The sequence below is a fragment of the Aulonocara stuartgranti genome, assembly GCF_965226115.1.
Source record: "Aulonocara stuartgranti genome assembly, chromosome: 13".
Taxonomy (NCBI): Eukaryota; Metazoa; Chordata; class Actinopteri; order Cichliformes; family Cichlidae; genus Aulonocara; species Aulonocara stuartgranti.
Window position 1 is genome coordinate 23,160,532 of NC_138949.1, and position 113,788 is coordinate 23,274,319.

The 113,788-nt window shown below is 39.7% G+C and overlaps 8 protein-coding genes, 1 long non-coding RNA gene and 1 pseudogene across 16 annotated transcripts; 2 read left to right on the forward strand and 8 right to left on the reverse strand.

Annotated features, from left to right (window-relative positions):
* Positions 1–6,097: 6,097 nt before the first annotated feature.
* LOC309720482 lies at positions 6,098–6,677 on the reverse strand. Its single transcript, XR_014280494.1, has 3 exons — positions 6,627–6,677; positions 6,490–6,545; positions 6,098–6,376 (listed from the first exon to the last, which is right to left on the reverse strand). It is a non-coding gene; the product is annotated as an uncharacterized lncRNA (long non-coding RNA).
* Positions 6,678–7,140: 463 nt separating this feature from the next.
* Positions 7,141–25,491, reverse strand: actn2b (actinin, alpha 2b). 2 transcript variants are annotated; one of them, XM_082557449.1, is made up of 21 exons: positions 25,157–25,491; positions 20,977–21,091; positions 20,745–20,864; positions 20,544–20,630; positions 19,981–20,068; positions 19,610–19,688; positions 17,078–17,159; positions 16,704–16,789; positions 16,379–16,471; positions 15,867–16,097; positions 15,626–15,773; positions 15,246–15,396; positions 13,002–13,110; positions 12,129–12,269; positions 11,665–11,847; positions 11,296–11,430; positions 10,750–10,929; positions 10,481–10,627; positions 9,298–9,363; positions 9,014–9,172; positions 7,141–8,832 (listed from the first exon to the last, which is right to left on the reverse strand). In XM_082557449.1, exons 1-21 carry the CDS (start codon positions 25,280–25,282, stop codon positions 8,674–8,676), a joined length of 2,685 nt encoding a protein of 894 aa, XP_082413575.1. In that variant the 5' UTR covers positions 25,283–25,491; the 3' UTR covers positions 7,141–8,673. The 2 variants fall into 2 exon arrangements, with proteins under 2 accessions (XP_082413575.1, XP_082413576.1); XM_082557450.1 differs by lacking the exons at positions 19,610–19,688; positions 20,544–20,630; positions 20,745–20,864; positions 20,977–21,091; positions 25,157–25,491.
* A 59-nt stretch (positions 25,492–25,550) lies between these two features.
* On the reverse strand, positions 25,551–37,948 carry p4ha1b (prolyl 4-hydroxylase, alpha polypeptide I b). Its single transcript, XM_082557193.1, has 15 exons — positions 37,694–37,948; positions 34,977–35,059; positions 34,751–34,847; positions 33,788–33,939; positions 33,395–33,532; positions 32,939–33,178; positions 31,289–31,509; positions 31,025–31,201; positions 30,831–30,901; positions 28,973–29,072; positions 28,803–28,856; positions 28,649–28,714; positions 27,550–27,618; positions 26,983–27,079; positions 25,551–26,590 (listed from the first exon to the last, which is right to left on the reverse strand). Exons 1-15 carry the CDS (start codon positions 37,705–37,707, stop codon positions 26,520–26,522), a joined length of 1,650 nt encoding a protein of 549 aa, XP_082413319.1. The 5' UTR covers positions 37,708–37,948; the 3' UTR covers positions 25,551–26,519.
* Positions 37,949–38,629: 681 nt separating this feature from the next.
* On the reverse strand, positions 38,630–41,671 carry LOC309720756 (annotated as a pseudogene). The gene is made up of 6 exons: positions 41,570–41,671; positions 39,804–39,914; positions 39,558–39,690; positions 39,246–39,285; positions 39,049–39,136; positions 38,630–39,017 (listed from the first exon to the last, which is right to left on the reverse strand). The product of its transcript is annotated as an uncharacterized misc_RNA (transcript).
* Positions 41,672–42,535: 864 nt separating this feature from the next.
* Positions 42,536–50,108, forward strand: LOC309720488 (uncharacterized protein). Its single transcript, XM_082557475.1, has 4 exons — positions 42,536–42,810; positions 43,689–43,887; positions 48,533–48,833; positions 48,918–50,108. The coding sequence occupies exons 1-4, from the start codon at positions 42,731–42,733 to the stop codon at positions 49,322–49,324; spliced, it is 987 nt and encodes a 328-aa protein (XP_082413601.1). The 5' UTR covers positions 42,536–42,730; the 3' UTR covers positions 49,325–50,108.
* Positions 50,109–50,263: 155 nt separating this feature from the next.
* On the reverse strand, positions 50,264–56,139 carry ecd (ecdysoneless homolog). Of its 3 annotated transcripts, none has more exons than XM_082557473.1 (14): positions 55,735–56,137; positions 55,322–55,564; positions 55,096–55,213; positions 54,845–54,932; positions 53,588–53,766; positions 53,103–53,295; positions 52,801–52,929; positions 52,573–52,698; positions 52,397–52,482; positions 52,198–52,301; positions 51,529–51,787; positions 51,250–51,317; positions 50,945–51,150; positions 50,264–50,841 (listed from the first exon to the last, which is right to left on the reverse strand). In XM_082557473.1, exons 2-14 carry the CDS (start codon positions 55,524–55,526, stop codon positions 50,605–50,607), a joined length of 1,998 nt encoding a protein of 665 aa, XP_082413599.1. In that variant the 5' UTR covers positions 55,527–55,564; positions 55,735–56,137; the 3' UTR covers positions 50,264–50,604. The 3 variants fall into 3 exon arrangements, with proteins under 3 accessions (XP_082413599.1, XP_082413598.1, XP_082413600.1); XM_082557472.1 differs by having other exon boundaries at positions 50,266–50,841; positions 55,322–55,545; positions 55,735–56,135; XM_082557474.1 differs by lacking the exon at positions 50,264–50,841 and having other exon boundaries at positions 50,966–51,150; positions 51,545–51,787; positions 55,322–55,545; positions 55,735–56,139.
* A 340-nt stretch (positions 56,140–56,479) lies between these two features.
* fam149b1 (family with sequence similarity 149 member B1) lies at positions 56,480–67,366 on the forward strand. Of its 3 annotated transcripts, none has more exons than XM_082557471.1 (16): positions 56,480–56,697; positions 58,736–58,852; positions 59,553–59,697; positions 60,301–60,449; positions 60,627–60,770; positions 62,137–62,298; positions 62,369–62,553; positions 62,650–62,792; positions 63,433–63,501; positions 64,019–64,131; positions 64,460–64,684; positions 65,317–65,440; positions 65,577–65,702; positions 65,903–65,984; positions 66,518–66,655; positions 66,806–67,366. In XM_082557471.1, exons 1-16 carry the CDS (start codon positions 56,651–56,653, stop codon positions 66,886–66,888), a joined length of 2,052 nt encoding a protein of 683 aa, XP_082413597.1. In that variant the 5' UTR covers positions 56,480–56,650; the 3' UTR covers positions 66,889–67,366. The 3 variants fall into 3 exon arrangements, with proteins under 3 accessions (XP_082413597.1, XP_082413595.1, XP_082413596.1); XM_082557469.1 differs by having other exon boundaries at positions 56,561–56,697; positions 65,365–65,440; XM_082557470.1 differs by lacking the exon at positions 63,433–63,501 and having other exon boundaries at positions 56,561–56,697.
* A 123-nt stretch (positions 67,367–67,489) lies between these two features.
* dnajc9 (DnaJ (Hsp40) homolog, subfamily C, member 9) lies at positions 67,490–72,326 on the reverse strand. Its single transcript, XM_082557476.1, has 5 exons — positions 71,959–72,326; positions 69,012–69,152; positions 68,482–68,736; positions 68,210–68,296; positions 67,490–68,114 (listed from the first exon to the last, which is right to left on the reverse strand). Exons 1-5 carry the CDS (start codon positions 72,130–72,132, stop codon positions 68,001–68,003), a joined length of 771 nt encoding a protein of 256 aa, XP_082413602.1. The 5' UTR covers positions 72,133–72,326; the 3' UTR covers positions 67,490–68,000.
* A 3,920-nt stretch (positions 72,327–76,246) lies between these two features.
* Positions 76,247–88,113, reverse strand: ndnfl (neuron-derived neurotrophic factor, like). 2 transcript variants are annotated; one of them, XM_082556792.1, is made up of 4 exons: positions 87,579–88,113; positions 84,709–84,942; positions 82,932–83,056; positions 76,247–78,367 (listed from the first exon to the last, which is right to left on the reverse strand). In XM_082556792.1, exons 2-4 carry the CDS (start codon positions 84,876–84,878, stop codon positions 76,914–76,916), a joined length of 1,749 nt encoding a protein of 582 aa, XP_082412918.1. In that variant the 5' UTR covers positions 84,879–84,942; positions 87,579–88,113; the 3' UTR covers positions 76,247–76,913. The 2 variants fall into 2 exon arrangements, with proteins under 2 accessions (XP_082412918.1, XP_082412919.1); XM_082556793.1 differs by lacking the exon at positions 87,579–88,113 and adding an exon at positions 87,481–87,549.
* Positions 88,114–93,121: 5,008 nt separating this feature from the next.
* sparcl2 (SPARC-like 2) lies at positions 93,122–101,513 on the reverse strand. The gene is made up of 10 exons (XM_082556921.1): positions 101,260–101,513; positions 101,071–101,149; positions 100,599–100,675; positions 99,956–100,028; positions 99,496–99,607; positions 99,181–99,299; positions 98,945–99,099; positions 95,149–95,261; positions 94,004–94,098; positions 93,122–93,268 (listed from the first exon to the last, which is right to left on the reverse strand). The coding sequence occupies exons 1-10, from the start codon at positions 101,278–101,280 to the stop codon at positions 93,213–93,215; spliced, it is 900 nt and encodes a 299-aa protein (XP_082413047.1). The 5' UTR covers positions 101,281–101,513; the 3' UTR covers positions 93,122–93,212.
* Positions 101,514–113,788: the final 12,275 nt, after the last annotated feature.

Sequence of the window (113,788 nt, forward strand, 5' to 3'; positions counted from 1 at the left end):
CAGAATGTTGGTCATCTGAACCACTCAGGTGTGGCAGACCTGGAACACAAGGAGAGAGAGAAAGACAGTACTCTTGCACCACAAGGCCAAAGAGTCACTGGAAGTAGAAAGTAGCACAGCATAGAAACACCTAAATAAAGCACCAGCATGTATACATGTTTGCCATCATATTCCATCACAGGTGAAACTCACACTTTCATCTAATGGCAATAAACATTGCAGTATTAGCAGTACTCCAGTCCAGTGGTATTGGAGAAGAATATTGGAGTCGTACTCTTCTACTTATCCAATTCAGGATCGTGAGTGGGCGGCTGGAGGCTAGTCCAGCTACCATAGGGCAAGAGGCAGGGTACACCCTGGACAGGCTGCCTGCCTGTTGCAGGGCTAACATAGAGAAACAGACAACCATTCACAGGTACATTTACTCCTATGGGCAATTTAGAATCACAAGTTAACCTAACCCAAATAACTGCATGTCTTTGGACTGTTGGAGGCCAAATACCTGGAAGGAACCCACTCAGACACGGACAGGAACACATGCAGATCTTATTCCTGTGAAGCAGCAGTGCTAACCACTCTCCACAGTGCTGCCCTATTAATATTACTATTATTATTACATCTTTGGTGGAAACTTTACTGTAAGTATAGTATAGTACAGTGCAAAAGTCTTGATCTCTTCTTATTTTACTACTACTTTGGTCTTGTGTGGTTTTGCTAATAGTCTTCCATGTTTTCTGGAGGGGTTTTTTTTGGAAATTGGGTGCTTTGTCAACACATAATTTATTCTGATTTCTTTCATTGATAAATGCTAAAAAGTAAACACAGTGTATATGGACATAAAATTGTATTTGTGCCCCAATAAGTTGATTGCCAATGACAAGTTTAGGTTTTAAGAATTGCACTAAGGCTTTTTCCTTCTTTCTTTTGATTTTTTGCCTGATGCACAGTGTTTTTGGGCATGTCCTAACTAATATATTATTGCACGTATTTCCCGTTTTCCTATCAAAATATCAATAAATGATGGGTGGCTCTAGACCTGTCCACGGTACTGTATGCAAGTATAAATATTTCTGGATATTTTCAGTAGGGGCACATTTCCTGAGAGGACCCACTAGGTTACATTAAAAAGTCAAAAGTTTTTGTTAAGACTATCATGCACAAACACATTAATTCATCCCAGCTGACCTTTCTTCTATAGCACTTTTGCACCAAAATTCAACTTGCACAGAAGACACTGAATAAAGAATGTAGCAGGTTGGTCACCCTGACATTTGCTGACTATATTCATGCTTGTCAAAGAGAGAAACCTTTTGAATTTTCACATTCACTGCCTAGCTCTGCACTGATATCATGAAATAAAGTCTATATTTTTAGCACTGTGAGGAGGAAGTGCTAAAAAGAATAAGATAAAAACAACAACAACACAAAAACAAAAGACGAGTAACTAATATATTTCTTTCCAGTCAGCAATTTCATTTTACACTTTTGAAGTGATGACATTGCCGAATCACTTTTCTAAAACAATTTTGCTATTATATTTGTTTTGTTATTACTCTCCGGTCTTGCTGAAGTACTTCTCAGCTTGCAAGGCTGTATTTGAAATATCTGCACAGCTAAAACAACCCATTCAACTAAACTCACCAGTATCAATCTCTGTGTTTGCATATAATCAAGCACCATTCTGTAAATATGAACCACTAATATTAGTTGTAATCTCATACAGATATTTACTTTTGGACCTTGCATTAAAAATAACCTTAATCAGTACAGTCTTAATGGTGCAGTGTCAGGGAGTCCTGTGTAAGCTTTCATATATATGTGGATTATGGAATCATGGATCATGAAAGACATTGTTTAAATAACAATTTCTCCACTGGATAATAAATGCTTGACTTAGCCATAAATAGTTTAATGAATCCACCAACTCAAAGAACAAACCGCACCTATTGAATTAATCAACAACAAAGACTGCAAATTTCTTCTATCTACACTGCCTGAAAATTTGTATTTTATCATTTATGTTTTTTAAATGTTTACCAAGTACAAAATGTCAGTACAGTTAGTTTCTGTACATTTTGTCAAATTATTGCTAATACTGTATTTTCGCACACAAGTAGTTATCAATGAACTCATTTACCAAAAGTAAACACATGTAGTAAACAAACAATAGATATGATGTTGATATTTCAAAAGTTTATGTGATATTGTGTAACTGTTGTCTTCAGGAAAAGTCAACATCATTGTCTCTCTATGTGAATTGCATTTGAAAATCATTATCTTCCATTTTAGTCTTGATTTGATTAGATATCAAATTGGTTTTGAAGTCTGTACACCATATGGAACCACCATATTGGCCTGTATCCAGGGCCCAATCAAATTAACCAGAGCAACATGCTGCCACTCAGTTTTTCATTGACATGCTGCCGTGTCATCGCCTCCTGGAGGGCACCATCTCTAAGGAAACAGCTTTTTCATCTAGAAAACACACACACACACACACACACACACACACACACACACACTTAGTCATTATTTCTAATGAGATTGTAAAAGTTGAAGGAGAGAAGTTATATTAACTCTTCTGGTAGAGAAAGACCTCTGTAGCTCACGTCATCTCCAGCTAGAAGCCAAGTCATTACCTTCTTCAAATAGAAGCTTCTCTATTAAATTTACTCTGTTGTGCATGCCCTCTGTAAACACATCTGTGGAATAATATTTCACATTTGTCCCCTTTAATGTGGAAGTCTAAATGGACTGACGTAGCTCTAGAGTAGGTTTCAAGTGGCCCTTAGAGGTACTGCAGGTTTTGGTCTTTCTGCTTTGGATTCATATTGAGCCCCAAAGGTTGCCCCTTGGGACACAACTGTAAAATATATGATGGGGTACCACCTATATGCTTTATAATTAATTATGTAAACTAGAACTTTTATCACCCAGAACATCATTCTTTGGTTCAGAACTGCAGGCCTTAGTTTCACTTAAGGTCAGTGTTCATGATTCGAAAAAAAGAAAGACACTGGGGAGAAATGACATGCATGGGAGAATTACAAGGAGAAAACCACTGCTGACCAATCTGAACACAAAGACATTACTGAAATTTCAACAAACAAACAAACAAAAAAAAAAACATGATCCCCCAGACTTGGGAAAAATATTCTGTGGACTGACGAGGCAAAAGTTTAAATTTTTGGAAGGTTTGAATCCTGCTACATCTGGCATAAAACCGACAACATTTTATTAAAAAAAACAATTATAGTTCATGTCCTGAAGGTCAAGCTCACTTAGGTTATTCAACAGGAAAATGGTATGAAACACCTCTGAATGAAAAAAAAAAAATCAATAAAAAGATTAAAGTTTTGGAGTGACCTCATCAGAGTTCAGACTTAAATCAGATTGAGATACTTGGCATAACCTTGAAAAAGGCCATTCATGTTCACAAACCTATAATGTGGCTGTCCATCCATTCCATTCTCATCCGCTTATCCTTATTAGGTTCACGGGAGGGTTGGAGCCTATCCCAGCTGTCTTAGGGCAAGAGGCAGCGTACACCCTGGACAGGTCACCGACAACCATTCACACTCACATTTAGGCAATTTAGAGTTACCAATTAACCTATCCCCATTTACTGAATTTCTTTGGAATGTGGAAGGAAACCAGAATACCCGCAGAGAACCCACACAAACACAGGGAGAACATGCAACTACACACAGAACACCAGGAACACTGTACTACACACCAGGCCTGGTAGTGGAACTGAACTCAGGACCTTCTTGCTTCAGGACCTGGCCATTGACCAAAGAAGGTCAATAGCCAGGTAGGTTTAAATAGCTTTCTTTCCACCCATAATAAATGCCTTAGGGTTTAGGAGGTACATACACAAATAAAATTGAATTTTCTCCCTAACTCCAAGTTTGAGTGGGATGTGGTCAGAGGCAGCCTCCTGTCCCTGTCCTTTGGACTTAATCCTTGGCCCTTTTCCCAGGTCCTCTCACATTTGCAGGTCTATAATGGCTAGCTTGGATCAAAGGAACAGACTTTTGGGCTTTGAGCCAGTCCCTTCATGGACAGGACACCTACATTTCTCATTTATCTTGTCCACCCTTCTAGGTGGGGCGTGGATCCAGTTTTTTCTTCTCCTCAGTGAGCTGTTTCACTGATAGATGTTTAACATCACCACACAAACATTTCTCTTTTTTTTAAAATTGCTTTTGGATGCAATTATAATTCTGCAAGGAGCATTATCACCCTCTTGTGGGGATTTAACTTAACCCAGCATAGTCACAGATGTTCTGGCAGCAGCAACACTGAGCTTGTCCAACTGAAAAGGAAAAAAAAGTAATGCACAATTTTTTCAGTTGTGCCAAAGAGCAGTCTCATCGTTTCAGTGCCACTGTCAAAACCTCTTCATATGGCAGAATGGTGGTTAAAAGTATGATTCAAGCATATCCTACAAAGCAGGTTTTAGCAGACTGAGCTGCTTTTATACCCAGTTTCTCTGTTCTTATGCTGATCACGGATCATAAAAGTAGTTGTGATAAAGAGTGTCCTAAACAAATATCTAACCTTAATTTCTAAAATGAGTTCTGAAATTGAAAGCAACTAACCAATAATTTAAGTTACCCCTATTTCTTCAGTGAATTAAACAAGAACCAAACTTCAACTCCAAAAAAGCCATTTTTCAAAACTGAAAAGTGGAGCTACTTTTACTTTTCTGACATTTACTGTAACATAACTATATAAGTTCACCTTGGAAGTAGTTAAAGTCATTCACAATTAACTTGTACCTTTCAAAAACTTTACTCATATCCACCATTATTTTTTTTATGTTTTCAGAGATGTTACTTGAAAGCTGCTTCTGTTAGTATTAAAATATCAGATCAGAAAATGTTTTTTTCAATTAAAAAGGAAAGTTTTGCCTCTTCAGAAAAAGGCTCAAGACAACAGTGGCTACTTATTCTTTTTCAGGCCAATAAAATCTGTCACTTCATACTATCCTCTGAGTCCATGCAGCTAGTTTATCAGCTAGGCTAGTGCTATAGGTAATCTATAAAAGGGCAGCTGAGAGATGAGAACCGTAAGCTGTACTAGTTTCAACAAAGACTGAGACAACGCTTGCCAACTTTCATGTTTCTGGCACGTGACACTACTCTACTCCTCCTGCTACCCAAATCTGTCCAAACAAGGTGAAGCTTTGTGGCCCCCTAAAGGCAATTTATCTGCTCAAGTACTGCAGATACAAGTTAGGCTTCATCGAATAGCCTAATCCTGATCTGATAAATAGAGGAGCTGAAGTTGTGTTGCTTCCAGCTGTTTGAGTTTAATACCTGTAGCTATGTAGATGACATGCACTGAAGAGCATATCTAATAGCTGAGCTAGCTACTTCATTTACTAGGGGAGCTTTCCAGCATGAGTTTGTGTATTGACTGGTCAGTGCAAACTAAGATATGCATTTTGGGTTTTATGACTCATTATTCAGAACCTCAAAAATAGCAAGAATCCCAGAAAGGAAAAAAAAAGGGTAAGTAATACATATTAGTACATATTCTTAGAAAGACGCATAAATAGTATATCTATACAGTGTTTTGATCTCAAACCGTCACAGTCAAGTGTTCATGCAGTATTTTATTTCTTCTGTTTCATGCCAGGCAAACATGACTATGCCAAAATTTACAGAAACTGGGAATTGAATTACAGAGATCCTAGAACGCTTCAATTATTTGAAGAACCAAAAGTACTTTTACAGTCTTGTGACCACTGGGAACCTGGGTTTGAGCAATGCAGATGTATCTTAGTGGACACCGTACCATAAAGGTGCTAACCAGTCAACAGGTAGTGCAGGTCTGAGGTAGTATTGCGAAACAGTTCCAGGTAAAGCAAAAGGATAGGCATGTAACACTGGTGGAAAATAATCTTCCGTTTCCCTCTCTGAATTTCCATGCTCATAGGTGGCTACATACTTACTCAACGCACCAGACTGGAAGGAAGTTGTAGAGCCCAGCCCATGGGTTCCCCTTTCTGAGTTACTATAATCAAGATTCCCTTCATCATGACCAAGTTGACCCGTTTCAAGCTGAGCTGGAGAAAAGCCAAAATCAGGCCTCAGGTGAGATGTTCCAGACAACAAGGTAGGTGTAGAGTCTTCCACAGGACCAAAACCAGAAGGTTCACCAAGCCCACCTGGAGTTGCCCTGAAGTTGGGTGGCAAGGTTTGAACTCTAGAGGTTCCCAACCTTACTGGGTCATGCATGAATGACACAGCAGGGTCATTTGGATCAGCAGGAACAGGTGGGGCACCTGGGAGGGAATCATAATGGAGGAGAGGCTGTGCCTCTATGTTATAGAACCCACCATCATTGGGATTAGGCAGGCCCCAATCTAGAGAAAAATATCTACAGTAAGTTTAAACCAAGGAACCATGTGATATATATATATATATTTTTAAAATAAGCATCTATAAGATTTATAATCTCATTAAGGTGTATTCCTACCTTTAGCAGGAAAGCCATGCACGTTCCAGCTCAAGAGTGCAATGAATGGTAACTGACTGTAGGGGGGAAAAGGGTCATAAGCACTAAAACATGAACATTTGTGAATAAGTGCATATAATTATTTACCCACACGCTACCTTACAAGAACCCAAGAACCCATTTTGCTTGTCAGCTGCATAAATGAGCAAGACGCTTAAATATGAAATGGCAAACCCTCCTTGGCCAATTCCAGAATGAGGAGGTAACAACACACAGCTGCCCATCATTGACTGCTGACTGAAAATCATAGCAGGCCAATTAACCATACCATTAACCTTTCAGATGGCATATATACTCGAGTGGTAGGGATGAACTGCTAACCATGTAGCAGAAGAAAAATGGAATTGAGGAGGAAGAGTAAATGTCATGAAAGACCAAGTCCCTCCATTGGATGTATTTGCATATTGACTTCATATTGACTTCAAATTGACGTACTACTTCTTCGCTTGCAGCACAACCCATACAAATTTAGGAATATCTATATCTAATTAATCCGCATCCACTAAAATTTACAGTTTGAGATTCTTGTGCAGGGACTTGTTTACATGTGGATTATGGTCTTTCCCCCCATCTGGTGACAAACATAAAAAGAAACACATTCACCATTTGAAATAAATGGCTGCATTATAAAGTTTATTTAATGAATCCATTATCTTGGAGCACAAAGTGTAACTTACTGAACAGAGTCATACTGGAGCCAGCTGTTTTCTCTTTAAGGTGTTTTTACTACCTGAAGTTTTAGATCAATACAACAAATCCATGTCTCTGCCAAAAATAAGAACATCACCTATAGAGATCAGAGGTGTCAGAGTCAGAGCTCACAAGTTACACCAGAAATATTTCTCTTTTGAAAGGAAAAGCTTGCACCTGAAATCATATTGACTGGACTGGATGTATGTTCTGGCATGTTTTAGCTCAGTCTGTGTAGAGTATTCAATGATGATGCTTTTTTAATTATTTAGAGCATCAAATAAAGACAACTTTACCAGCCTATTTTTTTATTATATTAGTCTCAAATCACTGTCATCACCATATTTTTAAATACCACTCAATTTTAAAATTTCATGTTCAAACAGTATGGAACATGAGTATAATATTCTTGTCCCACATTTTACAGTAATTTCCTCAAATGCAATTTAAAGATAAATATGACATTGAGATCCTTTGGGGTTTTTTCAGCTTACCATGGAAAACTACTACTAATTGAAATTAATGGGAAGCTTCTGGACAAATAAAGGATTTCGATAAACACCACAGCCACAAAGTCTAGTATTGTTAGGCCATTTTTTCCCATGATGGCACCACCTGTTGTATTATAGTTGATATTTATTATATGTGCAGTTCTTGAAATTTACTGTCCATTTTTCCAGACACATGTAAGCATTAGAGTTTGTCACTACCCAACAAATGTTTGATCTTACCATTAGTGAATACTGCACATTTAGTCTACAGTGTTTTCAGCTTTCAAAGCACTGAGCAAACATTTACTTTTGCCTTCGTGTGGTTTTCGATTTGTCTTCTGTTGGTACTGCATATTTTTGGCCTTTTGGGGAACACACTGTTTATTGATGGATGGCAGTAGGTCTGAAATTGCTTTTGCAAACTGTAATTCACTTGAAGCATGTCAAAATGCCTTATCAGAAGATTTTATTCCCAAAACAAGTGTACTGTGGGGAAAAATAAAACAATACACAACATTGCTTGCCAAAAATGACTATTTTCTTTACAGAAAAATTACTGAAACACCACGATCCTTTTGGTGTATGACTAACTAATCTCCTTTATTTCCTGTATCTTCCAGTTTTACCTAAATTCCACGATCCTGAACCAAATCATCATACCACACAAGCAAAAAAAAAATCAAATTGAATTGCTTCTAATTTCAATTTTTTCATCATTATTTCTATGTTTTGGGAAGCATCTTCTGCCAGACAGCACAAGATGAGTACTAAAGAAACAGAACAATGCTCAGCATGAGTAATGTGTCAGAAAACTAATCAATAAAGACTTTCATTCCATTTGGTATATTTGATCCAACTTGCATTATAGATTCCTTAACTTCACCATGAGATGGAGGGGAGGGAGGGAGGGTGGGAAAGCAGAGGAGAGGTTAATGGATGGTGGATGAAAGGTTTTCTGGTCAGGTTAAAGATCGCTCTCTCCATAGAGGGCAGTGGAGAAGGCAGTGTAGTCCAGTGCCCCGGGTGGTGCTCCATGACCAGCGTAGGGTGGCATCCTCATGATGCAATACTCTGCTTGTTCAGGGGGAAGTTCTCTCCTGAGCTCCTCTACAAGTATATAAGGCTGTGGACGTGGAAAGGTAATTGCATTTCAGATTCTTACTCCCATTTTCTGTTTTAATTTGTTTCTCATCTACAAAAAAGTACATCGTAAATCAGTATGACGCGGCAAATCCCTGGAAATAATGACAGGAATAGCTTATGCTAAAAATATCTGCCCATATGCCAGTAAGCCCCATACACACCTTATCAGCAGCGAGGATCCGGAAGGATGCCACAACCTGCTCGGCAGTGTCTGTATCAGCAGTCTCTCTGGTCATAAAGTCGATGAAAGACTGGAAGGAAACGATTCCCGTAGCATTGGAGTCTACCAGCATCATTATGCGAGCAAACTCCACCTCTCCCTGAAATAGGCGTGAATGAAGACCCATAATGACTGCATGTATGTGTGACTGTATGTGTGAAAATCAAACAATTGCAGAATTTACTAATAACACAGCTGCATCCAAATAACAGTGAAGCGCCTTACCAAGTCATATCCCATGGAGATGAGGCAGGCTCTGAAGTCATCTGTTTCCATTGCTCCATTCTTCTTCTACAAACCAGACGCCAAATTTCAGAAAGTGTTGTCAGAGAAATACAGAAAAGATAAAAGTTTTGATAAAAGTTGAAGATTTCATGATAAAAAAGCTTAAAGGCTAATATGGCACATGCACGTGCATTCACACTGAAACTGGGCGCATGGAAGTTGGAAACACAGATCCAAAGCATTCTTATCAATCACAAAAAGCTGCAGCATTGTCAGTTTTGTAATGAGATTGGAATTTGTTGGGTGTATTATCCAAGCTGTTACTCCATCATGGTGAGGGGAACCAGTATGTGGCTGTACAGATGTGACTTGAATACGTTTGAGACATGCTTGAGTAAGTCATCTATCATTGAAGTTTTACTATATAAAAATAATCTTAACCAAATATATATAGAGAGAGAAATACTTAGATATTTTAATACTTTCACAGCAAGATACCAGTAAAAATGTTTAATCTTCACCTTTAGTCCTGACCAACCTTCATATTAAATATAGGGGTGAGTGCAGAAGATTGCACTTTGAACTGGATGGGATTTAGCAAGTATCAGAGACAGTATTTAAAACATGGATGTAGCTTCTAGATCTGAAAAGTAAAGCCAATGAAGTTTAAACCTGCTTTCTTTTTCATGCAGGTTTACAGCCAGACTTTATGGGCACAACTGCTAGCTTCAAGTAAATAACTAAAACATAATTTGTAAATTATGGTCCCCATTAGAGTGAGGAAGGAAGATAAAACGGTATGCTCATTGGTTCATCAATCACAAGTCATTAGCTAATGAGCATGCAGTGTTGCTCAGCTTCATAGAGAGATCCAATCCTCGCTCACCACATAACGTTACAAAATACTGAGACGGCAGTGCCAAAAACACCCAGCTTTACAGAGAGACTGCACTGACCAACATGTAAAGCTGCTGTCGCTACATCCGTGTTTTATACAGTTTATGGATGTCACAAATACCACATAAGAGTTAACACCTGGGTTTTGATGCTCATAAGCTCAAGACACATCTCTCAAAACTGGGCTACCCCCTGCTCTTCTTCTGAGCTACTGAGATTGCTTTACATCGGCCACTGGAATAGGCAGAAAATGGCTCTAGTGAAGTGAAATGGCAAAACGCTGTACCCTGTCAAAGTGGTTGAAAGACGATCTGAACTCATTCATCTGCTGCTGACTGATGCCCTTAGCATCCCGGGTCAGGATCTGGGTCTCAATCTCATTGATAGTTCGGGCGATGGTTGTGAGGAGCAGCTCCCACCCAACACGGATGTGCTGTGTTGACAGACCAGAAATGTTAAAAGACTCTGGAAATCCAAGTTTATGTTGACAAACCTACTTTAAGAATCAATGTATTTTTCTATGTATATGTAGCTATAAAACTCAATTTCCAGTACCTCCATGGTGTAGTTGGTGTGTTTGTTATCAAACACAAGTGACTCCTGGATTAGCTGGTGGTCTCCCTCTAACTTGTCAATATTGGGTTTATAAGCAACTATGACATGCTCGATTTGCTTCAGCTGGGTCATCTGGTCCTCCAAGGTGCCTCCTATCTCCAGGGAGCAGCGCCCTATTTCCTGTTAGGACGGTACATGCCACGAGGTTAGCTCGTAAGCTCGTTTGATCATAAGATGGGGCTCTAAGAGCCCCATCTTATGATCAAAACTGGTCATGAAGAGGGTTTGCTTACTGAATCTGCAAAGAGCCAATTACATGTGACTGACAGTAATTTTACTCTGTATAAGAACTATGAGGTGAGTATATACATGTGTGTATAAATATATCCTGAGTAAATTTACTTTGTATTATTCAGATATCATCATCATCAGGAATGAAACTGCTATTCTACTTGTCTAAGTACAATGAATTAGAAAATAATCCTCTTCCATTTCAGACTTTATTTGATTAATGTAGAATTTGCTTATTAAGCCTGTATACTGAACCTCCATCCTGGTCTGTATCCAGGGCCCAATCAAATTAGCCTGGGCAGCAAACTGCCGTCTCAGCCTTTCGTTGGCATGCTGGCGTGCCATCTCCTCCTGGAGGGCACTATCTCTCTGAGGAACCAGCTTTTTCACCTAGAAAACATGCACAGATACACAGAACAGATACATTATTGCTGGTTGTATAAATTACATTTTTATTAAGAGATAGTGATTTGGATTGCAAACTTACTAAGCGATTGCTGACTCCTCTGTCATAAAATATCAGTATTAGTAAACAATGATAGTGTTCTCTTACGTCCACTATCTCTATGACTACCCTTTAATATACTCTCTGAGTCTATAAATCAGTTTGAAAACTGTAGCTACCTTTTCCCACTTGTTGAGAAGCTCTTCAGTTGTGATAGTGCTGTAAGAGTTGATAAAGCTGGCCTTGATCCCATAGCTCTGTGAAATTTTCTGCACCTCATTGTGGATTCCCAAGATGGCCTGTCTCTCTGAATCTGCCTCGGGAAGAGTAGCTTTGAACTGCTCATGAGCTGCGATTAGACTCTGGAAGGGGAAGCAGGAGAGGAAAGTGTTGAAATTTTATGGAAATGTCAATTTTGTCCCAAGAGATAACATTATGTGCTGTTTTTTTTAGGGTGTGACAAATAGAAACATTGCGCACTATATAGCATTTTTGTTTTTTCAACACAACATTATATATTATGAAACCCAATCACGAGGAATCCATTAAATGGGCTTATATGAAAAACTGTAAAATTACACTGTGATCACATTATAAGCACTTAATGCCAAAGGCTGCTCTCCTCAGAATATAGTAAACTTACCTGAACCTCTTCAATAGTATGCACTATAAACATGTCCTGCAGATCCTCCATCGCTCCTTCCATCCAATTGTTGAAAGGAGCAGACCTCTTAGCAAATTCTAGGAACAACTGATCAATGGTTTCCAGCAGTTTCTCTGTGCGCTGAGAGGATTACAAAACATAACAGACATGTTTTATAAATGTTGAAATCCTAAAATTGTCACAATATCTAATCACAGCTCAGCGTTACACTTTAGCATGACTTAAACACCCTCTCACCTGTTTTGAGAATGATGGCAGTGTGCATAACTTTCTTTGACTTGTTAACCCCAGCTCCCAAGTCTGGCTTGGTTGTTCCTGACAGAGTCCCTCCCCTCAATGGGAGATAGTTGGAAGTAGAAGATGGAGATAAACAGCCCCCTGTTCCTGTCATTCAGACTTAATCCTTGGCCCTTTTCCCAGGCCCTCACACATTTGTGGGTCTGGAATGGCCAGTATGGCTCAGAGGAAGTGGCTAGTGGGCTTTTAGCCAGTTGCTTTCTGGATATGACATCTACATCCATATCTCTTTTATCCCCTCTACCCTTCTATTTTACCTTTCTATGCGGGGCAGGGATTTTAGAGGGGATCCAGTTATCTGTCCCCTTCAATCACTTGTCTCTTCAACACTCACATCAGTGACAGACATCTAAAATGCTTTGACTAAAATTTTAATTGAGCTGGCGTTTGATGGTAGTTCAATGCGTAGAACATTAGCACACTCTTGTGGGGACTTAATATATACAAAGAACTTGAGAACTTTTAAGATCTCTACAGCTATAATGGATTAATACCTAAAGCCTTTGCCATAAATCCCCTTCAGTCATACACTCACAAGTGAAATTTTGTTCTTACCTCCAGTGCCTCTCTCCTCTTCTGAGTCAGCGTTCCCAGCTTGTCCCATAAGTCACAGATGCTTTGGCAGCGCTGGTTAACAGCAGCAACATCATGGTAGTCCAACTCACTAGGAAAAGAAAAATAAACCTGTTGTGCCATTTTTACTTCTGGAAAACAGAGCCCCATCCACCCACCAGCACTGGTTAGAGTTGTGGTATACAGAATATATAGTATGATATAGAGATATGTAAATCCTACTGCATGAGAAAACTGTATTAAGTTGAGGTAAAACAACAAAGAAAAGAAAATTTGAGAGCAAATAGCTATAATAAATAATAATGAGGACTGCAAGGTGACTTTAAATTAAAGTTTAACACATGAAAAAACAGAACATATTCAGCTCAGTCTTGGAAGAAAAAAGGGCTCTTGGCTTTGAACTTCAGAGCGTTTAAAACTGCTTGAATTAGTATTCAGGTTTAGGCACTCATTTACAGAAAATGCACCACCAAAATCATCACAGTGTTGAGACTCTGTCACTGCTTTCCCTGGATGAGCATCTGAAGCTGCACTTTTAGGTGAAAGTATAAGTGACCTCAAAGGAAAACAGTGAACAGGGTTCATGTAGCATTTTATTGAGATGTCATTCAATGGAAAAGGTCAAAATACATCATACGGTAAACTACAGGAATAAGAGTTGCCTTAACCCCAGACCGCTTCAAGCTATTTGAAAAAAACAAAAATTAAAAATGCTTTTTGTCTTTGGTAGAGTCTTGTGTGCAGTGGAGGTCCACTGGTAACCTGTGTCCCAGTGGGGGTGGCTGAAGATGGCTGGGAGATGGTATCTCTCACGGCAGACATTATTCTGATGAACTCTGCTAGCCTCGTGTTCAGCATGTAAATGTGGCACTGTGTAATGAAGAAGCTGACGAATCACAAAGAGGTAGTGCGGCTTTGCGCCAAATGGTGTCTCATGGTATTGTGAAGCTTCCCCAGCTGAGGCATAATGGTTGGCATGTGGATATACATATGGAGGCACTGGCAGAAAGCCTTGGTCTTTGTTTCTCTGTCTTCACCTAGATGGTCATAGATAGCTGCATAGCAACTCAACTCACCAGGTTGGTAAAAGGTTCAAAAGAGAGATGTAGTGCAAAATCAAGCTCACAGGTTTCCCACCCTTACTGTGTTCAAAATTTCCTTCATCACCTGCATGAAATAGAGGTGAAGGAAAGCATATAACTGGGCTAGGTTGAGTTGCTCCAGAGACTGAGTAGGTTCCAGTAAATCATTACACAGAATTAGCTTCAGGTATAGAATTTACTTCTGAACTCGCTGGATTATGCAAAAATGAGACAGCCGTATCATTTGTGTCAGTAGGTGGAGGAGAGAGTGAGCCAAAGAGAAGGACAGCATGCACCTCTGTGTTAGAGACCACATCCTTAACAGGATCAGTCTCTTTCCAGCCTAGGAGGAAATAATATTTAAGGTATGTGTTCACATAATAACTTTGAAAATATGACTGCATCCCAGCGCATTATGATCTCAGTGAAGTTTTAGTCTTACTTTTAACAGAAAACCAGCATTTTGGTCAATAATAATAATGTATACTTTATTAATCCCATAGGAAATTGCTTAGTCCTCTGCATTTAACCCATTCACTCAGTGAAGCACCGGGCACCTACCAAAGGGTATCTCAGTGTAGCCGTTCGGTGGATTTGAATCCCTGATTGGGGGGGATCATGGTGCAAACACTCTACCTACTGAGCTATCCCTCAATAACTGATTCCTTCTCTTTTTTCCTCAGTGTTTTCAAATATAAAACAACAAACGCTCTGTATTCACATCTATCATTGTGCACTGATTGAAAAAAATCTCAGAAGTCCCATGAGCCACACCTTTCTCATTTCTGAGTACTTAAAATCTTAACTAAGAATACCTCTAATGGCTACCTAACCTCTGCCTTGGCATCTAGTGGTTCTTAAGTGGTTAACAGTTAATTCACATGCATTTGAGATGCATGAACCATAGCTTATTTTCTGTGTGAGAGGACAGCAGTGACCTCTATTGCTTGTCACCCATAATTTAACCCAGTAATCACCGGTGGGTTGTACTGGGTCTAAAGCCAAAAAACAATGCATGTGCATTTGTGCATGAAGTGTGCATGAAAGAAAAAACAAGATTAATTTCATTGACTTTACTATTATTTCTCCTGTCCTGGATTTCGGTGATACGTGACTGCATACATCTGCTGTTGGGAGTGCATACTTTAGTTCCTGTGCAATGGCAGCAATCTGCTCCACTCTGTCCTGGTGGGCTGCCAAGTCACTCTCAAAGGCCTCGTGTTTTCGAAGCAGTGCTCTGATTTCTGTCAGTGTGGCTGTTTCGTAGTCCTTCTGGGAAAGGAACAGCTCTTTACCTGAATGTCACATATGAAAAAGGAATATTGAGATAATAATAAGGTTCTACTAAAAACAGTCCTTATCTGGTCATTACAGATGCAGAAATTAACCTTCAATAACATTTCATTATGAGGAAATCTAAACAGTAAAATGCACTCTATATAAAGTGCTTGGCCAAGATAAACACGTGGACCTATAGACACATCAACAGCAATCAAAAAGGTAAATACACAAACTACAACTGACCGCTGGCCCAGTTCTCATGATTAGTTGCTTTTTGGCGAAACTTTTCTGCAAGGTGGTCCACCCTCTCAAGCCTACGGATCTCTGTAAGAAGCCATTCCTCGTACCCTTTCTCTGCCTGCTCCAGACCCTGCCATGCACTGGCTATATCCTGTCAACACAATGCAATCTTTAGTGTCTGAACCACAACAGAACTGATCGCAAGACTCAATCATGAATGAATGAATATGAAGTTGTGACTTACAGATACCATCTTCCCCTCAGAGGGCATAAAGGCAGGCCGGTTGCTGATGCGCAACTTGGTCTGAAGGGTGTTGAAGTTAATTTCCAGCTGGCACTTCTCCTGCACTTTCGGGGGCTTGTGCTGGCGTCTGTAGTCCCTGAAGTCCTCCAGCTTCCGTTGCATCTCTGCCATGGTCTTCTCTGGGGTCCGATTCTCCAGCCAGGGAGTGGTGCGGCGGATCCACTCCAGCAGCTGGAAAACACAAGGACAACATGGGAATAAGTGGAGTGGCAAGAGAGTGGTGATAAATAATTGATTTTTCCAGCAGATGGATCTCAGTTTGTAACATCAGTGAGATATTTGAGTAGAGAGAGAAAATTTTGTTTTTGAACTTTTAATTTGAACAGCCCATAATAAACAGAGGACAAACAAAAATGTACTAATACTGTACCTTAATCACTGTTATCCAAAAAGCACATCACTTTGAAAAATCTTTCATGACACAAAGTGCCATCATTATATTTAAACTTTACCTCACTGGCCAGTCTCTCATATTCTTCCATCAGTTTCTCATTCTCTTGGTTTACTCCAAGCACCTTACAGATCCTGTTGGCAGCAGTCTCCGCCTGAGAGCACGGGGACAATAATAATGTAATTAGATCAGAGAACTAAGATGGCAAGGATTTTTAATCAGTGTGCTGTGTCTAAATCACACTGAGTATATATATATATATATATATATATATATATATATATATATATAATATATAAATATATATATATATATATATTTTTTTTTTTTTTTTTGATATTCTCAGAATAACATGGTGCTATTGAAAAAAAGACAGACAAAACTACCTGCTCAGCTCCAGCAAAAGCATGGTAAAAGCAGGACACATAGGTCATGATGGCTCTCTCATCGGGCTTGGGGGTGTTGATGATATCTGTGGCATGAAGAGGGATGAAAAGTCAAGGTGGCAGAAAGAATTTAAAGGAAACTACAGCTACATTGGATAATAGAAGGAGATATTTTTTATGGTTTTCACTTCCGTTCAGACATAACAAAAATGCAGTTAGATATGAAGATAATTATATGTGACAGAAATCTATGTGGTTGATATTTGGACCCCTGTGAAGGAGATTCATCCAAAACAATAGATATACATTGTTAGCACCCATTACCATAAACAGGACACAAAAAACTCATATTTTTCCACTACATAAAATATTACCCTCTGCATCCAGCATTTTTGGAATGTCCAGGTGTTTTTCTGCTATGTCAAAAGCCAGGTTCAAGTTCCCCAGAGGATCATCCTAAATAAGAACACAGAACATCACTGTACACCAGTGCCACACTTACAACACCACTGAAATCCATGCAATCAAGGCACAAAACATGTGATGGTCATATAATCTACATGCACATTTACTAGCCCTCAACTAGATCCTTGCAAAACCTTAGAAATTACATCTCTTAGTTTCCAAAGAACTTTAATACCAGTTTAATTCTTTATTTGTTGATTAGATCACATTCACAGGAAAGGTCAGTTATGTCTCAAATAAATACCATTTATTTATCTCCATCTGCCCTTTATTATGAATATGATTGATTTTTTTTCTTTGTTTGATTAAGGAATTGCTGTTTTAGTCTGTTGCATAAGAGATGATGAAAGGGGAAGCATTTAATAATCTATAACCAGCAGATGTTTATTACTCTCTATACCTCTTCTTATTTTTTAATGGAATTGTTTTAAAGAAATGCATTCCTCCTTTTTCATACTAGTTACTGTGACAGGAAAATACAAGTGTTTGACAGGACAGGAGTTGTGCCTTGAGCCAAAAGCTGACAGTGAATCCCTCTGCTGCTGATGGGGCTGTCACTAAGAGTGCAAAGGGGTAAAGGAATCATACTATCATGCTGCTGTCCCTATCACTGTACCGCTGTTCCTCAAAGGTAGAGGGTAGGGGTGGTGCACAACATGACAGGGGCAGCTGCTCACATATCCGGTACAAGAAAGATAGATAGATGGACTGGGTGGTAAACTGATGGCATAGAGGAATGGAAATAAGAATACCTCGAGCCTTCTGTGTGTGTGTCTGTGTATGTGTCCCTGACAAGAGCTGTCTCAACAGGCTTAACAAACTCGCTCACCTGGAGCCAGATTCAAAGGTTGCCTGATGCACAATGCAACTGTCTCCAAGCAGCATGAGCAGAACTGAAGTTCAGGTGTGACTGAGTGTGTGAACATGGATCTCAAAGACACAAAAAGTGTGAATAAAAGGCTGTAGCAAGAAATAGTGTACTGAAGTATATTACTAGCCAGCATGGTTTGTTTACATTGTCCATTTGAATCATTGTATATACTTTCATTATTTTCTAATAAAAGTATCACCGTCCTTGCGGCGATTAATAAGTATCACTGTGATGTTATGAGTGTAATGCGTATAGATGTCTTCCTGACTTTTATGTGCACCGGTGGCCTCTAAATGGGGAATACGACGTGACAGCATGGACAATGGCAGAGGTAAAGCTAAGCCTGCGCTCTGCAGGGACTAAGCTCATGTTTCTGTGACTATTCAGGGTTGACTCCAAGTCAGGCCAGTCAGCTGTGTGTAGAAAAGTGAGTGCCTCTGATCACAAAATGAATGAAAAGTCACTCTTCATATCCTTCCAAGGTGGTTCCCCTGCTATATATTTACAGTAACAGGGAACATATGGCCCGAGCAAACTAAATGTTCTGATGTGAGGTCAGCTATGCTGGCTGTGATTTTTTTAAGGCTTAAAAAGGGAAGAAAAACATCTTTTTATGAACTCACACCTGGCAGTTAAAGCATGACACCTCAAATAGTCCTATAGCAGCCTTGCCCTTTCCATCTGGCTAACACAGCACCTTCTTCCAGGAGAGAAAAGTTTACTTGTGTATTATCGCTACTTGGCGAACAAGGGAGGGCTGTGAGCTGTGCTCTCTAGCCCTCTGCAAACACGCAGCAAATAAGCAGCTCACCGAGGCCCTCACCTGAATCCTGGACATCTGCTAAACCAGAACATTTAACTGAGACATACATTTTTGACCTAAAATGCTTCACACTGATACTCTAGTCATTAAGTAGGTTTCAAATGCAGAGAAAAGTCAAGACTCTTCAGAGTGTAGAGGCCATATATTTCCACCATGTGGTAACCCCTTGTTAACAAGGGAGCCTTTTAAATCTAATCTGGTAATGGGCGCAGCGGGTTGCACAAAAACACAGCAATAAAATTGAAATAAAAGTTGCAGTTTTCATGCTAATTATGATGAAATTGTGTGCTAGGTAAACTGATTTGCTTAAGCATAATGAAGCATGAGGCGATACTAAATGAGTGCACTCACAATAGAGAGAAACACATTCATAAATTAAAGCCGGATTATAACCATTAGCCAAATAACACATTAATAACACAACACAGCAGACTTCCTACAAACACCTTACATCACATTAAATCACTAACATGTAGATCTTGTCCTTTGAAATGCCACATATTTCTAAGAATATCCAAAAGAGACACAACACAACACCCCAGGATCGTTAAAACACAAATTAGTTTGTCAAACAGATGACCACTGCAAGCGAGTTATTAGCAGAGTAAAGAGATCAATTGTGTAATCTTCTAGTAGTAAATAAAGACTTCTTTTCCACAAAGCGGACAAAACTGTGCTTCTTATGTTTGTGGAAATCAAAGTGTTATTGTGCAAGCTTGAAACACAGCAAGCGAAACCACACAACACCTTGTTGAGCTTAGAGTAGTCGAGGAGGTCGGGTCTGTGTCTGTGAATCAGGGCGCAGAAGGCCAGGCCATCCTTCCAGCTTCACCAGTCAATACAGAGAATAAACATGTCAGGTCATAAAGATGAAATTTCTCGAGTCCAGCTCCGATATTCACCATTAAAGCGGTGGTAACATTTCCCTGATGCTACCCTCTATCCTCCTTTTTATATTTTGTATTACTAAAGTCATCTACAGAAGAACTTAGTATTGATATCATGCTATTAGATGAACCTATTGACCTAACAACCACTACATTATGTTATAATAGATTATAGACACCTGGTTTACAAGATCTAAATTCAGTGGTCACAATACAGTGTGTCATACTCACCTGACATGGAAGTTTTGGACATTAACATTCCTGTAGGGGGCAGTCTTTCTTTGACACCACAGTAGAAGCCCTTCCTTGGCAGATGTTTCTGAGGAGAACATGTATTTGCCATTTAAACGTGTGGTCAGCTTTCTCATTTGGCACATACTACACAAGCATTCTGTGCACTGATATATCATACAACTTGTTTTTGTGACAAGTGAACTCCATAACAATGTTTTCATTTCGTTTGCAGGGTTTTTTGTGCAAATACATATATTATTACCCACCAAAGTAAAGTCAACAGAATGATGATGGAATTTTTAGCATTTTTTAAGTGATGTTTAATTTACTCGAACATAAAATGCACTTTTATTTATAAACTGGCCAAAAACAAGCAGGAAGGATGCTGGTTTTTATTTAATAAAGTAATCCAGTCTGTTGTGTCTATCTATATGTGTGGATTAATTGTGCTTATTTGCACAGTCAGATGCGAAAATGCCCATTTTACAGGAAAGGTCTTGGTATGTTGTCACGTAGCTTGAAGCACCTATATGTTCCTGGACTGTGTGTGCTAACCTCACCTTCCACAGATATGTCCTGAATGGCAAAGCGGAGGATTATAGTCCAAATCATTCCAAGAGTCATCTTTACATTCCCATCCACAATCTCTGAAACAAAAAAGTGTCTCCAGCAGATTATTTCACAAGGTAAAAATTCCTGGTTCCAACTCTTGCATCCCTAAATGGTTACATTATATTCATACACAGGACGTGCACAGGTACCTTCGGCTCCTATTGAAACCAGTTTGACTCCTTTACTTGTGATGAAGTCCAAAGCTTTGTTAACATTTGCGATCTTATGAAACCGCATCTTCCCTCTATCTGGCTTGGGTAGCCTCTCTCCTGCAAACACAATATGGTGTGCATATAACCTCAGCTAATAAGACACAGAAAGAAAGCTGACTGAAACACTAAAAAAAGGCAAGAAAATGAAAACTCTCTTTAGTGCTCCAACCTGAGATAACTTCCAGCAGCAGCATGAGTTTGAGTCCATTCCTGAAGTCCTCCTCAATGTTTTCAATTTGAACACCAGCTTTCCTCAGGTGGGAGTTACACCAAGCTGTGAAGGTCTAACAGAAAAAGGATTCCCAGCTCAATAAAAATCGGATTTGACTCAAAAACGAAAAGAAATTTACAGCAGTCAGTTAAGTTTTCTTCACTTTTGGGGGCATTTTTGTTTAACTGGCAGTTATACTCACTTCTAAAAATTTATATCACTTTTTTAGTGGATTAAACTACAAGCTATTCCTCTTTACAGTAAACCTAAACAAACTGGGATCTTCACTTAGGACTATAACCAAGTCGATTGTCCATTAGTTAAACATTAGTGTTAAGTTTCAACATTTCCTACAATGGTTCCATAGCTAACACCTATCAGAACAAATGTACTCCATGTTTGGAACTCAAATACTGTAAATCAAGTTAAGACAGGCTCATTGTCTTTCGCCTATTTTTATAAAGCCTCTATCAATAGCTAGCAGCAGAGTTCATGGACGCTGAGCACTGTAAGGATGAAAGCTGGGAGCCGACCACAGAGCACATTCCAGCTGATATAAGGTGATAAATTTAGACTGCTCTGCCGTGCCTCATGATAAAAGACGGGGAAGAAGAACGTCAACATGAGTGAAAATGTCACGTGGACGAGGGACAAGTTTTCCCCTCACGTCACTTTCTGTCACTATTTTGCCACTTCGAATATGACACGTTGATATGTTACAGCTGCATGGAGATAGCTCTATCACAGTACACGTGTGCCGTTCTTCCAGACCACAGGCATTGCCGATGAAGTGTGGAGACAAGCCAGGAGTGAATGAATGATGGGCACATTAAAAATTCTCATTTAGAATAATTTGAAAGATATGCCACAAGGATGAGTAATGGATCTGGATGTTGTAAATATTACCCTCTGCCACACAGAAAATATAAACATTTCAACAGCTCACTATCATTAGATAGAAATCAAGTTTCAATTTGGGCTGCCCAACTATGGCAAAAGAAAAAAAATCATTATTTATGTTGGTCAGTACTGATATCATGATCATTTAAACTCGGTTATTCGTAGACCTTGGAAAATTAAACTTTAAAAAAGTGAAGACAATTGTCTTTTAAGTGACTGAATTTCCTTGAACTTTAATTACAATTCAGCACTCTAAATAAAGAAATAAATGCAAATTGAAATATATCTGCCACAGTCTGGCAGAGAATGAGTTCAGGCTTTTATGGAGGGGCAGAAATGAAGGACAAGCATGTTTTGAAAGGCAATGTGGGAGCAGTATTGCAAAATGATGCGCCACAATAACAGTTTCATCTTGTTTTTTCTTCCCCAATAATTATTGGTAGACAAAATTGTACTAAATATTTACACTTTTGCCCATCCCTAGTTTCTATGTTTAGATGTATGAATCATTGAACTAATCAACTACATGATAAAAATTGTACATAAACAACGAGCTGTAGTGTGATATTTGCGTATGCTACACTTCCTGATAACATGTTTCAATTTTACCTTTCATCTCCATTAACAGGAGTAGAGAATGAAAGCATTTACTGATTTTATTAAAAATAAATAGTTTTCAGTGAAAAGATAAACTGGGTTGACTTTTGCACTTTTTCCTTTGAGTTTCATTTCCTTTTAAGAAAAATTGTGATTTTAGCCCATGAGAGGAAAAGATCACAGCTGATGTCTATCTAAAAAGAAGCACAGAAGAACATTTTAAATGAGCTAATTTTACATTTTTGTGACTTTACTTGCATACTTTCTAGATTTATATGTGAATAAATAAATACTCTAGAGTGACATGGGGAAAATATTTTAGGATTTTCCAGCACTGATCCACGGACAACCTTGTACCCAGGAGGACTGCATATGCATGCCCAGCCAGCCACTCAGCTTCTCGCCCCGCAGGTGCCGGAGCAAAATCAGAATATTACAGGCATTAGAGTAAAGGCCATCCCCATTCCACACTGAGTGAGTCCCTCGGGTGTGTGTGTGTGACAATGAGCCGCTGCCTTCCTTGTAAAAAAAAACTTTGTCTGCTGGTCCTCCAAATCTGGCTCTGCCACTATCCGCAGAACCCTACTTTCCAAGCATCCCCGCCCTCTACTGCCCGGTGACGATTAAAGCTAAAAATATTTATGAATCACATCCAGTGAGGACCGACCCTGTCACTGAACTGACGGATGCCTTTGGGGGCTCACTAGGTCAGAGGCTGGCAGGCTGAGACCTGGAGGATGGAAAATAAAAGCGAACTGGATGCTTAACATTTTGGAAAGACCTAGCCACATCAGCGGATCATGGATGACTATTTTCACTTGGTTTAACTTAGATGAAGGATACCCATATGGAAAAGATATATATAAATCTTATAAAGTTTGTATCTGTCTTGTGTGAAACTTGTATGAAAAGCATATAAGTGTGAAAACAGATATAAGATCCCTTGAAAAATTATATAATGAAACTTGTATGTTTTGGATACTTACTAAAACAATGTATGAAAGTAATGCGAAAGTGGCCACTTTCATGAGTAAATCATGTAAGCCTTATATGATTTACTCATGAAAGTGGCCACTTTCATGAGTAATCACATATAAGTTTTTACTATTTCTTTTCTGTATGGGTATTCACTATGTATCAGTCACATTTCATCACTTTCGCTCAATGAAACCGAGCACCCTGGCTGTGCCTACTCTGCTCTGTCATCAATCTCCTTGATGAACTCATATGAATTAGGCAATAGATTTAAAAAGGGCTCCATATAAGCAATAATATATAGCAACCACAACTAGAATTAAAATAAGCTAATTGCACCATGGTATAGGAGATAATATTTTGGAAAAAATGACAATAGATATCAGTAATAGAGCAATTTTGTTCCATTTTCAACAAATAGAAGCTGCAGCACAGTGTGGGTGCTAATATTGAGCGTCAAACTGGGGCACAAAGGAACAGAAAAAACTCAAACCACCCTCCAATGACCACTTATCAACTCAAAATTAGATAAAGAGTGGAAAAAATAGCTGTGTATATGGACTGTGGTGTTGCTGCCTGGTGTTGCCAAAAATACAGTTTTATCATCCCTGCGCAGGCCACAGGAGGTTACGAAGGGCATGGAGGAGCTGATGGACTCCAGTTGTGCAAAGAGCTGCAGTATAAGGTCCCAGCCAATTTTTAAAGCCCTAAAACCAACTGACGGTGTTGGGGGCCGAGGCTATATCGAGTCGAGTTGGTGCTGGTACAATTTTTCTACGTGGTTTCTATAAACAAAAGAATTCCGCACCAAGGACACTGGATTAACCCTACTAATGCCTTTTGGTCCCGAGGTTAAAATTAGATGGAGCGTCCATTCTAATCCCAAGAGCGTCATCATGTGTTAGAAGCATCTGTTGACAGCTCGCATTCCTCGCGTATCAGTGGAGAGGCAGCAGTCTGGAGAGCCGCTGGAAGGTACAGCTATTGTTAGCTGGTACCCACCACCGCATCCGTCCCTCACGCCTCACGCACTGGACCCTATCTGCGTCAGGTCTGCGGCACTTAGCGAGGACCACACCGGAGGTTAACCAATGCCACCTTTAAAAATAAAACTAAACGTTACGTTTACCAGAGGTGGGTGAAGTAACCCCAACGGCCACTGACTTCTTAAGGCAAAATTCAAGCTGTGTAGTTGTGGTTGTATAACTTGTGTACCTCTATAACTTGCTCCCGACCTCACTGAACTATATTTTGGGTAATGTCTATCAGTGATACGAATAACAGCTACCCTATCCCAACATCCAAGAACAAAATGTCCAGTAAAGAGATCAAAATACTTCAGCAGCGTGACTTGTCGCGATGAACCCGCTGAACTGATTTTATTTTGACAAGGTTAACCGGAAGTTTATCTCCCCGACTCGGCGTGCTTAACGTCTCTCAAGACTTTTTTTTTTTTTACTGTTAGCCCAAAGTTATGAACTGTACTACTGTGTACATATGTAAAATATATATTTTTACATAGAAATATTAAAAAATTACCATAACATCTAAAGTTACACAATTCTGAGTAAGAAAAGACCAAGCTGTTTAATTTCTCTCTAAAATAATATTAGCTAACGCTCGATAGTTTTAGACTTTTTTCAGAAACAGACGATTTTTTACGTACTTTCCTCTGTTGTTGTTCCCAGGCAGGGTCTAGTAACATGTCCCTGTCCCACTCTTCCTCCTGGATCATATACTCATCCTCGTAGCCGTTATCATAGTGCACCGTGGTCTCCACCTGGGTCATCATTTTGCCGATATTTTCTTTCTTTTTCTTTACGTCGAAACTCAAATGTTTTCCTTCAGACTATAGATTTAGGTCTAACTGCCGAGCACAGAAAAAAAAAGTTCCTCTTTTCACAGAGCTGCTCCTTCGTTTGTCTCACTCTCTCACGCTTGCCCTTGTCCTCCCGACCTGACAGACGTCTGGCCCTGGTTGCCACAGATGAACAACAGACGGTATCATTAGATCGGTCACGTGATGCCTTCACCCCCCCCCACATCACACACTGCAGAAGGACAGTTGATCATCTTATTTATTGTAACGTAGTTTATTGTAGAAAAGAAAAATGCATTGTTTTTTTCCATTTAAAGCATAAACAACATAAACTTGTTTTTAGGACATATAAATAAAATGCCTCTTTCTTAAAAAAACCCCAACACATTATATACACTGAAAGTATTGGTCACACTCTTCCAAACCTACTCTAAAGAATCACTATTTGACTCCGTTATGGGAAAATGTAGTGCTTGTTTTCCCCCCTCACATAACACTAACACAATGAGGATTAAATCCAGGAAAAACACATAAATATAAAATTAATGTTATGCAGTATCGGGGTGTATGCACCTCTCTGTAAGTGTACCCATGCATGTGTGCACACTACATTTTGCAACAATGAGTGATAAACAGTGGCATTTAGGCAGATCAGCAACATGTGATAATGTACTGCATAGACTGCAAGAAACTAAAACCACTTCTGGATCTTTACACAGCTTACAGGAAATAAAGTGTTTATTTTTCCACCAAAAAACCCCCCACAATCCTAGATTATGGTCATAATTTTCAATTCTTTGGAGTGTTTCCCAGGGAAAGCTCAGCCTGAACATAAACTGACTTGTCAGAAAAGACAAACATCTCTGATGCAGTTTAGTATTTTCTAAGGTTCATTCAGAGTGCAAACAAAGGGGCTCAAGTGTTTCTCAAAACCATCCAACAAAACCTTATGAACATGTCACCTTGGCACCTTAATGCCAATACAGTCCAGGAGTTTGACATTAACCAAAACAGTCTTTGAAACTGACTAACAAGTGGAGAGCGAGAGGAAAGAAAAAACACAAGTCAGTGTTTATAGAAAGGAGGTGAGCCATTTAGACTCTTTGTATCCATGTGTATCCATCATCACGCTGTGATCTGCAGCACAGTTCTTTAGTCCTGGGTGTTTCACAAGGAGGGGAAGAGAGGGCCACGAAGGTGATGAGGACAATCATTCAGATTCACTTAGGCCACAAGGTCGCCTCCACTCCTGGCCTCTTTCATGAATCCACTTGTTTGATACTGATGAGGGAAAGAAAAATACACAGATAGATTAATCATAAGCCCAGTCTTACACACACACACACTCACACATTTAAATATGTAAAACATCTGTAAAATCACAATTATTTTGGCCAGTGTAGTAACATTATTAATCAAGCAGTGATTGACACTAAAATGTCTTTTTCAGACTTTTTAAATGGCATTGTCTTAATTGTTAAATATAATTTTAATGTTTAAAAGTGTAAATAGAGTTGAGGGAGGTGGAGGACACAGGCTCAACAGAAGTTGGGCCTTGTGTTGGTGTCTCAAAATCATCCAAAATCCCCAAGTCCTCAAATCAAGCACTATTCTTTTATACAATGCTTACTCAGGTAGACGGCTTTATAGCCAACAAGAACAATCAAACTCACCCCACTTGTTGCCCACCAACACTGGACAAGCTGCATGTCGAGTGCTGTAGTCTCCCTCCCCGCTGGCAAACAAATTGTACCAGAACACTGCAGTACCCTGGAAAACAAACAGGCACCAATGGTTAAGTAGTTCTGCACATCATCTCAGAGAGCCAAGACTTGGTTTCCTAAAGTACTTGCAACAGATTTCTCAGAAGTGAAATGATAAATAAAGCAAAATTTAAATACATGTGTTCTCTTGCTATACTGGGATTGTTAAAATGGCAGTTAAAAACATTATAAGAGCATGGGGGCACATGAAAGAATCCTTTTATGAACAAATTGGCAGTTATTTCCGCTAAATGAGCTTATATTGGATGAAAACGCTCCTTTACCATTAATAAAATGTGTTTTGGAGAGAAAAAGTGCTTGAATAAGTATATTTTTCTCTTTTATTATGTACGGTGTGTACTTTATTATGGACATCTGTGACCTTTTTTACAAAATCCTTCAGTTTGTTACATAATAGGATTAGCTGGAAAACCAATATTAATGGACATTTATAAGAGGAGTAATATCAACATTTACCTTTTGAGGCCAAACTGCTGCACCAACATCTGGGAATACTGTGGCTCCACCTGCTGCTACGTCACTCATCTACAACAGAGACAGAAGAAAAATCCAGCAGTGTAATTTAAACAACTTATATGAGATCCTTAGTTTCATATAAAATGAAGTTGAAGATAGAATAGTTCTTGTGTGTAGTATGCAGATTTAATTAACTTTTGTAAAGTAAACACTGTTAATGTGTTTAATCTTATGTTCAATGTATTATTTATGCTGAAGTAGCTGTTAAATTAGCTGCTACAGTATGTGGTTTCTCTGGATAACAGATCAATAACAGATCATTATTTATTTTGCTTCCCAGTGTGTCTAAGTTGGTGTGATCAGCCAAGACTTAAGTTTCCATTTGTTTCCTGCATGCTGAGTCAATTTCTGCTCAGTTGTGTTTGGTTTTGTTTAAGCAGTTAGTTCATTTTATTAGTCCGTTTTTTAATTTCTGAGTCTGATTTGAGTTCAGATTATTTGACCTCTTTTGCTGAGGTTCCTAGAACTTATTTCAAATATAATTTTTGTTAATAGTTTTGTGCATTTTTTGAGTAAAATAAAATCCTCCTGTTTCCAAATTTACCCGTGTTCCTCATGACTAACAAGCATGGCCCCTCACTCATGTAAATGCTTTGTGACACTGTTTCAAGGTGAGGAGTCACATGACTTTACGATTAAGTAATAATACTGAACGTACTGTATTTGAATTGAGAATTTAGATGCTATTGTTTCTCTTATCACATCAGCAGAGTAAATTTTGTCCTATCACAGCAAAGACACTAAAGCCCATAGTCACAGATGACAGCTAGCCCCCGATACTATGCTAGCCCTTTGCTAGCACTATGTGCAGTGACAGGGTTCATTCTAAATTTGTATACTGAAACTTAATACGATAGTTTTCTCAGTATTATCAAATATGCAGACTTATAAGTCAACAATGTCTACTTTAATTATAACAATGACTGTGTCACTGACTGCTAAATTAATTTCAGTACCAGCATAGGCAATTAGTATAGTAAAAATCAAACTTCAATAAATAAAAGAAGGTTAATGCTGGTCCAAAGGGGTGATCACTCACATAGAAAAGACACGTTGCAATACGATTCCCAGTTCCCAGCTCTTTAAAGGCATCTGGCTCATCTTTCTGTACGGAGATAACCAATACCATGTTAAACATCCTACCACATTAATGCAGCAGTACATTAACTGTGGCAAACAGAAAAAGAACGTACCCTTCCAAAGTCAAAGTGAGGTTCGTATTGACCTCCAACACCATAATTTGCAACCTGCAGACAAATACATGTAAAAAAAATCAGTTTCTAACAGAGGAAACAGGGAAACTTGTTTGCTTCATTTGGTGGTCATGTACAGTTTTTTGTTGGTTTTGAAATAACTTTTTTACCTGTAACTCTTCTGCAGTGTCCATTTCAAGCCCGGTGACACCTTCAATTCTGTTATTGATCATTTCAATCATTGGATCATCATATTCAGTGAGCCAAGCACTAGAATATAGAAGGGAACACAGAGAAACTGAGAATGAAACAGCGTGGGAAACATATTTCAGTAAGGCACACATTTTATCCACTAGATGCTTCTGTAAAAAGTGTCTGAGAGGCATGCTACGCAGGAAACTTGGAATCAAAAGCCAACAAAAACCAACGTGAGTTTGTAAATGGCAATATTAGGATACAGAAGCAAAGTAGAGTTGCAGAGGGAATGGAAAATGGGAACAATATCCAGCTTTACAATATCTAATGAATATCTTTGAAGATATTTCTATAGTGTGGTTTAGGACTAGATAAAATATTTTTTTCTGGCCATAATATCCACTAAAAACAAAATAAAATGTCCATCCTCTTAACACGAACTTGCAGTTGCCATTATGTGAGAGACAATTCCAACACACTCTAATGTGGGTTGAGGAAAACAAGTTTTTTAAAGACGTTACAAAGGCAGTGAGATGATTCTTCGCCCATATAGCTTCTTCATCATGTTTTTAAGAATGCCTGCAGATCAGCATTAACACGTGTGTCTGTGTGTGTCATCTTTTTTCATTCAGTTTGTACTGATAGGTCATATTTTATAAATGGATACTGAATGAAGCATGAGCCAGTGGATTATTTCCTTAAGTCTCTTGCAGTCGTTTAAATGGAGTTCAAACTGTTCTGATTTCTTCCATCTGTCTGTTACCTCAAGTTCACTCAAGTTAGAAAGACGTGCCGGCTGTCATGCATGCATACAAAACTTTAAAAGAAACACCACACCCTGACACCCACACACATTAATTACCAACTGCAGTAAAACCAAAGAAAGCATGGGGTTTTGGTGGGCTGCTAACGTGCTATTTTTAGGATGGGATTTAAATTTGAATTTAAAACAGTGAGCAAGGCATCTATAAAAATTGAACGGTCATTTATCTGCACTACATAGGCCTTTGATGTTTCACAATGTCTCTTTTTTAAAACAGATCTTGTACAAAATATAGAACTACAGAAAAATGGCCTTGTATTGGAAAGTGATTTCCAAACAATGCTATGGGACATAAAAATCCAGCTCAGGTCCAAAACTCAGGTAGCCTGGTATAGATATGAAGTCAAATGAGCAGGGGAAGGGAGAGAGTCCTTCCAAGTGATCTTTGACCCCTTACCTCACAGGGATTTTCCTTGAATGGGGTTCAGTCACCACAGCTCCCGTTAACTACAGCATTTCCAACAGCAGGACACGTAGAAGCAGGAAGAGCAGTATCAAAGAAGGAAGGAAAATGGACTGCGGAAGCACACATGCACAAGGACGGACAAAACATAATAAGGAGGAAAAGAGGGAAAGAAAAGGCAGCTCACAAAAGAAATAATGTTAGTATCAACTAGTAAAAGAGTAATATCTTTCCCCTCTGCTACCTTCATGTGTTACCTCCGTGGAGCAGACACTTGAGCAGAAACAGACCCATAAAAAGGTCCTCAAAAAAGAGTTGGATAATCCAACTCGTCCACAAATAGCTACATATTCAGTCGCGTTAGTAATTTAGCATTTCCCTTTCATTTAGGATTATTTGGGGGGAAAAAGCTACAGATGTTTCTTTATTTTTAGAAAACGTATTTTCAGCAGGAGAGAGTGCTTCAGCTCAAGAGCCTTTAGGATGGCCTTTATGAGGGGCAGAAACATGCAGCTGTGATCAGACGGGAGTACAGAAGAAGACGTGAGCTCAGTTATTAAAGGGGAAAATAAGATTTTCTCCTCCTCATCATCATGCTCTGTCTTACCTTTTACTGATCCTGTAAGAAGCTGTCTCCAGCACTCCTGTGATGGGGTTGGAGATGGTTGCCCTGCGTAGCTGTGAAGCACACACAGATAAACACATAAAGATATTAAAGTATGCGTTGCTAATAACAGCTTTGACCTCCCATCCTTTGCCATCCCAAACCACCTATGAAATCCTAAAATCTGAACTGCTTACTCGTGGTTTTGCCAGCTGCTTGATTCTCTCAATTTCTGCATCAGAGATGATGTCAAGGTAGCGAACAATGTAGGGGCGGTCCCACTCATCCTGCTGTTTGACGGGCGCCAGCAGTAAACTGGGGTTACGATTGTTATCGTAGTAACGACAGAACAACCTGCTCTGCCTACGAGGCGTCTGATTTAGAGAAAAGAAAAGAGCACACAAAAAGTTAAAACTGAGCTGCAGTATGCAAGTTATAAATTGCTTTCAGCTCTTCCTCACCATTTTGATACCCTCTCCACGGCAAAGCATCTCATATTTCTCCCTTTCTGGGATCAGAGAGAAAGCCTTTTTGGACTTCTTCTGCTTCTTCTTCTTTTCAGCTGTTTCTCTTTTCTCGCGCTCCTTCTGTTTTGGAGCTTCTTCCTCTGCAGCCTTTTTTTGCTTCTCCAACTGAAACTCAAAGTACTTCAGGTTGCTCTTGCCACGCGGGTGCTCTGGGTCTATGTGTGAAAAACCAGGAGAAAACATCAGTGGTGATTACAAGCAGCAATGCAAACTAAAACAACATCGCTTCTAACATGACAAATATACGCCATCAGTCAGTAATGATGACTTCAACTCAGATGGAGGACTACTGTCAAAAGCTGCAGTCTGAGACATTGCAATCCATTGGGACAATGTCCTTCGGGTGCTTTGGCACCCTTTTAGCAGGACATGGCCCAGGAAGCAACATAACTTTCAAAATAACAGCAAGGGGACTGTTTACTACTGCTAAACTGATAGCCGACAGTGTCACTTTCTTGGACAGAAGAAAACAGCAGTACAAATGGTTTGTACCTTTGAATTGGTGCACTGATTGGCAAAGAGGTGTGATGGAGACAGCAGCTCGGGTAAGGAAGCTATTTCGCACTCTATTGGTTTTGAGCTTTGATTGTTTTAAATCCTTCTACTAGTTCATAACGTACTCAGTGATTTGCCCCCCCCACCCCCCCACACACACACACAAGTACATCTCTCACTTGCTGGGTGTCTATAACCCAATAAGACCTCTCAAGTCATCAGGTGCAGATCTTTTAACTGTCCCCAGAATTCGATCTAAGTGTGCTGAGGGTGCTTTCAGTTTCTGTTGCTCTGTTCTTTGGAACAAGCTTCCTATTCATCTGAGGTCAATTACAATCATGTCTACATTCAAAAACAAACTTAACTTAACATAAAACCTTTATTTTTCTCACACACTTACACTTAATAACACTTTTGTGTACGTGCTTGTCTGTGTGTATGTTACCATGCATGTTATTCCTTTGTACAGTTTAGTTTTTTTGTTTTTACAAGCCTTAAGGCATTGCAGACTTGCATGGGTTTTTAATGTTTTTATATTTTATGTTAAGCACACTGAGTTTATGTGTAAAATATAATATAAATATATAAATATAATATAATAAAAATATCAATAAAATTGACATTAACACTGCTTTGGAAAGTCTGGCAGTGGTTTAAACTGTACCTGGACACACTGAAATCCTCTCTTATTCCTGGTTAATCCGTAACGTCAATAAATAAAAGGGGACAAGTGACAAAGTCTCTAAAAAAAAGCAATACCCGGTCATTTTTAAAAAATAGATTTCACCGCTCTGTGAATTGTGCTATACAGATAACTGTTTTGCTGGTACAAACAGCAGCGTTTTGAGACAAGACCCCACAGATTTGTTACAGCACAGATGTTATGCCCCAACATAGCAACTGCCTGAACTGTTTATGTCTGTCTGGCTCGGAAATGTTGACCTGTGCCTCACCTCTGTTTAGTCTGTCCTTCAGTCTAAACCTTGCTTAAAATACCCAACAATAATTTATTTTGTTTGGCCAAATTAAAGCAAGTTCCACACTATTACAGTCTTACTTCTTAATTCTTTAGAATATGAAGAGACTCACCCAGTTCAATCAACCTCTTTGTATACTCCATTGCACGCTCCATCTCCCCCTGCTGGTAAATGGCGTAGCTGAGGTAGTCGATCACTGTCACCTTATCTAAAGTGGACTCCTCTCCCTCATCGAGCTGTTTCAGGGCCTGGGCCATCCACAGCTCTGTGTGGTAGTAATCGGCATCGGAGTAGGCAATTTTCCCCAGCTCAAAACAGTCCTCTGCTGTCATGTGGCTCTTGTATTTCACTCCTAGTTAGGAGTACACACAGGAGGGGGGGAAAAGAAATCAGAAAACAATCAAACCCTTCCCCCAAAAAACTCACATAGTCTGACATTTATTGTGACTTTCGTGGCAGTCACTTTGTCTTTATATCTGTACATTGAATCCTTAATGAACAAATAGGCCCATGGGCATGTGAACTCATGCCATTTATGTGTGACATGCAACTGTTCGGAGGATTTTACCAGGTAAGTTTCCCGTAGAGATTGTGTTGGCATCAAGTCTGTAAGTGTCTTGTAACCGGATGAGAGCTTTGGCAGCTCCGGTCTGGTCCTCGTCATTTGGGAAGTGCTGTCTCTGGATGGTCAGGTTGGAAATAAATCCTGAGAAAAATGGCACGATAAAGTATTCTATGTGTGGGCACATTAATCACTCAAAGTGACATTTAACACTTTCTCTTAAAATTTCACGAGGTGAACAGTTAGATGGGAGTTTCATCCATCCACATACACCTAAAACAAACAAGTCAATGTTTTAGTGTACTTCTGTGTTGCACTTTTTCTGCAAGTTTTTACCACTCATTTATAAAACCAAATATTACAGTGTTATTATTTGAACCTGGGCTTTACTGTTCATACCTCCAGTGGTGTCACGGAGCACAAGACTCTCCAGGTCCCCCCACTCTGTGTTCAACCTCTTCACCAGTTTGAAGGCATTCACAGGGTGTCCCAGAAAGCCTTCAGGGTCCTGCGTGGCAGTAACTGTCAAGGAATCCAATTTTTCAGCCCACCTATCACAAAAAAGGTAATATGGATTAAAGTGTGTTGATTACACTTGTAAGCAAGCTACCTATTATTACGGCTGTCATATATAATATTTATGGAGTTTTAGGAAAGCAACTTCAGAAATTAAACATGGAGCTAACCACAATGTTTATAGACACTTGCAAATTATTTTTTTAAATGAAGTTGATAGCTGTATATATTATCAATTATCAAGCTATATTATCAGTCATTATCAATCAATATTATCATCCAAATCCAATAAGCAACAATAAACCCAATAAACAATAAACCTGTCAGAATTAAATCCTCGTTTACTGCTGACTCAGCTCTGTAATGTGTCCTAAAGCATCACGGATCACAGGTCCTAACTTCATCCAGTGAATGAGGGTCAGGTTAGGGTTGATCTTTTCATACAGGAGTGTGGCTTCTCCACACAGCAGCTGTACCAGTTGCAACACCAACTAACTGTGCAGGTAACATTAATTCAGAGACCCACTCCTCCATATCAAAGTTTTCTAACTGCGATGTGAGTCAGCTGCCCCGGTACATAACTGTAGTTAAGAAAGTTGAAATAAGAAGCTGCATATCTCATCTTTGTAGGGGATTCTGATGGAAATGATCAGACATGTGGTTAACACAGTTGGAATGTTTCTGCACTCCGTATCCTTTTTATTTCTCTCTATTTTAGCTAGCGATTGCGGTGCTTGGTTGACTCTGGCACTGGGATAAAAATAATTTAGCAGATGCAAGGACATGACGACGAGAAGGGAGAAATGCCCCCAGCAGCAAATCACACCCAGGAGTTGACAAACTCACCGTTTGATCTGCTCTAGTTTGCTCTCCTCTGCTCTGATGTAGTCCTTCAAAGAGGTGACGAGATCTTTTTCTGTGTACAACAGATCTGTCATCTGGCCTGAAAGAAACAAACACATATTAATTGCAAACACTGAAATGATAAACTATACTAATGTTATAAAATTAGTACGAGCTTTAAAATTTCTTGGCCTTGTGTCTGTGTAGTAACATAACACAAGTCTTTTACCTGTAGAAGTGAAGAAGTCAGCGTGGGCTGAGAGCGACTGCAGGCAGCTCAGCAGCAATAAACAGTAACACGGCAGCTCCATTCTGATAAAGAGTGAGAGAAGAGCATTAAATTAATAAAACATGCAGATTAAAAGAGTCAGTGAATGACCTACCTATTTTGAAGACATTTTAATTTCTATGATAAGGTATCACCATAATCCAATTTATTCTAGTCATATAATTAAAGAGCTAAACCAGACACACTACTAAAATATGTCTGGTTTAGCTTTGAGGCTGGCAGTTAGGCCTGGGACAGGCAGCACTGTGATCTTTTGTTTCTTGCAGCCACAAATTACAGGAGAATGCATGACTCCATTGTGCATTCTCACATGCACTTCTTTATACTTCAAATAGTATAAAGAAGTACCACGCAAATTTTACTGTGGTGCTAATTTTTTTTCTTACCCACATAACAGAAATTCAGAGCAAATGTGCAAGAATTTTACTTTTAAATATTCTGGGATGTCCACAACATGCCACATGCCATGATTGACATCAAATTAGATCACTTATTTATCTCAAGAATGTACTAAAAAATTCCAAACTACTAAGACTGTAAATATACCCAAACCGAACCATGTTGGCCAGTGGCACATCACATTTTGGCTTTTTGTTTTTCAAAAGAAAAATAGCAAGAGAGCAGACTTGGACAAAAGTTTTGGAAAGAAATTAAGCCAAAAGAATCAAGACCAAAAATCCCCCACATTATAAAACGCCTGCTGCTTGACCAAGTGAGATGGTTTGTTATAAATATAGTGTAAACACAAATACACACACACACACCCATAAGCGCACAGGCAAAATGAAGATCATGAAGCGTACATAAACTATTCAGTGTAAGCCAGCAGCAGGCTGAGGCAGGTTCGACTCTGCCACAAGGGCAAGTCTTGAATGAGAATAAAAAATAGAGTGACTTCATATGAGATTTCAATTTAGGTCAGCAGAAGGAAGCAGAGAGGGTGGAAAAAAAAACCTGAAGCAAGACACAACTTACCATTATCCTCTACTGCTACCAAGCTACTTCTGCAACTGCATAATGTGTGCTGCCACTTAAAAGCCATAAACAGCCTCTTACACTTTCTGATTTCCAAGATAAAAGTTTTGAAGAATGCAATTATTGTACCCAGGAAGGGTAATTACTACAATTTTCTTTCACACTCAGTTAAGTGTGATGCAAAAATGATAGCTGTATATTGAACATTTCTAATTTCAAACCAAGTGTTCTGGTCATGCCACACATGGAAGTGAAAGGAGGTGATTGTGTTAATAAGCATGTTGGTACATCCCATATTAAAAAAAACTAAGAATAAAAACAAAGTCTTACTGACCTAGAAACCAGTTCATGTGTAATCTAAAAGGCAACTCCTTTTGGTTGGACCACAGGGTTCGCATTTCCTCAAAAGTATCCACCCTTAAAAATTCCTTGGATGGATATAAATCCATAAAGTCATGTGATAAAGCAATTTGCTAGTTTACTTGCCTTTATCCTGTCATGTCACTTGTACCACTTCCTGCTTTCCTAATCAACTTTCAGCTATAGGGCTGTAAACGTTGTACCAGGCAGCAGCAACAGCCACAATGAGAGTGAAATAAGTGTTAAAAAAGTGTTAAAAGAAAGAGCTCGAAATCCTTAGACATCTAGAATTAGATGTTGGTGCATATTTAGTACCTTAAAAACAAAAACAAAAAAACCCAAAAACCTCTAAAACTTATTTACCTGTTATGATGAGAATATAACTAATCCATAGTATACATAAGGAATATTTAAGATAAATACAGGGGGGGGACGTAATGAAACGAACAACACCCAGACAAAAAAAGCACAATTTTAATAGCCTAACTGGCTTCGCAATACGTTATACCAAGTTTAAACCTGCTCCTGACAAAAACAATTTTATTTTTGAGAGTCTGCCCTGAGAAACTTCCTTCATCGCACAAAATGTCTCCAAGTTTTCCAGCTATGGAGTCAGATAGCACAGGACGTGCATGGAAGAGGACTGCCACGTCTTCGCCACTCCCTCCTGTGTGAAGACTGCACACTGCCCGATGGAGAGTCTGATATTACCTGCAAAACTCAGTCAATGAAAGCTGCAGACTGAACTGCAGCAGGAAGGCTTTTACTTCTTGGTTGGTGTTTTTTGGGGAGTTACATATAAACAAAGTTTGTAGCTCGATATGACATTTTATCTCCTTGTCACTATGAAATATGACAGACTAAATGTGAAAAATGTTTGCCATTAACAAATAAAATGTATAGAGGCTGTTAAATGAGGCATAAAGCAATATGACGGCAGAAGCATCCCACGCTGCATTGCGCTGGAATGCCGGAAAACTAAAGCTAGCTAAAGTTTCACAGGGAAAAGCCAGGTTACGTTTTCTTTTCTTGCTATTTTCTAGTTTAACTAACTGGTTCAGGTCATCTCATTGCCTCCTGCTTAGTTTAGTAGTATAATCTTTGTTTTGACCCACAACACAGAAACCTAAAACTTGGCTTACTTTTGTTCTACTTTTCATTGCCGCTAGATCAAAGCTCGCACAGCAAACAACGGTTGCTGTTGGTAACAGCGACAAACACTGTGAAAAGACGTAATCTGTAAACTGGTGCCTATCTGAAATGTAAACACATTTTCTAGATAAGCCTACATTTCTTATCTCACTCAAGGGGTCGATAGTCACCTAATCGAGAGCATCCTGTAGCAGAAGCCGTCGGGGTCTCTCCCTGAAGCCCACACCGATTCAGTGAAGTTAACGGTCTGAAGTTGGAGACTCGGTCCGGTGGCTCTTCCTGTCTGTGATGATTCGGTGTACTATTGGCTATCTGGTGGTTCGGGCTGTATTTCTAAAAGGATGGGGCTCGATGCTACGTGCAGACTCACATGCATACACTCTCTGCTTCTGAAAACTTAGGGGAGGTGCCTGTAATAGTGTTGACCCGTACCGACACGACCGAAGATGAGTATTTTGGTGTTTAATGTGGAAATCGTTCCAGTGAGGTCACATGCCACGTGTTAAAAGACTGCCGATAGATATTTTCTTTCTCCTCTTTCTCTAAAACCTATGTGCTCAACTTTGCATGTATGCATCTGCACTCCGGGCCCATCATCTCCATTCAACAGATGTTTTGTGTAGTTTTGTAACGTTTACATTGAACGAACAGACATTTTTCATCATCTTCCTCCCACATTCCAGAAAAATTATTCTTACTAGCTTCACAAAAAGAAAAAAAAAAGTGTGGGATGGTAGGGAGTGAATTCCTTCTGCATTCAGCTGAATTCAACAGGGTGGAGCTACGTGTGTGTGTGTGTGTGTGTGTGTGTGTGTGTGTGTGTGTGTGTGTGTGTGTGTGTGTGTGCGCGCAGAGGGGCAAATTGTTAACTGCATTATGTCTCAACTGAAATGCCCAGTGTAAACACTACAGACTGTATATGTCTGTGATAAACACTGGCTATTTGCAAGCCTTTGTCATCTTAGATATCCACATGAGCAACGCTGCAAAACAGGTAGTATCTCAGTATCAGCACATCATTACATCACTGAGTGAAACTGAAGATAATAAACCTTTCTTATGTAAAGTTAAATAAAATTTCCTTATTAATGTACATGTTCTATCAACTGTCACCAAGCAAAATGTCATAAGTGTTATACTGAGGCTTACAGAGGTTACAAATTCAACATCTGTATAATCTGAAATATGACAGCTTAGAGTGAGGACTTGGATAGTGAACCGAGATCGAGTGTTTTCCCTGCAGCTTCTCAGTCTCCACTTAAGAAGAAAAAAAAGTATACTGCTTTCCGTTCCCATTTTCCCCGCAGTCATCAACAGATGTCGTCCAAGTCGGTAAGTCTGCGCCCAAACAGCTGCTCCTCATAAGTCAGTATCTGACGCAGGAAGTTCACATTGGGAGCTGTGCATTCCCTTTTTTCTTTGAAACTGCAGTGGACCAGGCTCAGACTTAAGTGCAGTGTTAATGAAGCTGGATGTCAGTGGCAGTGCCTCCACCAGGTTCTAGTAGCATAGTGATTAAAATAGCATTAGGACTGTCGGCAGTGGTGTTGACTACATGTGTGATATCTAGATTCTTGATAATTCGATCCTCCAGGATCGCAGTGGGGGCTTGGCTTTCAGGTTCATGCAGAGGAAAGGGTAACGGGCATGTAAAGCTGAGAATTCTCCCAGCATGATGACAAGGTCCATTTCTAAAGCACTGAGCTGTAAAAAAATCAGGATTGGAGGTCTGGGGAGTCGGCCCTGACCTTTACACCACCCACTGAAATATGCAGTGAGAAACCTTGAGACAAAAATGCAGATTCAGCTAGATACAGTCAGCATAATTCAAAGAGACAAGCAAGTTTACCTCATCATAAATATATGGCTTTCTTGGTAATTCAATAAGGCTGTAGCTCAAAACAATGGTATCAAAATAAACCTATTCACACTAATTTTACAAACATGCTGATGCCTAGCAAATACAGTCTTGACATTCCCATCTAGAATGCCATACTGCTACAATAAGCAAAAGTATATATGTGCATGTGTGACCTGGGCTACATCATTCTCCGCATACAGTAGTATTGTGGAATATTTCTGCAGCTCTATGCAGCTGATTAAACAGCCCAGCTCAAGGTGTATCACTATCACAGCATCCTCTTCATCACCAAATGGCTCCTTATACCTAATACTCATATTTATTCATAATAAAGACATAATTATTATGTATTACTTTATTCCATGTTAATCTTTAAGATTAGCATGTTTATCTTTAAAATGAAAATTCTCTTAATTAACTGTTGCACTGCATCAGTCAAGGATAAGACTATAGTAGGGGTCATGCAAAGCGGGCTGGTCACCCACTGCATTCAGAAGATTGTAAAGTTGCTCACTCAACACAAACTGTTCCTGGAAGAGCAGGAGCCAGCACGGTCTCTGGCTCACACACTGAAATAGAAAGACTACAGTGTCTACATGCAGAGAGAACTGGCAATAAATATACCTGTTTTACTTTTGTTCCAGATAGGTGTGATGGAGGAATGGTTACTGTCTGTACAGTTACCCTCTCTGTTGGAGATTCAATTCACAGCGCTAATTCACAACAATAATACAAAGAAAACAATCATAAGAAATCCCACAAGAAAGCACTTTGGTGACTATGGAAAGGAGAAAAAAAAATCCTTTTTGGAAGATGGGGTGGCTATCTGCCATGGCCATGACTGGTTAGGGGTGAGGGGAGGAAGACAGGACTAATGACATGCTGTGGAAGAGAGTGTCAGGGATTAGTTATAATTAATAATTAAATGAGGGGAGGTGTATGAACACATATGTGAACAAACCAAAAATGTGACTAAGGAAGAAACACTCAATGCATTATGGGAATCCCCAAGCAGCCTAGTCCAAACGCAGCACGACTAATGGAGGATTCAGGGTCACCTGATCCAACACTGTTTAATGATTTCTTTGAAGTCTTGTTTTTTTTTCAGGGTGGAAAGATTTTACAGCATACATCTTTATTTAAGAATAGAGAGACTTAAAAAAAAATTAAGTCCTCAAATTGAAATTTATTTTTGATTTTCTAATCCAGATGGGCTCAAAAGTATATATACAACCTCAAACATATACATACTCCCCCACTAATATTTGGTTAAAGTACCTTAGGAGGTTACACTTTTTTATAAAGACCTTAAAGATATTATACCCTGGAAAAAGAACAGCTCAAACACAGACACAACAGCATTTACCCGGACGGTCCTACAACTATTTCCTTTAAGTTATTTGGCAAATGCATGAGCTGTTCCCTCTAGCCCTTAACTAGAAGAACATCCTACACACGCACGCACGCACGCACGCACGCACGCACGCACACACACACACACACACACACACACACACACAAATAAACATCAGCAAATTTCTCTCAAAAAGCCCAACAAGAGCTGCTACAAATCCTCTCTCAACGCTGCTTCAGGCTTGCCCTTAATTCAGCTGGTGGTCTTGGAAACACAGTAACATAGTAATATATGAATCTCCTCCCTCTTCACTTTCACCTCAGCCACTGCCTCTCCACCTCTCACCCTTTGTCCTGTATTGAAGATACATCAAGCTCTTTTATGTTTATTATTTCATTTAAAGTTTTCCCTGATGGCTTCTTTTTCCCCACATGCAGTGTATTGTACCCGTTTGCAGAGCATGGTGATTATTATAAGAACTACAGCTAGAACACAAACTTTAACTGAAAGAGACCATTTTCTGTCATGTGTCAATACCACAGTCTGTCAGCTGTGGTACTGCAGCATTTTTGTTTCCATTACTATGTATAAGAGGATTAGTAAGGAGGAAGTGAGGGTTTGCTTTGCGAGTGCTGGTAGAGAAGTACAGACAAAGTCAGACGGAGGTGCACTGTGTCTTTGTGGATCATAATATGGTGATGAGAGAAACTTGGTTGCTGAATGAGGAAGTCAGGAGTGTCAGAGAAATACGTAGTATGCATAAGGACAGAGAGAAAGTGGTGAGGTGTGCAGCAGGAGCGATGGATGGGTTCACGGTGGAGGTGGAATCACACCAGGGATCTGCTCTGAGCCCCCTTGTTTGTGGTGGTGGTGATGGACGGACTGACAGATGAGGTCCTCCACGAGTCTCCGTGGGCTCTTCATAGATGTCATTGGGATATGTAGTAAGAGTAGAGAATAGACAGAAGAGAACCAGGACAGTTGGAAGAAAGAAAAGAGGAAATGAAGGAATGTGTATGAATGAGAGAAAACATGTGTGACAGCTGCGAGGAGTAGAGTAGACTTATAGTCAAGACCGCCTAAACCAAGACCGGTCTTGAGACCACTTTTAGGAGACCAGCATGGCGTGGGTGAAGACAAGTATTAGAGACAGAATGATGGCAGCAAGCGTAAAAGAGAAGGTTCAGATGGTAGTGAGGCCTGCTATCATGTATAGTTTGGTGAAGGTGACAATAAGACAGGAGGCTGATCTGGAGGTGACAGAGCTGAAGATGTTTGCATGGTGTGACCAGGACAGATAAGGAAACGAGTACATGAGAGGCACAGCTCACTTTGAGCACTTTAGAGCCAAAGTTAGAGAGGGAAGGTTGGGATGCTGGGCATGTGAAGAGGAGGGATAATGGATATGTTTTATGTAATGTTTTCATTTCAAAAGTAACAAATTACCCAGCTATTATATTACTTTAATGAAAGAAACAGTGGACTGAGAAAAGGTGGTGTGTTTGACTTCCCCCTGGTGTACTCTTGAGTCATTTAGCACCAACAGGATGACTTTGCTGAAAGTCATTGAAGAATATGTGAGCAGTTTTCACACATTTAAACCATAAAACATTTATGGTTTAAGACATATTAGTGTTTATAGCAATACAGTTATAAGAACCCCAGAGCGCACAGTGCAGCAGGTAGACTCTGAGAAGCAGGCTACAGAGCGGCATCCTCCCAGTTTAATGAATCTGTTTATTCAAATTCACCCTTGCACAGGCGGTCATGTGGTCGTTAGCCAACGAAAAGCCGGAGAGGAATGTCACAAACAGCTGCCAAAGCAGGAGGTGCAAAGGGTACTACTTCACCTCAAGCAAACTGCATGAATGAAGTTACAAGTCTATATTTATTTAAATACCAAAATAAAAGGCGGACGGGATACGTGTCCGTTACGAGGATGAATTATTATTATTGATATAATCGCATTATTACTGGCTGTTGTAGGAATGAATGGAAGTGACAGCAACACAGACGGAATGGCTGGTTTGGAGGTTGAAGATGAACTATGACTTTATGACGACAACAAAATGGTGAGTAGATGTCGTTTCTCGCTTTTTTTCCTCCCCCGAAAAGAAAATGAGTTGCGCTCCTTTTAAATTTGTTTTGCTATAGTTTGTCTATACGTCTTTCTTTTCTTTTTAAGTTTTAAAGCAGCACTTTTTATGATCGGGCTTCAGTTCTGCTGATAGGCTGTTAAAGCTAAACGCGCCTACTAGTCCTCTGAGGTCTTATTACATTTAATACATATTTATTCTGCGCTTTATGTTATCATTTATTTGACTTTTACTATTATGCCGTATATTTACAGACTCATAATTGACATGAGTTTTATTGAAAAAGAATATTCTGGTCTAAAAGGGACGCACTGTTAACAAGGAAACTACAATAGCAGACACCGATTTTCGGACATGCCACACGGAACATAAACAACTGAAAAGGAACAACAAAACAATCAGACAGTGTATGTAATTGTGATGTGATTGTCCCGACTACAATACATGTTTAGAACACTGTTTGAGATCATCCGTAAATAGCAAAGTTAGGTTGTTGTGAGAGGAAATAACGTTTGCTCTCACTACATGGACTTCAGGTGGGAAATCCTGCAATAAAATACAAAAATAAATAAATTTAAAAAACACACATCTTTTGGATAAAAGATAATGCTGTTTTTGTTGTTGTTGTTGCTGTTTTTTTTTTTTAAAATTTAATCTAATATATTGGATCTTGGGAACCATATAAAAGAGTCAGGAGTTGCATTTAAAATGCAAACTTGCATTGCAAACGAAAGGTTATATATCCTCCAATGTAAGTTTTTTAAAACATTAAACTCAGAACAAAAAGAAAAAAAAACATTTTATAAGTTCATTGTTATCAGTGTGACTTTATGGTTTATGTCTCTTGTGCACAGTTCAGGGAGATGGAGGACGAGATATGCCTCGGCTGTAAGGTGTCTTTCAGCGCATCATGCGCTGAAGCCCCTGGTTGCCAGTCTGGTCCTGCTGGTTGTGGTGATATATGGTCTGGGCGACAAACTCAGAAACTTTGTGGCTTCCATTTTTATCCCTCAGTATCGCTACCCGTATCCTGTGGCCCTCAGCTTTGCCCAGGTTGGTGTCTGCAACTTTTGGATTTTCTTCTTTTGGACACAACCAAACTCTGATTAGAAAGGATAAGGTCAAAAATACCTTTTTACAAATTAGTATAAATAGTAATTTATATAAGTGAGAAAAAAGGTCATGTGAGGCCACTCAAATGCTTTTTAGTTTACACAAAGCTCTGTTTCTTGACCGCAGGGTATTTGCTTTTGCTTCAATTACAGGTGCATTTATAATAGCTTTGCCAACATCAAGGCAAATAATGAAGTTACATATTGCAAAAGAAAAACGTAGGAAGTTATAACAAACATTCAAATGGTCTTTCAAAATGTAAGCTTAATCATTGGATTGTTGTTAATCATTTGTGCCGTCAGCTGTGGTGGTCAGTGAAATTCTATCAGTAATTGCTGTTTGTGCTAGTTTAAAGGTGAAAGCAGACGTAGAGGGAAGTGACAGAAGGACGTTATTGCTGAAAACACGTGTGCAGGATAGATGTTTAACCAAATTATTGCCCAATGAACTCAGATGCAAGTGTGACGCTGTACAAAGGTGGAATTAACTTTTGGGTGTCCAGCTTTGACCTCAACTGCTGATATATAGGAGAGGTGCTATACTGACTAAATGGTCAGTATAGCACAGTATAGTATGGTCCACAAGCTAACATTGCCCGTAACAACTGAAAATGAGTCACAGGACCGGTTGAGTTTAGTCCACGTCTTATCCATATGACCCGCTTTATATGCATTTTGTTTATGAGGTCCTTCAGAAGAATAGTAAATGTGTAGGTATGTTGCAGCATATTTATCATAAATTCAAGAATGCAGAAATCAGGATGTGTTAGTGAAAAGTCAACAGCATATGCTCACACTTCATTAGGTACACCTTGCTAGTACCAGGCTAGACTACCCTTTGCATTCCAGACTTCATTGTTTGTTGGACGGATTCAACAAGGTGCTGGAAACAGTCCTCTGAGATTTTGTTTCATATTGACATGATCACATCGCACATCAATCCTGTTTCACCACATCCTAAAGCTGCTCCGTTGGACTGAGCTCTTATTAACCACCAGCTGAACTAATGAAGTGCCCCCGAGTGTAAAATATTATTGTGCAAAGAATGGCTAATTGTAATGTATTACCCACCCAATAAACTACAGCTGCTTGAGCATGAAATGACATAAGCATTTATTTCACTATTAGTTCATAGTGTAATAGTGTTTAATATCTCTACAGTTAACTCATTTACTTGCTAACATGTTCGATAGAAATCCATCACAATATTTACAGGCTCTAAAGTGGCAACATTGAAATGATTAAGTGTGCTGTCAAAAACAGAAATGATGATGATGTTGTACAATATTAATTAAAATATTGATTTTTTTTATTACTTTTTCATTGTTTGACTTTTGCTTAAAATATTATTATTATTTTTTTAAGTAGATGTGAACTCTGTTCCCTTTTGTCAGGACTAGTTCGAAATTATGACCCAAATTGACCCTGCAGGCAATTGCTGATGAAGAGGCACTCACTCAGTCTCAGCTGTAAACGTTACTACCTTTCACACATTCCGGTTTGTGTTAACATGCCTTAGCCACATGAATTGAAGTAAATGTTCAAGTTCAAGTTCAAAATTTATTCGCCACATGCAGTGGCAGGTTACCCTGCAGTGGAATGAACCCGCCCCCCGACCTTACACATACAACACAGACATCACATGGGGATACAAGTCAGAGAACGGTTGCATTACAGAAAAAACACTGAAATGACTGTCATGATATTGATATGGTAACGGTAAAGAGAGTAATTGATGGTATTGTAAAACCACTACAATATATTTTTAATTTGTCTTTCCAGGAAGGGGTTTTTCCACAAAAAATGAAAGTTGCAAAAGTTATTCCTATTTATAAATCAGGTGAAAAGCATTGTTTTACAAATTATAGACCAGTGTCGGTACTCTCCCAGTTTTCTAAGATACTGGAAAAACTATTTCTAAAAAGATTTGATAGCTTTGTGGATAAACATGATTTGTTGGCAAATTGCCAGTATGGGTTTAGAAATAATAGATCAACAGTTTTGGCATTGATGGATTTAATGGAAGAAATAACAGAATGTATGGATAACAAGAAGTATGCACTTGGAGTCTTTCTAGATCTAAAAAAAAGCATTTGATACTGTTGACCACGAAATTCTAAAAATCAAACTGGAAAAATATGGGTTCAGGGGTGTGGTACTGGATTGAATAAACAGCTATGTGATGAATCGACAGCAATATGTACAAATAAATGAGTTTAAATCTAAAATGATGGATATTGAATGTGGTGTACCTCAAGGATCGGCATTAGGTTCGAAAATGTTTATTATGTATATAAATGATATTTGTAAAGTATCGAAGATACTAAAGTTTGTAATTTTTGCAGATGATACCAATATACTTTGTTCAGGTGCGGAATTTCAACAGGTTTTGGAGGTGATCACACAGGAGTTAAAGATATTAAAGAAGTGGTTTGATAGAAACAAATTGTCCTTAAATTTAAATAAAACAAAATTTATGTTATTTGGAAACTATAAGAAAAACATTAACATTGAAATTTGTGTCGATAATATATATCTAGAAAGGGTTAATGCCATAAAATTTCTTGGTGTGATCATTGATCAAAAGGCCTGTTGGAAATCACACATCACTTATGTGAGGGGAAAGTTAGCACGGGGCATTGCTGTCTTGGGGAAAGTAAAACAGTTTCTGGATAGGAAAACATTGTATATGTTATATTGTGCTTTGCTATTACCATACATGAGTTATTGTGTAGAGGTTTGGGGAAATACATATAAAAGTAATATTCAGACTATAATCATAATGCAGAAAAGGGCCATTAGACTAATAAATCAGGAGGGGTATAGGGCTCACACAAATGCACTCTTTATTAGGACGCAAGCTATAAAATTCCAGGATCTGGTGAAGTTTAAAACAGTGCAAATAATATATAAGGTAAGGAAAGGGATGCTCCCAATCGAAATAAGTAAATGGTTCTTAGAAAGAGAAGGGAGGTATAATTTTAGAGGGAAGTGGAATTTAAAATTACAAAGAGTAAGAACAACATTGAAAAGGAGTTAAATTCTGGAATGAGTTAAAAGAAGAAATAAAGGTCAGTAGTGATATAAACCAGTTTAAAATAAAACTCAAAAAAGAAATATTAAATAAGTATAAGAATGAAGAAAATGCAATTAACCTAAGACAGCAGTCAAACTCATGTTTATTTTCTTCTGCAAATTAGCAAATCTAAATATAGTTTTAGTTGAACATGTGAAAATATTTTTTTGAGATGTTATGTTCTAAGCTGAAGGCATTGTATACGTTTTTGTTGTTCAAATTTAGATGATGAGGATGTAAACCTGAGGGGGTAGGGCTAAATAAGTATATACTTCTGCCTACTCCTTTTCAAACAACTGTATGGAATGATTTTATGAAATGTTGGTGAATGTATATGTTTGAAATAAAAAAGAACTGAACTGAACTGAAACGTACACTACAATGGGAAAGGTACAAGAGGAAAAAAAGAGACCTCTACTCATGCCGGGCTACAGGAGGACAGCATGAGAACAGGAAACAAAAAAAAACTCCTCTGCACAGAAAAGCACATAAATGTCCACAGTACAACATTATAGAGCACGTGACCAGCAACAGGGTTGGGTAGGGGATAAGGAGTAATCCCAGGCAACACAGCAGACATCCTGCCACTGCGCCGACTCTCCAGCGCGGGCCCAGACCCGCCTCGTGTTCCCAGGAGGCAACAAGCATTGAAGGCATTGGAAGGGGAAGGGAAATGTGTGAGTGCTTACCACTGTAAGTGTATGTGTGTGCGTGTCCATAGTTCAGCTGAGACAGTGTCCTTCGCCCTATCAGGCTAAGTAAACAGTCTGCTAGCCAATCCAGGTGGCCTTGCATGGGATGGGAAGAATAGTCATCACACAGTCGTTATCAGGGAGTTTTTGTTCGGTTCCAGCCCCAGCTGGCGCTGTGGTGTCCGCATGTTGATGTTGTCAATTTTCTTTTTATGCGAGCAGCTAAGAAGAGAAGAATTTCAAGCTGTTCTTAACACTCCGACACTGGTCTCTCAATCTCCCGTTGGAGAGCCGCAAGCCTCCCCATGATGGTATCAAACTTCTGTTCCATGGTGTTATCATTCTTTTGATTCTGAGACCCCACGACTGCAGTGAGCCGTTCTGCAATGTGATCCAGCTCAAGGGTCTCATTTTGAGCAGGCCTCTCTTTGATGTATCCCAACATACGCTCAATGGTGTTGTTTTGAGTCTTCACGGCAGCTGTAAGCGTCTCCAAGGTGTTAACCACACTGCGTTCGTTGTGAGAGGTCGCGCCTCGTCCCGTCGCTTCGATTCCAGCGGGCAGCTTTGGGGGGGTTTGAACAGCCGGTTCCGCTCTCTTATTTCTCCGATAAGTCAGGGCCAAGCCAGCTCCAATCAGCAAGAACCCTGTTATCATGGTTCCGAATAGGTAGATATCTTCAGCGTCCTCGATCGACAGTCCCGCCAGGCACATGACCCTCCAGTTCCTATCATTAAAAATGAGTGATTCACATAACCACATGTGGGCTTTTTTAAAGTTAGATAATTGTTTATTTTTTTATATTCTGTCTTTTCAGGTTCTGGTGTCTCTCTTATTCTTAAATCTCCTGCATGCCCTGGATCTGGTGCATCTAAGGAGTTATTCAAGGTCCCTGGGTGAGAGGATGCTGCCGTCTGCTATCTGTAGCAGCATTCAAGCAGTGCTGACCATGTGGGCCAGAGCCAGCAGCTCATCTTCCAACCTCTTCGTCCTCATGGTGCTTCTGCTGCCCCTGGTGACTGTGGCCTTTAGTTTTGCCTTGAAGCTGGCATCCCCACCAGCAAGCCACATCACTGCTCTGACTTTCATCATCAGTGGGACCTCTGTGATCATCACAGGTAAAAGTTTGGATATCAGATGAGGGTTTCACATATTAGAGTAAATGAATCTCTAATTAGTTTTCTCTTTCTGTCTGTCTGCAGCATCTGAGGGTCTCTTAAGTATTGTGCCTCTGGAGTATATATATGGACCTCTGGCTTTAATCCTGCACAGCCTGTCTCTGACTTGGCTTGCTAAAGTGTCTGAGATGGAGCGCAGCCACCCTCCAGATTCCCAAGCCTCTGTTTTTGACATCTACTATACACAGCTGGTGAACCAGAGCTGGGTGTTGGGCCTCCTGTGGTGTCTGCACCCAGAGCGTCCCTGGCATGTGTTGAGTCAGGCCAACTGGCGCAGCCTGCTCTTCCATGGATACCTGCTTGCTATTCTCCTGCTGGGAATGGTGCTGAGCTTCCTGGTCGGTGTAGTGGCTCTTTGTGTCTCACCCCTTGCTGCTGCACTGCTCCACTCAGTGAGGTACATAGTTCAGCCATTTTTTCAGCTTCTGTAAAGGACTAAAAGATTTAGTAGGTCGTCTTGCACTCCACTGACCCTAACCAAAGTGTTATACCTGTAGATACTAGCTTTATTCATCCCTTATCAGTCAATATCCACTCACATTACAAAGTTATAAAAGACAAAATGCAGGCTATGGTGGCACACTAACGATATACGGTTAGTAATTATGTGTCATCACAAGTTTTTATCTTATTCTTTTAATATGTTATTAAGACGATACATGCCCTAGCTACTTGTGACTTTCTGCAGCGTGAGCAACATGAGTGCTGTTGCTCGCACTTTCTAAATCAGTGGCACTAATGGAAAATAGTTTACAAGCTAGGTATTTATTAATGAAACAGTTAAGCGTCAGGGGTCAAACATTACAAATTTTCTTTCAGACATGAGCAACTATCAACAAGCTGAATTTCTCTTATGTACAAATAAACAAACAAAATAAATGTGAATCGTTTCCTATTTTATGACAGTAATTTCTGAGAGCTCTTATCAGCGGATGTGCTGAACATCCCTAGAAGTAGTCCTCGTATGACCCTGATAGCTTTCAGAGGAAAAGGGATGACAATGACAGAATGTTGACACAGATAGTTAACATCATAAAACAAGTTAGCAATTTAAATTCGCTTAGTTAACTGAATTAATACTTAACCAGAGACAGACAAAAGTTGCCCTTGAATGAATCTGACTGCAGAGATGCCAGATGAGAAGGGGGTTCACATGTGGAAAGAGCTGAACACTCACTCTAGTGCTGCTGTTCTTTTTGTTGTAATTGAGTATTTCACATTTTTATTAGAAGCCAAATTGCTTCCTAGTCATTCTTGAGCTTTTTGGAAAATGTTTATATGCATCATTTTTTAAAATTACACTTGAATATGCTAAGAAAATGTGAATTATGCTGACAATTTGAATAAAAAATAAGAATGAAAAATGGCTTTATTTAGAAAAATATTTTTTGTAGTAGAACAAAAACCACCATAAGTGCATGCAACAATGACACAAAGCAACAGGTATTAAAAATTTACAGTTAACCTGATAAAAATGCTCATTTGCTGCAAAATCTCACTTTCAGTTAACTGTAATTTCAAACAGATGAATTTAAGTTTTTTTTTTTAAATATTAACTTCATCTGTGTTACAAGTAATTTCAGTGCTTCCCTCAAGCACACTGTGTCTGGTGTTTATTTATTTAGCTGCTGGTCTTTCCTGTGCTGTTAACTTCCCACATCTCATTAGGTCAAATGACACATATAAATTATTTGATTCTACTTCCTGCCCTTTATGCGGGATCAGAGTTGGGTGGTAGATGTATGCCCAAGCTCTGCAGCAGATTGGAAGCTGGTCCTGCCAGCCCAGCCTGGGAGCTGAGGGACTCCAGCAAGTTTGTGACCAAATTGACATCCACATCTAAGGGCTCGATCTCCTCCTCTTTCTCCTCCAGTTTGTTATCCCTTGGGAGATCATCTCTGGCAGAAGGGTGAGAGGAGTCGCCGCTTGCTCCTGCCTTGTTGTAATTCTGCAGATACGATAAAGATAGGTTTAGGGTGACACCTGTGTCCTGCGCATATCTTTTGAATAGTTTTTATCTTAGCAAAGGAAGGCGTGTTACGAGAGTTTACCGTTCGCTTGAAGCTTTGTCCTACATTAGTCTTCATCAATTCCTCATCCATTTGGTCCATATATCTTTTGAGACTGTCCAGAGTTTCTGTTCCTTTCATCTCTGCTTGACCACAGAAGCCATCTTCTTTCTCTTCTACCTCCTCCTCATCATCATCATTATCAGAATCATCAAGATCATCTGAATCCAGCTCTTCGTCTTTGCCTCCTAGAAAGAAAGAAAAAAAAAGACAAATTCATTAATGATTTTAAAAACAAAATTGTATCAAGTTCATACCACATATTTCACTGTTGGCAAATTACATACCAAGTAGTCTTCCCAGTGCATTGGCCATTGAGTCTGGATCAATATTAAAAGGCTGGGTTGCACTGCTCCTGGAATAGAAATGGAAAAAGACTGTCAGTATGACAATGTAGGCCTAAATAAATTAGGCTTGCAAGAATATACACATACCAATTTACAGCTCAGGGAGACCATTAAGGGAAAACTATGCTCATACTACATCCATATGGATATTAAAATCTGATATATTTTTGGCTAAATATGAACAAAAATCAACAAGATTACAAAGTCACTTAGTCTCACCAGGGCAGTTCTGCACCTTCATGCGAAGACATGGCCTTGAGAAAGTTCTTCATCCCTTGACTGATAGCTACCAGGCTGTAACCAGCTTCCTCTTCCTCTAAGTTGTCCTCCTTCTCCTTTCCCCTCTCCTCTGCATCCCCGGCATGCTGTTTCTGTTTGGTGGAACTCAAGTTTTGGCTGCCAACATCAGCTCTACCCCCACTTCTCTCCTGCAACAGCTGCTCCAAATCCTGAGCTGTGATATCCAGCCAGCTATCACCTGGAGGTTGACAAAGAGAAAAACTAATTATGGGAAATGTCCGTAAGAAAAAAATGGAGAAAATGAGGGAAGCATAACAAAAGGACAGACACTGAAAGAAACTGGCACAAGGCAAAGAATCTTAGGTGGCTGAGATAGACAAAGGCAATGCTCACTTTCTAGCAAGGTCATATAAAAGTTACAATGCTTAACAACTAACATACAAATCTTCCAGAGACAGACAGGTGTTCTTACCCTAGCTAGGAAAATTACACTTAACTGAGGTCTAAATTAAGTATCCCCACATTGTGCCTTCATGGATCACTTGGCAAATGTGACTAATGTCTTTCAGTATTAAGAAAGACAATTATTTACACTCACACATTATTTAAATAAGATTTTGCCAGTTTCTAGACATGATTTTCACTCACTGTCCTCTTGGGGGAGCTGTGACTCATTTTTCTTCATCTCCTCCAAGTTGAATGGTTCGCAGCTGTGCAGCAGCTGGAGAACCTCCTCACCTGGGGACAAAGCACTGAGGCAACACACACACACAAAAGGTTCATTCAAATAGATATCTTAGATGACATTGGCATACATATTCACACTGTGAACAGCTTAAGTCTTTACCTTGATTTTGAGGCAACCGACTGTTTGAAGAAGTTTTCTGCTGATCTTGTAAGTTCTCTGTAACGTGCTGAACCTTCCAGTTCTCCCTGCATTTGACAACAGTGCAAACACATTTTTTAAAAATGCGCTCCAAAGATAAATTCATGAAAGTGCATGCATGAAAAAAAGTGACATACATGGAAGTAGCCATTCCTACTCAAACTCTCCATAAAGCCTTTCCACTGTGGGTTACAACTGACTGGGGCATTAGGCTCTGATGAAGGCAGTCTGCACCTAGAGCACAGGATCTCAAAGCCGTGGGCCTGGGAGTACAGCATGAGCACAAGATTATGACTTTTACATAATAAAACAACCCTGTTATCTGCAGTACAAAGTACGAAGTACAAAGATAGATAATGAATCACCAGCTTCAAGCCAAGCTCATGAGCCTTGTATTGGGAATGAGAACGAGGAGGTAAGGTGAAACCACTCCTCCGGTCTGGGGTGAACTGTTGCTGCTGGAGCTGGGCATACAGGCACCGGGTGAACGTCACCTGAAAATATTTATTCAAGGTTAGGGGAAACAGACGCCCTCCCAAAAAATAAATAAATACAAATCACTAATTACAGTCCTGTACATAAAATAAGCATTTATAAAACAACACAGAACAGTTCTGAACAAAGATATTACCTTTTAAAAAGTACAGATATACATGGATGTATTTACCAAAGTGAGGACTCGTGTATCAGGAGGAAACGTCTTGAAGGTTCGACACGCCTGCAAATCTACTGGATCCCGCAGGTAGAATGCTGAAACTGCAGGTGCAATGAGGTCTGGTCGCTGTGCCAACACAGTGGCAATACCTGCAGGTATGAAGCAGTGGGCACGGTGGAGGCCAGATTTAATCTTCCCTGGATACCTGAGGGGAAAGAAAAAGAATATGTTACAAAACTGTATTCCTCTAGTACACAACAGTGATTCAGCACCCTGTATTCTGATGTTTTAAATAGCCAATATCATGTAGCCAGTGCTCTCCCTGTCTATGCAGCTGGAAACCACAGAATCAGAATGCTCTATTTATCCCTAAGGAAACTATGTAACTGAAATAGGCTGAGTGCCAGTTGACGCATGCAGAGTTACTTTGTCAGTAGTATTTATCATGATGTTGCTTTTGAATACTGAATATTGATTATATGTGGAATCCCTCTTACCCCTCTAGTCTCTTCTTCAGTGCTAAAGAAATCTTGGAGCTTGCCCGACAGACTTCTGGGTGGGTGTAAAGTAGCTCCAGAGCTTGTGCCACACTGGGTACCACATCTTTTGAAAAGCCCACTGAAGTGGATTTAGATGGGCAGGGAAGGATATGCAACTCTCCCTTGTATAGGAAGACCTGAGAAAGAAAAGGAGTGGTTCAAAAAAGCCTACACTTAGCAAAAAATTGGCAGTGTCAAGTAAACAAAATTTAAAAGGGCTGTGCATGTAAGTCTTTACATGTTTTCTTTCAAGCTTGTTCATTCCAGGCTTGGTTTATTCCACTTAAGCATTAACTTTAATCAGGAAAAGTCAAATTGAAAACAAACAAAAATGAGCATGATGATAAGTAATTCTATCCAATTGGGTGCATTGTAAGTTGAGCTTAACACAGAGTCAACATTACAATGAAATGTGCTTAACAAGATGAGGGAAAAAAGTCACCAAGCATCTAAAAATTTAACAAGATTTAAAAAAAAAAAAACAACACTAAATCAATTTAAATTTAAAATTAAAATACTATTAGAGTCAGAAATAGAATTTTTAAAAGTCATAAATGGATACACATTCTTAAAATTATAGGCGTGCAGTATGCAGCGTTACTACACATGAGAAATTGCGCAGTGACAAGTGTACGCAGTAGTGCCAGTGGGATTATTTAACCTGGCATGCACATTGCATTGCAGTAAAGTGTCAGATCATTTCTGTCCAAACTTGAAGATGACAATGAGATTAACACTTGACCAAACACTTGGTTGATAAGAAAGACTGTTCTTTAATGGGAAACAAGCAGATTAGTTGGTGTGCCAGATGGCTGTGATTCTCGATGATGTCGTGGGCCGTATGCAGGTACAGTTGGAGGTAGATGCCCTTAATAGCTGGAGGGCTCTTGCCAGTCATTCATTACGGAATAAGCCTTTTTCTTTAAGCTCTGAGAGTTGACCGATGAGAAAGTCTTTACAGACAACCATTTTAAGCACTAATTAAAGTTAACATTCCTGTTTTTTTATTTAAAATGAAAATTATTTTGACATACAACCCTTGTGTTGTGAATTGCATTTCAACGTATCAGTAGGGAGGTCTAAAATGAAACTAAAGCTTGCCTTGGGATCAGTTTATAACTGTGTAGTATCCTGTGGGAGGCAGTGAATTATTTGGGCTTAAACATACAGTGCTTCCAGTACTGTCAACTCTGCCATGTCATGTGGAAAACTCACCCTGTTTTCACTTGTGTCTGGATTCAGCCACTTAGGAAGGTAATCTGCTGCTTCAATCAGAAGAAACTCCCCATCATTATCCTCAACTCTGCACATATAAACAATTATTTTGGAAACAAAGACATAAATGACTGGTGAGAATTTTAATAGGGTGTGTTTATTTATTTATTGATACTTTTGTTTTATTATTTTGTGCAAACTCTGCTCTGAGTTTATAAATATTTAGAAACTATGATCAGGATCACCCTTACCTTGCTGCAAGCTCAGGGAAAGCCTCCGTGATTTGCAGCAGGAGATAAACGATAAACCACTCGTCCTCAACATTGTCTCCAAACTGAGTGCTTCCACCAATGTGAGCAGGAATGCCTCCTGTGAATGAGATCCATACACGCCAGCCGTTAGTGTGTGTACCGAGTGTTAACCACGTAAAGACATACAGCATGCTGCTTCCTTTCTGGGGTGCTGAAAAAGCTCTACCTTTCTCAGGGTGATACTTGAGGTTGATTGGCTGATGCTGCCAGATGTACTGTATCAGAAGAGGGGCAACCTTTGCCAAAATCTCCTCTACTAGATGTGTCAGACGTTCCTCAGTCTGCTGTGAAGAAGAGCTGCCTGGCTGGATCAAAAAGAGCTTGTACTGGACCATGTCCTCCTCAATCATTCTCCTCTGCAGAGCTTCCATAGTAGCAGTTTTAAAAGACCTAATGAAAAGATACGACGCTAAAGCGATGTGGAAAGACATATGAAAGGTCGGAAATGTCTGCTTTTATATTATGACTTTAAATTTAGATGGAAATAAATAAAGAGAGGAAATCGTAGGCTTCTAGATAAACTCAACGTTTTACTAGTGATTGTCACGACAACCTCTTGAAAGCTTCATTCGGCCTTACCTTGTCTTGTCTTCCTTTTAAATTGGTTATGTTGTGTTAGTATATTCTGGAGCGGCTCTTATTACGGTTATTCCTAAATACGTTTCTTTCACGCCATCTGTAACTGTTTAGGTCCTACGACGAATTCCAGTCGTCCTCGCCAAACAGATAATAAACAGAGTTCCTACCTTCTGTTTCTGTAGCGGTTTTACCGATTCAAAAAATACTTTACATTACTTTACATAAATGCAAATTACATAATAAGTCTAATTTTCCACTAAATGTGATGAATACACATCTTGCGTTTAGTTAAAATTACAGGACCGGCGAATATATTTTATAAACGCAACTTGCTATTGCAATGAATGCTGGGAATTGAAGTATGCAGCCTTTGGCTTTCTAGAAACATTTAGTTGGCCTGAAATACATTTCCCGCGATCCCTCGGGGCAACAAAGCTGCGTATCCATGACACCCGCGTTATTTTTGTTGTTGGTGGTGATGCTAGCTTTAGCAAAGAATATCCTATGAGCTGGCGATAGCTTGCTCCAATAACGTTAAACACTCATTAAAAAAAAATGTATGTATATATATACATATATATATAGCAAGAGAAACGTAATTAATAGTGAACTTCTGGGCTACCTAATATGCTCATTTAGTAAACCAAGTATTATTTTATGAGGGAATGTGGAAATTGTATGATGCTATTTGTGCCTTTTTTAATAATCTGGCCACCCTCGTACCAGTAGCTAGCTTAGTTTTTTTGGACGTAGCTTAGCTGCAGCCGTTAAGAAACAGCGTCTCTATCCAGAGTATCTGCGGGCTAATATTAGAGGAAATGTCAGAGCTCCATCTGAACCGTTCCCTGAGCGTCCTGGAAGTGGAGGCGAGGAGGAGAGGAGAGGGTTTGAGCATATAAAACGGAGGCAAAGGAGAATGATTTCACGATACAACCGGAGACCTGTATCGCACAAACTCGAGATGTGAGTAGCTGACATAATTTCTTTATTTTTTTCCTTCCCTAACGGTTATTGAATGCTGCTATTATTCAGTGGAGGGGGGTTTGATGATTGACTGTTAACCTACACTAGTGACAGAAAGAGTAAAAATGATTATTTGTGTTGATCGATGTGGCGATATTCCAGCTTGCCCGTGGTCTACTTTAGACAGATGCAATGTGAACATGGCAATCAGCTCAGTTGATTGTCACATTTTTATTTCATACCACCCACTCTATTTATTTTCTCTCCAGAGAAAGCTGTCAAGCCATAAGAATGAAATGTAGACATTTATTTAATGAGATTGAGTCAATAAGAGATACAAAACCAACACTATGGGCAGATACAATGGAATCAAGTGTAATCACAGTGTAATGTTTAAAAAACACATAATCTCCAGCTGTTTTCACTGGTGTCTGTTTTCTTCATGTCATCTTGTCATATTACAGTGCAGCAAAAAAATAGACAAATATGAGTAAATATTAAACAAAGATTTAGATTTCAACTAAACGTGAAATACAGTTTTTAAATGATTTCATTTATTTGGGGGGGGGAAGCTATCCAAACCTACCTGCCCCTGTGTGAAAAAGTCTTTGCCCTCCTTTGTTATGCCATAAATTAACCACATTGTTTGGAAAGCTGTGTTCAATTTCACTAGCCACACCCAGGCTTGATTACTGCCAGACCTGTTGAATTAAGAAATAATTTAAGTAAGTGGGTGAAAAGATCTCAAAAGATCTCAAAAAGCAACACACTGAGCCACAATCTACATAAACTCAAAAACAGCTGAGAAACAAATTCACTGGATTTTTTTTTATTCTGGAAATGGTGACAAAGCCATTTCTAAGGCTTTTGGAAAACTGCAGGCCTCGTATGTCTCAATTAAGATCAGTGATCATCATTCAGCAGCAACAACAACAAAAAAAGAAAATGGGCAAAAATGGCATGCAGGGGAGAGTTCAATGGCAAAACCCACTGCTGACCAGAAAGAAACAAAGCCTCATCTCGTTTGCCAGAAAACATCTTGGTGATCCCTTCATGAAGACTTTTGAGAAAAGAATCTTTGGACTGATGAGACAAAAGTTGAATGTTGTACAAGGTTTATGTCCTGTTTTATCTGGTGTAAAACTAACTCAGCATTTCATAAAAAGAACTGCCAGCAACATTCAAACATGGTGGTGGTAGTATGATGGTCCGGGGCTGCTTTACTGCCCCAGGACCTAGATGAAGCATAATTGATGGAAATATGAATTCTGCAGCAGAACAATAATTCGAAACACACCAGCAAATGCATTCTGAATGGAGGTGACAAATTAAGGTTTTACAGTGCCCTAGTCAAAGTCTGAACTTAAATCTGATTGAGATGCTTTGGCATGACCTTTCATGCTCAAAAAACCACCAGTGTGGCTGAGTTATGACAATTCTACACAGATGAGTGGGCCAAAATTCTTCCCTAGTGAATTTTAAGCATTGCCTGTTATCGCAAACACAAACTCTAAATTGCAGTTCTTGCTGCCAAGGGTGGCAAAGCCAGTTATTAGGTTTAGGAGCAATTATTTTTTTTACCCATACATCCATTTAAAAACTCAATGTTGTATTTACCAGAGTTATTTTTGTCGAATCTTAACATTTGACTGATGATCTGAATCAGCCATTAGGAAGGATGGCAAATAGTTTTCACAGCACTGTATATGTGCCATAAGTTCATCAGTGACTATAATAGGGACTCTACATCTGATTCCTTTAGATCCATCGTAATCTGCTTTGACCTTATCATTCCCTTTTATAAAGGCCGTGTTTCTCATTGCAAAAATAATTTTAATAAGACTCATGGTAATGGAGCTTTTGCACACCTTAGTTGCATGCATGCTTTTTTCTATTGTATTTCAACACAGTGTTCAGATTCAGACTTGGTAGTTGGAGCTGACATATTAATATCCTTCCCTAGCATCCCAAAATGCAATTGCACACTCTTTTGTTGATTGCTTTTTCACTGAATGCTCTAAATCTGTCTTTATTGCAGTCGTGGGTTGTCTCGAAGCAGCCTTGACCACCATCCTCTTCCAGAAGAAGCAGACGACAACCAAACCCCTCCGTGCTACCTCCATGACCTGCAGGAAGCTGCTTCTGCGCACAACAGGTAACTGAGTCCTGGTCATTCTGCAGAAGGACTCACACGCCAGGCTTGTTACAGTATTGTATTGAAATCTGTGTGAGAACAAAGACAGTGGTACTTAAGAAACTCTGTGCTCAAATAAGTGCCTAGAGTATGTTACAAAATGACTGCAGAGTAGTCAAGCCTTGCTTCTTGGCTGTTATGTAAGCAGACAAACCTAAGCAACACCAGAATAAGGCTGAAATAAAACAGCCTGCAACCAGTCACACATACACACATTCTCATGCTTGTGTATTTTGTAATGTTACACCATCTTGAGCAGACAACTGATTCTCAGGGCTCTTGCTATGTGACACCCAGAAGCAGTGGATTAATTCATATCACATTGCCTCCTTCAGATGCGCAGTTAAAAGAATAAAATATGAGGCAGCCTGTTAGAATATTCAATTGCCTTGACATTTGGCCTACACTTTCCACCTTGATAATATCAGCAGCTGACACCAGTTCGATTCCCTCAGCGGAGTAACAGAGGCTTATTTTTCAGATTATACAAGTTGTTGGTTTCTTCCGTTTCTTCTGGTACAAGAAAAACTGATGAAAAGAGAAATCGCGTGTTGAAAAGGAAGAACGAGTGCTAGAAACACAGGACACTTCATATAGGGCATTTGGTTCTTCACATTGATTTTACAGCCAGGCTACATAACGGTTTTGTCTTTGTGCTTAGCTCAGAGACATCTGCTGCTTCAGGCCACTCTCAGTGCCCCACTGTCATCTCAGTAGACTCCAGCCAGTCCTGGTTAGGTATTCACAGCTCCACGGGTACTGGCATCTCCACCGAGAGGAGCTCTGTTTTCTCCTGGGGCTACGATGTAAGTCTGCTCACGAGAAAACTGTTGATGTCAGCCTGACTCTGTCTGTAAAACAAAGGATGTACACACTGTGCACACTAAAACACTAGATATGTTGATTTTCTTCTTTTTTTTCTGTTGTCTTATTATAGACACAAACACATTGCTGCAGTCCTGTGTTAGATTTTCATTTAATCACTAACATTTGCCTCTTTTTCACAAATTTGTGGAAACATTTAGAAGAAGACAGATGAACACAGTATTTATATAGTATAGTGGATGTTTGTTTGTACACACAAAGTCTGATTCTGCTTGACCAAGCTGTTTCTACAAAACTTTTTTAGGACTCAATGATTTATTTAGTTTCTTTGTCCTCAAGTTGCTTCTGAGAAGCAAAAACTCTCAGTTAAGAGACATCTTTTAAATATACATCGTTCTCCACCCTGACCTTTTTTTATGACATGAACAACTTGACACTTGAATGCACCTCAAGAGAGTAGGAGCTAATTATCATGCACGTTGTTGCTTGCATTGAATAGCGATATGTTGCCAGTAAGTAAAATGTGGGGAGTTTTAGTCGTGAAGAATAACTCTCTTTCCTGTGTTCCTGTTTCCATCCCATAGGAGTTTGACAAGGCGGCATCACGGCAGGTGCAGCAAATGTTTGAGGAGATCGACAAAGATCTTTATGAGGGAAGAGGCAGTGGGGGAGGGATACTCCAGGGGCTCCAGGATGAATGTCAGCAGTGGGCCACACGTTTCCCTCATCTTCGGTATTTAATCCGCCGTCTCCTATCATCTGCCAGCCCTTTTTTTAAATTCCCAATGAAATGGGGCAGCAGTGGGATCAAAGACTAATTCTGATTGTGGAGAAAAACCTGTGAAGGTGTTCCATTCTTCTACAGAATCACACTTGTTTTACATATTCATTGTGTGTGTGTGTCACTCAGTATCCTGGGGACTCAGCTGCTGTGTCCCAGTGATGAAGGCTTCCAGTGGTATACTACCTCAGGGAAAGGCAGCGCTTCCAGCAGGCTGTCAGCGGGCAAAGAAAGCAGCGTTAAACCCCAGGAGAAAGACAGGGAAGGAACAGAGTAAGTCTCAAAGTCTCAACTCTGCACTGAGTCGATACATAAGGTTAGAGATCACCTCCTCTCTGGAGGGGAGAGGGAGGGGAAACAGGAGGACAAAGGAGGGGGGAACAACTAAGCTGTAGTGCCTCTGCACCTCACTGTACAATACCTTGTGCAATACTTTTTGTAAATAGTCAACAGTGCAATAGACTCAATACTTGAAATGTGCAATTCACTTATATTTTTTATTTTTTATTCCTATTTATTCTATTTATCCCCTTTGTATATTTTATTTATATTTGTCTCTGTATTTATATGTGTGTGTGTGTGTGTGTGTGTGTGTGTGTGTGTGTGTGTGTGTGTGTGTGTGTGTGTGTGTGTGTGTGTGTGTGTGTGTGTGTGTGTGTGTGTGTGTGTGTGTGTGTGTATATATATATATATATAACAGTTCTGTAACTGTAACTTTGGTCGTTGCTGTGCTTTTTTTGGAAGTCGAATTTCCCAGAGGAACCCACCCGAGGGATTAATAAAGTTCTATCTTATCTTATCTTATCTTATCTCTTATCTGTTGCATCTCTCTCAGATATACGAAGATATCTCTGCGTGTGTGAGTGGTATCTCACCATCTGATCTAGCGTTATCTTGGAGGGTGGAGTTTAGATAGTATCTTAGGCTGTTATGTTTGATTTGTGTCCACATAATTATGGCTGATATGTTATCGCTTTTATCATTCTTGGCTGAAGGAATGTCAGACGTTACTCAGAACAGCCTGTCACTGCCGCTTAAAATGGACATTATACTTTGTTTTATCAGTCAGTCTTCAGCTTATACTCTGAAACAGCAGAGACAAGAATTATCAGCCATTACTGTCAATAAACTCTGTTAACACTAACTAACTATGGAACAGTTTACAGCAGTTATGTATGTTCAAAGCCCAAAAGAGCCATATCTTGCTTTATTATTTAAAGAAAAACTGCAATGCCTCTGTCTGTCTGTCTTGAGTGGATGTTGGCTGTCCAGATTACTCCTGTTTTTGCATCAATTATAGAGGAGTCCTGGCTGACTCTGGTTTTGTGACCTAGATCCTCTGGCTTTTTAATTAATAATCTGAGCCAAAGTCATGGTGGGTATCATGGTTCTGAGAAAATGATGCTTTGACTCACACTTTTAACTGATAGACTAGTAGGAATTAGGCTGCTCTGCTATCTAACTAGTTTTTCCGTAAATCGAGTTGATATAAAAGAGATTAGATTAAGCCTGTTTGTACATATTAAAATTATGTTAATTCTACTTTTCAAGATGTGGTTGTCTGCTGAATTTGAGGGATTTAGTTTTTATGGAAATGACCTTGTTTAACTAAGTCTCGTCTTCTCTTGGTGGGGGTAAGGTTGAATGTGCAGGGCCGGAGAGCACATCTGATCAGATCCAATTCACCAGACTTGGACGCTCAGCCTGGTACCTCCAGCGGCATTGGCAGCCATAACAAGAATAGAGTGACTGAACTAGAGGGTCAGATGGAGGAATATCTTGCTTTTGATAGCACAGACTTGTAAGTTACTCTGTTTTCAGAATTGCTGTTTATGTGTTGTTCATTTTCTTATAAGATCCTATTTCTGCAGGGAGGATGACCAGTGGGAACAGGATTGCTCCGAGTCGAGTCGGAGGCATAAATGTCTGCCCCCAGTCTCACCATACCGGTGTCGCCGCCACGCTGTTCTCGATCTGCTGTTTGATGATGTGTGGCGGCAGCTCATTGGCTGCATGAAAGAGCTGGTTCAACACCACTGGGAATGCTGCACTTCACGTAGGCTGAATTTGACTGGTTTGCATGCGTTAGGCTGAACTCTAATTAACAAATCGACATTCTTATGCACAACAGTTTTAAATTTGTCATTGGCAGATGATGAAAATATTTCTGGGAACTTGAGCCCCGTGCAGCAAGATTTCCAGAATCCCTTTATGCTGCTCTCCACGCTGCCCACGATGCTGCCCAAACTTGGCCAGAGCCGGGTGCCCCCACTCACAGCTGGCACACAGTTCCAGGTCAGTGGTCTGAGGAGTAATGGGAGGAACCGGGGTGCGTCTAAGGGAGTTCAGACTGTGGGCCTCGTTTCACTTTCATGACTATCAGGAGGGTCAAAATTTAATTTTTTTTTCCTTTTAGTAGATGCCATCAAACTAAGTGACTATGTTATAATAGAAGAACATAAATAGTTATAGATTTCCTTTGTATATTTAAAAAAGTGTCGCTATTATGTGGCGCCTTTTTCACTTTAATAATGACAATGTAGTAATTGAAAAGAAGTCATTTGAATTGGCAAGTTTAGTCTTATAGAGTTAATGAATACATTTTTTGTATGGATTGAGGTAAGACTCATTTTACCTAGAGTCATATGTGTCTCCTCCAGAGTTCACACTTAATTATTACCTCTGCCTGTTGCTCTTCACTCTTTCAGCGCTTCCAGTTCATTAACTGTTTTCTTTTCTTCCCTCTTCACTTTCCACTCTTCACCATGCCAATGTATTTTGTCTTATTTCATCTCTTTTGGTCATTCTTTTTTATTTTTTTATCCATTTTTCTTCTGTTCTTATTACCCTCTTTCTCACTTACACTTCTTCCTTCCTTTCCTTTCTATCCACTGTCTCTTTCTTTGGACATGTCCTCTTCTACTCTCACTTAAAGAACACAAAGTCAAGGGGCTCAAAGCACAAGTCCAGGCGGAAATCCAAAAAGCAGAAAAGGCCTTCCAGTGTATGTAACTCCCTCACTTAGAGCCAAAATGGTGGCGTGCTGTGTGCATGCCGTCCACAGCGGCTCATTATCTTTACCTCTAGATTAAACGTGTTTGTGACTGTTGATTAACACTGAAGCGTCGCCATCTGTTTATCCTTTTCATTACCTGCAACTTACTTTAAACGTATACAAGTTTAACTGTAGTTAGAGCCTTCCTTTTTTAGGAGAGTGCTGGAATGTATTATTTTGCTACTTATTGTTTTTGTTGCATTTTTAGTGTTATGACTGTTGTCTTTTTGGTGCCATAGCAAATATGGGGCCCTCCTTACATCACTGCATGACGAATAACCATTTCTTGGCAATTTTTCTGCACTATACATATGGAAATAACTAGCCCTATTAGCCTCTTCTTATATTATGTGTTTTGTCCCCTCCTATCTCCCTCCCCTCCTTGACCCCTTAATCATTTCCATCTTTTACTTTTCATCCCATCTGTCTCATTACTATCTGTCACTCATCTCACACCAAACCCCAGGCTGGAAGAGTCCCTGTAGGAGCAGCCGCGACTCAGCACAACCTGAACGACCTCATCGTGATCCACAGCATCCCCCTTCAGCAGAGGAACCTGGGTGTGCCGGATAGAAGCCAGTATGATCACATATTACTGTCTTAACCTGTGAGCAGTGGCTTTAAAAAAAACGAAAAAACTAAAAACAAACAGGGAAATTAATTTTAGCACAATTCTGAATTCTAATATGTGATTTAAATCTTTAACTCAGAGAAAAGAGACAAAGATATCTTGCAGTTTTCCATTTACTGAAAAACACATTTTGCAGAACAAGAGGTACAGAGCATCATTCATGCAGTGTTTTTGTCCCTGGTCCTAACACCTTGTTTGGCAGAGTCCTCAGCCAGTTGGCTGGTTGCAAACAGACTATTCATCGAACGTGTTTTGCTCTCTTTCCTTCCCACTCAGGGAGTCAGAAGAGCGTGCGTCTCACAGACCGGGATCTAGCGCGGTCCCCTCCAACAAACCTCGCCCTCGCCGACCCCTGGAGCAGAGCTCTTCCTCGCTGTCCCGCCCAGCACAATCGGCCCGACGCAGGAACCCTCCTCCCCGAACCCTCCTGCCTCTTGTTCCCAATCCGAGTCAGTCGAGCGCAGTGGGATCCATGGATGAGTTCATCCGCGGGACACGTCTGTGAGTTTTAACATCACGAGAACCCACCCCAGTTCCTACATTGCTCCCTTTTTCTCTCCTCATTCCCTCCTACACTCTGTGAAGTTTTGCAGATGTAGAGAGAACTTGCCTTTAGAACAGACTCCATTTCAGCTTATGGCTGTGGCAGTGCCACATGCAGGACTCAGCCTGTTGTCAGATGTTGTCGGGTAGTGAGCTTCCACACTGATTGACTAGTGCTTGATTGTTCATGTATAACTATTGTGCAGCATATGAAGAAGCACCCAGTATGTTGGAAAATCAGAGTGTAAACTGCTCTCTGGGATGTCAGACTGATTTCAGTTTAGTTCTGTCTGACACATATTTGTGGCTGCTTTCAACAAACTTGATTTTAGAATAGAATAGAATAGAATTCAACTTTATTGTGATTGCACATGTCACAAGTCCAAGGCAACGAAATGCAGTCTATGTGCATCTAGACAATAAATAGCCGTGCACATAGGGCCCAGAAAAGGTAAATTAAACTTTAGGCCTTTATCCTCTCTTCTATTATGGGTTTAACAGTAACCCCTCTGAAATCTCTTTAAAAAAAGGGGAGCTATTAATGAAGCATGGATAAAATGACAAAACTGTCTTCATCCACACATCCACAGACCCACAGCCAGTGACCAACTGAACTCTCCACCATTGCCTCTAAGCAGAAACACACTCCTTCCGCCCATTAGCACCGGAGACCCAGACTCATCTTACTCAGGGCAGCCATCTAAAACTGCACAGGTACAGGCACTCTCACCAAGTAGATAATTAAGTAATGTGCCAGTAAACCTAGAGAGAGTGTTTTATGAATGTAGATAAAGCCAGACAGTCAACTTTGTGCCCTTTTCTCTTTTTCTTTTTTAAAATATCCCTCCAGCGCCAGAAGGGCCCATCTAGCCGTGCCCACAGTGCTATAAATGACAAAGCTGGCAGCTCAGTTCCGAGGGATCGCCACCACCTACTGGACGTTTTCTCTCGCCCCAACACAACCCACACTTACAGGGTGAGATGCTGGTTAATCATCAGAGAAAATACAGTCATTTCATTTCTGACTCCATAGAGAAGCTGTCCTGTAATGTTTTTTTATTTTCCAGTAATTAGATTGTAGATCGGGTCACAATGGCATCAGTAACTCTATATTATTCGCTGGTATGGTTAACATTCTGAATTGTAAGCATGCTTGACGCCTCACTTTGCTTTCAGTCAGATACTCCATACCGTCGATCCTTCACAGTATTGGACAACATTGGGCAGGGGCGGCCAGGCAGAGCCTCTGTGGGCACAGGTCAGAAATTCAGCCTGAATATTTGAAAAGAAACCATTAAAAATTTTGATGTGATGCACTGCCCTGGTTACCGAACGCCACTCTGTAGGACTATATCTGCCTCTTCGACTACTCATGTTCAAAATATGTTCATTTAAAGTTAAATAAAAGTTGATTTTATTGTTTAAAAAAAGGCTAATACACTTCTGTATGTATGCAATCCCATTCATTTCACTGCTACTTTTAGCTCTGTTCTATTCATTCGTCCTTTACTGTTCTTCTAGTTAAGTTTTAGCTAAGCAGTATTGTTATCATACTGCTTGTTATAGCGGACTCAGTGTGTGGATATACTTCAATAAAACAATCATTTTTATTTGCTCTCATAGTTCATAACCTTCAACAGTTCATCCTGGGGTAAAGTGAATCACTGATACTGTGAGCTAACACTCCTGCTTTTCTCGGCCCGTTTCCTGTTTTGAACATGCACTTTAAGGCGCGTTTCGTAGCACATCGCCTAATAACTTATCCATTCATTTATTCCTTCATTGCACCAGACTCCCTTGGAATCGGTGTGACGGGCATCAGTCTTGGCATCAGCAGCTCGTCTTTTTTGGACTCATTTTCCCACCACCCCTTGGGGCACTCGCCCATCAAAGACGAAGAGGAGCCAGACCCGCAAGCCCCTGTCCCAGGTCAGTAGATTAAAGTGGCTGATGAAACTCTTTCATACTCGGGCCTCAGAACTGAACTATAAATGCGGGAGATTGAAGCAGCAAGTACGGTTTTAAGGTTGTTTATTAACTTAAAATTATTATAATTTTTTTTTAAATTCTTCCTCTCAGCTCCACTGGTGCCTGCGTCAGTCCCGTCTCGGTCTCACACCCGAGGAGGCATCTCATCCAGAGCCAGCAGACCTGGCTTGTAGTTTGCCTCTAAACTCCAGACTTTTGAGCCACTCATCTTTATTAAAGTGCAACAAAGTGCAATGCTCTGCAGCATCCGTGCCCACTGAACTGTTTTGTTTTACAGAAGTAGCAGGTTCTTTTTTTCATATTATGCTGCTTTTGTAATATTTTTGTTAAAACCCTATTTTTGTACTTCAAAAATCAGCTTATGAGGCTGCCAAACAGAAATAATTATTAACAATAACTCCATCTTCATGTACAGTATGAGCTGCATATTTAGACCTTAGTTCATGTATGATGTAAATATGTATATATCTATTTATATGTGAACGTACTGTATATTATCCTCTGTGCTGCGTTGTTGTACCAGGAACCCACTATGCAGGGAATAACACATTCATCCCGACAGGATTACAGAGGATAAAAAGCACTTTTTTTTTCCTCTCTGAAGCTAAATCAGAGAGTTTGGTACTGTATCTTTTATAGGGACACGACAAGCATTTATCCATAGCCTCTTTGCATATCATCGTACACAGGAAGGAAAACAAAAAGACGAGCTTATTTTAAATCACGAGAGGGGCTGTGGGTTTTAAACTGCATGACACGACAGCAAAAGGAACATAAGAGGCAGTGATATAAAACTTTATTTGTAAATAGCTTGTCACGTATGTACAAAACATTTTACGGGATGTAACGTTTTTAAATCTAAGCTAAGCCAAGCGGGGGTGCTTTGACAGGTAACATCAGGGTTACTGCAAAAAGGTAAATTTATATGTATTCAGGATCATTTATCAGACAGCCATGCCACAAAGCTTGAAAAAAAGTCAACAATTTTCTGCAATGCATTTTCTTTTAACCTGTTTTGTAAAAATAAATAAATAAACAACGCTGTGAAGCAATGATGTGTTACATAACTGGATTTATTTGGTTTTTTTATTTTTTAAGATTAACAGAAAAAACAAATGAGACAAAATACAGCGTCACATAAAAGCTACTGAGGCTGATCATTTCAATGATTACAGAATGCAGCTGTACAACTGTGTATATGAATGTTCTTCCAAAGTTGTTTGTTTTGTGAATGTGGTTATCTTCCAGAACTTACATACATTGTATCTACTAATATTAGAACATTTTACTTTTTTGCTTTTTTTCCTTTTTGGGGTTTTGGGGCACTTTTCTTGGAGTATTTTGCTTCCAGGTCAGACAGGAAACTGTTAAAATTTTGCTCTCTGGACTGCTGTCGTTGCTGCAGAGAAGGAAACAAGAAGAAAGCAAAGTTAGTCAGAGGATAAACAAGCTATACCCCTGAAACTTTCTAACATCTGCACATGCATTTGTCACCTTAAGCATCATCACAAGACTGTCATCCTGGTCGTCCAGCCCCATCTTTTTCTGCATTTCCTCTGCTTCTTGGCGCTCTCTATCAGCCTGCAAGGTTAGGTGCAATCATTAAGCTCAAAGACACTGGAGCTTTATCTTTTGTACTCATTTCTTACAAATTATTAGCAATGATTAAAGTTTTACAAGTACTTTTGGCCATCTAACAATCATGGCAAAAAAACAAAACAAAACCCTGCACATAAGTTGTGATTCAACACCAACACATCTCTCACCCTCTTCCTCCGGGCCCTTTTCTTCTTCTCGGTCTCATGAGTAAAAGCTGGGAAGGCTGTTACTTCGCCACTATCGATGGCATCTTGGATCATGCTGCACAGCCTGGGCTCATCTTCTTGGGAGCAGCACAGAGCTGAGGCGGTGATGGCGTCCATATCTCCCTCGTGCTGTAAGTAAAGCTTGATCACATCCTGTCGCTCCTCGTCAGAGCCCTTGTACGTCTTCTCAAACTCAAGTATGTCCTGGACTGTGATCTATGAGGTGGGTGGAAAGACAGCATGTTGTGAAGACTAATATGAACATTAATGAATTAATAATAAAACAAACAAATTGAAATATATTATGCTTGCATCAATTTACTATTATGCATAGGTGTAGTCTGACCATATATTTGCTGTAACCTCCTCCTCTAAGTGACTCGCTTCAGGTGTCACATCATCCCAGGACACAGACAGACAAACAACATTCACTGTGACTCATTAGTGAGTCATGTTAGTGAAAAAACAAAAATCACTCTGTGCTCTGGTACCTTTGGGAAAAGCAGTCTCCAATAGTCTTCCCAACAGCGGTCTTGCTTCAGGACGTCAGACTCTTCATCCACCACTCCCTGCTCATCGTAAATAGCCTTCTGCTCCTTATCGCTCAGCACCGCGTACAGCTTTCCCAACACCTGTAGGGACATTTCACACCAAAATACAACTCTTACTGAAAACTATGGTATTACACACTGATTTAGAGGTGCATTGAAACACTGATGAACTGAGGCCATTACTTGATATTAGTCTGTAAAATGCCGCACCTATATATACATATACGAACTAGACAAGAGACATTTGTGAGATGCTGCCACAGCCTTTATATTATAGGCATTTTCATATACCAAAATAAATCAGAGCTTCTTTTGGCAGGCTCTAAATCATAGGTGTCAAACTCTGGCCCGCGGGCCAAATTTAGCCCGCAGCCTAATTACATGTGGCCTGCGAAGCCATACCAAATTACTATTAGAGCTGGCCTACTGATATTATACAGCTAATATATACATTGTTTAGTATTAAGCTTTGCTTGTTCCACATTCAGTTTTTCAGCAAAACTTGTTTGAGTCCATAAGAAGAGATTAATTCTTAAATCTGGAGGAAGATATTTTTCAATAAATATTAATGTTAGCCCGCGACCTTGTTCTAGTTTTGAATTTTGGCCCACTGTGTATTTGAGTTTGACACCCCTGCTCTAAATCAACATTATCCAGAACTAATAACTTCTCTGTTACTATCAATAACTCACCGGTCTCTGTTTCTCCATATGTGAAAAGTTTGGGTGTCATCCTCGACAGGACTTTATCTTTTAATTCACACATCAATAATGTTATTCGGTCTGCATATTTCCAATTGCGCAACATTAATCTTGTCCATCCTTTTCTCACTCCACATGCCACTGCTATTCTTGTTCATAGCTTTGTTACTTCTCGGATTGATTACTGCAATTCACTTCTTTTTGGTCTCACCCAAAAGTCCATACATAAGCTTCAACGTGTCCAGAACTCTGCTATTATCACAAGGACCCCATCTATTTACCACATCACCCCTGTCCTGCAACAGCTTAATTGGCTGCCGGTCAAATATCGCATCAATTTTAAAATACTTTTGTATACATGTAAGGCTATTCATCTTCTCTTCCCTCCATATCTCGCTGATTTGGTTCAGATCACCATTCCAGCTTGGCGTCTTAAATCATCTTCTTCTCTTTCTCTCTCTGCCCCCTCCCCCCGCCTCGCCACTATGGGGAGCAGGGCTTTCAGCTGCTCTGCTCCTCGACTTTGGAATTGCCTACCTCCTGATATAAGAAATATTACTTCCTTTTCTCTTTTTAAGTCTAGATTCAAAACTCACCTGTTCAAAATAGCTTATCCCACATAACCTTTTCCATTCTGCTATTTTAAATCTGTTTTATGTTTTGCATTATATGATTTTGTAAATTGTCTGCTTTTATGCTTGTTTTTATTATTCTGCTGTGTGCAGTGTCCTTGAGTGTTCTGAAAGGTGCTTTAAAATAAAATTTATTATTATTATTTAAAGTCATTCTTTAATTCATTATGGTCAATAACTTCCAATACCTTAGCAAGTGCCTTTACCTGACAACACTAGATTAACAGTTTTGTTGCAAGAAGTATTTGCCTCCCCTGTTTTCTGTCCCCCCCCCCCCCCCATATCACTGACATTTTTTAGATCACTAAACACATTTTGATATTAGACAAAACCCAGATAAATACAAAGTGCTATTTTAAATACTTTTATTTTTGGAATTCAAGCCGATCCAAACCTATATGGCCCTATGTGAAAAGGTAATTACCCCTAAACCTAATAATTGGTTTAACCACCACTGGCAGCAAGAATGGCAATCAAGTGTTTGTGATAACTGGCAATGAGGCTTTCACATCACTGTGGAGGCAATCTGGCCCGCTCTTCTTTACAACAGAAGTGTTTTAATTCAGCCACATTGGAAGGTTTTTGACAAAACATCTGGATCTGATTTAAGTTTGGACTTAAACTAGGCCACTGCATAATCTTTGTTTGTTTTTTTCTTTTTTTTTCTTTTTGTCTCTGCTTGACACATTCCCCTTCAGGACTTTCTGCATTTTCAGAATTCATGGTTCCATCCATAACAGCAAGTCATTCAGGTCCTAAACCAGCAGCGGCCATCACAATAACGTCATATCATACTTATGAAATTATGTCTTCGTTTTACACCCTGATGTAACTCAAACCAAAAGTTCAACTTTGCCTAGTGAGTCCACAGAATATTTTCCCAAAAGGCATGGGGATCATTACAATGTTTTTTGTTTGTTTTTTTTGCAAATGTGACATGAGCCTTTGTGGTCTTTTTAATCAGTAGTGGTTTTCGCCTTTGAACTCTCCAGTGGATGTCATTTTTGCCCAGTCTCTTTCTTATCATTGAATCATGAACACTTACTTTAACAGAGACAAGTGAGGTTCGTTAGATGTTGTTTGGGGTTATTTTTTACCTCCTGGATGAGTCTTTGATGGGAAGGTTCTGTTCCACGTTTTTTCCATTTGTGGATAATGGCTCTCACCATAGATGTGAGACTTAGTTTCTCAACTGTTTCGTTTAGCCTGCTTGACTTTCTAATACAGGTTCTATTTGAGGTAGTAAGCAAAGTGTTGAATTCAGTTTACAGGGTAACTTATATGTGGGGATATAAATTACCTAACGAGTCTGTTTTGCACCTGAATTACTGTGAAAATTCAGTATCACTGGGGGATGCTCAAAACATCTCTGTAATCATGTAGATACCACAAACGCATGTCCAAATCCCGCGACTGGATGCTACTGGGGTGAAGTCTGTGATGGCACAGTGCGAGATTATTCACGGCAACTACAGTTAGCTGCGTTAGCTAGCTCGCAAGCCTAGCTTAATCTCTGCGTGTATGTGTGTTGTCACAACAACAACGAGCGTTCACCTGAAATTTCTCTGTGGCCAGCGGGTCGTCAGGAGCCCGGTCTGGATGGACTTTCAGCGACACTTTGTAGTAGCTCCTCCGGATCTCAGCCTCTGTCGCCTCTTTGTTGATTCCCAGAACCTCATACAAGTTTGAGGTCTTAAAAAGCTCCTGGCAACGCTCGAGCAGACCCATCCTGACAGCGGACCAGGTGCCTCAGTCTGAGCTTTGACAGGAAAACAATTTCGTCCTAAGACTCTCCGCGACGTGTACTGGGTAGTTTTGTGGCTAGCTAAGCATTAATTTGTTTTCTGTTGTCGGTAACATCAATTTGGCGCGCTAGCCTGTCACAGAGACCACTGCGTGCATCAACGCGCTTGCGTAACATACAGAAACGTCTTCTGATTGGATCTCGTGACCGACATTATCAGAATGTGTAATGAGGCCTTTCATGACTTCTTTTTCACACAAAACTTGCGCACTTTTACACAAGAGATAACACAAGATTTATCCTTTGGGGAAAGATAGTTTTGAACAACTTTTTAAAACTTTTTTTCTTTACTTATTTCCCAAACGTCTTTCAGATAGTATTTATAGTGTGTATACATGTACTTAACATCTTCAATGTGTTGCCAGTATGTTATAAACTATAAATGTTAATACATTTTTACACGATACATGTTTGGTGTTAAAACAGTACAACTAAAGTACCCATAATCTTGCAGTCCCCAACTCAGTTAAATGAATACATAGATAGGACCAGTTGGAATGTAACTCAAATCAAATCAAATCAAATCACTTTTATTGTCACATCACATGTGCAGGCACACTGGTACAGCACAAGCGAGTGAAATTCTTGTGTGCGAGCCCCACAAGCAACAGAGATGTGCAAACACAACAACACAAACGAGCAAAATACAAGAATGGCCAACCTGAAACTAATAAATATATGTACAATATATAATAGTGTATGCATTTCTGGATGTGTATACTAAATATTTTCCTACGTGTGTGTGTGTGTGTGTGTGTGTGTGTGTATACACATTTTTACAAATTAAATAGTAAAAAAATAAATAAAAATAAATAAATAAATAATAATAATAATAATAATAAAATATATAAAATATACAGAGTTGAATATGTGCAAAACAAGTGGCATTTATATACAGTGTGGAGTGCATAATGTTGAAGTTCCAGTAGTGAAGCTGAGGTGTCTATGACGTGTTCAGCAGTCTGATGGCCTGATGGAAAAAGCTGTCTCTCAGTCTGCTGGTACGGGACCGGATGCTGCAGAACCTCCTTCCTGATGGAAGCAGTCTGAACAGTTTATGGCTGGGGTGACTGGAGTCCTTGATGATCCTCCCCGCTTTCCTCAGGCAGCGCTTCCTGTAGATGTCTTGGAGGGAGGGAAGCTCACCTCCAATTATCCGTTCAGAGCACCGCACTACTCGCTGGAGAGCTTTGCAGTTGTAGGCGGTGCTGTTGCCATACCAGGTGGTGATGCATCCAGTGAGGATGCTCTCAATGGCACAGTGATAGAAGGTCCTGAGGATGCGGGGGCTCATGCCGAATCTTTTCAGTCTCCTGAGAAAGAAGAGGCGCTGCTGCGCCTTCTTCACTGTTTTGTTTGTGTGTACTGACCACGTAAGATCCTCAGCCAGATGTACACCAAGGAACCGGAAGCTGCTCACTCTCTCCACAGCAGCGCCGTTGATGGTGATGGGGGTGTGTACTTCTCTGCACCTCCGGAAGTCCACTATCAACTCCTTTGTCTTTGCGACGTTGAGGGTGAGATGGTTGTCTTGACACCAGTGGGTCAGGGCGCTGACCTCCTCCCTGTAAGCCGTCTCATCACCATTGGTGATAAGACCCACCACTGTAGTGTCGTCCGCAAACTTCACAATGATGTTGGAGCTGTTAGTGGCTGTGCAGTCGTAGGTGTAGAGTGAGTACAGGAGAGGGCTCAGTACACACCCCTGTGGAGCACCAGTGTTCAGTGTGATGGGGGATGAGGTGATGCTGCCTAGTCTGACCACCTGGCGTCTGTCAGACAGGAAGCTAAGGATCCAGCTGCAGAGGGAGCTGCTCAGTCCTAGATCCTGCAGTTTCCTGTCCAGCTTCGAGGGAACGATGGTATTGAATGCTGAGCTGTAATCTACAAACAGCATCCTCACATACGTGTCTCTCTTCTCCAGGTGTGACAGGGCAGTATGTAGTGTCAGGGCTATGGCATCATCAGTGGACCTGTTGTGGCGGTATGCAAACTGTAGAGGGTCCAGTGAGTCGGGTAGTGCAGAGCAGATGAAGTCCCTGACCAGCTTCTCGAAGCATTTACTTACGATGGGGGTCAGGGCTACAGGTCGCCAGTCGTTCAATGAGGAGATGGTGGAGGATTTGGGTACAGGGACGATGGTGGCCATTTTGAAGCAGGCTGGGACTACAGACAGAGAGAGGGAAAGGTTGAAGATGTGCGGTTGAAGAAGGTTGAAGAATACTTTACTCAAGTTTAATGTATTTTATCTGTTACTTTTAACTATTATTGCACTCTGTACTCCACACATTAAAGCTTTCATTATTTATTATTTTTTAGATTAAATGCATATAAGGCTTCTTCTTCCTTCAGCTGTGGTGACCCTCATTTCCTAGCACCAACCCTTTCCATGTTCTCCTTCACTACATCCATAAATCTCTGCTGTCTTCTTCTTTTCTTTTTGCATGGCAGATGCATATTCAAGATCCTTTACTTAATAATATAATAATATAAGTGATTAAAATCATTAACAATACAATGTTTAAGAGATATACACATCAATAAATCACTAATTATGATTCAGTAATATCATGTTTATGATTATGCAAAGTGTTAAATACTTTAAACTTTAAAGTAAGTATTTTTTAGTTTATTTATTAGATAGAAAGCAATGCTGTTCTCATAGTTACTATGTAACTACGTCTTTCATCAAACTGATTCTGTAAACATGCTCAGTGTATTTATGTGTGCATTTCACTGGTACTACCACAAACCAGCAAGGCTTTGTGTTTTCTCTTGAATAAACCCTTATTGTCTTACCACAGCTGCTTAGCATTTCTCCATTTCCCACCAATCAAAGCTAAATCAGCATCAGTCTCTTGTATTCCTTTGCAAGTGCTGCATCTGTTGTAAAAACTTGAAATGCCATTTGTGTTTTATGTGGAGACCACCCTACATGCAGGACGCCTTATAAGTTACTTTTGATTTAAAGATCACAAATAGCTCTTTCCTAGCTATAGATGAATATTTAATAAATGAAACTTTTATATTGTCATCATCTCTTCCTCACTATGTCTTTCTCCTTCTCCAACTCATCTTTCATTTTTCTCTCTTCTTTCTCATTTCCACACCATTCTCTTCCTCCCCACCTTAAGCCTCATCTCCTAAATGAAGTCAGGGCTCCGACACATGCAAATGTGCATAAACATGCTTATTTATTCCCCCAAATTGTCACAATTACTTATTTTTAGTGGATTAGACATGCAACCCATCTGGTCAACTGAAAATGCCAGCTATGCAACAACAGCTGGTTATAAGCTAACGCTATGTCAGCTAATGTTAGGTTTGAGTGTACTAAAAGTCACGCTTTTCCTCTTATTAAAGGTTTGATTTTACTCTCACATTGTGTTTGATCTGTTTCAAAGAAATTTTCACTAACACCGGCTAATAGCAGCTAACAAGAGCCAACAGCAGCTAACAGCAGCTCAGTGGCAAAAATGCAACAGTGTTTACCTACAGAAAAGTTGATATTCTCAACAACTCACCTCAGTATCGCTGTCATCTTTATTTAGCAGGTGTTGAACCTGTACAGCTTATGGGTGGAGCTTGATTACCAAGCTTGCTAGCCTTATTGCTAGCTAATAATTTAAATCCATCCTCTCATTCAAATATGATCACAGCATGATCAAATGCTAAGATTGAGGTTAACGGGTGATGCTGCAGACAAATTATTGTGTAATGATGTTAAAGCTGCTGTGTCTGAAGTGATAATGCCATATATAAATGACCCCTTTTAACATTGTTTTTTTATATTATTTTCTCCTGAAAAAAAATCTATCAGCAGATTAATGTCTATGTAAAGTAAATTTTTTTATATTTCAACCTTACTTTGAATCTATTAACCAAAATAAATCATAAATCTCCCCTTAATTAAATGCCACAGATTAGTGTGGCCTTGAGCAACCCAACAGACTTAATTTCTCATGATAAAAGCTGAAGCGTTAAATTTAGAATTTCACAAAATAGTGCAAATACATGCATCAGTCAGGCAGAACCATATGGATACCCAAGTATTTATTAATGAGTTTGAAGCAGCACAAGAATACATCAAAGACAATGAGGCAAGTCACTAAGTATTTTCACTGCTTCATGCGAAAGCAGAACACAAAGATACACACTGACTTTGAACTTAGCATCTGTAGATTGCACCCATCTGTGTTTATAAGCCTGTACAATATGCAGCACTGGAGATATATACTACAACCCCCGCGTCTCAGATGTGATCTAATTATTGCCCCATCTGCTTCTGTTGCATATTTGGCACAGTCTCTGTTGTTGTTTTTGTCTTGACTTTTGTCATCACAAACCTCATCCGTTCTTTGTATTCTGACACAAAATAAGCACTTGGACAACTGACACATTATTATTATGATCAACAATGGAAAAAATGACAAAAGCACAGGAACTGTATTGTAAATGTTATGAACTTTTGCTGGTGTGCAGATCCTTCTCATATGCTTTCTATCCACTTGCACAGATCTTGTAAGTGGAGATCTTGAATGTAACCATTGCTCCTCCAGAGGGAATATTTCCTTGTTATGGTAACAGTCTCTCTACAACAGTCAAATGGCTTCGTTCTCTTGGACAGTCTTTATAGCATGCCCATGGCTGATGCATTTGTCCCTTAACTGGGACAGTTTAAAAACCTCCTGTAGGGGGCAGCAGCTCAGCATTCCTTTCTAGTCTTCACAATCTTGCTGGTGTACTTGATAGGGATCCCCCAGCGTCTCATTAGATAGACATCAAACACATAGGCCATTCCTGGCTCCAGGCCCCCAATCACAGCTGTAGTGACGGCCCGCCGAGGATTCAGCTCTTGGAAATACTTGCAGAGAACTCTCTCGGTGTCAGAGCGGGACTCTGGCCCCAGACAGGGTGCAGTTAGAGCTGATGCTCCGCCAGCTTCTGCTTCATGGCTTCCAAGCTTTCTGCGGTACACACAGTAAAGGCTTCTTTCTTCTGTTCCCATCCATGCTAGGGTGACACTACTGCAACCACGCAATCGGTTGAAGGATTTTATCTGTAAGGTGGAGGGCAGAGATGGGACTCCTCTGCGGTGGTAAGCTGATGAGGTCTGCATTTTGACTGAAGCTGTCAGACCTTCTGGTAGCGATGGGTCTGTAACAGCAGAGGTGTGGTCCATGGCGGTTCCTTCTCTCTCCAGGTGGATGAGATAGGAAGTACTTCCCTGGAGCCATATGTGCGCTAATTCTCGCCCAGCAGCCTGAGAGGTCAAGACCTGACCTTTACTAGATACAGTCACCTTGACCTTTTCACCTTCCCCACAGCTCTGCAAGGTGAGGAGGCCACTCTGTTGCCAACCCCGAGGACGGAAACTGAAGAACTGCTCCGAGCTGAAGCCTCTGTCTTGGAAAGTCACCCACCTCAGCTCTCCTTCTCTAAGGGCGGTAATAGCAGGTCGAGCCTCCTCATGTGTCCGAGCAAGTGTCCCCTTGTATGCCATGCTGGTCCCATTCAGCCTGTCGACCACAAAGACATCAAAGTAATACTGGGTCTCAGGCAGGAGCTCTGAGACAGTGCAAACACTTTCTGTCCCCTGACACACACATTGGAGGTCTTCATACTCATCAGTGAGGGAAGCTGGTGGACTTTGAGGACTTTCAGGATAAGTGTCCCACTGCTGCCACCACCACTCTTTCAAAATGGGCCAGACCGTCACCCTGCTCCGTCTGTCCTTCTTTTCTTGTTTTTGGTCTTTCTCTTTCCTCATACTCTTCTGTGCAGCACAAAGGCTGGGGTAGTTTTCCTGTGAGTTGACAAGGACACAGTATTCATAACTGGTCTGTGTATGTGGGAGGCTCGTTATGGAGGCACTGGGTGCCCAGCTGAGGGTGACGCTGGTCATGCCTACACCTAATGTGTGAACTTGCGGATCAGCTGGGAGCAGAGGGAAGATGCCTGAAGGCCCCAGGCCTTCATGAAGATACACTGTTGCTCTGGTGTTCTGCTGTTTGGAGCGTAGCCTTAGGATGTAGATGGAAGCGCTTGGATAGGTTGGACCACTGTAGCTTTCCACTGTATTGCCAGTATTGCTGTGTATTTTCTCCTCCGTCCCAGGACCTCGCCACCACACCTCAGGCATGCTTTTTTTAGTACTCCCTGTGAGCAAAGAAGAAAAAAGAAAGCTAGCCACAATAGATCACAATGACACACTTGAATATGTTTTGCTTATTCTTACTTCACTTGTGCATTTGACCATCACTTTGGACAATGACAAAGTTTGATACTAGAAGATTGTTTTCACATTCATTCAGTGAAGGATAAATGTTTTGCTGCACACAGTTGGAGTTAGTTAGAGTGAAGCAGGACTTGAATTGCATCTGGTAGTTTTTGCACATCTGGTAGTATTTGTACATTCTCAGATTTGGGATTTTTAAATCAGGAAGAATAATTAGACATGATTTTCAGACAAACATTATTATCTAAAGTAGCATAATTCTTATATGCGTAACCCTGGTGTCTTGTTTCAGTACTGTTCTCCAGTTTCCCTGAGCTATAGATGAATGGTGGGTTATAGGTTTTCTTAAAAGTATTCTCCATAATAAACAGTGTGAACTTTATATCCTGACATACACACCAGCAGATAGGAGCTAACGTTTTTTCAAGGGGTGATAATAAATAACTTAAATGTTACACATAAAATTATAAAGTGCCCTAAATGAAGCAATTAATGTTATAATAAACTTTATCCTGCAAAGTCATAAAATAATATTGCACAACTTAATATGCAATATAAATCAATGTTAGAATCTGCACAAATTAAATGTGGCCAACAATAAATACAAGTGCAATAACTCAGATTATATATCAAAACATGCCTGAAGGAGACCTTATAAAGTTTGGATTATCTCATATTAGGTTCTTTACAGTGTTAAAGAAATAAAGCTGTCATTGCGTAAGAAATGCTTATTACTTTCATGCTCTGAATTGGATAAGATGCATGCCACACTCTGTATGGAGTTTGCTTAATGTAGCCTCCTTGAAGTCAGTGCACTCATACAATTAGTGCAATTACATAATTAATTACACAAAAACACCACGTTATTAGAAGTCTGTTTTTGTACAGATTAGATAAACAGCATATAATATGGGGGGCAGCTGTGGCTCAGGAGATAGAACCGGTTGTCTACCAACTGGACGGTCAGTGGTTTGTTTTCAGCTCCACCAGTCTGTGTGCCTGACTTTGGGCCCTCAAAAAGGCACCCTAATGATCCCAGTGCATTCATTAGAGTGTGAGTGTGAGACATGTTGCTTAGGTATAGATTAATGTCTATGTAAATGGATAAATGAGGACTGGACTAAAAAGCCCTTTGAGTGCTCAGTTAGAGTAGAAAAGAACTATATAAGTCCATTTACCATTTACCACATGGTCATAGGGGTAGACTCTTACTACAAATGAATGAAACACATGCAGGCTTTCTTTGTGTTAGCCAACTTGATAAAACATAACACAACAGCGCTTTTCACCTTTCTTCTTGCAAATAAGACAAGAGATTAATACTGCAGAAAATTAATTACTCTTAGATTTAATGCACAGAGCACTAAAAATAAACATTTTAAGTCAATTTAATTATTTTAATATTGCTGTTTACAACGTCACAGCTGCACATTAGATATCTGAAACTTTAAATGTGATACATTAGAGGTTACTGTCCCGTAACGGAAAAAAAAGAGGCATGGAAATCGCTTTAATCTGTTGCCAAATCAAATTGAATCCGTTTTATTAATTGTGTGGGTATTCTGGGTAATACACATGTTAATTAATTTTCTAATCTATCCTGTAGTAATTGCAATTCCAGCAGTGTAAAACAGAAATAGTAGCATATTAAGAGAAAGTTGGCAATAAAAAAAAGAACAACAACATTCTGTATCACCACCTAATGACTTGGTTTTTAGTAAGGTATCCGGTTGTTCAGTCTGACGTCACTAGCTGTGTCTGGGTCTAAACTCCGCTGCAGGTCCACATATCAAACGATCACTATGGCATTACTGAGAGTTGAAAAACTGTCTAAAGTCTTTCATCTTTAATAAAATGATCAGCGTTCTGCTCTACCAGGTGTAACAATTGAGTTTAACATCCAGGCATCCATGAAAACGGAATTTATGACATTTAACGGAGTTAGAAGTTAGCAGGGAGTTAGCTCGCTAGCTTCTATCTAAATACAATATAGCATGTCCTGACTGCGGGGTTTTGGAAACAAATTAAAACGTACAGCTCTGCTATCACTTCCAGCATAAATGAAGATAGAAAACTAAACAGCAGTGACGTTTGTAGGGTTACTGAAGTTGGGCTAGCTGGTATATAATGATGTGCTAGGTGACCGCTAGCGACACAGCTATGTTAGCATAATATAAACAAGCTAACTTTTTTTCCACTCGATAAAAGTTACCGTGAGTGTTCTCGGTGGTCAGAAACAAATGTAATCGCATGGCAGGATGCTGTAAAAGGACCAAACTTCAGCCAGGAGAACAACTGAGATAATCCATCCACAATACGAGGTTAGTCATTCATATACTGCTGCATAGGCTGGGCTGTAGTTACATCCTAAGGTTTTAAAGACTGAGCTTAAATAAATGATTAGTGGTAATAAAAGCCGAGGGAGGTCAACAGGGATCACTGACTGTTTTAGGAGCTTTTTGAGATCAAATAGAAGAAAATACATAACATTAAACATGTTAACAACACAAAAGCCATATTAAACGCAGACTACTTTAGACCCGGAAGTAGGATTCGTCGCGTCATCACTGAACAACCGGATAGCTTAACAAAATGCATACATAAAATGTATTCCTGCTGCAGATAATCTATATTGCACTTAAAAATATGCTTTGAATAAAAGAATCAATGAAAACATGGCGCTTCCAGCTGACTTCAAACAGAAAATCTGAACATAACCTGCTCAAAACCAAAGGTATTCAGCTTAAGTTACCATGGTGATTTGGTAAGTTACCATAGTGACACAGAAAGCTTTGACTTTTAGCTCAACGTAGCTTGCTAACCCAATGACTGTAGAAAACAGTCATTGCGCTAACCCGTTAATTTCAATTCATAGCAGATCCCCCTGGCTAGCTCCTATGCTAAGCTAATCACCACTGGTTTCATATTATCTTCCTCTTTTACTGCTGGCAGTATGTAAATAAGTATGTTTACCAAAATTAAATTCTTTATTTGGTGTTTTTGAGTTGCTTTCCCATAAAGTAGTAATGTAATGTGTTTTTAGCAATGCCACAAGAGTTGAAATTTAAGAAATTAGCTATAGCGATTTACTGAGAAGTAGGCTAATGCTAAATTAGAAATTTAATTTACTGGTTAATAAATCATGTTATGTTTCACCAAAGTGTAAGCAGTGGACACAATTTTTATACTATTTAGGTGTCGCTGTTTTAAAAAAAATATAGTACATGTTATTAAACCAAAAGCGTTATGTTTGTACATTATAACAATTGATCACACTGAACCTCGCTGACAGAGAAAATCCTAAGCCCCTTGTAAATGAACAAACAAATATATATCTAAAATGTCAATTGCCACTTCAAAAATGGTTGGCAGTATTTTCATTCAGCACCTAAAGTGTTTTCATTCTGAAGTACAGACTCTTCACTTAAATGACACTACTGCCAGATAAACACAGACAAAAAATAAATAAATCACCAATTGTTTTCACTGTTCATGTCTCCTAGAGATGAAAAATGAGACCAAATGTTACCGAATCAAAGTGAATTATTCAGGCTGGCAATGGGGACCCATGAGCTCAGGGTCTGAATGATTCATGTGTCATTTTATAACATAATGTTATTTTAGCATGTGGAGAAGCTTGTTTAAGTAACCTGGAAAAATACTCTTGGAAAACACTGAGGCCTGTTTCCTTTCCCAGAAATCTCTGCCTTTTTAGGACTGAAATGCGATTACTTCTGTTTCCTCTGAGCACTGATTGCCTGTCTTTAATTCTAAGCCTTTGTGCCAGAATATATTTAATCCTTTGAGTTTATTTAATTGCTTTGGTTTGCAAGAAACAGATTGTTACAGAGTGCAGTTTTAGTTTGTTGTTTTATTCAATATTTGAACAGGGAGTTGGCAGAGCTTTTTGGTGTGTGTGTTTTATGAAATGAAAAGCCTCAGATAAAATTTATCGCCAGGTGACACACAGATATGATCACACTCGCTGTCTCTGTCCTTGTCAAAGACATTGGGTGGCATTTAGAAAAAAATATATGCGTTTTACAGTGCTTTGAACTTCAACAAATGGGTACAATGTGCTGATAAGATGTAGGACTGTTAAATTTGTGGACTTTTCATAACACGGAAACACACTCAGGCTTCAACAGTGAAATTATTGTTTGACAGAAATCAGTTTGTTGGCCTATAAATTTGTGTAACAGTTGCAGTAAAAGCATGACCTTGAAGTTACAAATAATGAAAACACAAAGCAAGAATGTACCTTTTTACCTTATGCTACTAATTCTGGTCACATATCTGGTTTAAAAGTCTCATCTACACATTGAAGCTTAAGTAAGATTAGACTGTTTGCCCTTCACTAAATCCCTACATATTATATGGCAATGATAATCTCTAATCAATGTCCTTGGCTAAGCCAGATGTAGTGAGGTCTTCAGGTTAAGTGGGTATCAAAAGGTGCAGCTTGTGGTCTTACTGTCCACTCACATTGCAGGTTTTTGAGGGGTTTGTCCTTCAGGGTGCGAGCAGCCAAGGTCCATTCAATGGGAAGGTCACAAGGGCTGACTGTCACCGACATCCCCGGAGCTTTCTTTTTCAGCGTGAAGTATAACCTGTGGAGAAACACCAAAGAGAACCAACTTGCTTTTTCACCGGGGATGACAGAAAGATAGCATCCTGCTTCTGTTCAGCTGCAAGGTGATGGACGAGAAGACAAGATATTGTTCGGTGCCCATTCTTTCATTTTGTTGGATGATTTTTAGATAAGGTGGGGCGGTTATAATTTCATTTACTAAAGTTTGACGAGTTACAGCCGTTTCAGACATTTGCCAGTTGCTGTGTTTCCATTTGCCTACACGCTGATCAGTCATTTGATAGCAGATCAGGAGAGGTGACCTCAGAATCAGATGATAAGGCTGCACTGACGGCTTCAGATGGATATCTGTCTGCTTGATGTAACCATTTCAGCTCGTGCTTAGCATAGAAACTATAAGGACATGGTTGTGCTGTTGCATGTTGGATGTTAGATTTGCATATTATATGGCAGTTGAATTGCTGTTGAAGGGCATTTTAACGCTTATTCTGTGGTGGCCTATTAAAATTCAATTCAACTCTTTATTGCTTAGCAAAGACGACTGAATAGAAGAAGTCTTTAACATTTCTTTACATTTAGTCGTGCTATGTGAAAATGTATTAACAGCATAATTATTTCCTGCCACACAAACACGTTTATTCATTATTCTGCACAGATGGTGATTGTTTCCAAACAGATGTGCAGCACTCTTTCTCAAGGGCACTTTGTGGATTATTTAATAGAGTGATTAATTTCTGAATCAGTGTTTTCTCTCCATTATTTGCCGTGTGGTCCTGCTTGACTGCACTGGTGGACAGACTGCAGCTCACGGGGAGATGCATGTCGCAATTTTCTGCTCCCGCTTTCAGAAAGCAACTGGCACTGTTGTGTAGGGTTCAAGCCAAATGGGCTCCACTTCCTCTTGCTCTCTCTACAGCGCTGCTGGAATCAGCCTCTGTCTTTACGAAAGGTGGATAGGGAATGGGTGGTGATATGTTACTGTTTCCGACCTCACTGAGCAGACCTCCATTTTTAATCGTGGGTCTTAAATGAAATGCAAATGAGGAAAAACGTCAAGCAGGGACAGCATCTAGTTTCACGTGAATTCAGCTGTTACACAAGTGCTGAGATTATCATGGACTTGTTTGGATTAGAAACACATGAATTACCTGACTGTTTAAAATGGTACTTTAAGTTCATTTCAAGTCTAATCATTAGACAAAAATATTAAGTGTATGCATTAAGGAAATGATATAGTTTGACAAGGAATTCATTATGTGGCGCTTGCTGATTTATTTCAGCTTCATGTCATCATGGGGTGAATATATTTTTAATCTTTTGAATAGATTTTAATTTTAATCCTAATCTCAATTTATCTTAATCGTGATTGGTGCCTTTTTTTTTGTTTGGTGATTCACTCACCTGTCACTTCTTAGCAATTACCTAGTCTGCTCTGCTTAGTTCGAAACTGCTTTCAACCCACTTCATTCATTAGGCACAGTTTATTTGGTACACATATTAATGTACTGATAATTCAGAATAAAGTATGCTGAAAAATGGATATTTTTTTAAAAGATAGGAGCACCTTTTTCACCTCTTATGACACCACATCATTAAATATAATGAAAACAATCTTGCTATGCTCTCAGTGGAAACAAGCTATCAACCACATGGATGCTTTCCATCTGTTACCTGCGAGTTCGTCCTTTAGGTAGGGTTACAGAGGTGATCTTTCCTTCTGGTAACCACGTAGTTGGGCGAAGTGGCACCTCATTCTCAGGTGCCACACCTGAGTGCACCTGGGGCCACAAAGATCCACATACCAGTGCCAAAGCTGCACCAAGACACCAAGACAGCGCCATAGTGGATTCACACTCTCTTATGCCTTTTAGTCTTCGTCCCTACGTCCTGGATGGCTCCCGGGCTCTGAAAATGCACAGTGGAAAGGTCAAGACCATCAATCAGAGCCCATCAGCAACGCACACACAAACACACACACGCAGACTTAGTTAAATTTCTACTGTACCATTCAGGCAGACACTAAAGAGCTGTAGCGGCTGATGATTCATTGATATGAAGAAACATCCTATCCTATTCAGACAGAATTATTCATACCAGGGAAAAGAAATTGCCATGCTATATTACTCTGGGATGTGTGTGTAGCACAACTTGACACTCACTGTAAAAAATCACCCATCGCACCACTTTTCAAAGTGTGAAGTGGGTTGCTAATATCACTCTGAAGTCGCTGCCTTTATATCTACATTTCTATTTTTAGTTTGAGGGTTTGAATGGGTCTGTTCTCGAAATATCTTTGATTATGATTATTAGGGGACTTATCTTGAGAAAACGATGCCGTGCTGATGCAGAGACGAGTGTGCAAACAACACCTGGAGGTGCTCTGATGCAGTCAAATCCATTCAGCATAGATTAATGCAATGCCTAAACCAGAAGAACTGGTATCAGATTTTTCAGGCTTTCTTTCTGTCTTTTTCCCCCGTTTTTTTTTATTTTTATTTCTCTCGCACTCTGTTAGTGTTTCACAGTCCTTTTATCTGTACATTTATATGTGGGCGTGCTCCTGTGTGCATGCGGTTGTGATTTAGTGATAGTAGATGATTACAGGTCTCACTGTTTTCTTTCTCTCCTGAGAAAACACATTTGTTCAAAGTCACACAGCCTTCGCCAACACACTCCCCGCCTTCCCCTAACAAGGTGTATTATGTCAGTGCTGTGCCCCATAGATCAGATGACAGCAGCAGTGGAACCACGGAGGCAGCTACAGAAGGTACATCTGAGTCTTTTGGGCCCCGGGACGCTCCGAGATTCAAACTCACAGATCGTCGCGCAGCTACAAAGTCACACAGAGGCGCCTGCTCATTATCCTTGCAAAGAAAGAGGGGAGTGAACGACCCATAAAGCTTTAACTGAGAGACATGCAGAGGGAGAAAAACTGATTGAAATGAGAGGGAAGAGAGGAAGGGAGGGCTGTGGAAATGGAGAGCGAGAAGAGGAGGATGTTGGATCCTAGAGTAATTAGAGGGAAGAAGATGGAGAGAGGAGAAAGTGAAACTAGAAAAAAGATGGTTAGAATCAAAAGAGAAAAACATTCTAGTCAGGCAACAAGGTCGCAATGGATTTCTCTCTGTGCTTCAGTCAGACATATGAAGCTGATTGATGTTTACTTTAGCTCCCATGTCAAATGCCCAGTGTGGCACATATTAGCAGATGGCTGCACAACCTCACAGCCCCTCTCACACGTCCCCTCATTCAATCTTGATAAAGATGAAGACACAAAAAAGCTTGGCGGGCTTGTTTCTTCAAAACGCACCCGCTGATAAAATATGCATACGGCTCCTCAGCAAATTATGGCCAATTGAATTTTCATAAGGCGAAAAGGCTGGGTCTTAGAGCGAGAGGGAGCTTAGTGAACTTAACTACCACCCTCAATAAATAAATACACAGGAGCTCATGACTTTGATGGTCCTGCTCACTCTCTGCTCTTTTTTTGTGGTTATTTTTGTTTAAACGAGTTTCCTCTTTCCATTATGTTTATCCCAAACTGTCAACTGACTGCATTTATTCTGGATACTGCTTGAGTTTTAATTAAAGATACTTGAGCTCGGCTCTGTTTATCTTTTTCTTCCTCTTTATGCTTTTCTTTTTCTGTCTGTTTTTCCACTTCATTTGTTCCCCTTATTTAGAAGTTGATGCAGGCTCAGTTTCAGGGGGACAGGTTGAGTTTTGTGTGCTATCTGTCTGCACATTGTATTAGCTATCTTCTGTCTCCCTGGGCTCTGGCAGGACCATCTGCCTTCTGTTATCTGTGGGCAGGGACAGATTAAATGGCATGGGGTGGTCCCTGCAGGATCCGTTGTCCCCCCCAAACTACTACGAGCAAAGAACTGGCCTGTGATTCATGGTGGGGGTTGATGAAATGATGGAAGGGTAACATGCAATTACCATGCAACTTGATAGGATTTTACGGTTCACTTTCTAACTCGATGCACGTACTTTTGAATATATAAACCTTCCCTCGTTTTCCTCACTTTCACTCTCCTTTTGCGCCTGCACCTCTCACGCCGCTTGTCGTTCACACACTTTTATATAGTATCACACTCTTTCTTTAGTTTATGGCTCTTCATTCGCTGTGTTCACTGCCCCACTTCATAGTCACACTAGTGTATTTGTAAATAATTTAAAAAACTACTAGTTGTCAAAAAGAAAAGAGAGATGACCCCAACCTTCAAACGTGCAAAAGCAGTCATAAGACGTACTAAAAGTGCTTTACATCTGTCTCAGCTTTATTAACAACCCTCCAGAGACCACACACACACACACACACACACACACACACACACACACACACACACACACACACACACACACACACACACACACACACACACACACACACACACACACAAACAACAACTGATTCAAAGAAGCAAGTTGCTGACTTACACAACCAGTTGAAATCTGAAACGCTGACGCACTCACACACACTCACACACACACACACATGCTCTGCAAGGACAACATGCATGCATGCATCCCCTTACCTTCTCTCTGTGCACGCTCTCCCTCTCTGGTGCAGGGAGTGAGGGATGGGATCAAATGAGAGAGGGAGAGAGGATGGAGGAGGAGGAGGAGGAAGGGGGGTGAGAGTCGGTTGCGAGGAGAGGAGGAGCGACAGCAGGTTGTTGTTGGGTGTTCCACTGATTCCGTCTCCCATGAGGTGCTGCTCACCCCTTACTTCAAGAGATGTCTCTTCAGAGCTCAGGTGTTCCTTCAGGGCTGTCCCACCTCCAGTGTGCCTTGGTGTGGTGCAAGGCTCCCAAGGCACTCTCCACACTCTTTTCCTCCGTCTCTCTGAGACCTTCACACGTGGAGGCTTGTCCTGCTAAATACTCTGTGAATGTCATCTGGTCAGTGAAGCCTGTATGCTTTCTTCGCTTCTTGTTTACCCACTGTCACTCTTTTTTCTCCCCCTTCCTCCCGTTCTTTTCACTTCTTCCTTCTGTTTACCTGCTCCTGGTAGTGAACAGAGCTCACTTGCAATTCAAATAGGCTCATGTGTGACTGAGTGTGTTTGTATATCTGTATGTGCAATCTGAGAGTGAGGGAGCGAGTGGGTGAGTGTGAGGGGGATGACGGTGAGGTCGCTGAATGGGGGTGGTGATGAGAAGAGAGAGAGAGTGAGAGAGAGAGAGAGAGAGAGAGAGAGAGAGAGAGAATGTGTTGTCAAGAGCAGCGTCAGGGAATAGGGAGGTGATGTAAAAGTTAAGTGCATTCACAATACATGCCAGTCTCTGGCTGGTCTGATAACATCTGCATTAGGAGATGATTTCAGACAGCATGTTAGAGGTTACACTGTCTTTGTGCCCTTATCGCTTGTTCAGTCAGGTGGTTAGTCTGCCTCTAAATGAACATATTTAAACAGGAGAGCAGCTTATCAGTCCCTTAATAGATTTATGCAAATATTTAGTGTGCATGTTTATATCAAATGTTAAATAAAAAAGTGAAAAGGGACTTTGGATTGCAAATAAAATCATTTCAGCACTTTCTGCCATATTTTCATTATTTAAAGAGCTGCAGTAGCTCTTGGTTCATTGGTTGAATTACTTTACGATATCCTTTGTTATGCTGTACTACTCAGAGATAAGGTTTTAAACTTTATTTTCATATTTATTTTGTGGAGTTTCATTAAATTTTAGAATTCTAATAGGCTTCAGATTCCAAAAACTGATTTTAATGTGACATTTTCTTATAATTAAAGGAAATGATCAGATTAAAGGACACATCAAACCACAGAATATATACCAAAAAATGCCTAATTTGGTTGCTAATTGTTATTATATACCTATCTGAAACGATTCAACCTCCAAGTTTGAAAAATGAAGGTGAGGCTGGCTCCAGCAGTTAGCAAATCGCAGTGAAATTTCATGTTAAAATGGTCAATTTTATCGATATTTCTCTCTGTAGCTATTTTTTCCCTAACAAGCAACTACACTGTCAGCGATTTGTTTTTAACCTGGCCGGTTTAAACTTTATGGAACTTAAGATTGTTATTGTTATTATTCTTGTTGCTAGTTTAAATGGCAGGTAGCTGCAGCCAGTTTCTGTCTGCTGGTAACTTAAATGGACGTCTAAATCAAGCTTGTGTTTTTAGTGCCTTGCAAAACTATTAATGTAATTATCTGATGCTATTGCATGTCTGCATGAACATGAAAATGGGAAGCAGGCAAACTGCTGGCCTGATTCTCCTTGAAAAATTGCTCACCGGCACACAAATGAACAAATAAACACACCCTTTCTTGTTTTCTTTTCTTTTAAACTGCAAATTGATGCATTACTAATGAAGAAATATTTTATAGGCAGTAACTTGTCCATCCTTTTGCCCCATTTGGTACTCTTCCTGCTTAGCTTCTGGCATCATATTTTCCCAGAAAGAAGAGGTGGATTGATACCAACTGAAACATTAATCAGTAAAAAGAAAGAAAGAAAAACGTTCCCATCAGTTCCCAGCTTTAAATAGCTGACATCAGTCATCTATTTGTACTTGTATTTTGACTGTTGGTCTCAGCACTTTCTTAGTTTGTTAGTTTCACAGTTGGTTTAACAGGTTCATCACTTTGCAATGGGTACATGCAGTAAACTCAAAGCCCAGACAGAGACATATTTATTCTGTAGGCTGTACGAGACAACCATATTGGAGGCTTCTTGTCCTCCACCCACAGGTCAAGTGCAGGTCTCAGTAGACTCAGTGGCTCTCCAACCCCACCCAGATTTCTTATCTCCACACAATGGCACCCTGGTCTCTCTGAGCTCTTTAATCAATATCATCAGAAAATAGAGAGAGCTGTGTGTTAACTCCCCTTTTTCCATTTTCTGATGGGGCCTTTTCTCACTCACTCACTATAGGTACTTCAGTGTAGGGCTATTGAGGTCGCTCTGAATGGGACCCACTCCACCCAGAGGGAATATTGTGTGACCACAGGCTAGAATCCGAGAGACCCGCTCTCTCCCTTCCTCCCTGTCTCCTTCTGCCTCTTTTTGCCTCCAACATCACTTCAAAGTGGAATAAAAAATGTGGCACATGAACACTATTAATAAATGTATCACTTCAGTGCCCACAACTGGTCTTCCTTTTTTTTTTATTTTATGTAAGGACCCTTTGAGTGACTGGACTCTCTTTCAAAGGCACCAGTCTTTCTCTCTGTATCGTTCTCTATAAGCTGGCCCACTTTGCAGTTTTGAAAGTCGGCAATCTGGCAGAGCACGATATGGCGGCTTCTTTTGAAGGTTGGATGGTGATTAACCTTAGAGAGATTAATGAATGCATACCCTCCAACATTGTGTATGAGCTGTGTTCTAACAACTTTTATGCTGTTTTGGTGAAGAATTTGATTTGAGAATCATGCTGTAGTCTGTTTTCCTCAGACTATGGACATCTGTAGGACATCTGTCAGACCTGGAATGGATGAACAGGCTTGGGTGACACAAGCTCTCCCACACACACACACACACACACACACACACACACACACACACAAACATACACACATCCTCTCTCTGTTTCACTGCCATCATGACCGGCCTGAATTTTTCTTTTGATCCCTCCCACCCCCTTGTGTTGCCTTTTAATAATTTATCATGAAATCGTCACAGGACAAACTCCACTCGCAGAAAAAGAAACAGAAAGTGAGAATAAAAATTTCATTTGGCATAATTGCATGAAAAGAAACTGCAAAACTGGCCTTTTCATCTATTATTGATGTGTGCTTACAAGTCATGCATAATGCAGGGGGGACGTCTTTATGGCAGCCATGTATTAAATATCATGTTCTGGGGGTCGGGGGGTCTTGAGCTGCATGCTTTCAGTGCCAAAGTTAGTTGGTTTTGTAGCATTTGAATCCCATCCTGTTTGTTACAAGCTAAACTAAAAGGAAGAATTAGGGATTCAGAGTGTGAAAAGCGATAGAGAGAGATTGACAGGAGAGATGAGATGAAATGGGGGGACATGAGGGAGGGACAGAGGGTGTGCAAGCCGACAACGGGTTAACAGGAATCTTTATTTTTAACAACATGTCATCACCAGCCGCCCATCTGCTCCTATGCTGTCAGAGTCCCATGGGAGTGTGTGTAAATGTGTGTGCGAAAGACAAAAAGCAAAAGAGATGCAAGCAAGCCATCACAGATCAAATCACTGATCAGCATCCAAAGGAGGAGGAGGAGGAGAAGGATGAGGGTGAGAGGACATGGTTAGAGAGGTGGGTGGCTCACGGATATCTCTAATATCCAAATGAAGTGAGACAGGAGGGGCAAGGACAGTAGGAGTGGAGGTGGATGGTGTGTGTGTACCGCTGCGGTGGCTGGTGTGAGAAGAAGGTAAAGTAGGATTATGTGGGTCAATCTGCAACTGCCCTTTCTGTGTTTGGATGGGGGATGGAGGTGGAGATGGTGGTCCAGAGGTAATGAGAGGGAATCTATTAGCAGAGGAGGGGGTATGAAGACAAAGAAAGAACATTGGCGAGGAGGTGGAGGAGGTGTGCAGGCTATGCTGGACCTTCAGGGGTGGCCCCAGCAGCTCATATTATATGTTTCGTTTGGATAAAGAGACTCGTCCCTGGGGAAGAAGGGCGAGAATGAAGAGATGTTTACTGGTGGAAGCTGGGAACTATACTCATTTTTTTTGTTTCCACAAAGTGAACAGCCTGGACCAACAACTCACCGTTCCGCAGGTCACTCACAATTAGCAGATAGTTTCTCTTCTATTCAGCGCAGTTAATCTCTTTGCTTTTGTTCTTTCTTCATGCTTCTTCTCCTCCCAGTTCAGACTTGTTTTTCCGTCTATATGCCAAGGAAAACTGCATCCCTCCAGTGGTCCACTTCATTTAATCAAAAGTTTTGAGTGAAAAATCAGATGGAATGAAAACATCTTGTTTTGATATTTATGATGATACACTTTTACTTTTTGGAAAACATCTACTGCAAGCAGTCTTTAGTCCTCGTTTGCCCCATGTCTGCACTGAATCTGCATCTCATATTGGGTAGCGAAATCTCTCCGCCTTTCTTCATCTCCTTTTCAGTGTCTGTCTTTCTCCTCTTCATCCTTCAGGCATGGTAAATTTAAAGGCTAATTAGTCTAGAGAATCCAGTCATGTCAAAGAGCCCACCCTAGGCCACACATACACACGCACGCACGCACACACGCCCTCCTATTGATCTAGAAGCACCAACACATACATGTGCAACTTCTCACAGATTTGCACATAAAATAGTGACAAACAAACAAGATGCAACAAGAGTTTTAGAAGCAGCATGTATTATAAATGGTACACAGGCACAAAAAGTAAGCAAGCTTGCATTATGCAAGTTTTTTTGACCTTAGCAGAGGTCAAGTATTTCAAACATTCCGCATCATTCTCCAAGATGCTATTTACAGGGCTGGCTCCAAAGAAAATGTTTTGCATTTCCCCGTCTCCTCAGTTCCTCCTGCCTTCTCAGCCATCCCTCCCCCTCCCCTCACTCCCCGTTCTCAGTCTTTCCCTCATTTCTGATCCATTTTTTATGCATTACTCCATTACTCTCAACTCCCATTTACAGTGCATTACCTCCTCCCGTCTTTCGCAAACACACTTTGCGCTGCTCTCTCCTTTCTTCAGTCACTTTGCCTTCGCTCTCCTCCATTGAATTATGACACTTTTCGCTACTTCTACCTTTCACTCTTTTATTAACTCTTTGTCTCTTTTCTGGTCACGTCTTCCCCCACTAAGTGTTTCTTCTCCCCATGTTTTTTTCGCCATCTACTTTGACATTCTCTGCATATCACACTGTCTGTCTGTGACATCTTCCTTTTAATTGGTTATCCAAAGCATCCTGTGTAATTTGTCTCCGATACGTGTGTGTGTTTTTTAACAGTTTTACAGATGTCAGCAAATGTAATTAACAACAATATGATTAGCATTCAGCCTGTCTAGACCTTTAATTGTCCCCTTTGAGCACACATAAAAACCCACGGGCACCCAGCAGACCATCAGATTTCACGACACCATAAATCACATGTCAGAAGAGGTAAAATCAATGACTAAGTCAGCGTGTGTAGCGATGTCATCCTTTAATATCAGCTTTAAAATCAAGTAACTGTCATGATATGACCTGCAAGTTCCTAACAGCACAAAGAATTAGACGTGTCAGAGGTAGTTCCTTTTGATTGTAGGACACAACTTCAGAGAACCCATTCTCATTGCTGTGGGTAAAACAAAAATTAAGAATTTAGGTTTTGAAATAGCAGTGATGCAGACAAATAAACCCCCTGCAGACAACTGGCTGTTTTGACAGGAAAAAAGGATAAAATATTTAAAAGAAAATAGCTCTGAAATAATCTGTGGTTTATAGAAAATGTGAGAACTGCAGCTGGTAAAGAATGAACCTAAAACTGCCATGCTAGCATTTAAATGCTTTAAACTATATCCACAGATTTATTGTGATCTGACTCTTCTAAAAAAATCTGCACACTGTATACTATTTTTCCTAATCAAAATTCTTCAAATTCAGACATTTAAATTCAAGAAAAAAAGTCTCATCTTAACATTTCAGATACAAAGAAGACACAATTAAACCTCAATCATTTAATCTGTCTTATTACTACTCTTGTCCCTCCTCCAGCTGTGGTGGGAGTGATATTTCTCTCCTGTGCATGTATTTTGACCATGTTTCAGGCAGTCCACCAGCTTTATGGAAAGGCTTCATGAAAAGCACAATAGTCATAATTTAGATGTAATTTTAGATAAAAACTGGAAGCAGGCTGTCTAGAATAATTATGGAGCATCTTTGCTCTTCATCAACAGCATAAAATAGAGTTTGCAGATTTTAACTTGGACTTTTGATTACAGATATAGAAATTTAATCTGTAGTCTAATTAAACCGCTGTGTGTGACTATGAAGAATTACAGCAAAATGTAGGTAAGAACTTGTTACTGACACATTAATTGATAGAACCAGGCCTCAGAACGATCCACCAAACATGCTGTCCACTCATTGAGGGTCACCTTCCTGTTCCTGTTACGATCACATGACCTGCAAACATAGCACAGAAGAAAACAGATGATTTACAGAAACACATCCTATATTCAGTCACATCCACAAGGATACAGAGATGTAGTTTATAGTTTAAATATCTATAGGTGTACAAAGGAACTGCACTGGGGCTCTTCAGCAGCCATTGTCTTTCAGTTCACAGTGCAGCGTTATCTCTGAAGGGTACTCCTTCAATTTGTGTTAATCCATGGGCAGCGGGAGGCACAGTTGGTAATAAACATTATCATTGCTGGGAATGGCTTGACATTGACACAGCCAGCCCTGCTCCCACAAAACTTGTCATTGCAGACTGGCAGAGAAAAGGGGGGTTGGGTGGGAGTACGGATGGGAGAAGAAAAAGGAGATGGAAGGAAGTAAGAATGAGGGAAGAGTGAAAATGAATAACTGGCTGACAGAAAGGGAGGCTGAGGATAAACGCATTTGTATCAGAGATGAGAGAAAAACAGGAAGCACAGATAAGAAGAGGAAATACTTCGGCATGGAGGAGGAGTATGATAATGGAGAGATGGTGTGGTCATGAGATCGAAAGGGAGGAGGATACAGGATTGGCATGGAAATGAATGGATAGATGGCACGCAGAGAGAACAGCATGGTGGGAGGTGCAGCTTGGTCAGAGCGGGGGCGAATTGCATCTCGGTGTCACATTTTTAACCCTCTGTATTTCTGTAATTAGCCAAACAATAGCATATTGCAAAAGACAGAAGATTTCAATTAGGCCAACAAACCTCTTGTGTCACATGAGGTGATGAAATATGGACATAGGAAATAGCAATGGTCTTGAGTAAGATTTCATCAACTCATTAAAATGGCCATATTTAAAATTGTGATACTTATCAAATTGGCCAGATGTTTCACTATCATCTGCTCGCTTCTAGTACATGCATGTAACACACAACTTGTGAGATTGCTATAGTGGGATGTTAACCCCCCCCCCCCCAAATAAACTGCCCAATATTTAATTTATTTAAATATCAGACAAGAAAGTTAATCATTATGTGATGCAGCAAGGCCGTTGAAGGCAGGACTGACTGAAAAAATGGTGTAGCACAGTGCTCCAAAGGCATCCTCTTATAATGCAGCTTCTTCAGGTCCCTGCGGCTCAACTTGCCATCTTTATTCCTGTCCAACAGGGTAAATCTTTTCTAAAGAGGGAGAGAGAGAAAGCACACTACTCAACTCAATACTTGTGTTTTCTGTTTCTTTATGTCATATCACATAAATACAATAAATGTGTGATGTTAACTAGGAGATTCAGCCGACCACAATGGTGGTTTTGGTCAAGGACTGTATAAAAAGATGGACAGAGTCATTGTGACATCACACACTAGTTAGTGAAGGTAGTTCGAAAGTTAGAAAGAAGGTACTTTTACATTGCCTTTTACTTTTCAAACCCTAACGTCCCACGCATCTATGATTCATGCTCCGAAAACATAAAAGAAACAAAAAGAAACAAATTAATCAATCAATAAACCCATGAAACTCTGTAATTTAACAGAATTTTCCTGTTATTTTAAATACATGAAATGACATGAAAATTCTAGTGAAATAAAATAAAATAAAATGAAAGGTGATTTAACATGCTGAACAAAAATAACATGAAAAATGTGTAAAAATCGTAAAAATTTTAATTAAAAAAAAATGTGTAAGGGCATAAAAAGACTGCAAAAATACAGCCCAAAATTTAAAATAATTTCACAGTGTTTATTTAATAGATTAAACTTTTAAACTTTTAAAACCTAGTTTAATAGTGTAACATATCTAAATATGAGATAACAGAAGTGATACTAAATGGCAGTAACAAAACTATAGTTTCTTTAATTTTACATAGATTTGTTTATTAAATAACATGTTTGTTGTGGATTTACTGCAGTTTTCACCACAGAAATTCTCATTAAAGTCTCATAAAAATACGGAAATTTTTCTAATTTTAATTACAGAAATTATATATATATATATATATATATATATATACACATATATACACATATATACAATATAAAAGGAATTGGCAAGAATACCAGAGGCGCAAAACACCAGCTACTGGTAGACAGAACAATCAGCCGAGACTGCAAGACCAGACTGACCAACCTGTGCACTGCCTGGATTGATTACAAGAAGGCCTATGGAACTCAATGGGGATGTGGCGTACAACACTAGAGGCCAACTCCAAGCCCATAGCACAAGTCACCATCAAGTGCGGGATCTACCAAGGAGATGCTCTGTCCCCACTGCTGTTCTGCATAGGCCTGAACCCCCTCAGTGAGATCATTAACAAGACTGGCTACGGATACCGACTACGGAACGGAGCAGTTGTCAGCCACCTCCTGTACATGGATGACATCAAGCTGTATGCCAAGAGTGAATGAGACATCGATTCACTGATCCACACTACCAGGCTATACAGCAATGACATTGGAATGTCGTTCGGACTGGAGAAGTGTAGCCGGATGGTAACAAAGAGAGGGAAGGTAGTCAGAACTGAGGGAATTGAACTACCAGAAGGCAACATTGCAGACATAGAGGACAGTTACAAGTACCTGGGGATCCCGCAGGCAAATGGGAACCATGAAGAGGCCGCTAGAAAGGCTGCAACCACCAAGTACCTGCAGAGGGTCAGGCAAGTCCTGAGGAGTCAGCTGAATGGTAAGAACAAGATCCGGGCCATCAACACGTACGCCCTGCCCATGATCAGGTACCCTGCTGGGGTAATAAGCTGGCCAAAGGAGGAGATAGAAGCCACTGACATAAAGACAAGAAAGCTCCTTACCATGCATGGAGGGTTTCACCCCAAGTCCAGCACCCTGAGGCTGTACGCTAAGCGGAAGGAGGGGGGCCGGGGACTGGTGAGTGTCAGCACCACAGTCCAGGATGAGACAACGAACATCCAAGAATACATTGGGAAGATGGCCCCAACTGACCGAGTGCTCAGTGAATACCTCAGGCAGCAGAAACCCAAGAAAGAGGAGGGAGACGAGGAACCATCATGGAAGGACAGGGCCCTGCACGGTATGTACCACCGGCAGATAGAGGAGGTGGCTGATATCCAGAAATCCTACCAGTGGCTGGACAAAGCTGGACTGAAAGACAGCACAGAGGCACTAATCATGGCAGCACAAGAACAAGCTCTGAGCACAAGATCCATAGAGGCTGGGGTCTATCACACCAGGCAAGACCCCAGGTGCAGGCTGTGTAAAGATGCCCCAGAGACAATCCAGCACATAACAGCAGGGTGCAAGATGCTAGCAGGCAAGGCATACATGGAACGCCATAACCAAGTGGCCGGCATAGTGTACAGGAACATCTGTGCCGAGTATAACCTGGAAGTCCCGAGGTCAAAATGGGAGATGCCCCCAAGGGTGGTGGAGAATGACCGAGCTAAGATCCTGTGGGACTTCCAGATACAGACGGACAAAATGGTGGTGGCTAACCAACCGGACATAGTGGTGGTAGACAAACAGAAGAAGACGGCCGTAGTGATCGATGTAGCGGTTCCGAATGACAGCAATATCAGGAAGAAGGAACACGAGAAGCTGGAGAAATACCAAGGGCTCAGAGAAGAGCTCGAGAGGATGTGGAGGGTGAAGGTAACGGTGGTCCCCGTGGTAATCGGAGCACTAGGTGCGGTGACTCCCAAGCTAGGCGAGTGGCTCCAGCAGATCCCAGGAACAACATCGGAGATCTCTGTCCAGAAGAGCGCAGTCCTGGGAACAGCTAAGATACTGCGCAGGACCCTCAAGCTCCCAGGCCTCTGGTAGAGGACCCGAGCTTGAAGGATAAACCGCCCGCAGGGGCGTGCTGGGTGTTTATATATATGTATATATATATATATATATATATATATATATATATATATATATATATATATATATATATATATATATATATATAGTGGTGGTGAATTTCTGCATTTTATCGTATTTTTCTGGTGCCCCAGCTACCGGAATATTAACTTTTACAAAAACACATTATTTTATTTTTTAACATTTCATAGTGCCCACTGAAATACCTCAGCATCTATGAAATGGATTGTCATTCAAGATGATTCAAATGATTCCTCAACTTTTCATCTATTGCTTTTGTTTATATAAAAGACCTGTTGTCTTTCTCCCATCAGACTGTTAGCATGCTACCAAGCTAAACAGGAAATGGAAACACGGTAAATGCTTCACCTGTTCACTCGCACTGTTGCTATTACAGTATTACAGTAGGCTGCAGTTCTATTTCTCTCATGCTAGAATCAGCATCCATAATGCTGGAATTTTATGATGTAACACTATCCCAAAACACTCTACATCTGTTTTTGTATCATAGAAATAATGCAGTGAGCTTTCACTTAATTCATTTGAGGCCAGGAGGTCAAGAGAATGCACAGAGGATATTAAGTTATCCCCCTATTCACCATGTTATTGAATAATTTAGTGAATATTGACCAAATACTGTTTATACGTGGTGTCTTAAGAGCCCCTGTCCCAGTCTGTGGACAGCCACACCACAAGCAACATAAGAACTTACCACTTATGGTAGGTTGTTAACATCGATCAGTCACTAGACCCATGGAGGGCAGTTTGTATCTAGCACAAAGATGGTGTCTATCATGAAAAACAGCTTTATGTTCAGTGTTTGGTTACAGTGAAAGGGAAAATGATGCCTTTGAGTATTTGCCTTCTGGCTATAGTTTCTTTTCACTTTATGGAAATGATTTTATTTCCATCATCACTGGCTGAGGTCATCATAGATCATGAATTACGTTTACTACTTCACAGTTATCTTCTTATCCCTGTTAACCTGCTGAACAGGCTCACTTTAAGTGCGAAGTATGAGTTACTTGTGCCAGCTGTGTCCTCTGGGTGTGGCTCAGGCAGCTCTGGGGCGGGGCAGCAGGTGCGTAGGATTCCCCCATACGACTCAAGAGCAGAAACCAGTCCAGGAGACGATATGGAAACTGGCCTAACTCCTCCTCGGTGCATTTACCCTTGGGGACTGATCATAAGGCACATCAGAGCCAATTTGGAAGACTGTGATACACAGTGGAAACAGTCTGTAATGTCTAATGCTATTTACCCAGACAGGGTCCTGTGTGCGCGAGTCCGGTGCGGCGCCTCTTTCTGCAGGCATCTTTATGAAGCCAACACTCATTCTCATAGGTCTTTCCCACAACACTGCACACTGGTGCCCTCTGCCTGATTCCATGAGCGAGTGCCCACAGACAAAATTCACATGTGAGAATGTAGTGTACAATGTGCCAGATTACTGCTTTACCTTAACATGTCTTTCCAAAAGTTACATATATGTGTGAATCCCATATAAGTATAAACTTCCTGTAAGGACAAAATATTTTAAAGCCTGAAAATGATTAAAGAACCAAATGTTGTTTACCGAGGACAGGACTGAGGACAAACACACTTGGGGATGAGAATTCCGTTTTCTTGAACTACCTGGCACCAAGACCCCACTGGAGTACGGCATTTCAGCAGCTCACAAAGCTTTTCTGAAGCAGAAATAGAAAAACAACCTTGTGTCAGCTTAGTTTTTACTTTTACATCGACACTCACCAGCCATTTTATTAGTTTCAACTTGATATTACTAGGTTAGGACCCTATTTTGTCTTCAGAATTTCTGGCTATAGTTTCTTTATGTTAATATATGCTTAAGAGCGTTCATCGTGTTTATGTGTATCATGCATCCATGACGGTTCCTGCCAGTTCTGGATGGTGACTCGAATACTGACCAGGTATGTGAAAATTTTAATGTATTTTGATCACTTTCTAGTTCTGCACATTTAGAAAAAGAGGAATGTGCATGGGACTTGCATGCAGTCATGTGGCATTCCTCTTACCTGGTTTAACTCTGCCAATGTATGGTCTCAGGCTCTCTTCAGCTTGTCTCTGTTTGCGCTGGGCTCTGCCTCCCTGAAACACACACACAGTTTTCTAATAGACAAAAAAAAAGCGGGCATTTATGTTTTATCTGCGGCCAAAATCATTAGTGGCAGCACCGAACTCTGGCATAAATTTCCCTTTCATTAAAACCCCCGGGCTCATTTTAAACTAATATTCTGTACCATTAGAAAAGTCAGCTTCTTGGCATCATTGTACTGTAAAGAGCACACATCATAAACCCAAAATAAAAATGGGCATCCGTTCAACATCAATCTGCTCTCACAGTGCACCTCAATTCCATACTGATATTTCCAAACTTTGTAGTCTCAGCCAGGTCCACATCTGCCCCTAAATTCTTCCCAGATCAAATGTGAAACAGGTGACCAAAATACTGGAGCCACATTCCATAACTCGGAAATTTTCTTTTTAACACCTGTGACAAAACAGACTTGATGAGTGGAACAGAAAAAAAAGTCAGGAGAACATAATTTCAAATATTTTTACTTTTCACTCATTAGTAATATTTACATTGACCCTTGACCCTTTTTTACGATTTTTTTTTGTGGAAAGCCGAAATTAGGCAGATTAAGTTAAACATACCTTTACTGTTTGAACACCCAGGAGCAGAAACAAGCTACAAATGATGTTCAACTTCATGGTTGAGCCACCCAGTGGGGCTGTAAGAGGAAAATGACGAATCGACATATTTTATGTTTCCAGTATCTTCCTTTACATTTCCTCATATTGAGTTAAAATCGAATAAAGATAAATGTTGCAGAAAATGATCAGTTTACCCAGAACCCAGAACAGCTAATCAGTGCATTTGAATCTAATTGTTCTTTCTGCTGTGCTGTAATTTACTGACTTTTACCCTGTTTCCAGTCATTCTCATAATGTAGCGGGAAACAATGCAGCTCATTGAGTTTTAAGCACCAAAGAAAATGATTTTCCATCAGAGAGGAAGCAGAGGGTTGAATTACACTGAGAGAACATTCAGCTTTCAGTTGAGGAAGTTATTGCAGAATAGCAAGTCATTTTCTATCTCCTGACTGCTTGAGGAAAAACATCTTACCAGGGCCTCTGTCACTCCTTCCTTCTGTTGTTATTCCCTTGTTAGCGTTCTCCTTCGTTTCCTTGTTCTGTCTCCTCCGCTGAGGGTGAATATTTTTGCAGCTGGCTTTAACAGACTTTATGTTTTCTTTTATTTGATTGAATATCTTTTCTTTGCATTCGCCCCTTTTTCAGCTCCCCTTCTCCTTACCTCTCTGAGTCTCTTTCGCATCAGCCCGCTTTTGATTGCAGTGAAGTGAACAGGTATCTGAAGTCAGTATTAGTTTAAGACCATGTGCACTTGAATGTTTTCGTAAAGAAGATCTGAGAGAGAGAGAATTTAGGAAGGTGGAGTAGTTTTCATGGAAGCTGGCACTGGACCACATGATGATTTACAAGCCAGGGAGACCATATGGTCACACTATTGTCTCAAGCTGAAATTTCCCTTTGTGTTTCAGACACACACGCTCACACACACCCAAAGAGAAAAGAGAGAGAGAGTATATGCAGAAGAAGAATACCTTTAAAAATATGACCGGTCAAACGCAATAACATAGCAAAGGCTGCTCTCTAGTGGTTAGAAAGGAAAACAACAATTTCATTATGTGACTACCACTAAAAATATACAAGGCTAATGTATGATGATTTATAAGCATTTTTGACACAAGTGTCCATAGTCTGGTAAATTTGACGAGGGCACAGGGGTTTATTCCTTTCTGCAGCCACCTTTCTTGGAAAGCCACTCCTTACCAATACTTCACCAAAATGATTTTAAACAGGTTGTTCATTCGGGTTGAGAGCTAACTGTTGCAGTCCAACAAAATATATATGCCGCGACTTCTGCTTTTACTAAGCTTGTAAACTAGCCGCTTTGTCGACAATGTCAGAAACTTTACTTACTGTTTACTGTTGAGCTGTCAGTGAGTGCTGGTTGTTTACTGGACTGCCTTTTATTTAAAAAAGGTATGCAGATGACAGCATTATCTGCTGGATAATAAACAGTGAGTTAGTTCATAGAGGGAGGAACTCAACAATCGGCAGTATGGTGCACAGAGAAGAACTGAGTGGTCAAGATCAAGAGAACTAGGTGCTGATATCTGGTTTAAGAAAAGCTGATAGAAGACACACAGGTCTGTTTACACCAGTAAAGAAAAAGCTTGAAGTCAATGACTGGAAAGCGAATTAAACCCACCCAGCAGACAACTGGCACCAATTACCAAGCCTGAAGTTAAGTCTCTGTTCACAGCCCATAAAATGTAAGTTAAGTTAATGAGATTTTTTTTTTTGTTCTTGTTTTTTAAATTAACTGGCCACTTTAGCAGGTTAACTGCTTGTTAACAAAATATCTTATAACCCAATCATATGACATCCTGTTGAAATTCAAAATGAGCATCAGAATGAGGAGGCAAGTTAATTTAAGTGACTTTGAATGTGAAACTGCTGATCTGGTCGGGCCACTCTGAAGGGTCTCAATTTCTGCTGCAACATTTTGATAGTAGTGTCCAGGATGTTGTTCAGGTTGCTGTTGGTGGTGTAATGATGTATGGCATTTTTTTCTTGGCACGCTTTAAGCCCCTTATACACCACCACTACCTCAGTATTGTTGCTGACCACAGCACTGTGTTATGACCACAGTGCACAGCAGCTTACTGCGCCATGTCACAGAGCTCAAATCATCTCAAAGTGATTTCTTGAACACGAACATGTATTCACTGCACTCAAACGGCCTCCACAGTCTCCAGATCTCAATCCAAAAGAGCACATTTGAGATGCGATGAAACAGCAGATTCAGTTCATGTGCAGCCGACAAATCTGCAGGAAGTTTGTGATGCCGTCAGTACTAGCAAGGTGGACAAAGAGAGCCATTTTAACTTGCAGCAGCATTTTTTATTCAGATGAGGCTCTTTACATAAGTAAGACAGTGTTTTAATTGAACCAATAATTAATAAAGGTGTACACTGTTCTACTCTTGCACCCCAGAAAGATAGAACAAGTTAAAGATTTAAAACATATATCTGATGACTGATGTGTATATTATTATTGTGTTATTGCTGTTATTGTGTATATATTTATTTATATTTCTTCATACATTCTTATATAGTTCTATATTGTGTATTTTGTTGTACAGTTATTTTATTTTCAACTTTAATTTATATATTTTATCTTATTCTCCCAGTTAAATTTACCCTTCATTCTAATTTGTGTTGTACAGTTATTTCATTTTTAACCTTAATTTATATTTTATTCCTTCCTAGTTAAATTTACCCTTTTTAATTTTTCATATTTATTTCCTTTCTTATTCATAGCCTTTTCCTTTTTTGTTTTCTTTAGGTCACGAGCAGTTGTCCTAGCATTTCACTACATATCGTACTGTGTATGACTGTGTACGTGACAAATAAAATTTGAATTTGAATTTGAATTTTATATCTACTTTTTAAAATAATCTTTGTAAATATCTCCAAAAATCACAGATCTTTTTTTTTTTTTAAGCAAACAAATAAAACAACTACAAGCCATCTTTGCTAGTTGCTGTGCAACCGTTGATTTAAGGAGCAGATTCTTGAAATCTTTTAACATTCTTTTTTTTTTAAACTTCCCTTATCTTTGGGGTTGGAATGAAAAAGAGGCATAACTCATAAGATGTAAAACAAGCAATTTAATAACACATACTTTATTGTTCCTTGTGGGGAAATTACTCTTTGCATTTAACCCATTCACTCAGTGAAGCAGTGGGCAGCCACCAATCCAGCGCCTGGGGAGCAGGGACTGTAGGGACTGTACCTTGCTCAGGGGTACCTTAGAGTAGTCAGTGGATTCAAACCCCCAACCTTCCAATCATGGGGTGACCACTCTACCTACTGAGCTATCGCTGCCTACTAATGCTGGATTTCATTCACTTTCATGCTCATGTTACATAAAATCCTTCCTTTGTTTCTATTCACTTCATCTGGATTTGTAAACCTGATGTATCCTTTAATCTGTTTTAGAGCCATTGTTTTTCATTGTTTTTGCCACTTGACAGAATATTACTTTAAGAATTATTCATATACATATTTTTAATGGCTGACATGAATAAAGCAAAAACTATAAAACAAAATAATAATCTTTTTGTTTTGAATGCTTTTAATGGATAAGTGATATGAAAAATACAGAACTGCGGTGAAATGGGGGTGTTTCAATTCAATTCAATTCAGTTTTGTTTATACAGGGCCAAATCACAACATCAGTTGCCTCAAGGTGCTTTATATTGTAAGGTAGACCCTACGATAATACATACAGAGAAAAACCCAACGATCATATGGCCTCCTATGAGCAAGCACTTTGGCGACAGTGGGAAGGAAAAAATCCCTCTTAACAGGAAGAAATCTCTGGCAGAACCAGGCTCAGGGAGGGAGACAGAAAGACAGAATAAAAGACATGCGGTGGAAAATAGCCAGAGATGAATAACAAGTATGATTTTTCTGCCTTTGATGTCTGACGTATTAATGCAAACTGTATCTTGGTGCTTATTATGCTATTTTTCTTCACACAGTTTGTGAATTTTAGATCGCCAGCAGCTAAACTTTTCCAAGTAGAATTACTGGTCAGCTGAAATGACAATGGGACATACAGACAGTTGCTTGGAAAAATCAGGAAATGCCATGTTCTTAAAGAAAAAAATCTGGCCCTGTTTTATCTGACATTGCAGGGAAATTGTTGTTCCTGTTATTCAAAGGAGTTTAAGAAAAATACATGACTTTCGCCACGCTGGCTTGCTGTGTCGAAACTTTCAGCTACAGTTTCTTCTTTTGCAGGTTTTATGAAATTGATCCACCCACATTTGTGTCCAGGTCAATAATTTAGAACAGCGAAAAGGGGGTAAAGTTTGATTAACTGCTAAATCATACTACTATACTACATATTATGTGAGATCTGGTTAAAGTTAAGAAGCACTTCACAGTGAATCTGAACAGAAGGCTATTTTAGCTCAGGTACCAAGGCAATGATGCGCAAAACAACCCATAACAGACAAATAGTAGAAGTGATAAGCTATTAAGAAATGGTGCTTTCTGTGATTGCTGCCAGTGTTAAACTGCCAGTTGTTCAAGAAAATAGCACGACTATAAAAACTCGTGTTCTACTCTTGCTGAAAACATCAGCTACTTCTAGCCTGCTTGAATGCTGGCAGTCTGTTTCCTTCCCTTGTTGCTGATAAGGGAACCGATTATTTCACATTACAGTGAGGATATGGGAGAAGCTGTTGCCCAGTTGAACAGTAAGCTAGACATGAGGCAGAATTGAAAGGGACTGCATACAACAAAACATGTTTCTTATGCTTTATAAATGTGACGAGGGAACTGTATTTGGAGAAATCCAAGCGATGGACTTATCATCAGAGAGATGCTGTACAAGTTATCTTAGAGAGCTTTATTTTTTAATGCTGGCTGATCAGGGCCTTCGTTTCCTTTCTGAGGCACATGCAAAAAGGTACAAGCTGTGTGGCTTGTCAGTACTTGGTCTTCATCCCTTTTTTCTTACCTAAAAGGATGTCCTAAACTTTGGAGGAGGAGGTACAGATGGCTATTTCCAGAGTGCTGCCTGGTATTCTTTCTATCTTGGGTTGTGGAATGCACAGACGATCTTAAGTATGTGGAAGAAGCTCCTGGTGTGGACCCTTCAGATATACTCCTGTCCAATCAGATTTGTTAGCTCCTAGGCTGCTTTAAGACAGCTTACTGTGGTATTCTGTGGATTTTATGAAGGTAGAAATGTCCTAAAATATTACATTTTTATTACTGTAATGTCTGTAGTATCTTTGTTGGTGCGTTTTATTTCGGGTTTTTTTTTTTATTAATTACAGAACAAATGCATCTGGTGATGTTCGTGCAAAATTGCCATCTTCCTCCTCCTCCACTGTCACCTCGGACAACATGAGCTCACCAACCTTTTGTTCAGCCACTGCCATTATGTGGGCTGACTCATTTCGGGTTCCCTGGGGGCAAATACCAAGTGAATTATGCCGTGCAGTAGCAAATGGGAGTAGACTTCTCAACCCCGATCACTGCAAAATGATTTGCGTCCTTGTCGATGAAATGAGGTAGCAAAGCAAAGCACAGTGTTGTGCTGTTGCTCACAAAATAGTCAAACAGTATTCAAAGAGCTTTTCTGAGTATGCCAGTTTATGCTTGATTGAGGAAATTTCCCGCCACTCCCTCCAAAAAGAAATAAAAACTCATGTTGAGCATCTTAATAGAGACAACACTGCATATGTGCAGAGAGCAACAGCATGTGGACGTACATAATGACAGTCTGATTTCCCACTTGGTGAGAGCGATGCTGTACTAGAGAAAGAAAGACAAGCTTTAGAGAATTGAGACAAGGTATGCAAAACAAGTGGCACTGATATGAGTTAGGTTTGTACCTTGGTGAAAATCCAACCAGAGATGTCAAAGCAAATGACTACACTGCACTACAAAATGTTATTCAAGTAACTTCGGGGTTAACCTTGAGTTTTCTGTACTGCAAAAGTGGATGTGATCACTATAGTAACTCATATTACGAGGTTCCAAATTGTAGATCAACAGGTATGAAGTCACTGCTTACTGAACAATCAATTCTCTGGAAAACAGTGTCAGCCAGTCCCAGTGTTGCTCACAGATTGAGCAGGAGTCCACATGCCACAAGGCTAAACAGTTTAGCCTGGGTTTGACTGAGTCCTGAGGCCCTTTTCTGTGTTCCCTCCCCACTCTTTCCCTACCTCCCTGTCTTCTCTACACTATGCTATCTGAAAAAGGCAGAAAATAGCAAAAAAAAAGAAAAAGAAAATACTCGTAAAATTCGAAGTAATGAATCAACTTCTTTACTCAATCAAAAGCAAAAAAAGTAGAGGCTCTGAAATGTACTTGGAGTAAGAAAGTAAAAACTAGCTCATTGAAGGACAATTCTACCATCCATTTTTATGAAAAGGAAACTGAGTCTTCTGCCATTTTAATATAATAATAAAATAATATTAGTAGATAAGAATACAAATGTCATCCAAATCTAATTTCTAATTCTAATGAATGTGCTCTGCTTGAATCTGTTACACAAGCAGTGAAAGAGAATTTTAAATAATTAAATAAATATATAAATGTTTTCAATTTTATCTGATCTTTGGTTGATTTCATAACAAAGGATTCAAATTAAGTTCTTCTGGATTTTGGCCAGCATAGGTTCAACTGAGGGGTACTTGGTGGAATTAGAATGGATGTATTTTATTCGGGCCGTCCTATCTGTGGTGTTTTATGTCTCGGTACACACTCACATATTAGATTTGCAGGGACAAGGATGGATCACGCCCAGGTCTCTTGTCTTTCCTTGATTTCTATATTTATTTCATTGACTTCATCTGTGACTAGCATGTATCCACTCTGTGTGGCATTTCTAGCTATTTAATAGGTGTTAGCTCACTAGACTGAGACCAAGCTAGAAGTTTCCTTAGCAGTTAAACTAATGAAAAACCTAAATTAATTTAACAATAAAGAGTTAAAGTCCACTGAGTGCAACAGTTCATGTTTAGCTTAGAGTTTTATGAGGAAAAACCTCAAAGTGATTCCCAGCCAAAACAAGTCCAGCCACTGATATCTCCGTCTTGGCTTGCAGCTCCTGTAAGCGGGAAACCTTGCCTTCATTTTTGTGAGAAGGTGGAGCCAGATCATCCATCTCTTCGACAGTCATTGGTTTAAGACTGTCTTGCTGTCAGTCTGAGTAAGTGCAGTTGACAGCATAAGGCAGAGGCAGTACACCTAAAGTTATTACTTATATTTGAATTGGTGCTTGTATTTATTGCTTGTAAAGCAGCAACTTGTTATTAAGTTAGATTTCAGCTGCCAGGCGGAAAAAGATGTACTTCACTGTCAGTGCCACGCCAGACTCCAAACAACACTGGTATTTTGTTTAAAAGACAAGTTATATACCTGTATAAATTATCTGTTTATTTTGTTTTTGACTGTGTAACGTACATTTTTAAGAGCAATGCCCTTTTTCTTTATTTTTGCACCATTATTGAATTCCCTATTTCTTATCTGATGGTTGTCTTGTGTGATGTTCCGGTCATGTGCAGCTAAATAGTTTTAATTAGATTTACTGGAATTTTTTATACAGTATTAGTCATTGTTGCATATAATGGGTTCTTTGAAGTGAATGACAACATTCACTTCACATTTATCAAGATATCATACAGGAAAGACATAGCACAGTCTGATAGGAGCTAGCATTCGAGGAGCTAGACACAAGTCAAGGGGGCACTGAGGAGGCTATTATTCTGAGTCTCGGTGTGAAGTTCCCTCAGCTGTAATGGCAAAGGAAGATACTGATAATTGGCCTGAAAATCCAGATGATGTCATGTTCTTTAAAAGATCTAACCCTCTTTTGTCTGAAGCTGCAGGAAAAATGACTGCTTCTGTCATTCAAACTGAAGAATGTCAGGAAATGTGGAGCCAGGTCGTCTACTTTTATACAGTGATTAGTTTAAAACTCTCCAGCTGTCAGCTGGAGTTAGTGTAGTTGACAGCATAAGGCAGAGGCAGTACACCTAAAGATATTTTGTATTTGTATTTCTTGTTTCTAGCAGTGACTGGTTCTAGCTGATTTTAGCTAGTAGGTTGTGTTAGGAGGTTTTTGCATTTTCTTGTTGATTCGATCAAAGGCCAGTTAGAATTTAAAAAAATATGTTGGTGTTTTATTGAAAAGATAAGCCATATATAGAGAGAACTGACTTGATTTGTTTTACCTGTTTAACTTCCACTTTTTAAGAATAATACCCTTTGTTCTTTTTTTTGTATCTTTATTGTGCCCTCTGTTCCTTCTCAGGTCATTTTGTGTGAATTTCAGATCCTCAGCAACTTTAAATAGATAGACACAAAAGCCATAATCTTGAAGAGAGCAACAAGAATGTGATGTTTGTTTGTTTTTTTTTTGGGGGGGGGGGGGGGGGTGTCCTTGACATAGGTGTGTCACAGCAGCATGTTGTACTGATGCACACAACTGGGAGCCCCTAACTCATTACACTTGGGAAGTATAAACCAAGACAGTGTACGCACTCATGAGTTAACAGGACCAAAACCTTTGTATAGAATATTTACCTATTTTTCAGTCTGTCTGTTTATCATGTTTGTACATTTTCCTGATACATAAAATCAAAAATCATTAAGGAACATATGTTTGACATATACTGAAGGGATGCCAGTGAAGTAAACTTAATTAGACCAAATTCTATTAAATTTAACATTTTAATATTTTATATTATCCTTATATAATAAAGTTATATACAATTATAACTTGTACAGGAGCACCTTTGCACTTTATTAATAACACTTTAACTAACACTTTATTTAGCATCAAGAAGTGTGGTGGTTTTCTGTGAGGAGGAAAGAATTGTTACTGGGAGCAAATAAGGTCTAGTATTAAGGAAAAGTTAGGCAAATGTGTGTGCAAAGTCTAGAGGTAAAGGTTGGTGCAAAAAGTTGCTGTCAACATGTGATTACTCACCTGTTTTTTCTGTGTCCTCTCCAGGGTGCTTGGGAAAATGTTTCTCTGGGGGTCCAGACAACATTTAAAGGTTCTGGGAGAGGCCATGGGTTAAGGGAGTGTGGGGAATCTCTGTGCACTAGGTTTTTGGTGTTTTTGGCAAAGTGTAAAATATTTAATCATATGAAAATGGTACAATGTATGTATATATTTATTTATTAGAATTGTGTATTGTAGAATGTTTGTGGAAGGTTGGAATTTGGAAAAACTCACCTGACAGTAAAATAATGGTTTAGTCCTTAACAGCGGAGAAGGCTGATAATTGTCGTTAAATATGAGAGTGAATGTTTGTGCTGTGAGAAGGCTTGACATGCCAGTGACTGTCATGGCCTTAGAGCTATATGTGGGCAAATAAATGCCTCTTGCTTCTGCCATACTGTGTCTTTGTCTTCCTCACTGTAAATCCAGCTGCAAACAGCTGCCCTATTACATTACCTAATGCCAGCATTTTGAGCCTGCATATTTTGAGTGTAGCCTAATTTTAAAAGAATCAGTTCAGTTCAGAATTCTACAATATATAGTTTTAATTTCAAAAAACATGTTTAAAAGGTATTGGCATTGTGTTTTCAGCAGAAACAGGTGCTGGATGCTCAGCACTAAAGGTGAGGCCATGCATTTTTGCAGGCTTGTACGTATTTAACTTCAAATACCAGGAGGAGATGGCATCCACCTTTGAGTTCATTCAAAGGTGAAGTTTGGATTTTAACACCCTCAAAACCTCCCATTTAGATTCTGACTAAAGTAAAAAAATATGTTCTGTTAGGAAAAGTGTTTCTTTTTCTAGGCACTTTGTAGGCAGTAATCCAGAGAGAAGATTGAAGGCCTCAAAGGAAAAAGGACCTTTAAACATGCTAGCTGACTTTGCCAGTAAATCCACGTGTCCATTCTACTGTGTAAACTAATGGATAAACAAATTTTTTGAAAAGAAAAAGCAGTCATGTACTTTAGTTTCATTTTCCTTTGAAGATATTTAACAGTGAACGCTTACTGTGTCACGAAACAACATTAAAAGCAAAACCTAAAAACACCAAATGCATTTACCAGCTCATTATCAAGTTAGTAGGAAGTAATTATTTAATTGTATCCATAGGCCTTTAAATGTACGTAGCATCCTTATATCTAACGTCCAGCTTCTTTCTCTAAATTCATTTTCACAGTCTAGAACATTTGTTCACCCAACAGACAGATATGTACACTTGCAAATGTCTGACAAAAAATCAAATATAAAATGGATTCTGCTTCAGCTTCTGAGTGCAAAGATTGCAAAAAGTGCGAATGGTGCAGCTGGAGCTAAAGTTGGTTGGTGTCATGTGTTCTGCCTCATGCATTCTTGAAGCTCCCTTAACTAAACCAGACAGCATTTCCAGTAGTGGGAGAATGTCTGAAGCAGACACACGTTGTGCTACACGTGACAAAAGAAAACTTCAGACAAATCCTGAACTGACTCTCCTGACAGTGGCCAAAATTCTTGTGTGAAAATGGTTTAACTCTGTAATCTGTCTGTCTGTCATGCTTCTATCTCTCAATCATCCCTTTGTCTGTCTGTCATAGAAATAGTGAGACAGGGTTGATTGAGAGACAGAATAAAAAGGTAGAGAGACATGACAGAGAGGCAGAATGGAAAGTAAGCAAAAAGTTTAATGATAAAGTGCTGTTCACAGACGAATAGCAATGAAGTGCTATACAACAAAATAGACTAAAATAATTTTTTAAAAATAGCATGAATCACAAAAAAAATACAAGAAAGTACAGTTAATAGCAGTATAAAAATATTAAAAGCAATTTAAGGCAGAGAATAGATGAATTCAAGCAAATACCAATAAGACTCAATAGAAGACCTGTCTTTTTTAAGATTTCAGAGTGAGAAAGCAATATAGTATAAGGTAGGCTAAATACTCTACAGTATGTCTATTTAGGGCTCAACAATTTCTAATTTTGGGAACCATTGTAAAGAATGTAAAATAGAAGCAATTTGAGATTGCTTACTAGAATATGTCAGTAGTCAGAAGCCATCAGCAAAATAAAAAAAGCAATTTAAATGAAAGAAACAAGAATGGGAAATACATTTTACATCTGAGTTAAAGCTCAGAGAGGAATCAAATATTCCCCTCTGGGCTAAGTTCAACATTCAAGATTTCAAATGCTGAACTTATTAGATGGACAAAAGAACACTTGGAACCAAAATAAGAGTTTATAATGCTGAAGGACTCTTTAGTAGTAGTAGTGTTTGATATATGTTCAGCAGGAATGTTGATATGTCTGATTATCATAATTCTGCCTACTTTCAACGGTAGAAAATTAAAGTCTTAAAGTCCAAGGGAAAATATGCAGCAGAACCAGGTTGCTTATATATTATAATACCATACAATGGGTGAATTTCTAGAATTATAATTATAATCAACTTGATGGAGTAACTAGAGACTGAAAAAGTCAACTGACACAAAAATGTCTATTTTTAAAGTTCTTTGGCAGTTCAACCTCCTCAACTAGAAATCTGTGGTGCAGAGAAAAATGAACAGTGTGTTGAATGTAGTTTTAAGAAATCTGAGACGTTCTCATGCTTCTCAGAGAGAAGCATAAAATCTAGTTCCTCTTGATAGAATAAGTCATTCAAAATTAAGAACTTCTTAGCAGCAAAGTAGGCATTAATCACCATCAAATCACTGTTATTTTACCAGAGAGCCACTGGGGTGGTTATAGAAGGAAGGTCTCAGACAGAATCCAGATGGAGAAGTGAGCTGTGCAGCAAATCGGGGTTCCTGCCATGATGAGCAGAAGCTTTCTACACTTTGAGATGTCAGCCTGGAGAGAAAATAGAAGCACAGGCACTAGTTATAGACTAAAAAAATTCAGGGAACAATACCTGTTATTAGAACAGCAGCGAAGCCCAAAAGTCTCTAAAGTCTCTCTGAAGGCAATGAAATGGTTTGAGGAAAATGGCCCTCATCCCCCAGTTCCTCCAGTGGGCTCTCCATAGTGAAGGTGTTATTCTAAAATTATGGTGTCATAGCTATTACAGAGACCCGAATTCCAGCATTGTACTCCTTCTGCCAGCTGCTTAGTTTTCTAAAGAGACACTGTCTCAGCCTGCATGAGCAGCAATTTAATTTAATTTTAGCCCTGATTAGTGCTGTTGATTCTGCATTGCAGCAGTGTTCACAGTGGGTGATTTACGTTGCTTAAGCAGTTTATTTAGTTTTTCCGGTACAGATCTGCTGAGCTTTAGTAAGCCTCTTTGATTGCTGAGATCAATAAGCCCTGCGCACTTTTCAGAGTCCAAGAAATAGTTAATTAAATTGTTTAATCTCCATGTCTTTTGAAAGATTTTATCACTATGTGTCGAAAAAGAGCAAAACACCATCTGTTTTTTTAAAATTCTCAATTAGAAGAACACATTTATGTGACGAAAAAAGAAATGAAATAAACCCTTCAAATAGCTTTTATTGTTTTGCATTACCTTCATTTGTATTCATTTAAATACAAGCAGAAACGTAAGATAATAATTAATATTTCATTTTAGATGAAAGTTTGGAGATATGCATAATTTTACAGTCATACTGCTTCCTCTAAAACTGCATCCATGATTTATTTTCTTAGGGCGTCAAGGTCTAACAAGCTGAGGAAGGCTTTCATTCCTGACATGTAACTTATTTATGAAGTTATTTATGGTTGTCTATCATTTATTACAGTGAAAAAGAACAATAGAATTATTTTTCTTGGAATTTGATGAACAGTTGTCTTTAATGTGCATGGATTTTGACTAACAAGCTATTGGTATTTTGTAAATTTTAACCGCACAGCTGTTGGAAAGAACTGAGTTGTATTCTGGATAAATAAGGACTGGTGGATGACAAATGTGATGAAGCCCACTCATAATGCTGCATTTGATCATCTCCAAGATTCTAAATGTATCTAAAATGAAGGCTGATGATGCTCATTCTGATCATCTTTGTGTTTTCTTTCAGATGATTATCTCCAAGCACACAGATGCTCAAACAATTAAAATGTGTACCACTATAAACACCCACTATGTTCTTTATCTTAACTTTCATTTTCAGATCCACACTCCCTTGGGTTTCAGTTAATGACCTTTAACCTTTTCGTTTATTTGAGTTCACATCATACAAATGTGGATGTAGTCTCATGTAAGAAAAACTATTTCACTTTCTGGCTTGCATTCTGATTTTTCAGTT

Bases quoted from the DNA above. Each gene is read 5' to 3' on its own strand.
- actn2b (XM_082557449.1), bottom strand. From the start codon at position 25,282: ATGATGACCCAGGTGGAGACCACGGTGCACTATGATAACGGCTACGAG. The intron at 20,069-20,543 runs GTGAGGTTAGCA...TGTTCTCCTCAG, and splicing joins TCAGGACATATCTGTGGAAG to AAACATCTGCCAAGGAAGGG. The intron at 13,111-15,245 runs GTATGCACTCCC...TTCTTTTCCTAG, and splicing joins GCCATTGCACAGGAACTAAA to TGAGTTGGACTACCATGATG.
- p4ha1b (XM_082557193.1), bottom strand. The intron at 31,202-31,288 runs GTGAGGAAGAGC...TCTCTAAATCAG, and splicing joins GTGGAGAGGGTATCAAAATG to ACGCCTCGTAGGCAGAGCAG. The intron at 27,080-27,549 runs GTAAATGTTGAT...TTTGTTTTCCAG, and splicing joins CAGCAGTTTGGCCTCAAAAG to GGTACTGCAGTGTTCTGGTA.
- LOC309720488 (XM_082557475.1), top strand. From the start codon at position 42,731: ATGGAAGTGACAGCAACACAGACGGAATGGCTGGTTTGGAGGTTGAAG. The intron at 43,888-48,532 runs GTTGGTGTCTGC...CTGTCTTTTCAG, and splicing joins TGGCCCTCAGCTTTGCCCAG to GTTCTGGTGTCTCTCTTATT. The intron at 48,834-48,917 runs GTAAAAGTTTGG...GTCTGTCTGCAG, and splicing joins GACCTCTGTGATCATCACAG to CATCTGAGGGTCTCTTAAGT.
- ecd (XM_082557473.1), bottom strand. From the start codon at position 55,526: ATGGAAGCTCTGCAGAGGAGAATGATTGAGGAGGACATGGTCCAGTAC. The intron at 52,302-52,396 runs GTAAAGACTTAA...GTGTTGCCTCAG, and splicing joins TCGGTTGCCTCAAAATCAAG to TGCTTTGTCCCCAGGTGAGG. The intron at 51,151-51,249 runs GTATGTAATTTG...CTTTCTTTCTAG, and splicing joins TGCACTGGGAAGACTACTTG to GAGGCAAAGACGAAGAGCTG.
- fam149b1 (XM_082557471.1), top strand. From the start codon at position 56,651: ATGATTTCACGATACAACCGGAGACCTGTATCGCACAAACTCGAGAT. The intron at 58,853-59,552 runs GTAACTGAGTCC...CTTTGTGCTTAG, and splicing joins GCTGCTTCTGCGCACAACAG to CTCAGAGACATCTGCTGCTT. The intron at 62,299-62,368 runs GTAAGTTACTCT...CTATTTCTGCAG, and splicing joins GCTTTTGATAGCACAGACTT to GGAGGATGACCAGTGGGAAC.
- dnajc9 (XM_082557476.1), bottom strand. From the start codon at position 72,132: ATGGGTCTGCTCGAGCGTTGCCAGGAGCTTTTTAAGACCTCAAACTTG. The intron at 69,153-71,958 runs GTGAACGCTCGT...ATGTCCCTACAG, and splicing joins TGGCCACAGAGAAATTTCAG to GTGTTGGGAAAGCTGTACGC. The intron at 68,297-68,481 runs GTGAGAGATGTG...CTAACCTTGCAG, and splicing joins AAAGGGCCCGGAGGAAGAGG to GCTGATAGAGAGCGCCAAGA.
- ndnfl (XM_082556792.1), bottom strand. From the start codon at position 84,878: ATGGCGCTGTCTTGGTGTCTTGGTGCAGCTTTGGCACTGGTATGTGGA. The intron at 83,057-84,708 runs GTAACAGATGGA...GTTTCTCCACAG, and splicing joins CCTAAAGGACGAACTCGCAG to GTTATACTTCACGCTGAAAA. The intron at 78,368-82,931 runs GTGAGTGGACAG...CTTTGCTCACAG, and splicing joins ACCCCTCAAAAACCTGCAAT to GGAGTACTAAAAAAAGCATG.
- sparcl2 (XM_082556921.1), bottom strand. From the start codon at position 101,280: ATGCGAAAGAGACTCAGAGAG. The intron at 99,100-99,180 runs GTAAATAGCATT...CCTTATGATCAG, and splicing joins GCACACAGGACCCTGTCTGG to TCCCCAAGGGTAAATGCACC. The intron at 93,269-94,003 runs GTCAGTAACAAG...TTTTACCCACAG, and splicing joins CTGGTTCTATCAATTAATGT to CAATGAGAATGGGTTCTCTG.